The 144179-nt window shown below is 39.7% G+C and overlaps 4 protein-coding genes and 2 long non-coding RNA genes across 6 annotated transcripts; 5 read left to right on the top strand and 1 right to left on the bottom strand.

Annotated features, from left to right (window-relative positions):
* The first annotated feature begins 33779 nt into the window (after positions 1-33779).
* Positions 33780-96627, top strand: cntn3a.2 (contactin 3a, tandem duplicate 2). Its single transcript, XM_086069156.1, has 23 exons — positions 33780-34327; positions 40437-40573; positions 45073-45208; positions 51314-51489; positions 54793-54888; positions 54965-55168; positions 55801-55903; positions 56177-56361; positions 57513-57649; positions 61221-61350; positions 61814-61964; positions 62230-62357; positions 73577-73746; positions 76092-76209; positions 80326-80484; positions 84214-84363; positions 85640-85710; positions 86724-86958; positions 87347-87456; positions 88974-89160; positions 93286-93398; positions 94570-94738; positions 96388-96627. Exons 2-23 carry the CDS (start codon positions 40519-40521, stop codon positions 96483-96485), a joined length of 3081 nt encoding a protein of 1026 aa, XP_085925282.1. The 5' UTR covers positions 33780-34327; positions 40437-40518; the 3' UTR covers positions 96486-96627.
* A 7111-nt stretch (positions 96628-103738) lies between these two features.
* On the top strand, positions 103739-112816 carry exosc10 (exosome component 10). The gene is made up of 25 exons (XM_086070277.1): positions 103739-103937; positions 104702-104838; positions 105138-105261; positions 105355-105459; positions 105532-105691; positions 105827-105935; positions 106030-106105; positions 106893-107003; positions 107092-107235; positions 107742-107932; positions 108014-108170; positions 108302-108450; positions 108550-108600; positions 108726-108837; positions 108907-108954; positions 109052-109127; positions 109686-109792; positions 109873-109965; positions 110063-110131; positions 110213-110318; positions 110703-110776; positions 112058-112232; positions 112328-112392; positions 112488-112555; positions 112634-112816. Exons 1-25 carry the CDS (start codon positions 103815-103817, stop codon positions 112662-112664), a joined length of 2661 nt encoding a protein of 886 aa, XP_085926403.1. The 5' UTR covers positions 103739-103814; the 3' UTR covers positions 112665-112816.
* Positions 112817-114478: 1662 nt separating this feature from the next.
* srm (spermidine synthase) lies at positions 114479-119173 on the top strand. Its single transcript, XM_086067027.1, has 8 exons — positions 114479-114715; positions 115040-115160; positions 115269-115361; positions 115741-115894; positions 116081-116164; positions 117790-117935; positions 118015-118137; positions 118359-119173. The coding sequence occupies exons 1-8, from the start codon at positions 114585-114587 to the stop codon at positions 118374-118376; spliced, it is 870 nt and encodes a 289-aa protein (XP_085923153.1). The 5' UTR covers positions 114479-114584; the 3' UTR covers positions 118377-119173.
* Positions 119174-123698: 4525 nt separating this feature from the next.
* On the top strand, positions 123699-124967 carry LOC147178644 (uncharacterized). The gene is made up of 2 exons (XR_015094139.1): positions 123699-123967; positions 124658-124967. It is a non-coding gene; the product is annotated as an uncharacterized LOC147178644 (long non-coding RNA).
* On the bottom strand, positions 124958-126507 carry LOC147178643 (uncharacterized). The gene is made up of 2 exons (XR_015094140.1): positions 126249-126507; positions 124958-125587 (listed from the first exon to the last, which is right to left on the bottom strand). It is a non-coding gene; the product is annotated as an uncharacterized LOC147178643 (long non-coding RNA).
* Positions 126508-128181: 1674 nt separating this feature from the next.
* Positions 128182-130536, top strand: sst6.1 (somatostatin family member 6.1). Its single transcript, XM_086069081.1, has 2 exons — positions 128182-128409; positions 129300-130536. Exons 1-2 carry the CDS (start codon positions 128302-128304, stop codon positions 129531-129533), a joined length of 342 nt encoding a protein of 113 aa, XP_085925207.1. The 5' UTR covers positions 128182-128301; the 3' UTR covers positions 129534-130536.
* Positions 130537-144179: the final 13643 nt, after the last annotated feature.

The raw sequence follows: 144179 nt of genomic DNA, 5'->3' as shown, positions 1-144179 counted from the left end.
AAAAAGAAGCAGTCTCAACAGTGAGGCTACTGTTCAGAAAGAAGTGTCCAGATGAATGCGTGTGAAGCCATTTCAAGTGCCAAAATACCATCTAATGTTTCCAAAAATGAGTCACTTCTGACTCTGAAATTACATGAGTATTAAAAATAATAATAATGATAAAAACAGAACACAACCTTTTTAGTTGACTTTACCATAAAGTAGTGAACATTGCACTTTTTTTTTTAATTCCACAGGTTATGGGCCAAAGCACTTCCACTCCCTTCAGATGGAAATCAGCGAGGCCCAATGTCTGTGGAAGACGATCCAAAGTGATTATCCTGTGGTGTGGGCAGACTATCGTAAAAGTTAAACCTGCTCAATATTTCCACTTTTTTTTACAGCATGTGTAGTCAACTCTGTGATTCTAGTAATATCAAGACTGACCTGTGAGTGGCAGCATGCTGCCGCTGGACACCCGGACTACCATAAAATACGAAGAAGGAAGATCAATAGTAGAGGAAGACACGGAAGAAGCGAGGCTGAATATCAACACCCTCTTAAAAGATTAGCCTAAGTCATATTTTGACCCCAAAAATATATTTGGCCACCTCTGCTAAAATTGGCTACATCCTGAGTTAAACATAAATTATTAAAATGCTATTAGTTTGCTGGTTATCTGTATAGCATTTACAAACTCCTCCTCAACTTTATTGTGGTACGTGACTTGGGCTACACATTGTACCAAAACTCGATACAACCACCAGTTACTCCTCCATTTATGTCTGCAAAAAGCTTTATGTTCTTCCTAATCCTATCTGGATAGTGTTGCATTTTACACGGCAACTGGTTTTTGAAAAGGAGACTAGCAATTGTCACAATTCACATGGCATTCCAACCTCTTGTCATGAGTGGGGACCAGGGTTTTAAGTATAGTGCAACTTATAGTTTGAGATTTTTTATTATAGTTCATTTTTTATTTGGTTTTGACTTTTGTTTCTTAAATTTAGTCACTTTTTAATTACTTTTTAGTGCAAGTTTGTTTTTAAATTGCTTGGTTTTCATTAGTTTTAGTATTAGTTTGAGGTTTTTATTTATTTATATATATATATAGAGTATTTGTCGACTGCTAGATAATAACAAAAATATGTTGACTAAGTATTGTAAAATAAAGTGAACTACAATTCCTAAAGGACTGTTCGACCTTCTTTCTTCTGTATGGCCGAACTAGAAAATAAATAAACACATTTAAAATGAACCCCAAAAGCTCATCTATGATATTAATTGACAATAGCAAAAACAAAGTACATTTTCGCTATAATTGTAGTCAATTTTAGACAGTTTTGCAAACGGTTAAATCTTTTTAAAAGCATTTTCATTTATATTATAATTCCTTGATAAAAATGTTTATAAGTTGATTTATGATATTAATTGACAAAAGCAAAAACAAAGGATATTTTTGCTATAATTGTAGACAATTTTAGAAAGTTTTATAAACATTTTCCTAAAAATTTTTTTTTTAATTGTTTTTATTTTATTTCCTTAACAAAAATGTTTATGTCTTCATTACCTATAGCATAATAGCCTTGATGGGAATATTTAAATATGCCTTAAAATGTTAAAAATCATTTCATCAACACTTTTTAAATGGAATGCTTTGGAAACACCATTTTCTTTTGGCCCCTTCGGGCCACCGTACGCATTGTTGTGATGGTCAATTGGTAAGTGTGCTAAAAAAAAAAGAAACAGTTTCTGCATGTAATATATCAGCCGCTGCATTGGCTGTCACATCGCCACATCACTGTAACTCACAGACAGTATAATGTTGTCACTTTCAGAGGGCAAGTACAAGTTATTGGGTGCAGGTTTGTAGGGCAGGCAACACATTTAAGGCATCAATTGCCACTCTGGTGTGATTTTTTTTTTCAATTGTGACCACCCCACCCCCGCTACCCTAAAAAGCCACATGACAGCCCTTGCTTCAGTTTCTCGGACGGGGTGCAAAGTTATTTGTGCCCCCTGTGTGATGCGTTGACTTCACCAAACAGTTGTCGGCTACGCCAGTCATCACCTTTGCCCTCGGTCGTCAGGAACCGGCGGGGCCGCGGGGCACAGAGCCAGACGCTGTGGCAACAAGAACAACGCTCAAGACATTCACCGAGTGTCGCTAAAAGAAATCCACATGCTGGATCCTAATCCCTCGGTGGGAGGACAGTTTGATTTAGCTCTGGAAAGCTTTTTTTTAGTCAGCGAGACAGACAGAGTGATGACCCAATCATCTTGCGACAGTGACCCCTCTATTTTAAACCGCTGTGTTAACTGTGGTGAATTCTCCCGCCAGTGACTCCTGCAAACATTTCACAAGCTTCCAACTGTGCACTGTCTGTCCTCGGAGGAGCCCAATAAATACACACACTCATGCACACTCACACAACGTTTTTATTCTCTCTCTCTCTCTCTCTCTCTCTCTCTCTCTCTCTCTCTCTCTCTCTCTCTCTCTCTCTCTCTCTCTCTCTCTCTCTCTCTCTCTCTCTCTCTCTCTCTCTCTCTCTCTCTTTTCTCTCCCTCCCTCCCTTCCTTCTGGTCATCTTTTGACACCATCAAACCAGTCAGCTGGTAGTGGGGTTTAATGCCATGAAAGAAGAGTGTTGGTGTGCAATCACAGCAGACACGAGCCTGGGAAAAAGATGGCATTGCCACCTGGCCGTCTGTATCAAATAATCTATAAAGCTGGGATTCTCAACTGGTGCCACAAATCAAAAGTGGCTTCTGGGTAGCTAAATCAATTAGGTATGAGAATCCAATTATATTGTTGATTAAAAAAAAAATTTAATGACAGAGACGAAAGTGTGTTGAATTAAGTGAAGTGTGGGCCTGTTTTTTTTCCACACCGATATCAGTACAAGGACTCAACTCTTGAGTAGTCACTGATATCAAGTACTGCTATCGCTATACAGCATTTTCCCTTAAAATTGCTTGAAAGTAATGAAAATTCTTCAAAAGTCTTCAAGTTTCTAATTTCTAATTCCTGATCGTAAAATGGCCACAAAAGAGCGGTGGCAATATTGGTATCAGGACCAATACCTTGGAAAAAGGCTTGGTATCAGCCCGATATCGATTCCTGGTATCGGCCATCTCAAAAAAGTACATTTGGTTAGAACTTCACAACCACCGGAAAATAAGGTTCTCCAGACAAGACGAGTTGAGTTTGCCGCCCTCCACTCATCATCAAATTGCAGTTTCTACTCATAAGAGCTCACTCAAAGAGATGTATGTACCCTCACAACATAAAAAATCATTTAAACACACAAAAGTGAATTCCGACAGTGTTTCTGATAGCTGCTTTCTTGCATTCCTCAGATGAACCCCTAAAAATATTAATGTATGCGGAATTCTCAGAATATTTCGGTAAAATCATCGATATGCAAAATTTGATTATTGCCTCTCGTAATGCAAACCCGATCAACAGTTGGAGAATTAGTCACACACTTTTTGAAGAGCACCCCTCTCTCTCACAGACGTTTTTCTTGCTCCAAATTTCAGAAAGATTTGCGCTTATTGAAATTCTTATCGTCGTTCCAGCGCTTATGAGGGAGCTTTGAAGCAATTTAGCATTTTAATCCACTTCAATAACTTTTATGCATATTGCGAAACAAAGGCAAATGAATCCCTTCAAAGGACAAACATGTAATCATGTGCAACCCACTTAGACGGTGGCAGAAGACCAGTTACAGAAGATAAAAAAGTCTATCCCCAAAACCCGTTGAAATACCACGTTTTTGAGACTAAGATGAATAATATATATATTTTTGTATCAATAATGTGATATATAATTTTCAAAAGAGCAATTAAGAATAAACAATGGAGAGAATGAACTTTTGCATAGTAGGCCTATACAATTAACTAATCATATTCAAATATTTGTTAAATGGGAGTCAATCAGCATACACCTGCCACCATTTAAAGTGCCTCTGAATAACCCCCCAAATATTTCAGAAGTTCCAGTAGGTTTTTCCTGACCTTTTTCCCTTTTGAAGCAGAAGCCTGAAGGTTTTGTGCTCACACTGACTCTTAATTTCCTCCACCTTGACAAAGGGCCAAGTTCATATGGAAGAAAGACCACCATCGTGCTTTGCTGTATGTAAGGTGTTTATTTGCCGATGAGTTGTGTTTTGTGTCTGGCAAATATGCATAGCCTACCTTTTGGAATTATGGCCAAAAAGTTCACCCTGGGTTTCACCCGACTGCAATACATTTTCTCACAAGCACTGCAGAGGTAAGATATGCATTGCCACCCTATCCCATAGCCCAGAAATAAGAAGAAGACAGGAGATTGTTGAGATTGTTGTCACATGTACTAAGCATCCCTCTCATGCTGTGGAAGCTCGTACCGTGGCTTGTGCAATAAGATGTGATGACAAAAATGTTGTTTTCTTTGTCTTGTGTTTTTTTTTTAGACTACAAAAACTTGGCATTTATTGTGATCAAAACAGCTGAAGGCTACCATTTGCTTTAGTGCGTTTCATATTCCTTCAAGCAGAGGCAGCTTGAATAATGTTGTTTACTATATGGAATTGGCAGCAATGGAGCTTCCAAGCTCATCACTGATTAAAAGGATCAGAATGTCACCTCCTGCCTGGAAAACCTCATTGTGTGGATAACAATGCTCAGATGCTTAAAAATATTTTGTTACTGTACAAAACCCATTCTTAGCCACCAAAGAACAAACAAACAAACACACACACACATTCGCACGCACGCACACACACACACACACACACACCCACCCACCCACACCCACACACACACACACACACACACACACACACGCGCACACACACGCGCGCGCACACACACACACACACACACACACACACACACACAGGTTGGTATTACTATTTTTGTGGGGCCATCTAATTGACATAATGCATTTCCTAGCCCCTTCCCCCCTAACCTTAACCAAAAAAAATAAATGCCTACCCCCATTCCTTACCCTAACCTCAACCATAACCCAATTCAAACCTAAACTCTAAAACCAAGTCTTGACCCTCAAAAAGAGGTCTAAACTTGTGGGGCCCAGCAAAATGGCCCCACATGGACGGGTGGGCCCCACAACTGTGTGAAATGCTGGAATGTTGGCCCCACTATGTGACCACACACACACACACACACACACACAAAACACTACATCCATGTGTTGCACAGTAACACTGGATATACAGAAGACATGAGTGTCTCTTCTGTTTTTTCAACCAGCGCAGTAAAGAGTTCGTAAAGTCAGACTCATGCAGCGTCCAATTTTGCAATTACAGAAGCAATTATCTCCTCTTCTTATAAATAGTTGGAAACAGCATGCCTGGCATGCGGCAGCACATGCTTGATATACTCATCTCATACTGGGGAACTGCATGAAAGCGCGACTGAAATAAGTTATTTGAAGTGTGACTTACTGGAACAAAAACCTCACATCAAATAAAACCAATATCCAAAATACATCTATGTCACCCACTCACGCCACCTCCCACCACCCCACCCCCCAGTTTCAAATAAAGATGGACCCACACTTATTACTGGGAATGTGACTGTGTTCCTAATCACATTCAAACTAATGTTAAATTGGCAACTGCCACAATTCAAAATACCTCTGATTAACCCCAAACAAAGTTCAGATGCTCTGCTCGACTTTATCATAACAATTATTGTGCTTTCAAGCTAACACTGGCTGGTATTTGGACCTGTTCAGAATTCCATCCACCTTGACAAAAATATATTTTTTTTAAATAGCCCCAATGCCATGATTTGTGTTTTTTGTTTTTTGACATTTTGCCATTTCACAGTGGAACAATAACAAACAAAATGTAGAGATCAATTTCATAGCTTAATACCAATAATGACCGACATGCAAAACAGAAGAGTTATCAATTATAAAAAGGAATGGGAAGAATTCAACTTATTAAATCCTATCCCCCATTCAAGACACGAGATTGCTGTCACTTGCACTAAGCAGCTAAGGTCTTGCCAGAAATTCCTGCTATTCCTTCACTGTTGCAGTGGCCTCCCTGACCAGTCTTCTCATCAATTTTGGACGGACGTCCAGTTATTGGTAATGCTATTGTTGGCCAATATTTTTTTCCACTTGATGATGATTTTTTTCATGCCTTGGAAAATATTTTTGCGCACTATTCATGAGTGATACCTTTGAATAATGAGATCCTTCTGATGCAGTGGAAGCTGTCTGTGGTCCATGGTTTGTGGCTGCAGAAGTGCAAGGAAAAGCCTACTAGAACATCTCAACTTTATTAGGCATTTGAATTGGTAGCAAGTGCATGCTGAAATTGAATGTGATTTGGGTCAAATCTGAACACAGCCACATGCCCCAGTTAGGTTAGGGTCATACAACACTACACCCTCTGACCTTAAAGTCCTTGTCAATTAATTTAAAAGGATTGCAAAACACCACTTTTAATAAATCACTGCGACAAGTCACATCCAAATAAATAAGTCTCAATAACGTGTGCCACAATGGTGCATTCAAGGATAAAAATGTCTGATTACATTGCTATTTCTGGCTTTTAACATTAGAGAGTCGCTAAATGTTAAGCCCCAAAAGGTCATATGCAGTATTAGAAATTGCACACAAAATAACTTGCTCACACGATTTAAAAATAAAAGATCTTCCATCTTTATGACCTCTTATTTCTTAGTACAAGATACAAGATACAATCTTGTTCCCGCAAAATAATTCTCTCGTGTGAACAAGATGGAGCTATGTTCCCCTTAGGAAATTAAAGGGGCATTGTGGTTACATTATTCAGTTAATAGGGTGAATATAATGAGGGAGAAAAAGACCTGCCTTTAAATATTGATGCTTTTTTTTTCCTGCACAGCAAGGCTAAAAGAATGGAGGAAATTACATAATTTGAGATATCCAATGAATAGTATTAATGTTATTATTCTCATTAAGTGTGAAATATTTTTTTCTGTTCTTGTGGTATAAAAAGAACAGAGAAGGCTGTGTGGATGTTTCCAGCACAAACAATGCAAGTCTATTAGCAAAAACTAGGATTCACTATACTTCAACAGTAAGTATTGCTCACGTAATTTTGAATTCAACATTATATTCAATTATATTGATCATATTGAGAAAATGCACCCAAAAAGTTAAAGATGCTGAGTTGAAGAAGGTGAACATCACAATGTCAAGTGCAAGCCTAAGAACTAACCAGCGAGGAGTACTCTGATGAATGCTACTAGTGCTTATGAATGGTTCCGTACTTTCTCTGTCACGCCACAGTAAAATGCACAAGTGAATGACTTCATCTGCCACAAGCACTCAAAATATTTCCTATTCAGGAAGCAGCGATGACAGTTTCCTACCGATTTAGATTTCCTCAGGAGTGTCCAAAATATGAGCCACGGTTCGATACAGCTGCCCTATCATCACATTCCCGGCAGTTTTAAGTTGTTTTTTTCTCCAATTTTCCTTTCCGCAGGCGGCCAGCGACTTCGTTAAGTGAGTCCGTCGCTCACTGCAACTGTACCTCAAGTCTCAACAAGGTCGTTCTCTCTATTTTGGAAGCGAAAGAGGTCAAAGGACACGCACAGCAGAGGACTGCGTGTGATGCGTGTGTGGGGGTGTGTGCGTGACGACACTTACATACTATGACAGGCATGCACCCATAGGCTTAAGGCAAGTATTTCACGTCGCGTGTGTGTGCGTGTGCAGTGTGAGTGTCTGTGCTCATTCATAGGGCAACCTGTAGTGTTCTTCGACTTCTGTACACATCCGCTTGATTGATGAGTATTGTTAATCCATGCATGTAATTGTCTTTTCTGGGTAAGCGGGCTTAGCCTCCGTCGTTTTCTGCATGCACTTGCAGAAGAATGTTAATGAACTCGTGCAAGTGTATGACATTGCTTGAATTAAGTTATTGCGCTATCAAGGAGTGTAGGTAGAAACATTTTCATCACGCCATGATGGCTTTCCACAATTGCGCCATAACTCCCCAACCACATGCATTGATTGGATTTGAAGAAGACATTTTAAATGCAATTTGTGGAAAAATATCAATAACAATGTTGGAAAGGTTTAGTCTTTTTTGGTTGATTTTTGAACTCTCTACAGCTTTCTGTTAATTGAAGTTTTTCTACCACTGATTATTTAAGTTTGATGCAACAGCGACTGAATTTATTCTATATAATTTATGATTTTTTTTGTTTTGTTTCTGTATTCATAAATGTATCTTGTGTGGCTATGACTATGACTATGACTATGACTATGATCTATGACTATGTTTTTTTTGGCAAACGTTGTCAAACCTCCAGCAAATCTACACTTTGATGGTATGTACATGTGTAAAATCGAATGAGATCAAATACAATACCATCATGGAATCTTAAGAAAAAATGGCTACTTGTTAATTATTATTGGTATAATCTTTTCATTGTGTTCCGATGTAGATACATTTAACAATATTTGCTAATAACAATAATAATAGTAATAATAATAATCTTACAGTATATTACCGTTTTATACAATTCTAAACATATTGTTAAATGACTAAACACTTGGATCATGTGATTCCACGCTTAGGACTATATTTCCGTGCCCAGCCCAAATCTAGCGCAAAGTGCATGTGAGGAATTTCCTTTCTAGAATAACACAGATAGAAGAAGATGTTTTCTCTGTTGTGGGCCGTTGTGGGATGGGACACAGTCAATAAAAGCGGCTCCTCTCATTCTCTTGAAGCTCATATGCTGCATTCGAGGATGATCGGAAGTCGGACTTTTCCGACAAAAGTCCGACTTCCGACCAGGAGGTGTGTACGGGAACGCCCCTTTGAACTCGGAAATCCCACTTGCAAAGTTGGGGGAAAAAAGTACCTTGTTTTCACCGATGGACTACAATGTGACGTCACTCTACAATGGCGACCCCTTTGGAAACACAGACCATGAATGGTAAAACACAATTTACTTGAGTATAAAACAAGATAGCGTTCTTCATTCATAAATATTCGACATAACTTCACGTAAAACAACGTATGTAACAGCATGCCACTATCTCCCTGCATGAAATTATACGGTGAACTGTATGAAATGCTTATGAAATAAGATAGAGAAATAAATTAATCCAAATTGCCGGAAGGCAAGTTTTCTGGAGGTCAAAATTGGTTTTGAGGACCAATATAAAAAAACATTTATCACTATCAGCCATTTTGTTTGTTTACTTTCGCCTCAAACGCTTTCAGGTTGTAACTGGGAAAAACCAATTCGGATATATACGACTTCCAACCATCTCGAATGCAGCAATAGTGCTTGACATTGTGAAAGCAGAAATGGACTTGTTGGGGGCACGCGCAAAGTACATTCATTCATGTCAACCACAGAGGTGGGCGCTTCCATCTCACCGTCGGCCCAGTGGTTGACGGATGCCCACATTTACGGTGAGTCCCCACATTGCCTCGAAAAAGGCAATTTTTGTGGTTGTTCGTCCCTGCTTATTCCAAAATTTGGGGGGTAAAAACGAAACAAAAATTGCCCTCATTTTGGATTTCCAATGCATTTATAATGGGCGTCAATCATACGCTATTGGCTGGCCTGGCCTGGTCCCTATCCCCGCAGTAATACAGTCTATAAGGTATTGCAGAGGAGGAGCGGGAAAGTACAGACTTGATAAACCCTTACCAAGCCCGTCAGCTTGTGTGCAACAAATGTGTGTTTTTGTGTGCATGTGAGTTGCTTAAATGAAGCATTCTGCTCTCACCTCAGTGCTTATTCACGTGCAGGAATGTGAAGTGCAAGCTGAGAGCGATTAAGTGCTTCTCAGAGATGAACACAAAGACAGCAGCAGACCTCATTTGTTGTCCTCACTTAGGGTTGCTGGAGCCTATCCCCACTGACTTTGGGCAAGAAGCGAGGGTGCATTCCAGGTAATCGCAGGGTCTATAGAAACATTATCCAGAGAAAAGTACATGCAAACTCCACATAGGAAGGCGGAGGCATGTGAGGCAGACGAAAGGCTAAAGAATCTTATGTTCAGATTTCTACTTGAACCTGCCTTGAACTCCGCCACTTGAACCTTGACCTTTTACTCCCTTCGAGGACAGTGCTGGCACTCCACAAATTGTCACTCATTAGAAAGGTTGTGCTCCACTGACCTGGAATCTTGTCGTGTTCGGCTGTGGGGCAAAGCACTTTACTGACATGTGTACATTCTGCAGCACGTTTTAGTTATGTTTATCGGACATGACAAAACACCCACCCCTTAAATTGACAGCTTTACATTCAAGAATCAAAGACAAAGCACTAATGGCAGTATATTCCATGCTAGTGCTTAATTGCATTGATTTTTTTGGGGGGGGGGGGCATTTTCTTTTCACCAACAGTGAAAAAGACAGAAATGTGAAAAACATATTCCATCAAGTAATTTGGTGGGGTTGAGGTGACACATGCTAATGCTAATACATATGTGTATATTTTACTGGTGCAAGTCTGGCCTCCTGTGGTATAACAATGCCCCCTAGTGACATCTCAAAACGGCCCGGCACGCCAGAGAATAAGCAAAAAGGTCAACACTCATATTCACAACAACTGGGATGATGACAAATCCTTCAATGTTCAAAAGTATGTTATATTTTGAAGCATGTGTGGAGGAGGAATGAAAGGTTTCTGCATACATTATCAAATGAGATGTTAGCACTACTGACTGCAATTCTCTGTTGGTGATTAAACTTTCTGCAGTCGCAATCGGATAGTGAGAGGCAGCCTGAATGCAAAAAGATGAACTTGGCAAAGTCTGCATGACTTAGTCAGATCCTACATACATCTTATGCATTTGAAAAATACATTTATTTTGATTACCATCAAATGATCAATTATGGAGCAAACTCTTGCCCCACTATTAAAACAGTAAGTGTCGACTGGCTTGAATGCAGAGCAAATGCGCTTCCTGGAACACTCTGAAAGCATTCGAGAGGCAAGCTCATCAAGATTTCCTGCTTCCGTGTATTCAACATTGCGCTAAAATTAATCTCTGCAATTTGGTTTTGTGAGATTTCGTTTCTTTGCCTCTCATCACAAAGTTATACATTAACCTGATATCTTTCTGTGCATCTCTTCGGAGCTGCATTCATTTTTATTACATGTCTACCATGCAGAAGCTCTTTTAGTTCTTTCTTTATTTGCACCAGAATGAACTAAATGTGTGGAATTAGAAGGATTCGTTTTTTGGGGTTGGATCCTCTGAAACCGGAGCCCTTGAGAGAATACAGACCATCTGTATTATATCTGAAGAGAGACATAACAGAGCGGATGCTGCATGAGGTTTTAATGACTGATTGCGCCGTGTAGACAACAGTCGGACCATCAAGCGCCTCATGCAAAAGCTGCACTGTGCAGTGCAAATTGATGACAAGATAACGGCGAGGTGATGGATGCTAAATGGAGACTGACTGGGAACACACGCTGACTGATAAGTGCGGTCAAAGCCTGCAGCTCCCAATCATTAATTTGACTCAAGAGGATGCTCAATTTGAGCGGAAGGGATAGGGAGTTACATCATCACCATTTAACTGCATTACATGCAGCTTGTTAGATTATTGGTGCTTCAGGGAAGAATTGAAATTGAAATGTTAAATGACTTTAATAAACATGCACATTTGGGAAGTGTCAGAGGAGTTGCTTTCATGTTGCTCAAGGCTCTCTTAATTTAAAATGGTGTCTTTTAATGTGCTGTTGAAGCTTTGTAGTGCATACCTGTAGTGTTGTTATTTTTTGGGGGGACATTAAGTAAATCTTTACTTTCGCTGAATGGTGGAAAAATTCTACTTTATATGTTGGTACCAGGGGGAGACTGGCCATCGGGAATTTGGGGAGTTTCCTGAATGGGCGATCCATTTTTGGACCGCTCCACGCCCCTGCCACCCCAATCCACTCCCTTCCCACCAATCAATATTAATCGCCGCATGTCACCTTCCGCACAAACGCCGAATAGTAATCATTTGATATTGGCCGCCGTCCACCCTTCACTCCCCCGTCGACAAATAGGATTCGCTGCATGTCTGTCATTCGCACCCCCCGACCTCCAGTGACAAATATTTTCCAGGGTAAATTTTTGTTCGCTGTCTGTCCCTGGTTGGTACTAAACTACAAGATCGCAGGTGACACTTCACCAACACTAAGTGAGCAGTTCTTTCTCTAAGCAACAGTCCTTGTGAGCTTCAAGGAAAATTGGTTGAAATGGCAGAAACATTTATTTATTTAACTAAAGCTGGCAAAACGATCTTGAATCTTTCATAGAGTTCCTCTTTTTGACAAGGAACAATAATCTACAAATTTTAAAATTATGCGTGTGTGGAGGAATAATTGCACCCTGTCGAGCACACATAAGAAACATGAAGCAACCAATCAGAGTTGACTTATTTTCTACTTGAAACACCTTGGGTCAGATCCTCAAAATCAATTCTTGCTTTGATGAAGATCGCCCGAGAATTGCAACCATGTCGTGCACTAGCAAGAAAACACTGTTTCTTTAGCAGTGAATAACATTTTTATCAATATTAAAAGACATTTGTTGCGCAGTCAGTTGGACGAAAACTCATACCTTCCAAATTAGGCCTTTTTCTTCTTCTCTTTTTATGCTCTAGTCAAATTGCTCATCATCAACAGCAAGATAAATGGTTACCAAAATAAAGTTTAATTTGAAAAAAAAAACATAACTACATTATTCCGAAGATTATTTCAATCTAGCTTTAAATCTCTTGAAATTAAATAAATGAAGCACTAGAAGGGCAATGGTAAGAAATTTTGTGGGGGTGTGCAGTTTTATCCACAAAAAAAAACCCAACCCAAAACATTAAAAGTAAATGTTAATGGAAAAGGCCAAGATGAAATCACCAAACATGTCTACGGCTGAATGGGCTCAATCAAAGTTTGAATGTTGTTCCCGTGGCAACATGTGTTCCATCTGGCCTCCCAGTTTTCTCCCACTGACTAAAACCATGCATTAACCATGCACTTTTCACACTTGGTGTCAAAACAGTCATTTCCCCCTCCCACTGTTAACTTGAATGGGCCTCAGATCCCCTGCACAGGGAGGGAAGACGGATGATGCATAGTCATCATAAGTCAGCGTGTTGATTCCAAAGAAATCCTTAATGTCAATGAAGACTGAATAATTCATGCATCTGAAAGCTGAGCTGGACATTGTGAAACAGATGTGCTCACCTTTCACCAGCTACTGATCATTCATCCGGACATGGCGGCCACAATTACAACGCGGCCCTTTTCGACACAATCTAATACGCTTGTAGCTTTAAAGTGCAAGAGATCATTGCATCATCGACGAGAGCACAGAGAAAACATTCATTAGGAAGAGACTATTGAAAATCTATAGAGGTCTGCACCTTGGTCCTATACATATCTAAAACCCACTCACTGGCTATAGATTCTTTTTATTGAACACATGAGAACAATGTGCAAAAACAAATGCCGGCAGCACATATCAGAACTTCTCTCGCTTGCATCTGTGTGTGCGCACGAAAAGAACACTGGAGAACAACTGCATTGCTTGTTCCATTAGACTTTAGAGATCACACACATATATGCTTTGAATGCTCTCAAATGGAAATAAACCCAACACTAAAATGCTTGGTTATCTCACTCAAGAGGAAAACATCTCACTTATAGCTTCACAGCACTTGCTGTCCTCAAGAGGAGGGCTTCATAATAGGATTTATTTTTCTTAGATTTCTTATAACAAAAAAAGGGGGGTGCTTTTAGTGTGAAGATGCTGAAAAGATTTTTCATGTTGCTTAAAAGGAATCAACTCTATATCTATGAGTATTAAGAATAGATCAGGCAGCCAGCCTAAAATGAGGCACAAGTGGATATGTGGAGCTTTTTGAAAGACAAAATGTGCCCAGTGAATGCATGAGGCAGACAGACGGGTACTCTTGGGTCAGCACCCTCATCGATGATCTGACATGTAAGACAACCTAATATTGACTTTTCAGAATTTATTTATTTACTTTTTTACTATGTGTGACATAGCCTATTTTGTGTTTAGTTTGTCGTACTTTTTTTTTGGCGAATGGTGGTTGTTGTTTTTTGCTTGGTGTGAAGTGGAGGAGCTTTATTTGTTTGGCTGCATGCGGCTGGCAGACGCCGCCGCGGGAGAGGTTGAACAGCGGACAGACCACAGCGTCATGCCATCAAACTGGTCCCAGCGGTGCAGTGCCCTGCTGATGAATGACGGTTAGCAGTTGGAAAGGTGGTGGGCTACGGCAGCGTGATGTCTGCCTGCGCATGAGCAGCGCAGTAATCATCTTCCGGGTTAGCAACGCTCACGTCGGCAAAGTGGTGGAGAATTGTGCAGTGTTTCAATGTACTTTCACTCCTGTTTCTCCTGCTGATTAGCCATGCTTGAGGATTACTGCAGTAACTCCAATGCTCCTTGGTTTATTAAAAACTATTTACTGGCTAATAAGTTTTTCCCATATGGCCAGCTGGTCTCACAGATAAAAACAGTGTCTTTGGGCTGCAAATTCCCACAGCTGTAACATGTGTGTCACCGGAGAACACAACAAAATAGGCGACCTCAACCTGCCATGACTGTGAGGCTGGATGTTGTTTCAGTGGGAAACATTATTGAACAAACCTTAAGAAAGAGGACAGTGGCTGTTGAAAAACACCAGGTGAGGGGCTAAGGGACATTTGTGTTTGCCTTAGGAGTTTTTTTTTTAGGCTTGGCTGGTTGATAGTAGATAGTTGTTAGTGACCCCCTGCATCTTGGGTCCAGACTATTCGAAAGCAACAAAATGTGTGGTACATCTGAAGCTGAATACACCCTCTGGACAGATTGCTGCTGTAGTGGGGCGATGGTTAGCTCACTGTGTTGAGCACCCGCATCACATGTAGAGGCTCGTCTTCAGAGCAGGCGACCCCGGTCTGATTCTTGTACCTCCCTCCCCCATTTCTCGTCAATTCTTCAGCTGTCCTATCAATAAAAAGGCCAAAAAAAAGAAGCAAAAAATATATACCGTTTTTTTTTTTTTTTTTTGCTGCAGTAGTGTCCATCAACATCGCATTAGCAGGTGGAGTTGACTCCAAACAAGCCACGCAGGTTGGTGATGTCATCGACCCCATAGCAGTGGTCAGTGTAAGGGCCACAGTTAGCTCGATGAACAGTCCACTGCGGATAAGCAACGTCATCAGGCGGAATCATTAAGAACCTCTGTAGAAGACCTCAGGAAAAACCCTTTAACAGTCTGAGGGTGAAAACCCTAAACTAGACCTGAGATCCCCTTCTCAGTGAAGAAAGGTTTTACTGTAAATTAACCTCTAAGGAAACAAAATGGAATCTTACAGTAAAGACTAGATTTTTGTGTCCACAATCAATGACTCTGTGGCTCAAAAAATACAAATATTCACTGTTTTAAGCATCAGGTGGATTATTTTTCCTAGCCTTGCCAGTATAGTTTGTCTTGTTTCACAGCATGAGGATTAATATGCCATTTCCCATTTGCCTTTCAAATGTTCACATGAATGTATTCATTTTCATGCTATTCAAAAATAATTTATTTGGCAATTGAATGCCTAAATTTTTTTTTTTTAATCTCTCTCTCTCTCTCTCTCTCTCTCTCTCTCTCTCTCTCTCTCTCTCTCTCTCTCTCTCTCTCTCTCTCTCTCTCTCGCGGAACAAGAGTTAAATATTTATTAGTAATGAATATTTAGGTGATAGTACATTTGTTTCATCATCAGCGACACTTTTGCTGTTTAAATATTTATATGTGATTACATACAGGGTGCATGTTGTGGATGTTGTAAACTACACTTGCCAGTCTCTATGGGAGATCTCAGCCTGTTAAAAACATGAGGCACCTAGTAGAGCACAGACCTCCGCTAAAGACAAATAATCCCAATTTGGACCCAGCACCACTCAGTCACAAAAGTCAGTATGGCATATCCGCGTATAGTAATTTACACATACAGGTAAAAAAAAGAAAGGGAAAAAAATGGTTTGTACCCCCTCTTAGACAGCTGAAATGGTTGTTTCAGTATTAAAGGGCGAAACCCCTAAGCTAAACAATCAAACGACAGTTAAATGCCTGCCTATTATAATCCACGTAATCACTTTTTTCCCCCTTTGGAACATAATACCGAAAAACTAGAGCGATTCACATTTTCTGTAATGCCATAAGATGCCGACTAAACCCTGCTCCATCTTAAAGGTGCTGTGCTGGCGACGAAAAAGCTAGCTTTGCCATCAACTGATAACCAGCTAGCTTCACAGCGAATAGTGTGATGGAAGATTCTAGTAGCAGTATGACAAACAGAAAAAGTCTGGATCGTTATAGAGGCAGTGGTGGTTAACACCTGATTAGCTGGAACTGGTTAGCAGCTGAATGTAAGATAAAAAGTCATTTGCGATATATGTATTTCAAAAATAAGCATATCCGTATATCACTGGGACAAAAGCATAATAATGTGGCTAAAAGGAAAGTAGTTATTGGTATTTGTACAGGTTGCAAAGCGGTGAGATACAAACCAGCATCTCATCAAGACACAAATTCACAACCTGTCAAAGATATAATTTGAGAAAGAAATATGATTGGTAAAAACAATTATCTTTCATGCATAACTGATATTAAAGACCCTCTGGCATTATTACCTGGAAATAGGGAAATAATTAATGCATAATCTCATGATGATTGCTTCATCCTCTGTTGTGTCTGAACTCTCATCAAGGCGCTGACAAGTATTGGACAAATCTTATGATATTTTAAACATAATGTGTCACACACAAATGCACAATCTTCGACCTTTTAAACATAACATAGACTGCACTTTGCACTTGAGTTGCACTGGGCAACTTTTCATTTTTACAATAAAGAGGTTAGTTATTGACTACTGTTTGTCTTTGTTTCATCATATTGGGAATTCTGTGAATTTGCTTGATGGCTGAAATGAGGATTTAAGCCGGGTGTCTATTCAGATGGGAGTGCATTCAATATATTTGAGAATAGGCAAGGCAGCTTTATTTATGCAGCACATTTCATACACAAGGCAACTGTATGTTCTTCACTTAATTAAAAAATGCACAATTTAAAGGGACGAGCAAACCAAAGAGTTTACTTTGTAAGGCATTTAAAAGCAAAGCAAAGAAACTAAGTAGTTTACTAAAATTATTAAAAGAATGCAAGAACAAGATTTTGGAAAAACTGATTATACAAATGCTTTTAAAGATCTTAATAATAGGTATGGGGAAAAGCGTTGTTTTTTAAATTTTTGATTTAAAAGTGTTTACCACTTGGGACTGACCTACCTTCTGTTGGCAGCTTATTGCATTTGTGTTTACATTAACAGCTAAATGTTGCATCACCATGTTTGTTTTGAAATCTGGACTCCACTAATTGACCTGAATTTGCTGACCTCAGGAACCTTATATATATATTATTATATGTATTCAAGGATCTTTTGTCGCTGCGTCTTCTGGGTGGATCATCTTAACGATTCTCGAGCCCGTCAATCAATCTGCCGTAACGACGCCATGCGTGCTCGTCCGTAGCTGCACATGCGCACTTCGAGTGTTTGTAGCATGACGCCGCTGAGCTTCGAATTCAGCTATTCATTGGTGGAGCTCCACCGATCTCACCTCACAGCCTATTTTGAAAATGGCTACCGCAAGAGGACATCCGTCTATGAAGTGAGCTGTGCAAACCTACAACCTGGTGATTTCTAGCCTAGCAAGCCACACCAGCTATCTTGAAAGAAACAAAGTGGGCCTGGACAAGCGGACATTTAATTGGCCGCTGTTCGGCCCGGTTCAAAACGAATTGTGCAATCAAATTTGTTTATTTTCTATGTCATTCTTCATGAGCTACGTCACTCTTCAGCGGCGGTAATCCGTCCTCATAACACTCAAAATGGTGCACGCAAGAGGCTATTCAGCATTAATCTCAGTTTTAAATGACCAGAAACACAGAGTCATTAAAACCCCACCAGCTGACGGCACTGGACGCATTTATTTCAAAAGAAGGCATGTGTCAAGACCAAGGACTAACAATGCCACTTACTTGCCACGAGAAGTGAAGCCATCTTACGTTGCCACTCGCTAAAACCGCATAACTTAAACAGTGATTTATCCGTGGCGTTTTCATATTATTTTCTTTTTATAGGGTGAAAATGACACCGTTTATGGCATACGGTACATGGTTGTATTGTGCTGACTGGGAGAAGTGTGTTAGAGTAGACAATATTAAGTATTGTACTCTTTGCGTGTTCAATTAACTGAATGGTGAGATTCTGTTGAAGAAGTTCCTTTGCAAAGGTTTTAATTACCAGAAGCTTCTGGTCCACATAAGACAAACCATCCAAGCTGTTCAAATGTGTCCTTCCTCTTGGCTCACATCGTTATTTATTCACAAAGAGGGTTCATAAAAAGGTCAGCCCACAACACACCTGGTTACAACTAAATGAATACAAGAGAATCCGTTCCCATGGGTATAAATCAGATTAGAAAAAATACAATAATAATAAGCCTGACTCCCTTCCGACACAGCAGAATCCCCGGAACCTCCCTTTAGATTACGAATGAATAGACAGACCCGTTGCTCTTTCTCATGAAAGTAACACAGATAAAAATATAGGTCTATTCATACAGCCATACTGAGTTAACATAATTATAAACGGCTAAAATATAATTTAAAACTAAAAAACAATGTTAATAACTCATCATTCCCTCATTTGAGCTCTTGAGAGCTCAACACATTAAAACATTTTTTTTCAATGGTTGTGTGATAAAAATAATTATCCTTAAAACATCCCTTTAGCAGAAGAGGAGATAGTTTAGCAATCATATGACATTAAAAAACAATTTGATACATTTAAAAGATTTTTAGTGGAATAAGCATAGCATATGTGAGGCTTAACATAAAATGTTGTTCATTGAAAAGTGTCGCAATGTATCGGCAGACGAATATGTGTTCTTTGAAGCCATCTTGTGATGAAGTTCTTTGAAGGTCTTTTTTTTTTTTTTTAATGAAAAGAGTGTCGCAATAGTTCGTCTCTTCTTTAAGAATTTGGGGTAGACTACCCAAATTCTTCGATTTGTCACCTGGGATTATTCTGCCCAAAATGTGACTGATCAAAGGAATGATTGCCCAAGAAAAGGCACTTGCTCTTGATCCGTTGACTGATGTCCTCAAACGGCAGCTCCGGAACCGGGCACGGATTCAGCTGACGTGGCTCCAGGTCGGAGGTGATAAGATTGATGCTCCAGTTGTGGAATTTCGTCTCTCCTTTCAACCTGAGAGCATCAGTTGATGAGATGGCCGAGCCTGGCACGTCTCCTTTCCAGTTGTGGAATTTCTCCTCATCAACCCCCTGGGGCCGTTCTCCTGAGTGCAGAAACTTTTCATTTTTAGTTTCTCATAAACTCACATAAATTTTATTTGGAGGAAAAAACCCTGATAGTTTTTGTTAGTTGGGATTAGTAAATGTTATTTGATTAAGATCCGTAGGTCCTGTGCTGTTGGAACAGGAAAAGATCTATTTTTGTGACATTAAAATAGAGCCCAGCCCTTGATTGAGTTGAATGACATTCGCTCATTCATTAATATAAGATAGAGCTTGTAAATATTTATCTTTCAAATAGGTTTTGTTCAATAATAGGTAATTTTTTACCATGACTAAATTTGTTCTAAATTTGCATAACTGTGCCTTTCATATCTTATTCTCTTCCCAGAATCCCATGACCGGCCGAATCCTGGCATGCTGGGAAAAACTCACATATATTCATATTATCTATACTCTTTTGCAAACACTGGGCTCCAAACATTACATTTTTCAAATGTGATTCTGAGATAAAAGATATAATATAATATAATTACCTTCATTCGGCGAATATGCATTATTGTCCTTGCTTGCTTCAGACTTACTTTGCGATCGATTTCCTCTGATAGATTTCTTCATATTCAAACTGTGAATTATCATTTTCAAACTCATCCTGTCAATTGGAGTGTAGGCCGATACCCCACAACCTTTTTAATTTCGTTTTTAAGTTTGATTTTAATTTTCTAACTCGTCTACATTGGTTAAATTCTTAAACATAAACTCCCTCATTTGACAAAGATCCACTGATTTTTTCAAACACGTCAAGATAAAGGGAGGACAAAATAGAGACCTCATTTCTCAAAAAACGTCATAAATAACTCAACCCTCTAAATCAGGCTATGAGATAAACAAAAGAGCTAAAAAACACTATAAAACTAAACATAAGCAGATACAACTTAAGACACTAATATATGATGACTTTGGGGCCATAAAAATAGAGGTAACCATATTACTCTAATTCTCCTAGAGTCCCGAAAATTATTTAAACTGCCAATCAACCTCACCTCTTTTATAGATTAGTGGGGCGGAGGATAAAATCACACAAAATTTACAAATATCTACCATTTCCTAGATTTAATCAAACTAAAAATCATCTTCAAACTGCTAATCTTTCACATATTAGCGGGGCTCATAAAAAACACAGCACACAAAATATTTCTGGGATTTATAAATCACAGTGCTGTTAAAAAAAAAATCAAACTTAGCCATCAAACTCTTAGTTAGTCTTTTACTTGTTACTACTCATTTTATTCTATTATTTATTTTATACTATAGCTGCAGCTGGACGAAGTCCAAAAAAGTTCCTCACGGGGAAAATAAAAATATATCATATCATAACATATTAATAAAATTCCCATTGTACCAATTCAGAAACTGATTCTCCCAAAAATATATGCAAAAATTTAGTAGGCTATAGATTGAAATAAATTTTCTCAATCCCTCATTTCAAATTTACATATGTCGTTTTCAATTTTCTGAAATATCTTGCTATAGATCACAGTTCCCCACTCAACACATTAAAAATGCCTTGCATATCACTATGTAGCATTTTACTGAATGGATCACATCTCATTCCGACCACCAACTTTCTCAGTCCAGACCCCCAGCAAAAGGCAGGACGGCAGCTGTTGTCAATGTTCAGTCCTGGCCAGCATGGCGGCTGTTGTGGCAGCAATGTTCAGAGCAGGCATTTAGATTTCCTCTGGATGCAAAACAGCCATAGGGGAGAAGTCACTAGAATGAGGCGTATACACAGTCACTGGGCATTGAGGAATTTGAACATCATGTTTTTCTTAGGCACAGGACGAGAAGACTGTTGCTCTGCGGCTTTAGACCTTTGACCTCTGCCACATCCATTCAGACGCTGTCTGCAATGTGGATCCGATGACACACAGTCTTTCTGAGAGCTCACCTGATCAAAAAATGCACATTCGTTGATACAATGCTTTAAAAATGCCAGACTGAGGATATGGGATCATAGCAAGACAGTTCACTCCCTGCTTTCTCAAAAATGTTTCGTAAAAAACACAGCCTCTTTATTCATTTCTCTTTTTTTTTTTTTTTTTCAATACCCCTTCAAATAGCTACTAGCCATACAACGTATCAGCAGCTGGGGCGCATCCCGTTCGCAGTTTGTAATCAGTGAAGGCCATCAAACCCTCATCTGCCTTGGAACTCAAACATCAGTTTCTGAAATGACACACTCAGAGAAAAAACAAATATTAAAAATCATTATCAACATGTCAATTTCAAAAACATTCATAACTCCTTATTCAACTATCTTACTTCCAGCCACAGCTATAAAGATGTAGGCATAATTATATCAACTCTCAAACAAAATGCCATTATTTTATCATTACTCTTTATTCATTTGTCCCGAAAAGGGAAAGTTAACAAATTAACCATCGTCATCAATCATTAAAGTGTAAAGATTTATTAGCTCAGTCAAATACTATTACTTATTTTATATTGTTTATCATTCCTCTCTTACCATTTTGACAAAAAAAGAGTCCCATTACGAGGACACATTATGCTCACAGCGCACAGCCCAGCCCCCACCTTTTTTTCTAACCTAGAAACGGGGGAAGGGGGGGGGGAGGAATCTTAACATTATAAATCGCAAAACCTATTTTATCATATTCCCATTAATAAAACAAACGCCACTATCACAACAGTATCATCTCACACAAAACAACACCAAACTTAGTTAAAATATTAAAGAAAAACAAACAAAATCCCCATATGCACACTTCTCACTTACAAACCCCCACCTTTTTTTAGAAGCTAGGTCACACACTCAAATGCATACGCACACACTCTTCAGTCATTATAAAAAAATAAACGGTGTTATTCCTTCAATTCGTTGTCTACAAATCTTATAGCATTCAAACTACAGTTTTATACGGTGATTTCAGTAAACGGGTAACTTTGAACAACCCATCCGTAAACTGCTCCACAAATGCTGGAGTCATTTTAGCATCAAATTCAGCCTTTTTCCATTACCAACAAAGAAAATACAAAAGTCTGACATACCATTTTGTCCAGCGAAAGCTTTGTATACAATCGATCCATAGTTCGTTTTTTCCTTGTTCATCGACGCTTTTATTTTTCGCTGAACCGGAAGCGCATTCAGGACAAACCATTCTGTATCCGGGTCGAAATCGCCTCCATTTTGTTTATAGTTTTTGATGTATACATTCGGTTTTAATACAGTGACGTCTCACTTTTAGTATTAATAGTTCAATATGTTAACACATATGGCCACACACAGACAGACATAAGAATTACGTGACCTCTCGTTTATACACAGCGGTTACCCAATCCCGCTGAGCTAAACTGTTCTCCATACATTGCAAAATTTCTGCAAGGCGCTCATTTTCAAAATAAAATGTCACGTACCATCGAATCCAACCGTAGAACAAAAGGAATTCATACGGTAATCCTGACCCCAAAACTACAAAAGTAGGAACGCCAAAACTGAAATAAAATCTTTCACGTAATCTCTCGATTGCAAATACAGTGATACAAAAATCCAATCATCGCTGTAATCAACCTGGACCCCTTTCTGTTCAATTTCAAACAGGCGCTTTTTCAAATAAAAGACATATTACGTGTAGAGAACTTTCACACCAAGAGCCATGAACAATTATGTTACTTGTCCTCAAATCCGGCCAAAACTGCTTAAAAAACAGAAGCGCGTACCATAATCTTCGCGATCCTTAGTAAACAAGAAGGACTTGTTACGTCATCCGGCAAACCCTTTTATTCAATATATATTATGGTCTAAGGATTCTTCATAGCGTTGACGAAAAACAAAACAAATCAAAAAATTAACCGCTATTTCTTCCTGTACAAAAAAAGCTTCATCACTTCGAGTCTGCATCACGTCACCTTCAAATGCACCACTCCACGACGTGTTTAGTTCAATATCGTCGGAATTATCACAACTCACAATAGAACGACATCAAACTACACTCGTTCACACAGATCTCTTTTAAAATTTAGACAATTTTGGAAGACGAAAAAAACAGCTGCAGCGGACCAGACAGACAAAATTTCTTCTACGTGGATAAAGATCTCCACTTACCGGAATTAATATGGCGCCAGAAATTCCGCCCGTCAGGGAACGCCGCAGCCTGCTCAATCGTCAACAACACCATCCGTTTGGTTCAACGGAGGAGACCATTCGTTATAATTCAGCGTCGGCGGTCACCATTTGTTAGAGTAGACAATATTAAGTATTGTACTCTTTGCGTGTTCAATTAACTGAATGGTGAGATTCTGTTGAAGAAGTTCCTTTGCAAAGGTTTTAATTACCAGAAGCTTCTGGTCCACATAAGACAAACCATCCAAGCGATGTCTCTGTTCAAATGTGTCCTTCCTCTTGGCTCACATCATTATTTATTCACAAAGAGGGTTCATAAAAAGGTCAGCCCACAACACACCTGGTTACAACTAAATGAATACAAGAGAATCCGTTCCCATGGGTATAAATCAGATTAGAAAAAATACAATAATAATAAGCCTGACTCCCTTCCGACACAGCAGAATCCCCGGAACCTCCCTTTAGATTACGAATGAATAGACAGACCCGTTGCTCTTTCTCATGAAAGTAACACAGATAAAAATATAGGTCTATTCATACAGCCATACTGAGTTAACATAATTATAAACGGCTAAAATATAATTTAAAACTAAAAAACAATGTTAATAACTCATCAAGTGCTACGTGCGCATTTCATCGGTAAGAATGTGATTAAACGGTCTGAGGCAGGCATGCACAGAAGGTTGGCCATATTTGTTCGCCAACTATGACAACTAGGTCAAAATAAGTAGGAAGCGCCCACAAGTCGTTTTTCTAATGTCACACCTGCTCTTTGCTGATTGGTTCTTTCCCCTGTCTGGTCAGGTTTGCCCCGCCTTAAAAATGCAATTGATGGTGACTGTGACCAGACTCATTTGCTGGTACAGCGATGAGTCTGGTTTCAGGCTAGCTGATTTCAATGTGATGTCCATGTTATTAAGACCAAAACATAGGAGTAGCAATTAATCTACTTTGAGCTATAAATGTCATTATGGAGTGGTAAAAATCGGTATATCAACTAGTTGGTTGAACCTACTCTGTGCATCAAAAATCTGATTCAAAATCCAACAAAAACACATATCTCTTGAATCCTATTGGGGAAGATGTACACCGTGTTGGAAAATGGACAACCCATTGTGAGTTATTGCATGTCATGAGCTTTTATTTCCACCACTGCGCCGCACTTAACATCACACCAACTCTATCCTGGAAGTGTTAAAGCCATTTTGATTTGCTTAGCAAGTATGTGTTGTCACTAGCTCAATCACTTGTGAAAGTGTGTGTTCAGATGGGAGGGGCGGTGGCGGGATTCACCAGCAATGTCACCTCCTTTGTGCAACAAGGCCACAGGCAGCATGGCACCTCATTCTGCACAATTTAAAGAGCTCTTTACGGCACGGCAAAGGCCTTGAAAGATTATGATGCCACGACAGTTTATTTTTTTAGACCCTCTATGCTGGCCTCAGATTTGCTACAAGCTATGAAGCTCCGCTAGCTTGATTTCTGGTGCTGCACTGAAGGCCATTAAAGTGGCACACTATCAGGCGTGATGTAGCTGTTGATACGCACCATGAACACAGCTAAAGAGTCCTTAAGTCAGACACTAAACACCCAAATTACTGCCAGGGCAATGCGTTCCTGCAAGAAATAAAAGCCTCTAGTTTGTCTTTTTTTGTGCCTCCTTCTGTGAACTTGAAAGAATCGACATTTAATTTGGTGGCTTCAAAAACGTGTTAAAGTGAAGATGAGGCACGTTGCCATTCAACTTTAAATGACTCACTTGTGTGAAGTTGCCTTTTTTTGTGTAACAGGTGTCACCGCAGAAATGACAAGTACTCCTCACACACCAGGGTGTATAATTGTATAATGCAGCCAAATAAGCTTCTCAATCAGTGCATTTCACAAACAGCAAAGGAGCAATGGGGTGGGACGGGGGATTGGAGGGTGGCGTGGGCCCTCACCAACTGCGACTAACAACTCCAAACTGTGACATTTGCTCAATAACGCCGCAAATGAAAGCCGCTGAATGGCCATTGAGCATCTCCTGCACAACATTTGTCTCTTTTGTCATTGAGTGCATTTTTGTAAAGGACAAGTTCAAGCCTCAGTCTAGTTTGTGTATTGTCTTTTTCGCAGTGTGCATGCATTGTTATTAAATGTGGAATTACAGTATATTTAATTCTATAGTAAAATCACAGCATAAATATAAAGGAATGAATATGCAGTACATACCAAAAGTTTGGACACACCTTCTCATGCAATGAATTTTCTTTATTTGTATCACTTTTTACATTGTATATTCTCACTGAAGGCATCCAAACTATGAATGAACACATGTGGAGTTATGTACTTATGTACTACTAAAAAAAAGTGGAATAATTGTAAACATGTTTTAGATTTTAGTTTCTTCAAAAAAAGCCACACTTTGCTCTGATTACTGCTTGGCATTCCCGCGATGAAAGGGTTTTCCGACAGTATTGAAGGAGTTCCCAGAGGTGAGAATGCCAAGAGTGTGCAAAGCAGTAATCAGAGCAAACGTGGCTAATTTGAAGAAACTACAAGCTAAAACAGTTATTTTCAGTTATTTCATCTTTTTAGTACAGTACATAACTCCACATGTGTTCATTCTAAATTCTGTTGCCTTCAGTGAGAATCTACAATGTAAATAGTAATGAGAATTATACTCTGAGGACTTATAAAACCAGTCAGTATTTTCTGAGTCTAATAAACAAAACTGCACTTTTCAAAGTGGCCTTTTACTGTGGGCAGTCTAAGGCACACCTGTGCACTAATCACGGTGTCTAATCAGTATATTGATATGGAACACCTTTGAGGTGGGATTATCTCGGCAAAGGAGAAGTGCTCACTATCACGGATGTAGACTGGTTTATGAGCGATATTTGAGAGAAATTGTGATATTGTGTATGTGGAAGAAGTTTTATATCTTTGAGTTAAAAAAATGGGAGCAAAAACAGAAGTGTTGTGTTTATATTTTGTCGAGTGTATTTTATGTCATGACTTGATGAATGAATGGAAGAGTCGATTGACGGGTTCTATATTGACAGACAGGAAGACCGAGAAATACAGTATATACCACTACATTTTATTCAAGAGTGACCAAAGTGTCTACTGCAGAGAACAGCGGGCATTTATTCGTAGTAGGTACGATGACTATAAGAGGAGGATTTTTATTTGTGTAAATGTTTATGAATGCTGGAGCTATAAACACTAATGTCTGTTGATTGGTCGAGAATTGTTGCTTCCCTGTTACAAGGCGAACGGAACGCATAAGTGCCTCACATTATCAGTCCCCAAACCCTTGTTCTTTTACTCTTGGTTCATATCAATAATGTAGAGCATTCGAAAGCACAGTGCAGACCGTTCCCCTGGCTTCTGACTGAAAGAAAAAATTAATTCATATATATATATATATATATATAATGTTAAAGGTTTGTCAGACTTAGCAACAGTGACTAAAAGGAACGGATGTGGGTGCTATGTGGTCGTTAGTGACATAATAAATTCAAATTCAATATATTGTAACCCCTCCTTGTATCCTCCACACTGAAATGCACTATGCAATATACGATACGTTGGCTCATTAGTCCTCTCAGAGAGCCTTTCCAAAGCAGTCTGGCTAATGAGCTAATGTCCCCAGAACAGGGTGAGCGAGAACGGCAAGAAGAAAAACAAGAAGGAAAACACAAGTAAGCTCTTGAACATAAAACGAACATACGTGTTTTAATTTGACAGTCATTGATGTTATGAACGTTATGCTTTATGCTGTGCGAAATCATAGCAGCAATAGGATTTAAGGTTTAGTGAAGCAGGATTTCAATGGAAGTGAACGCGATTTAGGTTTACCTGTTTGAAGCATGGCTGTTAAATATTTTATGACATCATAAAGTAGGTTATATATTGTCTGTCTACCAATAGATTCGATAAAGATTTCATTTCAGGACTCAATAATTTATGGCGCCATTAACTGTGCGGTTGAAATGTGTGTCAAAGGGCTCAGGGGATCAAATGCAGCGCTTGCGAGTCTTCAAAAACAAACAGTATGGTTGGAAATGTATTCTCAATAAGTATTCGCTACATGTGAGTTAAAAAAACAATGAAAAAGATTGCGAGTCCTGATTAAAGTGAAGAAATGTCATTACAGTTTTACAAGTCTATAAGAGAAGAGTCTACTGATCAGAAACATCATAATTAAAATCTTAAGGGCCACCTGACTTGTGCTCAATCACGATTGTGTGACTCCCTCGCTTACTTTGTGCGAAATTGTTGTCTGTTGCTGTCTGCGAACCAATCTGCAAAGTGAGCAATTTAGGTGCCGGCATCTCCCTCTGCAAAACTGGGTTAAATATGGGAAACGCTGCCTTCTTGCAGATCTTGCAAACATTTGCACTTTTCTTCTCTCGCTCTTTCTAAATGGAACAAGCTGTGATTGCAGAACAATTCAAAATAGTCTAATGGCAATAAAAAAAATATATAAAGAAAACAGTGTGCCTTTTACAGCACATAACATGAATCAAAGGAACAATATGTAATATGTTTATTTTAAAATAACAGCTGGTGAATTGGGGTTTAAAAGGGGAAATTGGGTCTATCATTGCCATGGCAACCCCACATCACCTACTTTAGTGGTCTATAACACAAGTAGACCATCTTTTTATTTTTTCATAAGTAGAATAGACTGGCAGTACGTGTGGCCACCATTGCTCAAATGAGGTCCACTAAGTTGTTTTTTGTTGGTGGTGTTATTGATAATAGCAAAAGTTGCATCAGACATCAGTTCATCACATGTGAGGTTGATGTCAAAAATTGGAAAAACATTGTGGCAATATTTTTCCTCTAAATTCTGGGTGAGATATCTCTGTAGAGTACCATCATATTGTATGAATTTATTCCCAACCGTCAAGTCCATTCATTTTGAAGCATTCTTGGAAACACGTCCAGTGCATGTATGTGGAAGTAATTATTATTATTATTTTTTGGGTCCCGTCAGTTTTCAACCTCACTCATGTCACTGATCTGCCCAGGGCCCTCAGAATCAATATTGCTGGCCAAAGGACGGTAACTTAAACAATGATTGTTTCTTTAACGAATCAGATTCTCTTTGGAGGGCCAGCTCGCTGACGTAAAGAAATAAAATGAATGTAAAAATGTGCATTTTATTTCCACTGATTGGTTAGTCAAAGCAAGCCATACAGGACTGCAGCAAAATACGTCCATAGCGATCTGTGCACATTTACACACTTAATAATCAGCTTCTCTGGCATGATGGATTTTATTTCTATGTTTTCTGCTTTGTCATGTTGGTAGTTACATATTTATTGTGAACTGCACGCCAGATGATATACAGTATCTTACAAAAGTAATACCCTTCTCACCTTATAGCTTTGAATGGGACAACACTGAAAAAATGACACCTTAACATGAAAAGCAGAGAGTGTATACAGCTTACAGTGTATTTTTTTGTTCCCACAAATTAACTCAAAAACACAGCAATTAATAGGTGAACTTCTGTCAACAAAAGTAAGTACACCCCTTAGTGAAAATGTGAAGAAATATGAGGGGTGTACTGACTTTTGTGAAATATTGTACGTGGCATAACTATCTGCTATTACATTGCAGTTTTGTAACGTAGTGTTGGAGTCTGTAATTGTGACATGATTGCGATGGATTCAATCAAGTACGCCCCCGCTGAAGACCAGCCACAGTTTTTTAAGCATTTGAGCATGTATCGGATATGTTTAAGTTAGTTATACCGTCATATTTCATGTCGTCATGTTGTTAAGACAAAAGGGTAACGCGTAGGAACATGACACAACTACAAAATCCTCCTGAAAGCTAAAACGTCCTACAGCATTTCTTGCAGATCTTCTAACCCTTTGTTTGCGTATTTAACACGGTACATTCTTATTTATGGCAAAATACATTTCATAACTGTATGAGTGATCTGTGAAGAAAAAAAATCCTTGTTCCTTCTTTGAAGGCGCTGCATCCATCGACAGTAAACACAACAGCACAGATAGTGGCGCACTTAGGGAAGGAAATGATTCCTTCAGGAGCTGCTATTAAGTTGGTTACTCCGCGGGGCTCGGGAGGAGAGTGATAAAATATTCTGGGAGGAAGATTTTCACAACAAGCGTCCAGGCTCAAGGGCATGAATAAATTACAGGTATAATTAAAGGAAATGTCAGCTGGCTTCTGTATGGAGCTATAATAACAGCACCATGCTCACATAAAAGCATACTGAGTCTGAGATGAAGATGATCCTTGCAAGTTGAGTCGGGGTCACATGAGGGACTGTGGGACATACAGCAACACAGTTACTGCAAATCCAACAACTGATGCGGACTTGTGTTGGTGGCAACAGTGATATAGAAAAGGGCAACAAGGCTGGTGATAGTAAAAACAAGAGATTTAAGGATGTGTCTTTGAGAAGCTCAGACAAGGATGAGCAGGACAGTTGTATACGGAAGACTGTTAATAAAGTGAGGGACAAAGGGATGGAGTGCTCCCTTTTTATTTTCTCTCTTCTTTTTTTTTTTAGTCATGGGAAATAAGTTGTTTCACCCAAAGCTGTCAGTGGATGCTTATCAAGAACAGCGGACCGTGAGTTTTCTGCAACTCAGTGTTTCTTTAGGGCAGATACTTTGAAACTGCAATCAATTGAGGTGAAGTACTGTATATTTTCCTTGCACCGTCCAGAATCCAGGTATATATTCTGTAAGGGATACGGAATCTACACAGCAAACAACACCCTCCATTCATCTTCAGATCCTCTATTCTGATACAGGGAGAAAAAATGGATTCAAAGTAACAAGGGAAAATATAGAGAAACCTCTGGACAAGAGCAAGCGTAAGAATATTGCAGGAAGAAAAGACGAGATACCGATAACGCTATCTATTCAGAATGTTGACGCCGTAAATAAACCACTTTCACAGCAGTTTTTTTTCTTTTTTCAAACTTTCTGGCACATAACAAGCGTCAGTGTTACAGTAAGTGCGCTCGTAACATTAGGTACGCTAGCACGAGCCAATAAAATCCTACACTAGAGTTGTACCAAGAATAACAACGATAATAAAGCTCAGTTTCAATCAACATTGTCTAAGTTGTTTAATTTAATGCCTATTAATATGTCCCTGTCATGTTGCTGAATAACTAAACCAAATATTTATTATTAAGTCAACTGCAGAAAGTACGAGGCATCGTGGTAAGATGAAACAATAGTAAAAGTTTCAATCTAATATGTAGTCAATTCCTCGTCCTTTGTTTTTTTTTTTTTTATTCCCAAATTCAGTCTTCTCGCTACTTTATAGTTGCCAAGTCTGCTTTGGTGGCTGAAAGTACACACATTTTTAGAATAGCTAAAAGCAGGTCTAAGTTGTGGCGTAGGTAAATTTGAGTTAGACAGATATAGCGCTCCTTGGTGGATGTCATTGTATTGAATTCATAACAACAGCGTGCGTCAAACTGTCTGAATCATTATAGAAATAAATTCATTAAATGCATTGTATTTATCATATTTGTAAAACTACCTTCTTGGCCTTCCTGGATGGGGGGTGTCACACATGGACACAAACGATCTAGTTAGAAGGCGGAATCAAGTGCCCACGTCATAGTGGTCGCCCTGGCCAATCTTAACATCATTCACCCATGGAGATCTTCTTGCAGTTCCTTATAAGGGTATCCTACATTGTGCAAAAGAAAACTCCAAGCCACACGCACAATTACATAGCCTGGGAAAAAATAAATAAAAATAAGTTTACTTGAGCTACGGAGCTTTTTTTTTATTCTAGTGGGCAGCTAACCCAATAATTATTATATAGGGTATAGTGTTTATTGCAGTGGAGCATTATTGTGCAACTCTTCACCACTGAAAACTACAATCATACAATAATAAACATAGAGTTGAATGAATAGGCCTACCTCTTGGACCTTCAAAACTGTGCACTCTGATCTTAGAAAAGGGGACCAATCCACTTCATCTCATTTTGGGATGGAAGTTGTGGAGGTGTACTTTTTATGGTGGCTTTTGAGTGAATATGTCCCATTCAGGCGTGACATTCATGATACCAGAAAAATAAGGCAAATAGTGTCTGAATTCTGCATGGAAAGCCTATTAAAACACAATTTTTACCACCATCAATAGCATTGCGGGTGAGCTCTTTGTTTTTACCATTCTGCATATTGCTTGTTATATTTTCACCTTGTCCAGATGGTCATACATGGAAGTGAAGAGAATAGGTCCTCTTCATTCTCCGCTAAAGAGAAACTAGATTTGGTGAAGTCCCTCGCCCCCTCCTATTCAAAATATGCTCCGCTTGCACACAAAGACACACACACACATTGTCTGAGTAATTTTATCACCCACTCTGCCGCTTTTGTGTTTTTAGTCACTTGCAGCTCATTATATTGGATTGCCGATACATGTACTGTGTGCTCAGGTCCCGGTGGCTCCGTCTGACCTCCCACATTATATCTGGTGGCTGGCTACTCACATCTCATAAACTCACACAGACTCATTTCATGTCACATGGCATGTGTGAAATGAAAGCTTGCTTTGAGTAAAGAAGTGTGAAGAAACTTGATGAAATTCGAACAGTAAGAACAAATCATGGTCAGAGATGACCATAAATTACACCATAGAAAATTTTCTTGAATGAAGTTGATTTTATTCAGTGGAGATGTTGTTAAATTAGTTGCTTTAACCCTGTGAGAAAAGAGGATTTTTATTATCATTTTTAGCTATTCAGTTTGCATCTTAGTTGATCTGTTAGTGTTTATGAATTTTAGAACATCCGTTTTGGACTGTGTTAATCTGATGAAACTTCCTTTGGAATTTGGGAAAACTACCTTTGACCCACACTTATAACCACTATACATATAATCCCATAGCTCAATGAATACATCTTTGAAAATGTAAAAAAACAAAAAAAAACAAAAAAAATAAATAAAATCATGTTATGTCACATGTTTAAAAGCTACGAGCATTGGCTCGACATTTATTCTGTCAAAACAATGTACTGTATTCCCAATGTGACATTTGAGCTGAGAAAGAACAAATGCAAAATTAGCTAATGATAACAAGTTACGTATGCCCCCCCCCCCTCCCTTCCCACACACACACATTTAATTATTGAACATCAGAAGCTTGAGCTTTTTAGGTTGGCACAAGTCACTTAGCATTCACAAAAAAATTATTATCAACAATCCTTTTATATAAGGTTGTGGATATGTTGCTTCTCCAAATTTGTTGCCGTATTCATTAATGCACCGGGGATCATGTTCCTCCATGTTGCTTATGACCCTGTTTTTTTTTCCTGCCTTAAAAGACCCCACTTTACATCTCCCCGTTTTGTACTATTTTCTATTTGCAGAGGTTGTAACAAGCTTATTTTGACAAAGTAAAAGTATCAATATATATATTTTTTAATGTAGGGAGTAATAGTAAAAAAATAAAATAAAATAAAAGATTATAATAATAATAATAATAATAATAATTTGAAAACAAAATAATCCAGTAAAGTACAAATGATTGAAAACAAGTACACGGACCACTAGGGGTTGTGTAACTAAAGAATTTTCCACAGGAATGTGAGGAAAACATTAAAACTTGGTCTAGCCAGCCACTGCGCAAATTTACACAATGCCACATGCTGGACTTCCACTGGGCACGAAAATGGAGCGTTAGACAACGTTGGCTGGGAAAGAACACACTGTTGCGTGATACTTCCAGCTAGTGAAAAATCCTCTCACTGGGTTTGAATGCAGCTGAGACAGATTTGCAGAACTTGTCCAAATGGGAAAGACTGTCCTATTTAAGGCCCACCACGGCAGTGGATTCTGCATGGTGGGAATTTGCGGCGTTTGCAAATAAGAACAATAACAGACCTCTTTATGTGCGGCGGAAGAATTTCCCGCTCTCCTTTCATCTTCCACTTTGAAAAATTGTTCAAACTCCTGCTTGAAACCCCCCCCCCCCTTTTTTTTTTCTGGTTCTCCCTCACCAAGACATTCGGGAATAGAAAATAGTTGAAATGAGTTAATGTGATCATGCAATAATTTCATTCAGTCCACTTTTGCATGGAAGCAGCTCAGCCTCCCCCTCCAACCAAAAACCTGTGATTAACAACTGGTGATGTCCTATCCCACCACTCAGACCACTGTCTTATTTGACTGACAAGCAACCACGTGGCGTGGTTGTGATGTGATGTGGCGCAAGGTGGCGCAGCTCCCTGCCAGGTGCCTTTCTCACCAGCACCTTTAAGTGCGTGCACGTACACTCATGCTGCTGCTGCTACTGGTGCTGCTCCTCCATTGCCTCGTTGCCGTGCTGCCCACTTCTCCTTCCTGCTCTTCCTCCTCCTCCTCGCAAGGGGAGTTGACTTGATGCGCATAATAAATCACCTCTGCAAGATTGCCCCTTACCCCTCCTCTTTTTTTTCTTTCTTTTTTTTGGTCCAAGCCCGATTTGAAAGCTTCGCGCGTTGGATCGGAGACCGTGGAATGATTTCAATGTGATTCAGCGCCACAAGCAACGTGGGTGTTGTGCGTGCATGTGAGCTGTGCCTTTGCGCGCTCACGTGTGAGTGTGTGTGTGTGTGTGTGTGTGTGCGCGGTGTTTTCTTTTTCCTTGTTCAGTATTCATTTTTTGTGTGTATGTGATGAGGAGCGGAGGAAGAGGCGGGAGCAGTAGCTATGAAGCGCGTGTCATCTCGACTCAATTTCACCTGTATGAACGACCTTGCCATTGTGACCGAAATGTTCCTAAAAGGCTTTCCATGGAGGATACATGTGTCGCCCATTCCCTGAGAGCTGAATCTGCTCGCCGTTGGCCTCAGGACACTCAAAGATAAGAGGTGAGACACACGTACACATGCACGCGGACGCACAGCACACAGAGAAAAGGCGAGAAAACAGTCAAACCTGTGCGCGTGCATGGCTATTGTAAACGTGCATGTGCGCTAAATTATTTACATTGTGCCATTTGTCTTTTAATATTTATTGCACCTAATAAGTCTCACCAGCTCTTGTCTACCTTCTCAATTTGTCTCAATCAAGCAAGTCACACTCGAATGTATTGCATCATAACTATACTAATACTAATACTTTATGATAGGCTAGAACATGGTGACATGCCCTCCTAACTGCAGCCAATTCCTCCACATTGAGTTCAGTTTTATTTGTGGTTTAGAAGGGCATGCTTAAACCCCTATAAAATATGCATTGATTACTATTATTTTCTTCTGGGTCAGAGAGTGATGCATGGAGTTATATTAGTAACGGCGTGGTTCGGGCTACCTGGCATGATGCTACACTGACTGCAGCCTCACTTGTGATCACTCTGTCAAATATGTGGCAGGAACCCAACAGCAACACATTTCACGCCCAACTCAGTCTCAGTGGATTGCATTGCAAATGATTTTATGTTTGCTACAATGAAGGCCCACCTCCTGCACAATCTAATGCAAGTGTTTCATATCTAAAAGTCTGTTTTTACAAAGATTATATCCAGTTTTGATTGACACTGTCAGACGTCCTCAATGATATATATGTAACACATGCGATCAGATTAGGCAGTAAACAAATACAATTATTTTCAATTTTAGTCCTTTGCTCAATACTCTTTTTGAATGGTAAAATGTCAATGGTTCCATTGTCAATATCAGTAAATTTCCTGTTCAAATACCAGGCGAGACGCGGAGTGCGGCAGCCAGTGGCATCATTCACCTCAGATTGCGTAATACCTCACTAATTGGGTTGAGGAGGCTTGTAATTGCAAGTGCCTGTTTCTGTCACTCTTCACAGCTCCAATATTGTTGTGTATAATGTGCACTTTCTATATGCTCTTATTCAGGCTAATGCATTTAATGTAGGGTTCACAAGATGCTAATCACACTTTTCGTATTATGTCAGCCAGATATCACTAAGTGCATGGTCATAGCATCATTTGGGGCCTAAGGTAAACACAACCAACCAGCCCCCCCCCCCCCTTCCCCCCACACACACACGCACACACCTGTACTTTAGTTCATCAAGGTCTGAGTGATGGAATACAATACAATTATCAATATAATTATTAATACAATTACAAATACAATTATCTGACCGTTTGAGTTAGCCTACTAATAGTTACCATCAAAGATTATTCATATGAATGTTTTTCCTCATGAACTGAAAAGTGTAAATTGGAAAAAAAATTAAAATTTTCTGAGCTAGATAGATAAAGTCCTTAAAATCTTACTTTAAGAATATTATCTAACAAGTGAATCATGTAATCACTTTTACTATAATTGATAAGAACATTAATCAACTTTTACAATTTTAACTGTTTACTGTAAAGGTGTTTTCATTTTCTATTGAACACTTTCAAAACTTGTCGTAGTATAAGAATGGATACAAAAAAGGTTGAGTGTAACGTATACGTTTGTTTGAAATTGCTCCCACTGAAAATGTTTCTAAATAGTAAAATACATTTTTCTGCTATGCAGTGTGAATTTAAGAACAATTTATTTTATAAAAAAGGAAACCAACTGGTTAGTCGTTAAGTGAAATCTATTAAATAAAAACTGTAGTTTTCACAGAATACACGATGATTCCATAGAATTTTCAGCGGCATAGTCTAATACTGAAATATTTGTCAGCTGCAGCCCTACATTCAGCCTTGTTTTATTGTTTAATAAAACCCTTGCTTCAGGTCCCTGCAAAACATTTCTCCTCAAAATGTGTACATTGAAATCATTGATGAGCAAAATGTATTTTCAAAGAAATAAGTTATTTCGAGCCTTGCAGTCAACTCAATTCTACCCACTTCCAAATCATCACTCACATATTTTTGCAACTATACTGAACATTTGATCAAAAGTGATTTTTCAAGATGTTAATTCCTCTCCCAGTGTAAGTTTGCTGACAAACTAAACAGAAAATCAAGACTTACACAATGTGTATTTTAGACGAGCAAATAAAGTTGCCTTAACTGAGAGTGTCCTTCTAGCTTAATGCTAACATGAATGGAAAATGCCATTGACTTGCTAACATTAGTGACAATTTTCACAACCCTTTAGCAATGGTTCTTTGAATACATATGGTGGAACATCACAGTTGAAGACAGATAATATAACAATATTCACAGGCATATATACTTCATCCTCAATATAAAAAATGGCTAATATTACAGCAAATTACTGAGTAATAGGATAGTAGAAGAAGTCTATTTTTCTTGGTTTGTCTTCATGACTTTTATACAGTGTATATATATATATATATATATATATATATATATATATATATATATATAATATACTGCCTCCCTTCATTATTTAAAAAAAAACAACAACACTTTTTTTTGGTGGGGACTGGTATGGATGTATGACATTTTCGTTCATTTCAGTGTGGAGATATTAATATTGAGATACTGTATGTCCTTTGAGTAAAGCTAATATTTCAAGGCATCACTGTATTTTAACCTTAAATTTGAATTCTGTATCTCAAATTTCAACGAGGGCCACATTAGCACCTCTCTGACATTTATTGAATTTGATAGGTCTCATTATACTGTGCAGATGTGCCTGTCTGATATGTGTTTCTTTAAATGGACCAAGGCGTGATGTGGGTGGGGTGAGCCAAAAAAACGACAACCTCACATCAGCTTATTTTATAGAGTGCTGTAGTTTTGACTGGAACCGTGCATTTAGAAATGCATTTGGTAAACACACACGCACACGCACGCACACACACACACACACGTTCAGTAGGTAATTGCAGACTGGTATGCCACCATGTCAGCTGAAATAGCTGTGATGAATGCAGTTTAGGCCTTCAAAGTAAGTAGACTCCCACTCTTCCAGCTGCACTGCTTGTTCAAGCATCACCCTACTTGGATGCTGGCAGAGTATGATGGAGGTGCTGGATGTCACCATCTTCTTTCTTTATGTCATTTAAATACTGAGAGGAAGGTACACGCTCCTTGGTGGAGAGTGATTCACACAGCGAAGCTTTCACACCACCTTGCATCGCCATCATCGTTAGCGCCATTATTCAGTGCAAGCTGAGAATGTGCGTGGTGTGTGGTAAGCATTGGCAACGGTGCACAGGCGACATGTGAATCTCTGGTCTGCTAATTTCAGTAGCTGGGTTTGACATGCACATTAGTATTTAGTAGAGGTGCATGTAAGGAGAGGACCGCGTGGCTATCCTGATCAAAAAGCCACTCCGAGTGCACATGCAAAGTTGGCATGGAGTGTTATTACCCAGTGTGCCCTCCACACATCACTCCTCGGTCTCTAGGTGCCAACCGACTGTACATTGTGCTCCCATCACTGAGTTACGGTGTGCAGGAAGGAAGGAAGGAAGCATAAAAATCCAATTTGGCCGACTTTGAAGGAGGGGGGAAAAAAAGGCCGGAGCACACATGAAAGGTGGTGAAGAAAATCCTGGCTGAGACTCCACGTGTCTGACTTGACATCCAAGACAGCTGACAAACAATTAGACCCTCTATAAGTAGTGCTGTGAACCAGGCTGTCTCGGGATTAGACCACAAATGAGCCACACATCACGGCTTATGTCTCCTAAATGGAAAGTGAGTGCATGTGTGGAGTCACGGTGTTGTTGGGCGTGCGCGTGCGTGCGCGTGGTTGCGTGCGTGTATTCGTTTGTGTGTGTTCCCTGACATTTGAGCAGATTGCTGTTGATATCTATCTGTGGGCCTTAATACATCATGAACCTCTCCCAAAGACATCATTCATTCTGTGTGTTCCAGCCTGTCACGAAGAAGGTGCACGCAAAAAAAATGGAGACCAACCACTTACCATTAAAATGCTTGTCTACAAAGGGGCATAATAATAGATGAAGTGATTGTTATAAATGGGGTTGATTGAGTGGAATACCTTGTTGATTAATCGAGTCTTGAAGCAGTTGGGGTCAAATGGAGAGCACCACTTCATGCACTGTTGTTTAGTCTTAATTCCTTTGTGGTCTGAAGAAGAACATTGTGATGTCAGACCGGGGAAGATGATACCTCCGCGATGAAAATTCCTCTAAGAGGAATTTGCTTCAATCTAACACCAACATTGAAACAATGATTTTTTTTTATAGACATGCTGTTGTTACTTTATGTTTATGGGCTTCAAAAATAAAATTTGTACTGGGAAAAAAAATTGGCAGGTGGAAATTGTGATTGGCTAGTAAAAAAGTTCATGCTTACAAGTACACTTAACATTTACTTGGTGGAGTATACTTCCAATAAGTACAATTTAGAAAAAAGTATATTTTCCTAATGTTGAGTATACTTCAGGTATACTTAAATATACTTATTTTTTGGTACTAATTTTCCAAGTACATTCTAAGTATATACCACAGTGTTTAAGCTTTTAGTACCGGTATATGTTTCAGTATACTTAAAATATATTTAACATTTACTTATACTTCCAATAAATGCAAGAAAAGTAAACTAGAAGTATACTTTCCTAATGTTGAGTATACTTCAGCTATACTTAAATATACTTCTTTTTGGTAAGGGAAATCAGTCAAAATCCAGCAAAACCGCCGGGAGTGAAGGGGATTGCTTCTGTAAAAATGGCTGGGAGTTAATGATGCCAATTTGATGCCTTTATGCTCCTTGTTTTAGTATTTTGTGACTACATACTTTTTGAGACTCCTCCACTTCTGCCTTGCCTCCCTATGCATTGGGCCCTCCATTTTTGATAGCACCAATCACAAAAAATCTCACTTGTCACAGGAACAGGTGGCTAGCATACACAGGTTAATCGTACCTTCTGACATTTTGTGGAAGAGCATTTCATTGTTCTGCCTGTCACAATATGTCACTGGTATAGATTGATGAACACAATGACATTATTTGTGGTAATTCTCTGACGTGGTCAGCGAAATTGGATCATTTCACATGAGCTGGCACAGTGGTTGGTAATCACACAGAAAATTCCAATGTGTTGCAAATTAGGCACAACATTCATGTTAACACGGCCTCCTACTGCGAAGGCAGAGTTCATAAGCCTATGAAATTTTGCCATATGCCAGCCATGCCCGCTAGGCTGTTTGAATGACGCTCATGGCCGTACGCCCCTGGAACAGGCACAGGGAACCCAGACAGGGAAACACTCCAAAGGCATTACTATAATATTTACAATGTTTTGCTCGCAAACATTAATTTTACAAGTAAATCATTACTTTGCGTCAAATGTAAAATACATATTGGTGAAGCTGGCGGGCTCCTTAATGGGCAAAAACAGAATCTCATATCTGTGTGTACACCCCTCTCACTCACTCACTCACTCACCTTAATACAGTGTTCAGGATTTTTTGTTGTGTGTGTGTGTGTGTGTGTGTGTGTGTGTGTGTGTGTGTGTGTGTGTGTGTGTGTGTGTGTGTGTGTGTGTGTTGACATTTTGTAATTGCATCATTACTCACTCCATCTGCCCCCACTCCTCTTCTGCCATAAGCAAGCGCATGGCAATTTGCAAACACATGCTCCAAGCAGACAGACACTTGTCCTTGATTACGGACCCGGGTGGAATGGCTTCCTCATGGGGCTGTCCAGGTCCACCGCAGAATGTGGGGAAGACACATTCTGCCACTGCGGGTAGATCTAATTGATTGGATAGCACCCCATTGTAAGGGCCAAGTCTCCTCAGGCTGCCAGAAAGTGAATCCGTACGAGTGACAGATGAGTTGTGTTGTGGGTCGCTCCCCTAATAGTCTAACATTACCTCAGGTCCCATATACTGTACCTGTGGTATCATCCTATATGACACCTCTGTGTGCAATGCGATCACAAGTAAGAGCAGGAATGCAATGCGATGCATCTCTTATCGTATTTGAAGTTCCATTTCATTTTGTCATTGTCTGCGCTTCCAGATTAGGTTATGGAAACACGTGAAACTGCAAGCATCACATGAAAATGATTGGCTGCTGAATTTGGCATTTGAAAGCAAAATTATCTTTTTGAAACAGGTCAAGAGCTGTCTCGCCAGGATCACAAGTGCCAATTCAACGCTTATTGGATGAAAGTGTCATTTGCCCTTGGTTGCCAAAGATGTCGTTGCCATGGAAACAGATTCTACTGTTATCGATCATCGAGTGTTTGGCAGGTAAGCCACACTTGTATTTTTTTTTTTTATATAGTCGTAATGATTCTCTCCCATTTAGACATTTACAGGTGCAGGATGCTCACTGAAGCGATGGAAATAATGTGATTGTCGGAGAGGATGGGCTGACGGTGGTTTGAACTGGGAGGGAGGGAGGGGGGGGTGCCTCTGTGTTGACATGTACTCACAAACACTCACTGCTCTTCATCCTCCTCTTCATTCCATTTAGCTGATGAGCAGACTTTTACCATTGTACAGTAGTTATGGTTAGACCCACTCTGAGGAATGACATTTTTTTTCTTCTGCTCAATACTAATATATACGTATAACACCAACAACAACTAGCTCTATTTTTGTGCCCAGCGCATATAGCACGAGGCGTGGTCGAACTGTGCAGAGGCGGCTCGACCTTGTTTTGGTATTTCTGAATACCCGTGCAAATTGGCACAGCGTGGCACATTTAAAAAAGGGTGTTTTGCCCCTTTATGGGCTTCTTTTATTCCTTTAAAAATGGATTACACCACGGTATTTTAAGCCCTTCCACAGTTAACTATAGGCATATAATGATTAAATCTTACCTTTGACACTATGGCGATATCATTTTTAATGAAATAATAGGTGTTTTGCAGGCTAGTTTTCTAATGTGGAAGTAAAATGCCCGGTTCAGTAAAACCCCGCCTCTCCCCGTGTGCTTGCCACACCCCTGGCGAGCTGGCTGCTGCAGTCAACTGTTGAGGCTCCGCGTTTGAAAACTCCTCTGAATGGCCACGCGACGTAAGCCATCAATTATTCAATAAGCATTTGAAACAAAACGGCTCCTTGCCACAAGAAAACGTGGAGAAGAGGAAAGAAGGAACCCCCCACCAAAGCGGGTCACGAACCCACAACTTGCTGTTGAGAGGGCAAGCGCACTAACCACTACACGATTCCTTCTGTGAGGTTCAACAGCGCAAAAGTTATACTTGTAGTTTACAGAAGTATCAGCCAGAACCTTTTCTGGGATTTTAAGATGGCCAATGGGCTCTTTGCACAAATCCACTACTTCCTGAACTCAGTACCACTCCTTCGTTTCCTGTCTTTCCACGACGACAATGGCCAGACACACCTGGATTAATCAGTTTGTCCAATCATGAAAGACAGGAAACGAAGGAGTGGTATTGAGTTCAGGAAGTAGTGGATTTGTGCAAAGAGCCCATTGTCATTAAACTTTGGCATTGCAAATGTGAAAGATAATTGATTGCTTTGAATTCATTTGGACAAGATGTTTACTGATAAAGGCTACTTTTGTCACTGTCCCATGGAGGTCTCACAGAAAGTGGGCATGTGTTTAGTCCGCAGAGGCGGTGCGGGGGTTGATGACGTCAAAACGTGCCAACAGATCGTTTTCTCAGGTTGGGAGGGGCTGGTGCTTGGAGAGCAGAATAACCTAGAATTTCTCATAGAGGGACGAATGGAGGAAAACACCACTTTGGTGATGTTTTTAGCATTTTAACATGGCTAAAAGCTCTAAGAAGTTGATTTTACACCTTGCTGTCCCGGAAGAGGAAACTGATTTGCTCGAGTCCATGCAGGAAGTCAAAGCACGCAATTGTTTATAAGAAACTGCCAGCAGACCTCTACGAGCAGATTATGTGAATTGGTATTGGAGACCACCTTCCAATCCAATTGTTCATGTCTATAGTCAGGTTTCCATCCAATTGTTTCGAAATTTTTAAGCAAATGTACTGAAAATGCGCAAAACGGACATGCGACTTACCGTTTCCATCTATTTTTCTTTTGCGAATATTGAAAGGTAACTCCACCACCTACGACCATTAAGAGATGTGATCCACCAGTAATTTAAAAGAAGAAGAAGAAGACCAGGAAGCGACTGCGCTGTGTGATGACGTCGTCTGAGTTTGCTTTTGTAATTCTTGATAAACCGTAGTGTTTCTTTGCTGCTTTCCATCTAAAATAGCATTAATATTTGCTTCTATAATTAATTCCCAAAAGATTTATGTTTCGTCGTCTCCCCGAACATTCCTTACTTTATCGTCCGATATTGCTTTGTGTGACGTACTATCCGGATAAAACGTGCGATGTGTATCCGATCTCGCCAGCAGTTTCCTTTGCCAAATTTTGCATTTTCCTTTTTTCGATACGCTTCAAAATCTACCCCCTCTATGCGAAAAAACTTTTTGGCGAATTTTGGGCCCTTTTTCGAATTTCTGGCGTTTCCATTCAGTTTTATTTTCGCATTTTTTGAACATTCAAATAATGATGGGTGGATGGAAACCCAACTTATGTCACGGCCAAGAGGGGGTAATTCTGAAATTATAATGGGCGGTGGCTGACTGGTTAACACGTCCGCCTTCCAGTTCAGAGGACGTGAGATTGAGTTCCTGGGTGGAGTTTGCATGTTCTCCCCGTTGCTGTGTGGGTTTTCTCCGGGTACTTCGGTTTTCTCCCACATTCCAAAGACATGCATTGCAGGTTAATTGAACACTGCAAATGGTCCCTGGGCGTGATTGTGAGTGGTTGTTTGTCTCTGTTTGGGGTGTACCCCTCCTACTGCCCGAAGCCAGCTGGGATAGGCTCCAGCACTCCCACGACCCTTGTGAGGAATAAGCAGTTGAGAAAATGAATGGATGGATGGAAAATGGATAATAATGTGTAGTTTTACAATGATTCAAAGCGTTTGATGCATGCCACTGTCATATTTACAAATGATATACAATAACATCAATTTCACATTTAATCAAAATCACGTTACCCTATCTGCGCCTATAGTTGGACATGGTTCCAGCAGGCATAACCTTTGTGCAACTTTTAGCCACCAAATTGTCAGGTCTACCGGGTCTAGGTTAAAGGGAAAAAAATACCTTAGTACACGAGAACGGTCATGGTGCAGAGTTGTCTGCCCCAAACAGGCAAAACAATTTGGACCGGCACGGAAATTTACGCCCAATATGTTGATTATTGTGGTTGTAATTTGTAGTGGTGTTAAGTGCTCTGTAAGGCAAGGCGTGTTTATTTGTATGGCACCATTCAGAGTGCATTACAGAAGCAAAGAGAACCTGATCAAAAACAAGATTGCATTGAAATATGAAAATAAGATAAAAATCCATCAGAAAAGCAGGATAAATGACGATAAAGCAAAACAATACAATGAAAAATTGCACGCATTATCAAGTTAAAATCACAAAATAAAAGTGAGCTGGTGAAAAAGCAGCAGAGAACAATAACATTTTGAGGCCAGATTGGGTATCAAGTTTGTTCCATAGCTGAGGAGAAACAGAAGAAACCGAATGCTGCTTCCCTTGTTTGGTTCTGGTCCTCAAAAACTCAATAAGCCTGTACTCAACGATCCGCGGGGTCTGGAGGTCTCATGGGGGACGTGAAGCTATTGAATACTGCATATTTACAGTAGAAATGATGTATACTGAAAGGTGTTTTCAATATTGTTCCCATCCAATGTAGCCAAAGAAGATAACCAAAACTAGCAGTGACAATCAAACAACATTATTGTCTTTCTCAAGGCACGTTTTTTCATACAGCTCTTGGATGACATATTGGATTTTGTTGCCAGCCTCATTATGAATTAACACACAATCAATGATGCTTTTAAACACGAATATGATTGTATTTTTCTGGGAGCGAACTAGTATTTGAACCTCAGGGATGCTCAGCCACCAGTCGGAATGTTAATCATATAGCAATTTGCAATTAGAATCGTACCACAACAAAACAGCAATGCTGAAAGGTCAAACTAGTTTGAATACACAAAATATTTTCAAGAAAAATCAATCATGGAAACACAGCCAGACTTTGCACCTCTTCAATCCTCAATTACACATATTTCATTATAATGAATGATTTAGACTGAATAATTTAGTTAATGAAACACTCCTTTGGTCATGAAGATCACAAATAATATTCACCTCAAACTCTACTGACAGTATTTAATACTACAGTTGAAATGCTGATTCTATTAATGATGGCTGAGCTTAATGCTTTTTGCACAATTTAAAGGTTTTCACATTCACATATTCAGAGATAGGCCCACATTTCGTGCGTGTGTGTGTGTGTGTGTGTGTGTGTGTGGGTGTGTGTGTGTGTGTGTGGGGGTGTGTGTGTGTGTGTGTGTGTGTGTGAAGGGGTGTGTTTGGGACACGGTGTTGTATTATACACAATGAACGGTTCATCGAATCAATCCACCGAGTATTTCATGATTTTTGAATTATGTGCTATCGCCACGGCCAAAACGGATATGATAAGACATCATCAACTCATAGTTTTTACCCTGCTGGCTTTGCGTTGCTCTGAAGATGGTAAAGCTCACTACTCACTTGTGTCACTACATTTCAATATGATCTTGCGACTGCTGCTTCAAATAAACAATGAAAACAGAGCAACTGACTTACTGACAGCTTGTCATTAATAGCTTCAGCGTGAAGCTAAAAAAAAAAAAAAAAAAACTCCTGCAGCTTTTCTTTAATATACAGTCTTCCTGCACCTTCCAGATTGTCTGGACAGTGGGTTGTACCATGGCCCAAGATGGAGGATGGAGCCAGGTGATCTGTTCATTCCAGTGGACTCCATTGAAGAAGAGGCTACTCTGACTTGTGACGCCAAGAGTACCCCACCTCCTCAGTACAGGTAGCAGTGCATTCTATCATTTGTGTCAAGTTGCATCACTAAAGTCATCGTCCTGTGTTGAAGACGGGATTAGAACATTTTCATTTGCACGGCACTCCGGGCTGTCAGTGCCACAAGAGGCTCTAGTTGAACGCTTCCTCACTCGAAGCGCTATCGCGCCACATCATGGAAACGGTTCATCTACACTCGGCCGAGCGCGCCCTGAACTTAATTTGTGCTCCGTGCACCCAGGAATAATTTACAAGATAAACTTAAATCACAGATTCAATGTTGAGATATTTCACACAGAAATGTAATTATTCTAGACTGAAAGAAGACACTCCTGAGTCTTCTTTCGTTGTGCCACATGTAATTGTTCTCACTTAAGGCATTTTATTTCCTATGTGTTTTTCCTTTCACTTAATACCACAGATGGTATTTATTTTTGGACTTTATATCACAATATCGCTTTTAAATGCTGGGTGGCAAAATTGTTCATATTTTAGGATAATCATTGTTATATAAAATATTTTTAAGCAGATATACACACTCCAAAAAACCCCACAAAAAAACATAATTTATTAGTATGAGTTAATATCAAACTATTGCCTAAAGTGGGTTGTATCCGGAAAGGAACCGCTGTAGCAAACAGCATTGACATGCATTTCATTTATATTGCAATTCAACCACTGCTCTGTATTAAATATACATTATATTGTATAGATTGCTGTCCCTTATAAGGGGTCACCATTGGGTTGATTTACACTAGCTACATTTACCTGACTTTGGTGCAGCGTGGGCTCAATTCCCACTCAGCGAGTGTGAATGGTTGTCTGCCTCTATATGTGCCGTTTGACTGCGTTTGTGACCAGTCAAGTGTGCAGTCCGACTTTCTCTTGAAATCAGCTGAGATAGGATCAAACTCACCTGCAACCTTGGTGGATGGATGGAAAAAAAGCAGTATGGAAACATATTAAGACTTTGTTTTGAAAAATACGGCTTCATTCTTGTAAGAGTTCAACTTTTTATCCTGACAGCAAAAGAATGTCTGTACTTGTAAAAAAATAATTAATCTCAAAAGAATACAAATTTTCCACTCAAAACATGCATTTCTTATTAAAACATTAAGAAAAATCTTTCCTCGAAAATAGGTGACTTTTTAATTCCTATGGCATTTATGAGTAGATATGGTAGCGACAAATTTGTGTTAGGATTATGAGGGCGTTCTTGGAGAAATTTCTCCCTCGTAAGGGATCCCTGGACCCAAAATACTTGAAAACCACTGCGCTGGACTATAAATGTCACCTGCGCTGTGCATTGAATTACTGCAGCATAGATGAGCTGAATGATAGTGGAGCACATTATGTAGGCTCATTATTTCTCACTGTGTGCTCGAGACCAGGTATCTCCATGTAGTGATTAAAGGTGTATGGAGCACGTTTCGGCGTTGTGTCTTGTCAAGCTGGCTGTGCAGGATTCTGCATGCCCTCAGCACCTCTCCACTTTTTCTCTTGAAGTGTAAATGGGCTCCTATTGCTCCGTCGCACCGCGTTCCTTCCCACCTCCCTGTCTCTTCTTTTCCATCTGACGGTCGTGTCACTCAGGCAGCAAGTTGAAGTTTCCACAATTCGAATACTGCACAGCAATCCACTTTTTTTGTGGGGGGGGGGGGGGGGGGAACACAACTTGCACAAAAAGCCATCTTGTACTAGGTCTAGAAGTCATTCAAGATTAATTCATTAATAGAAAGGGACTACATTGATCTTAAATTGATCTTCTTCTAGTGAAACTTTAGCTAATCAGATGTCAATAAAATAAATAATAAAAGGATAGATTTGGCCAATGTGCACAGACTGAGAAGGTTTAATCTGTACAAATGACTCATATCATCAGTTCCATGCAGTTACATAAATGTAAAACGGAATATTTGCTGTTATGCATAAACTATTGAGACTAATCTCTTAGAAGCAAGTTATTATCTTAACAGTACACTCTGTTAAATGGCAGAGGTTTTGTTTCATTACTATATCTTATTTGGAATGGCATTATCATTTGTATTAACACTAATTGGGCATTTCTCTACAGGCAAATCCGTGTAAGCATTTCAATTTTCAGAGTTAATTGAAGTACTAACTTTTTTTTAATATAATAATGCTGAAGGTGATTGCCCACACCACCACTGCCGCCATTTTGTGATGTCTGCTAGGTTGGGGAATGGGGTGGAGGACAGAAATGCAGGGAGCAAAAGCAGCAAGGCAGGGAAGCAGTCAAAAAGGGGATTTAATTAAAGGGACTACACTATGGTATGTTAAGCCCTTGCACAGTTAACTATAGGCATATAATGATGAAATCTTACCTTTGACACAATCGCGATGTAATTTCTTATAAAATATGAGTTATTTCGATGGCTATTTTTCTTACTCGGAAGTCAAACGCTCGGTTCAGTAAAACCCCGGCTCTCCCCCTGTGGCTGCGTCTCTGCGTTTGGTCACGCAAGCCATCAATTCTTGAATAAACATTTGAAACAAAACGGGTCCTTGCCGCAATAAATAGATGCTTATGGGGCAAGCACACTATCCACTACACCATCCATTCATTTAAATCCATCTGCGCAAATATTTTACCTGTAGTTTACACCAGTGTCAGATTTTAAGAGCCGATTGTCATTTCATTGCACTTTGGCATTGCAAATGTGAAGAATAATTGATTGTTTTGAATTCATTTGGACAGAATGTTTACTGATAAAGGCTACTTTTGTCATTATTCCATGGAGGGGAGGTCTCAGAGAAAGTGGGCGTGCGTTTAGTCCGCAGAGGCGGTGCAGGTGTGGGGCCGCACGCAATGACGTCAAACCGTGCCAACAGCTCGTTTTCTCAGGTTGGGAGGGGCTGGTGCTTGGAGAGCAGAATAACCTAGAATTTCTCATACAGAGGCAAAAGGAGGAAAACAGAACTTTGGTCATGTTTTTGGTGTGGAATTAGCATTTTAACATGGCTAAAAGCTCCAAATAGTTGATTTTTCATGTTGCAGTCCCTTTAAGAAAAGGACAAGGTACTTGGGAACGATAACAAAATCAACAATGTCCAAAAACATAAGTCAAAGCAACTAACCAAACAGTAGTGATGGCAAAATCAAAACTGCGTTTCGTTACATACCGGAACCCAGGCGGAACTTGTGATTCGAATCGCGTTCCTTAATCTGTCTCAGAATCAGGATGTCACGTGACAGTTGCCTTTCGCGTTCCATTACGCCTCCAAACGTCACATTGTTTCAGTAAGTGCCTTTTCTAAAATTAAATAAAATCCGACCATTGTTCTATATTAAAATGTGTTAAATCTGAAATAAATCCAACCTAAGTATACTTCGTATGTAAAATTGCCCTGCTGATTTATCGCCCTACATGATAAAATGTCAACATCCTCTTGAACGCTTTAAACGCGGCGGTTGGTTTAGTGGTAACGCACCCGCACAATGAGCAGAGGCAAAGATTAGTTATGCAGGTAACCCAGGTTCAATTACGGGTGTCATGTTTTTGCAGGTCATTATTTTTTTTCCCTCTCTAATACTTTCTGTCAAAACTTGATGCCCTGTTGTAAAAAAAGCCTTTGAAATGTAGTTTTTGATTAAATGTGATAGTACTGGGGGTTTCATCAAAGCATTTAAGTCACGTTGAAAGGCAAAATTAAAAACAAGTAGTATGAGCAACAAAAAGCTCATTTGTACTTCTATACTTATTTTGACGCGGTGGGGGTTATTCAGTTTTTGTTTCCCATGATATTATTTCTCTCTCTTATGGTGTCCATTACAATTATATCCCGATTGCCAGTTGTGTAAATTAGGTGATGACAGACAGCCAATAGTTAGTTTCCTTACTGGGAAGCTGGCAACACTGATCTACTGTTTGATTTTAATATTTATTATTGGCCACCAGATGTCGCTGTGGGGAGATGTTTCAAACGTTCTAAAAGATCGATTATTTTGGTGAATCAATCGCTTCAAATGATTTGATCGTTTCAAGGTTCCATTTCTGCCATCCCTACCAAACAGGAACACGGCTAGGCAAGGAAATGATGACGACAGGACATGGCACGGGTGTGACAATGGCAATGACTCAACAAGGACTGAAAGAAAACAGGGAACTAAATACACATAGTAACGAGACAACGAGACACCTGGACAAAACACACGTGGCTTGGGGAACTGATTGGGTAACATCAGAGACCGGGATAACAAGCACAGGAGGAAATGATCAAACTTGACGAGACATTGACAAAGGGAGACAGACACACAAGGAAATCATGACCCATAAACAAAACCAAAGCTCAGACCATGACAGATGCCCATTTGCCTATGTTGCCGAATCAGTAAGATGGCTCTTTCTTTAGCCTCTCACACTGTGAGGGGACTGGGGTCATTTAGGGTTAATCTAAATGCACACCAAATCGTGGCATCCTCAACATCAAGCACCCATTGACATTCACTGGTTTAGATTGTTTATTTATTTTTTTATTTTTTGAAGGTTAGGCTTGAAAGCTTTTGGAAGGTTTTCCATTTGTGTCCTTCACATCTTTCATTTCCACTTAAATGTAGCAAAGGAAAGAAGTTGTTATTTTACCAAAGGAACATTCATGAATACTGTCTACCCTTGAATTTATACATAATCTGTTTTAAAATATCATCGAAGAGAGATGCATGGCTGTAGTAATCGAGAAATTCCTCAAATTGTACGTTTCAAGAAAGTAACTGAATTAACCTTTTTAAATTACTTCAAATTGGTTATAGTGTGTCGTGTCGTTTTGCTCTATTTGCACCTGTTGTATTCTTTGTTTACTTTACTGCTCAATGTGAAAAACGATGCAATGGAAGGTTACAACTTACAAGTACTGCAAAAGCTATTTCTGTATCATCATATGGATGTCCCTTACCATTTTTTTTTGTCATAATGAGAGGTCAAAGGCGGAATAATATTACATTATGTAAATCTTATGTGACAGAAAAAAGGTGATTAACAAGCAATAGTGATGATAATGTCTAGATGCCTTTTAAACCTTAGTGTTCTGTCCCCCTTTAAATAGCAGATGACAGCTTTGTGTATGATATGGTAAGATTAAATTTTAATGGTCCCTATGGAGAAACTGAGATTGTTGCCTCAGCAGGCAGTGATAGTTGAAAGACACTGTGAATTAAAATTAATAGAAAGGGAATAAAACCACATACCTATTGTATAAATAAAACATTTCTGCTATGTTTTTACATAAATTAACAAGCGTTTCAAATTTGTGGCCTAACTGTGACATATCACCATTGAATGGATTTGGTTTAACAGGGAAAAGTAGTAAGCAATGTGTTAAAACAACAACGGATGTCTTCTAATAAGGAGAATAGTGTCTCTGACGTTGCCATAGCAACCCCAGATCACCTTTAGCAATGGTCTCTAAAGGTGGTATAAAGGCACACTATTCCCCCGAATAGGAAGGGATTTGTGTTCCTCTTGAGAGGACCAGGATTCTTTGGGGAGGGGGCTGCTGCACTGAACGACATATTTTCATATATTGCTGGACCAGACAGGTGTTATTATTCAGATGACTTCTGTTGGTGTTTAGCATGTACATTTGTTAACGTCTGAAAATGCCTTTGTTCCATCTCACGAGGTGACCCAGCAAACGTCTTCTGTATTCCCTCCATGTTCAGTCATTCCAATACGTGCAAATAGCAACAAAAGTGTGAATGCTCAGGCTAGTGTGGAATAAATTCTATTTCACAGTGAAAGTGGGGAACCCTGGAGCACTTTTTCATGCTTTACCAAAACCATTTACTATTATCATTATGGGATATATTTACAGTATAGGGATCGCCCACCAATTATTTTGACAGCTATTATCTAATCTTCCAGTTCCAGAAAATATGACTTAAAATACTTCTTAAATGGTCTAGAATAGAGAAATAAACAAAAAGCAATACATGTACAGATACTAAGGCTGCAAAAATGACACTTAAATGTTTTTTTCAGTTGTCAAATTTCTTAAGCGTTTTTTATTTTCTCAACTTCTATTGAAGCGTCTTGCTTGGTTGTAGCAAATGGATGGTGCATTTTGCCAGGGACTGATGATGTCTTTGCCCCCACAGATGGTCACTGAATGGGACTTTCATAAATCTCAGCCTGGATCGACGGCGGCGTCTGTCAGGTGGCAACCTCATTATAAGCAACCTGGACCGCTACCAGGATGTAGGCGTCTACCAGTGTATGGCCTACAACACTGCAGGAGCAATCCTCAGCAGGAGAGCACATCTCAAGTTTGCTTGTAAGTCACTCCCTGCCACTTTGTGTCACTCGTCACTCAGAGGTGGCGTGGGCATCGCACTCAGTCAGCAAATAATGCAGCGGCACATGCAGCAATTATTTGCAATATTTATCAGACTGCCACTACTAACTTAGTGTGAAGCCGCATTAAATGTTAAAGTGTGTGTGGGGGGGGGGCTCTTGATGTGAAGACCTCTGACTCATCACTTTAAACTTCATAACTAGGAAACAACCCCAATGACTTGTTTACTGAATCCAATGTGTGTTTGTGTGCTATGAAAATATACAGCATAATCCTGTTTTTCACACAATGCAGATATGTGATCATGAAAGGAAACAACTGTTAGAAAAAGGAAATCTACCACTCATTAAGGACTCTTCTCATGCAGATCACCTACGCTTCAAGCCATATAGCTATGCACCATTGGTTCCAATCTGTAAAAAAAAAAAGGGAAAAAATCATGTAAATGGTACAACCCTCTTTGCAGAAAACAATATTGTCGTTAGAACTTCTTAAAATTCACTGTAGGGACCACTGAAAAGGGCCTTAACTGTGTTTCAATGCAAATGTAATGCGTTGCTACCATTAATCCACTGCTGCGAGCGTCAAGGATTATACAAAGCAAACTGTATAATTTCCATGTGATGTTCGCAAACATTAAAAGTAATGGTTACTTAAAACCAAATGATTCAGAATTAATGGAGCACTCATTAAAAACTAAACCTGGCATATTTTCATACTTACATTTACTTGGCATTTTTATCATGTAACAGGAACTTAGGCTGAAAAGGAAGTTGCAGGGTTGTTTCAAACTTTTCAGCCTTCCAACATGCCTGAAAGTTTTACTTTAATCAGAGGGTCACAGTGTTAAAATAAAGTGAGAACTAAATAAACATCTGCATAATTAATAAACAGACATAGGCATAGACCCATGAGAGTAATTAAAAAAAAATTGAAATACAGTTGTACATACCTTTGGGTATGTAAACTTATGAGGGCACTGTATGGTGAGACGAAAGGCTAATGCCCATAAAATCCAAAATATTACGGCAATTGTTTTGATCATTTCAGAGGTCAAAGTTGACATGTGTCGCAATGTGCCTGTGAATTTTGGTGACAATTCATGGCATTTTTGTGTCATCAGGCAACATTTAGCTTTTTGACATTTACAGTTGTGTCCAAAAGTTTACATACCCCAAGGGTATGTAAACTCTCAAGCACAACTGTATGTTTGTGTAGCTTCTCAGTCATCCAGGTCATGGTAATTCCTAACTGTTCTTGTTTGTGGAAGACATTTCACCATTTGATCCAAAATAATTCTTCCATCCTAATTCTAAAAAGTGTGGAATCTCTCTATATAAACATGGAGGACGTGCCCCTGAGGGATGGCCACTATGGAGTTGTTGTTTTTGTCTGTCGTAGCTGGTGAATAACCATCTTGCATCATTCGTCTGGCTGGTGGCAAAGCAGCTCGTTAAGGTGGCCAGTGGCGACTCTTCCCGTGGAATGAGACAATCCTCAGGGGAGGGATGTCGCCACATTATTTAGAATGTGTCGATAGGTGATGGTGCAAGCCTCAATCCTCGAGAGACATTAATATGCAGGAACAATCCACACTTAAACATTAGAATTAAGAAGCCTTTTGGATTAAAGCGGTGAAACATCTCCAGCAAAAAAGAAGATTCCGTTTGCCTCAATTCAACCGTTACAATTTTTACAGAAATGTTTAACAAACTGATCCAAGCTAGGCAGTTATTAGATAAAAAACATGGATTAGTTGCTCCCGAAATTCCCAACGGCCAGTCCGCATAGTATCATCAAGAACAGTATACTGTACAGCACGGCAGCACATAAAATGCATGGGGGCTCAATTATTATGAATAGCCTACAGACAGTACTTACTTGCCCCATATATTTAGATACATTCACGTAGCACTGCTGTGCATCCATCCATTGAATGGCGCCTGCTCACCAGTATTATCATAGACAGCATTTACAGTACATACCCATACAATAGACGGCAACGTCGTCGTGAATACGTTGACGCCGCAGCTATATTGGATCAGGCAAAGTGAAGTTATTTGTAAAGATGCCTTGTTCAGTTTCTCCTTAGAGATGTATCATCAAACCACAACTCATTGGATTAATAAGAAACCATCACCTTTGATTATATTATCCCATTCTAACTCAAACCTACTAATTATTTTCCGATTTAATGGTGAATACAATTGCCACATCCAATATGGCGGATGCTCTGATATATCGCTTCAAACGGGCTACCTTTTTGAACGTTGTCTGCAGCAGAATTAATAAGAAAAAAGGAAAGCATAATCCAACCTCATTTTAGATGCCCAAAGGGTATACGTGCCTCCCGTGGTTTCTTTTTTCAAGTGGCTCTTTAGTTTGTAGTACTTGTCGTACACTGGTCTTGTGCGCCAGCGTCCTTGGAAACTTGCAGCTTCACTTTGAAAAATGTACATGACTCTCACAAGCCAACACTGACGTATTTGTCGCGTAGGCCTACCTAACATTATGTTTCAGTATGGCTGTGATGGCCATCAATCAAACAAAACCACACCACTATTTCTTCATATTGTGACGTCTTGCAAGAATGCCGCCAGCAAACGGCTACTGTTGGCCGGAGCTGACGCCAAAAACAAGAACAATTGATGCAGTGGCAGCAATGATCACAAGCAGCCAACACGAACAAACGTAACTTACCTCCTCCACTGCGAGACCTGTGTTGCGTTAACTGACACTCGTTCACATAATGGACAACACCGGAACACACAACACACTTAGTTTGTTACAATATTTTCAATGTCTTTGTGGTAAACAACTCAACATTAGTATTTTAAAACACAAAATTAGATTCTATGAAATATATAATAATAATAAAAAAGTGGTTTTTTTAGACATCAAATGAGGGGGGGGGGGCACGATCATCTTGGTGGGCGGTACGGGGCACGGTACATTTGAATATTTTACTACATGGCATTGAATAGTGTGTATGTGTATATATATACATACACACTATAAAACTCCGGTACTAGCTCTCCCAATTTTAGGAGGGCATTTTAAGTTTTCAGTTGGACTGAAGTCTTTAAAGTGTCTATCTGTGCCACTCTTCCTTTTTCTATGTTGCTCAGGCGTGGCTGAAGTGCAATTCCCCCAACAATCCTTTCTAATGGATTTGTGTCGGTGTGCTGCTCAAAGCTTTTACCATGTGTCTCTGTTCCACTCATACAGTCTGTATGTCAGATGCTGTCATCATGCAATATTTTGTCTACTCTTCCGCCACAGACTTGGATCATTTCAAAGTCCACACGAGAAGCGCTGTGTCCGTTCGAGAGGGACAAGGAGTGGTGTTGCTTTGTGGAACGCCCACTTCCTCAGGAGGTTTATAAAACAAACCAATCAGAGCTTGCTTAATTATAATGTTGTATCATGACCAATTTATCCCCTGCTGTCACAGATCTTACATATGCATGGGTCTTTAACGAGTACCCATACTTCGTCCAGCAAGACAATCGCCGCTTTGTCTCTCAGCAGACAGGAAACCTTTACATCGCCAAAGTGGAGCCATCCGACGTGGGCAACTACACTTGTGTTGTGATGAACAGCATCACAAAGGGCAAAGTTCATAGCTCGCCTACATCTCTAATCCTCAGGACAGATGGTGAGGAATAATATTGTGTTGTTGTTCTGATGTGGTATGGTGTTATTCTTGGCTTCTCCTTCCAAAATTCAGACCTTTTTGTGTTTCTGCAGTTGTTTAGCACTTTAGTTGAATGACCAAGCACTAATGCCTCGGAATAAATAGTTGTTTGTCCCATGTATGGCAGGAAAACAATGGCCGTCAATTGCTTTTTTGCTCACTTTAAAAGCTCTCCCTGGTGAATTTGCAGGCCCAGTTCTCTTCTGGTGCACTTTCACAAAAATAGTCACTAAAGATTGGCTTTGAAATGAATTAAACATAAGCCATACATCACTGGACCATTACATTGAGTGTTCCAGTGGCTCGACCAGTTACTTTCCACTCATTGCACAGTACATGTCTTCAATTCCTTCACAAGTTTAAAATAGACACACTGTCAAGCATTCAAAATCTATTCAACTCAAGACCAGATTTAAATAATTCCACATGACATTGTTGTGAATGCTCGCAAAGTGATTTTCTACATTGTGGTCATCCATATATATATATATTTTTTTTGTTCCTGTGTTGCTTTTACGGCCTATAATTCAAACCATATTGCTTGTAAGTCCTGAATAATGGAAATAATGAGATCTTGTGCTTTTTTTTCATAGGAGTGATGGGTGAATACGAGCCAAAAATAGAAGTTAATTTTCCAGACAATGTACCCGCCGCAAAAGGATCAACAGTTACGCTGGAGTGTTTCGCTCTCGGGAAGTAAGCTGGATTCTTCAACGCTTGTTTTCAATCCTTTGCCATTGGATGAGAAACTAGTGGATAAAGAAAAGTTACTGTGGCAATTATATTTCTTAGAAGGTAGCATATAAAGCCGTGACAGGTCTGAAAACTTGTGATGTAAATCAGACTTATTTTGTTGACGGCTTCTGTCCTTTCGGCTCCGTCGAGCACTTTAGTGCACTGCTATTAAACTCTCAACAATCTCAAACTTTCAGAGGAACTTAAATGAGAGTTTGTGCTGTCTCCTCACAGTCCTGTCCCAGAGATCACCTGGAAGAGGGCCAATGGAGTTCCATTCCCCAGCAAAGTCAAAATGAAGTACGCCAACGCAGTGCTGGAGATCCCCAGCTTTCAGCAGGAAGATACAGGAGGCTATGAGTGTGTGGTTGAGAATAAGATGGGCAAAAATACAGCCGCAGGTCTCCTGTCTTTCTACGGTACAATACTTTTGATTTCATATTCATAGTCAGTAGTCACACTTACATTTTGTACAGTAAAACTACAGTGAAGTTTAAACTTTGTATGTGTTATGAAGCTACGCTATTTGGCAGACATGGGAGTCATAAGTCTAAAGTCTTTAACTGGCTTCAAGTTTCAAGCAAGCCCCCAGTTACTGTGGCTAAAATCCCACAAGTCGAGTCCTCTGATATATTTACACATTAGCCACTTTGCACTCAGTCTCTCAACTTACATTAGTTAGTGTTCATTGCTTCCAAAACCAGCCTCTGTGTTGTCTATATTCTCTTTTCAATTATTTAAAAACATAACCGACAGGAAGCTCATGTAGGCTACTGTTTGACCAGCCTGCTATCGGTTAGCGTAACAGTGATGTTAGCATACCGATCTTTTTGAGTTTTACAGTGACGGATAAAGTTAAACGTCATAGTTGTTGTTTATCTTTGAGCTGCAAATCTTGCATGTTGTCATCTTCTTTTTCCCAATTTTACCCAAAACATCATCCTAAAATCCAGTTTTAACAATCTCCATGAGCATTGCTTCATGAGGTGGCCGCCACACTCTGCAACATACAATAACATGCTGGTGGTTTGCCCGGTTTGTACGTACTACACGCACACGCAAAAAAGCTAACTTTTTTTCTTTCTTTTTTTCCCCAAAATAGAACAAATAATCTAATACCTTATGGGCTTCATTTTTTTCCCCAGTATCATTAGTCTCATGTGCGTAATTAGATGTATCAAATGATTGGAAAGAATCCAGATCTTAGACGTGGCTGATAGTAATAGGGTCTGAGTGAGATACAGTTATAGGAATTGTAATTTGGTAATTTAATGGTTGTACTAAAACACAGTTTTACTGATGCCGTCTGAACTAAACTTTGCAATCTTCTCAGAAAATATGTCCTGATGGGTTTCATTTTATGGCAGTTATTACTGTTTTATTTTGGGCAGCATACGTTTGCCTGTGAATTGCACTTGGTGTGATATTGCATGAGAAAAGAACTAGAATTGTGCAAGAACTATGGAGGGTTATGCTCAATATGAGCATGCTCTCTTTTGACCTGTTTTCAATGTGGTGAGACAATTTTGCCCCATCAAAATATCTAGGCCTTGTGTTTGTGTTCCCCTAGCCAAGCCTCAGTGGATTCAGACCATGAAGGACACAGCTCTGGCCATAGAAGAGAATTTGGACTGGGAGTGTCGGGCCAGTGGCAAACCTAAACCCATTCACACGTGGCTGAAGAACGGCCAACAGCTGCTCTCCAGGGTAAATGTGCATCTTGTCTTTACCAGTGTTTTATTCTAAAGACTTAATCTTTCCCTTCAACTCATCCTTTGATTTTTTTTTTCCCTCAATGCCTGCCATCAACTCATTGCTGCTTTTCCAAATGCAATTGAGAGGGCGATGGAAAGAGAGTGTAAACATGTCACCGAGTGATGAGACATGGTTCTCTGTCTACCTCGGCAGATCACAGAGTGCAGCACTGTGGTCCCCACGGAGGTTGCTCCATTTCATCTGAATGGAGTCACTCGCAGCTCTTCATTATTAATGCTGCATATTTAAGACCCGCCTGATTAAGGGACTGTGAGCTTAATCTAGTTTGAAATATACCTTGCTAGCACAGCCTATGTACGCATAAGCGAGAACCACAGCTTTTAGCTTGATTGTCTTTAGCATTACAGAGATTTATTTACCTGAGCCTTGAAAAACGCCTAACGGTAGGCCTAATTTAATGAGATTGACCTCACCACAGCATGTCTGATAAGAACATTTATTTCAAGTGGACATGTTGCTTCATCATTCAACTGAATGTCTTTTAAAGTATTTAAAGGATAAGTAAACATGAAATAAGCTCACTGGACACATGATCAGAAGCAAAGCTATCAGCATAGGTAATTGGAACATATTTAGCGGGGCTTCATGCGTTTTTGTTTGTTTATTTGTTGTTCGTTTTTTGCTTTTTCCGTGACTGGGCTTGGTCCCTATCCCTTACAAATAGTGGTGGCAGGAGGACGGACGGGTGCTCTCTATACCAGTACGTATTCTTAATACACTCTGCCTTTTCACTGCTTATTTCCGATAAGTACAGGTAGTATTATATAGTGGCTCTTTGGTGGAATGTTAAGGTAACTTTTAGCAAGAAAGAAAGCCATGTATTTTGACTATATTTACATGCAGTCATTATTCTGGTTAAAGTAAAAATTCAGTTTTTTGAAACATTTGGGATAACCTTTTTACATGCGTGAGCGGCTAGAGATACTCCCATATAGGCTACATGGGCTATGTTTACATGCAGTCAATATTTGGCTTAAACTCAGAATTTCGGTTTCTCAAACAGACAGAGTTACTCCCGTTCACATGGTCATTTGTGCTCGATTCGAATATCCCGCACGGACTGCGACGCGCAGACAACGTATGTACGTATTATGTCAATAACATCATTTACGCTTTTAACTTAGTACATTCAATAAAAGACATTATATTTATGTCACTCACCACGCTAAATAAAGTAGTCGGTTTCCAAGTCGATACTACATAGACCAAGATTCCTTGCGAATTCAAATAAGCGAAGAAGAAGAAAAGCCACAAAAAAATAGAGAGCATGCGCACAGTGAAAAACAATGTGCCGTTCAATCAAGGTATTCCGAATGTGTTTATATGAGCAAGAATTCTGGTTATTAAAGGGGTAACACAGGGGTCATATTTGGGTTTTTAAAAACCCGAATAAGAGCATATTTGGGTTATTGCGCGTGTGTACATGGCCTTACAAAACCCGAAAATTGCCAATATTCCAGTTTTAAAAGGGCTATTGCCTGCATATAAATGTAGTCATGGTCATTGTGATCAATTGGAATATCCCGAGCGCGACACACATACATCATTATGCAAATAGATGTCACTTCCATTTTTTACTTTCTACAGTCAATAAAACACATCATATTCATGTCACTCACCACACTAATAATGTAGTCTGTTTCCTTCTCACTCCAAAAATCGGATGCTTTGTTGTGCCGTAATGTTTGTTTACCTCTGCTCGAGTATTTCCGGTGGGTTACGTGACAGAAGCACAGACTTATATACACATACAGTATATGTGTGTGTATAAATTAGTGCTGTCAAAGGTAAAGCGTTAATCACAAACAATTATCGCATTAATCATGTATTCACGCAGATTAATCACACTATTAATTTTGACCACAGATGATCCTTTAGTTTGACGGCGGATGGCAATGTTAAAGGTAGCACAAGTTGTGCTTGAGCAATAAACATAACTACATGCATTAAAGTAATTTAGTATTTAGTAAATGTTTGTGTATGGCATTCAGAATATTTGTTTATGTCAAACAACTGGCGTCTTTTTTTTTTCATTTTAAATTATGCATGTAATTAACTGATTAGAAAAAAACATAACATTAAATGACAAAATAATTAACACATAAGAGGTGCTCTTCAAATTTGGCGGGCAACATTTTTTGATAAAAACAGCCTTTTTAATTAAGCGATTAATCGTGATTGATCAAAATTCTAAGATGTGATTAATCTGATGAAAAAAATTCATTGTCTGACAGCTCTAGTATAAATACACACTGTGGAGTTTTTGTCATGGAGACAGAAAATGATGTGAAAACACAGCGGCGAAATCAATGTATTCAAGTTAGGCTCATGTAGTGAGTGGGACGGCGCCGCACGTACTGTACACGTAGCTTCTGTACTGAAAAGACCAAGATTCTTTGCTTTTTTTTTTCTCTCTCCAAGATTCCTTGCTAATAGAGCATGCGCACAAGACCAGTGTCCCCTTCAATCAAATTCTAAATGTATTTATATGGACAAGAATTTGAGATAGGAAAGGAGTAACACAAAGGTCTTATTTGAGTTGTTTTTTTTAGAGCATATTGGGGGTTTTGCGAGTTTTTACACGGTCTTTCAAAACCTGAATATTGACGATATTTGGGTCTACTGCATGTACAAAGTAGACATAATCAATGTAGTAGTTGTGGATCAGGTAGAGTTGCAGTGCAGAAAAGGTTATGATTGCAAACACAATAACTGACAACCAACAATTAGTGGTGAGGTCCAATGAACAGTCACGGAAATGCTGGCCAATCACAGTACAGTCACACCTGTGCAGGGTTATTACATGTTGCCTTTGCTCTTTATATTGGCTGTTGTGAGAGATTCATTTAACAAAGTGTCTCATCAGATTATGTTGGGTGTCATTATTGTAAAGGGTGTCCCAAAAAATGTACATCATTTAAAAATTAATATCTGAGTAACTGCATGTCCTAAGAAAAATTTATTAAATAGACTTTATGTTGGAAAATGAGAATTACAACAACACATTCAAAATAATTTATATTTTATAACAAGCTTCTCAAATGTTCAATATGCGCTCTATTCGTGACATGCTGGACACGTTACATCAGTATTCCTTTGCCGTTCACAGAATCCTTCCTCTTTGATTTTTTTTTTCCAATGGCAATGTTTTTCATGTCCGAATGTGCTGCAGAGCTGTGTTTCTTGTAATGAGACTTCTTTAATGAAACCACAGACTCACCATAGAATATTTCTGTGCAAACATTTCAGTGAACGAGGCTGCTGGTAGCAGTACCGGCTTGTAAAATATAAATTGCGGTTTACATGATGGGGAGAGTTCCCTAGGCTCTGTCTTTGGCAACCACAAATGCGGTTTCTACCTGGATTGATTCATTCCTTATTTGTTAATCCGTTATTGATCTATGCCCAATCCAATGCCTATTAAACTTTGCCAGAGTCCGCTGAGCAAAGCAAAGGCTATCTTAAGTGTCAGGCAATAATTACTTTCTTTCATCCCTCACAGGATAGGATTCTGGTGAAGGACGGCACTCTCTCTATGTCTGCGCTGACACTTTCTGATGCCGGAATGTACCAGTGTGTGGCCGAGAACGAGCACAGCATTATATATTTTGCTGCTGAACTAATGGTTTTAGGTAGGGTGGCATTTATCTCTCCCTTAAATCATCAAATCATTGTTTGCTCCCAAAATTTAAAGGTCATTTTAGTGACATTCTAAAAGGTTGTCTGGCTTAGCGGATAATGGGGTCAGTCAGGATGATTCGTGGAGGTCAAACACATTTAAAATTAATTTTCCGATATTTACCTGCCAAACGAGAACAGAAATGCCACAACATGATTGTTTGAAGTGTAACACTAATAATTTATTAGATGATTAATTTTCTTCTGTGGTGGCATTACACAACAAACCACAACACCTTTGTGGGTTGAATCCTTTTGATTCTCGCTGAGCTAAAACACCTACAAGATTTGCTGAAGTCATGGCGATAGAATTTCAAGTTGTGTTTAACTTTAATTGTACATTGTTAGAGCAAGGTTCTACTGTATTCTTGGCTTGCTTCAGTCTTTTTCTGAAATCTGCTTTTTGTTTCCTGTCAGCCTCCCCTCCAGACTTCACAGGGACTGTCCTCAGAGCTTTGCTAAAGGCCAAGGCAGGAAGCACAGTCACATTGGAGTGTAAACCCCAAGCGTATCCCTTGGCGAGTATTTTATGGAAGAAGGGAAACATTCCTATTCTCACTAACAACAGGTAAGCACTGAAGTACTAAGGTTTATTCAGTGTTTAAATCAATATATAACCTTGAAAGCATCCTCTCTTTTAGAGGATTCAATTAAATTCCCTGTTGAAACATAAACAGCCAAGAAAGCTGATTCGGGCATATGTGAAGTGCTCATTGACTGGGCTTAGACCATGGACTCCAGTCGGGACTCTTAACTTCATGTCATGATAAAATCACTTGGCATTAATTGATGCTGGCTCAAAAACTGCTGTGTGTGTTGTTGCACTCTGCTAGGATCGCCCTTTCACCAGATGGAACACTGAGGCTTGCCAATGTGAGCAAGTCTGATGCAGGCAGCTATACGTGCTTCGCTAGGAATAGATTTGGAATGTCGAGTACAACTGGAAGGCTCCTTGTCACAGGTAAACTCTGTTTAGCACTGCACAAGTCAGTAGACATTCACACCCTCAAAGACTTTTCCACTTTGACTTTTGGTTTGTTTTGATCTTTCCCATGTCACCTGATGGATTACATTTGAACATAGTTAATGGTAAAATGAGTGGGAAAAATAAGTAACTTTTTAATAATACGTGAATCATTTACCACCGAGTATTGTTTCAGTAGTACACTTTTCATCAACCAATTGACTTTTGCAGGTTAGTAATGGGGGCAATTGTAAGTAATATTAAATAATGACTATTTCAAGGTAATGAAATAAGTATTTGCCAAGAGGCAGACAAGGATCAGTTTATAAAAAAAGATCCCAAAAAAGAAAAAAAAAAGCAAATCTGGGGAGTCATAAACAAAAAATCAAGTTACAGATTAATAATATGCCTCCGATCTTGGGAGGGACACTGATTAACAACTTATGTTTCGTGTCAAATTGACCCGTTTAGAAAATCTGCAGGGTGAGGGGTGGGGTTGCAAACTTAGGTTTAGGTTCAACTTTTCTGCCGGCCTTCATTTTTTTATTTGATTTTTGTTTTTTAAATATTGCATTGTGTTATGTGATATCTTTTGATGGGTCACATTGACTCATGAACATTGTCAAGAAAATAAACACAACAGGAGGGCTATGATGTCCTTACATTACCGATACCAGTTCCATATTCCGTATCTATTCATTTGTCAAAGGGGAGGTATTTTACCTAAGCGTTCTTTGCAAATGCAACACCCTATGGTCACTGACTTTTTAAATTTACATTGGTTGTTCTATGTGGTTGCATTTTGTCACAGTTGCTATAAATCACTTGGAAAATCACAATGTTTCCCTTAGAGGAGGTGAAACAACCCATTTTGTAGCGTCTAAAGAACCGGCTTTGAATGGAGGAAAGGAAAATGTTAGTGAGGATTTGTTACTGATGCTGTTATTGTCGAAGACGACTTGGTGTCATTATATCCGGATCCGTCAGTTTCCCCATGCTCCTCGTTCCTCTACATTTGTAACCTTTTTCTATCATCTTGCGCCACTCTTGTTGGCTGTCTGTGACACACATGCGCAATAGTGGTAATCCAGGTCTTCCATGATGTAAACAGAAGCGCTGTGGCTACTGCAGTTTTATGGCTAACCGGTGACGTTGTTAGGAAGAGAGTCCAAAAATGAGGGTGACTTTCATCAAAAATACTTCATGCAATGCAAACCTGCATTTCGTGGGAGCACAACGGTGGGAAAAAAAGGATAGCATGCTGTGGCTGATGCCTAGCGGTGATTCAATTACTGACAGAGGTACAGTCGTGTCTGGAAGCTAGCCTTAGTTAGCACACACACGCAGGTTATAGTGTGTGTTTGATATAACATTGTAACACAATTATGTCATGTTTGGTTACGCTAATATTCGGTATTGTGGCATCTCGTATAGATTACGGAGGTATTAGTCAAGGAACTTCTCTTTATGAACAACCAACACAGCACCCCTATTGCCGTAGTGACGCCGAAATACAAACAGCACACACACTCGCTCTCTCTCTGGTTCTCACACTCGAGAACAGAAAAATGCATTCAGGAATTCTGAAACAAGAGCACTTAAAGTAACAGAATTTGACGTTTGCCACAACCCCGCAACGGCAATGCAACAATAAAAGATTCATTACTATACTACATTGCAATGCCAAAACATAAGTTCCTTCTATTTTGATTTTGTAGATTAATTTCTAATACTTTGAAATTGTATACACTAATGAATCAATAAAGGATAAATAAAAACAAAAAACAATGTTTATTTTAGTTTTCTTTAGCATAGTGTCTTTTCCTAATTTTACTCATCTAATGGCCAAATAATTTCGGTGGCCGAAAATTCAGTGCATCCCTAGCAACAATGCACAGTGCACAGTTTTTGGTTCCATTTAAATATTCACAAAAACATTTACAGCTGAAAATAATTATTGCAAATTAAAGTTGCACCGTAATTTATGAACAGTTCAGGCTTGCTAGTTTAATGAAGGTTTAATAAAATCATATTAATTGTCTTTATTTTTACTTTGTACATACCTTACATATTTCAAGTTGTAAGATAATGATGGCTGGATTGGCTAACAACCAGTTCTGGGTGTACCCTGCCTACTGCCCGAAGCCAGCTGGAATGGGCTATGACACCCGTTTGTGAGGAATAGGCGGTTGGATGGATGGATGGATGGATTGATGGAGATAATGATGGTTATATAAGAGCAGTTTCTTGCTGTTTACAAATGATCCGATTTGTCGATTAATTGTGACTATCAGTAACTAGTCTAAATAGTTGTTTTGTGGCACCCCTATCCCTTCTACTATGTCATCCTCCTAACCTCCCTTCTCCTGAAATATGGGGAATCAATGAGAATTCAATGTAAATATGTGATCATTTATATCATTAGTAAAACGTTTGGACATAAGCGGACAAGCCAATATAATTTCATTTTTAAAATTTGTAAATAGTAGTTCATCAGATTCTTTCATTTAACAAAAAAAACATTAAATAAAATATACCCAAAAAATGCAATAGTAAATGTATACACACAAGAGAAAAACAGACCAATGACTTCTCCCATGTCCCTTGACTTAGCCAATTAAGTTGTTTATTCAGAGAACAGGAATGTGAAAATAGAGCAAGCAGGTACGTGTGAAAAAGGGCCAGCTATTAGAACAGTTTAAGAATGAACATATAGAGTTAACAAACCAATGTGTGCTTTAATACTAGAAAGCAGCAGTGGAAAATGTGTTCAGCTGTTGAAGGATAGATAGATTGTACACTTTGTTCGTCTTCACCGTCCATCACGTGTTTTGTTTTGTTTCACCTCTGCCTCTTTCTCACTCCTTTTTGACATTCACAGATGCTTTTTTTAAATTGCTGGCCCTCTTTTGTGCAACTGTGCCTTTAGTTCATTTGGAGACTTGACACAATGAATTGACTCGATAGTTAAGTGTTCTGCAGGTTTCCTATACGGTTTATGAATGTGCTGCATGCTATTGTCTGCAGTGAAAAGCTGTCAAGGCCCGTTATTCTTTTAAATTACCAGCGCATTTTTCAAGGCTATAATGCAGGCAGTGACACGGGGCCATGACCTGGACATTGATTATTACCAGCTTAAGCAGTGAGGGGACACTCTTTGGATGTCATTTTTTTAATCCTTTGGCAGGCTCTATAAGGTACAGAGTGAGAGCAAATCTTCTCTTTGTTGTTCTTCAAGTCATTTCAGCAGAATTGATTTACCTTTAAAAAAGACTCAAGAGCAAACTTTAAAGGAACAAGAAAGTAAAAAAGCACTTTTGATGATACAGAACCGTGTAGCAAGAAAAAAAAGCATTCTGGTTTCATCATGGTGACAATGGATCAGGGCATTGCCATTAATTATGAAGTGGACGAGGCAAGTTGTTAAGTAGTAAGACAACTTAATCATTCTCTTCTATTCAACTGCTCTTCTCTGTAATTTCCAAATAACTAAATAACCAAGCATTCAAATTCTGGGTGCATTAACACACAATCACAGTTAAGTGCAAGAAAGATAATTAATTGAGTGTCTTAATGAGTAGTTAAAAAAAAAAACACACACACACAATGGCAACACTAAACATAAAATTCAACATCATCGGTGCCAGCAATTATAATGCACATAGAATGAAAAGAAAGTGAAAACGTTTTGAGCCGTTGTAATTATTATTTTAGTCCAGTCAAGTCCAGTTCCTTTGATTTAAGATCTCAAGTGTGAATACTTTCTGATTCCCTTAATGCGCCATGAAAGCAGACAAGTTATCTTTGCGCTTCAAGCAAAACAAGACATACATAGACATCAATTTAGATCTGCATAAATCAAAAACTAACTAAGGCATTTTTAAGAGTGCCACAGCTCAATTGGACGTCTGACAACTTAAAACAACTCTAAAAAAAAACATATGAGGCTAGGTTAAACATTTCCCAGATATATACTTTTTTTTTTATGAACATCCAGCCATTTGCAAGGCAATCAGTGACCACCGATTCTGAGCATAAACAAAGGAACGGCTTTGTTTCGAGCATTAAAGGGTCCATATCATGCTATTTTAAAACCCCTTCATAGTTAACTATAGGTATATATATGATTATGTATTTCCTTTGGCACAGTGGCAATGTAATTTCTTATGAAATGTAACGAATATTGCCCGTCACCCTTATTTTTCCCCCTCTTTTTGCCTTTTTAAACATTTCCCCCTGGGGAATGAGTGTGCGTGCCTTAACCCAGTGTTTTCTCAAACCAACCAGAGACAGTTCAAAAAGGAAAAACTCTTTGAACTTCCCTCCAGCAGGGACTGAATTTCGTTTTTACAACACACAGGAAACACATACCTCAGCGCCTACCGAGATTTAAAAGCCTGTTTAGCGAGCAGACTAGCGGTAAGACTGCTTATCAGTCCCCAGACCACTTTTATGGTCTGGTCTAGCCACAGGAATCAGCCATGTGTTCTTGGAAACAACGGCCCTTGGAAGTTATACGGTACAACAACGCCCTCCAGCGGTCACTATCGGTATTATCCTCAAGAATCCTGACGCTCGTAATTAATCTGAAGTTTACATAATTCGGGACATAAACGGACTCTATGTCCTTGACTGACATCAAGTGACTTCTGTTTATCTTTGTACACAACCTGTATGTCTATCTCAAATGAATGATATGTGTAACTTCTGCAGCCATCTAAGTTTAGCTTATTAGTAAGCTTAGCGTATTCAATAACTTTATGATCGCGGTAATGTTTGAAATGTGTTCAGAATGTTAAATGAAGCATCTGGCTTGTCAATTCTGATTAAAAAACAATTATCAAATGCTATCCCAAAAGCTTGGTCTCAGTCGACCAAGTCTACTTCAAGCACACGGAAGAGGCGAGACCGCTTGACCCCCCCGGGACACAAGCTTAAAAGCCAGCGCGCGAAGAAACTTCTCCCTCTTCTCCCTCTTTGCTCTTCTCCTCTTCTCTGCTTGCCCCATTAACTTCTCCTGACTATCACAAGAGTCGCGGTCGCCAAAAACGCTAAAAGCGACCACGTGGCTTCCTTCTTCGAGCCCCGGAATTGCAGCCACACCGTGCGCCCCAAAGCGTGCATAACGCAAGGACTCACAACCAAACGCGGGTGTCTTTTCCTACCGAGAACCGACCCACCTACCGTCCGCTCACGCAGCGTCCCGGTTCCACGACGGCTGGTAGACACCGAGCCGCTGCGCCCCTCGCACTTCTGCTCCAGCCGTGCGCCCGAGATGCCCCGCAGCACCCAAACCAACTGACTGCGGCCTCTCAGCAACCGGGACTCTGCCATCCAAGGACCTGCCGCGGCATCCACACCGCGCGCGCACCTCTCCACCAACCGGGGATCTGCAGCGGCCTCTCAGTCGTGCGCTTATCACCATCAGCCAAAGACTCCAGTGCAGCATTGCAGCTGTGCGCGCACCAACCGCCCAGATCGCCTCCGACGGAGTTTTCTTCAACTGAGGATCGATGCTCGCCGAGTCCCTCTCTCTCCCGTGCACCTGAACCAATCCGTAAGTGCGCCTTCATTGCAATACTACTGGCGCAACGTTTTGATCCAAATATAAAAGGATTGACAGGTCAAAACGCTTCCATCTCTATTCCCCATCTACCTTTTTCATTACCTTTTTATCTTAGTTCGTTAGGTTGCATGTTTTCTTTTTATCTTTGATTCACATTTTAATTTCGTTTCATTAATCGGTTAGGCTGTGTTTTATATATGTGTGTGTTTACAAAATACATTTTGCATGGCAGGTTAATTGAACACTTTAAATTATCCATAGGTGTGATTGTGAGTGTGGATGGTTGTTCGTCTCTGTGTGCCCTGCGATTGGCTGGCAACCAGTTCAGGGTGTACCCCGCCTACTGCCCGAAGCCAGCTGGGATAGGCTCCAGCGCCACCCGCGACCCTTCTGAGGACAAGTGGTTAAGAAAATGGATGGATGGATATTTGGGTTGCCATACTGGCGAATAAGAAATTTAGACGGTACTGAGAGGAGTTGTAATTTCCTCAGCAACCTCTGGGGGCACCACATTGACTTTGCTTATTTGTAGGAGCAAAATAAACGATACAAATCCTATTATCACGTATTCATAATCTGAGCTTGCTACTATAGTTAATTATGGAGTTCTTTGTTTTAATAAGAGCTTTACTAATCAGTGGACCAGCTCTACACCCTCGGCAGGATCCTCGAGGGTGCATGGGAGTTTGCCCAACCTGTCCACATGTGCATTGTGGACTTGGAGAAGATGTTTGACCAAGTCCCTCAGGGAGTCCTGTGTGCGGTGCTTTGGGAGTACGGGGTACAGAGCCCCCTGATACGGGCTGTTTGGTCCCTGTACGACCGATGTCAGAGTTTGGTCCGCACTGCCGACAGCAAGTCAAATTTGTTTCCAGTGAGGGTTGGACTCCGCCAAGATTGCCCTTTGTCACCGATTCTGTTGATCACTTTTATGGACAGAATTTCTTGAGGGGTTCCGGTTTGGTGGCCTCAACATTGCATCTCTGCTTTTTGCAGATGATGTGATGCTGTTGGCTTCTTCAAGCCGTGATCTTCAATCTCACTGGAGCGGTTCACAGTCGAGTGTGAAGCAGTTAGGATGAAAATCAGCACCTGCAAATCCGAGACCACGGTCCTCAGTCGGAAAAGGGTGGAGTGCCCCCTCCAGGTCGGGGATGAGATCCTGCCCCAAGTGGAGGAGTTCAAGTATCTTGGGGTCTTGTTCACGAGTGAGGTTAGGTCGGTAAACCATCACCGCAGTGATGCGGACTCTGTATCAGTCCGTTGTGGTAAAGAAGGAGCTGAGTTGAAAGGCAAATCTCTCGATTTTCCGGTCGATCTACCTTCCTACCCTCACCTATGGTCACGAGCTTTGGGTCGTGACCAGAAGATTCCGGATACAAGCGGTGAAATGAGTTTCCTGCGCAGGGTGTCCGGGCTCTCCCTTAGAGATAGGGTGAAAAGCTTGGTCATCCAGGAGGCACTCAGGGTCGAACCCCTACTCCTCCGCGTTGAGAAGAACCAGTTGCGGTGGCTCGGGCATCAATTTATCAACACCTCTCGACTTCTCTGCCAGATGCTGTTATTTCAATAAATGTGGAAAAGGTTTTTGATTTGTGTGGCGGTGTCTATTTTACAATCCAAAGAAGTTTGACTTTGGCATGAAATTGTCACATGGGTGAAACTACGGTTTTCATCCTCAAAGCATTGGTGAGGACAAGCAATACCCAGTCAGCATACTTTCCTCTTAATCGCTGCACTCGCCAAGGTTGTCCCATGAGTCCCCTGTTGTTTGCCTTAGCTATCAAGCCCCTCTGCGTTGCGCTTTTGTTTCGACCCCCGTATTACAGTTATTTTCAGAAATAGGGTGGAACAAATCTCCCTCTTTATTGCATTTTTTAAAAACTAATTCTAAGGCACACCAATATCAGACACCATTAATAAGTACATAGAGAGCACAAGGAGTCAAATTAATACATTTAGATTTTAAACGAAACATTCAATAGAGTCAATCATGAATACTTGTAGAATTTAATACTGAGAGCTTTTCAACTAAGGTATGCGTATGAATGCTTTTAGGGTGGATAGGTCATGAAGCAAAGGTGTCCAATGTCAGCCCTGTTATACTCCATATCGGCAGAACCTCTTACTACTCTGCTGTTAAACAATGAATACATTACAGCGATATAACTACCAGGAGAGAAAGGAAGATATTTCAGTGTGTGGATGACACAATAGTGGCAGTGAGCAATAGAGCGTGTAGCAGTGAGGTGTTGGCTGGTTTAGGTGTTTCTAGTAGGACAACCTGGGCAAAACTAAGAAGGGGAAAATCAGAAATCACGTACATAGGCAAAATGTTTGGTGGAAGACCCAAACGCAGGGAAGCAGGGCAAGGAAGCAGAGGTCATGTAAAAAAAAAAAGAAGAAAAAAAAGGAATTTAATCATTCAAAACAAAAGCAAACTCCAAATGGCAATGCAACAAAAAATGGGGGGGACAACAAGGCAAAAAAAAAAAACTGGCAGCATGACAGGAGGAAAACGACAATGAATCGACGCAGACAGAGGGGAGACAGGAGACTAAATACAGACACACACTAATAACACAACAAGACACACCTGAGGCCAGACACAAGTGGCAGAGGGCACTGATTGGTTGACACAAAGAAGGGCAGGATTACACTTAACAAGACCAAGGGATACACACAAGGAAAAACAGAACCCTAACATGACACAAAATAGGATAGGTAGAATAGAGTTTAGGGTTGAAAGAGAGAGGCTTAAACTGTTAGGAATAGAGGACAGGGAAGGAAGAGATATAATCTGAAGAATGACTAAATTAAATTGGAACCACAGTAGGATAATGGAAAAATTGGGGGTTGACAATAAGGGTGAAGATGATTGTACTGAATGTGTTAATAGGGTTGGTTAATGGCAGATAATATGGTATGGGAAGGGTGCAAAAATTGCAAAAGAGGTGATAGAAAATGAGTACAAAGATGGAGGGTTGAAGCTAATCAATATAGAGAATGAGGGGATGGGGGAGCACTAATGGTGATGATGAGATATCTGAGGGACAAGGATGACCAAGTGACAAAAGGAAGAGGGTGTGTGTATTAAAATGGAAGAAAAGCTTGATGAATGATGTGTCTGAATTTTGGGAACATAGGGAGTTAAATACATGCAGTCTGAATGTGTGACTATATGTCAGGGGTGGGACCTGTCAGTTTATGTATTTCTTTTCATTTATTTTTATTTTATTATTATCATTATTAAGTACTGGTAATAATTGAGTCATTTTGACGTTTGGCAATTATTATTATTTTTGTTTTTTTATTTCTGACCACGCCTAATACAATAAGCAAATACATGTGTAACTCACACTTGGAGAAAGGGAAATTTTCTTGTCGTGTATCTTCAAAGCAACATTTTTCAACAGAGCAATTACACAAAATTGTGTTATGTCAGCCAAACAAGGTAATATTAGCGATGACATGCTGCATGATATCGCATTATTTGTGTTTTTTTTTTCCGAAGACCTGCTGAACACTACCCTGCTTCGTGTACTACATTACAAAGTGTGTTCTTGTCTTCAGCAGCTGTTATGTCACCAGTGTTTTTATTTGAAGACAGCCAACAAAGCAATTCAAATTGTCTATGCAGGGAAAATAATCCTTAATGAAATACTGTAGGCCTGCTGTGTTTGAAACCACTTACAGAATAGCTATATTAAATATATATAAATATAAATATTAAATATTTTGACCTCTTTCACAATGCAACCCTCAATTAGTGTATAATGAATAAAAATGCAACTTTTAGAATAAGTCAGCTTTTAATATGCACATGTTTTAGCTGGACTCTTTAGTGAGTGAATAAACACCGAAGCAATGACTCAGTCATGAAGGCCACCATTTTCTAAAGTACTGTACGTTAAAGAATAATGTATAGCTAAACATACGCCAAGGCACCTAGCAAACACCGGTAACTCAATAAAATAGATGTGTTTAAACTTTATCAATACAATATTGTGGCTGTTTGGCTAGCAACCCCAAACTCAGAAAGCTAACAATAGCTCATCCACATTAGCAAAGGAACGTGTGCGCTAATATTTTTGATAAATACAATTCAGAGAACAATTATGTATAGTAATGTGTTTAAAATGTACATTTACACTCTTTGAAATTTGAATAATGAAATGACCTTTTTAGACTTCCTTTAAGAAAATAGCGCTAATGAGTGTCACCCTGGTAACACAGGGTTCAGGCGTATCTACATAAAATGAGATCATCTATGCATCCATTTTCTATTCCGCTTGTTCCTCAATAGTATGGTGGGTGGCTGGAGCCTATTCCTAAACGTTGGGTGAGAGACTGGGTACAGCCTAGATTGACATCCAATTGCAAGGTTCATTTTAACAAACAACATCCTACACTCACATTCACACCTATGAGCAGTTTAGAGTCATAAACGAAAACATCTGGAATGTGGGAGGAAGCCTGAGTACAGTATCTGGAGAAAACTCGCATGACAGAGAACATGCAAAAGATTTAAACCATGGTTCTAACCCAGAACCTCGCTGTGAGGAATATCTGCTAACGAATATTTTACTGTGCTGCCAGTCTTAAGTCGTGTGTGTAAAATAATGGCTGGACACTGTGGACAGTGTAAATGACAGTCATCATTATTTTTGTTTATTTGTATGAAGGGTTGATGACTTCTTAAAAATTTCAATTTTGAGGAAATGGGAGCGTTTTGAATGAAGTTTTCTGTCAGGGTCACCACTAAAACAGCTGTGAGCACGGAGACCACTGCGGACTGGGATAATAACCCTTGAGGAAAGAGTGAGAGCTCTGAGTGCTCCAGCACGTTCATTGATTTGAACTGAAAAGCTTCCATTTGTCTTGGATGCCCTGTCTGAATTTGAAAGCAATCAGATAAACCACCTTGAAGGAGAAGATTAATATATGACATTTGTTGACATTTCCTGGTGGCGCTGTGACTAATTAAGCAAAGCGGTCTCTTCAGGGAGGCACTTTAACTACGCACGAAATGCTCGGTCTGGCTATGACCTTGTAGAGTTAAAGAGGTTCATTTTGTATGACGAGTCATCAAACTTTATCACATGCCACGTGACGTCTACATGCTTTGATGAAAGTGACTTTTTTCTCTTTCGCAATTTAGCACCTAACATGGTTCAAATTCTGTGGCAACAGGACATATTCCCTATGAATGGGATCACCAACCTTTTTGAAATTGAGAGCCACTTCTTGTGCACTGTTTAATGCAAAGGGAAACCAGTTTGATTTGCACTTCGGAAATAACACATTTGCTCAAATCACATTTTTAAATGTTAATTATTTATGATATTTACCAATGTGGAGACAATGATCACGTTAATGATGTCCCACTAACAAAATGATTTATCAAGGTAGGAAATGAATCAATACTATTGTGCAACACTATTTTTCTGCAGGTGATTATGTATTTAAATGATCACTGCAACGTTTATAGGAAATCACTTCGTCCCATAAAAACAAGTTTGACACACATATTCTGAGGTTGTAGGTTGACATGGATAAAAGGCACCAACACCACCAATAGTTCTTTGTGATCCCAGCTGTCCAGAATAAAAAAATGTGTTGTTTTGGGGGGTTTTCTTTTCTGTGCTAGATGCCACCAGAATTACCCAGAGCCCAGTAGACATGGAAATCATCGTAGGCGAGAGCATCGTGTTACCTTGCCAGGTGACCAGTGATCCGGTCCTGGACGTTTCCTTTTCATGGGCCTTTAACGGACAGCTCATTGCCAATGATGACGGTCACTTCGAGCTCGTAGGCGGGGTGAGTGACCTTCGTCCGTCTTGCTCTTTAGTATGTGTGAATGGGCTGCTGGCACCTCTTTTCCACTCTTGCTTTCACTTCATCTATGCTGTTCATTTGAAGAGGAAGCTTGACATTGAGATAGACCTTTGAAAAAAAAAAGTTTGATGTCCGTGTGATGCTACTTGATTCTCCTTGAATAAAGCCTATAGACTGTGGGATGTTGATACACTTGATTTAATTTTACTCTAATGAATGGATTTGTGTCGCTTGCTCTGTCAAAATACACCTTTTGTTGCTTTGTGTTCATTTCTTTCTCACTCAGCTTAGCTGCTCTTTTCCGTTCAGATGCTACTTTGACATTGTCTGTTGCACGCAACAGAAAGCGGAAACAAATAATTAAAGGCGTCTTTAAAAAGAACGAAAGCATGGCAAAGCCCCAAATGACAGTACACTTTCAGAACACCCTCACACGCTTCGAGATTAATCATTCTATGTGTGCATGTGTGTGCGTGTGTTTTCTTATCTGAACAGAGACTTCCTTCCCCAGAAATGCTTGAATGTCCCCAGCTCAGAGAGATTATCAACTTAACTTTGCTGCTTCAAGGAATCTAATTTCCATAATTAAACCATGTTGGCACAACTTCCAAATTTTCCTTGCCAATGCCAAGAGAACAATTTCCCCCGCTAATTTACCATTTGTCCTCACAAATGTATTCCCTCGTTTTTTTCCACTGCTCTCTATAAACCAGCAAACTCGCAACAGTTCAAACATGAAAGTCCAACTGCTTGCAACAGATCCTTGAAACTCATGGGAAGGACTTTGCAAATAGAAGCAGCAACATTGTTAACGTAAAAATTGAATTTGTCACACATTTACAATAATTAATCTTTTTCATCTAAACCACAAGGCTCTTTCTGATTTGATCTTTCCTATCATATTTTGTGCCCAACCTGAGCTCTCAATAGATGTGTGCGACATAGTTTACTTTTAGTTAAGGCCAAAATGAAGGTTTTATTTGGTAAATGGGTGACCTTTGGCTGGAAAAGACATCGATACTGTGTTGTGTTCAAATATTTTTTAAGGCTACAGTGTTTTCATTGTGCTTTAATTTTTGACCAAATTATTTATTTAAATTACATTGTTGAATTTTCTTTGACAAAAAACATAGCTAATAATAGTGATAAAATCAACATTTTCAAAGAAATGGAAATGAGTTGTCCTTGTCCACAGGGCTTACAGTCGGTGAGCCTGCGCTACAAAAATAAAAAAATATTGCACCTGTTAAAATTAACCATGTAGGTGAAACAAAATGCTTCCTGGAGAAATTATGTGGTAGTCATGCAACTAAATAGTGGAGGAAAAACTCAAGTTAAGGTACAATATGACAACAATAAAGAAAAACTGAATGACTATAACAGAGCAATTAAACAGTCATCTAAAATTATAAATGACAACAATAAAGTAGTTTTCTCCATTGTTGACAAATTTATCAAGCCACCATCTATATCATCAGAAATTCCGTGTCATGAAAAATTTAATCAACTGACCTCATTTTTCAATAACAAAATCACCAAATGATTCATTACCTTTCCTAATGCAGGCGGGTTCAATGTTCATATTTAATTTATAGTTGATTACATTTGTCTAATGTGCTCTGTACTGACAATTAGGATTGTGTTTTTAAAACCAAGTGTGCAACTCGTAATAATGATGTGGTGTCAAAAAAAACAACAACAGCAACTTTGATCATCAAAAAATGATTCATACTCACATTCACACCAATGTACATTTTATAGTCATTGCTCATGAACCTAATGTGCATTTTTGGAATGTAGGAGATCAGCCAGAGTAAAAACGAACAACTCGCAAAGGGAGACAGACATGCTACCCATTACTCCAACCTGCTGGACATGGTGTGGTATTCAATTTAATTTATGAGCATGATGCCTTTTATGGCAACATCACATACAGGTTTAATTTGTACTCTTCCTGTGTGGATGTGCCAACAATCCTTTCTCTAGATTATGATACAAAATACTCCTTTTAGAGTTATGCCAAACATTTCCTTTCCTCATCAACAAAAACAAAACACGATAACATGTATTTCAGTCTTTTGCCACTTCCAGCCAGAAGCTACCTATTAACCAAATCACAATTCACATCACTGTATTCCTGAATCATGTTGACCTTGATGTGATATCTCTCTGAAACGGGCCTTCAAAGTAAAATATCTGCACTATCTGCAGAACCTTATTTGCCCCTATTATTTACACCACCTTAAACATGCCCGCTCCATCCTTTAGTAAGATGTCCCACGCTCTAATCTTCCATGCAACATAAAGCTTTCTTTCCTCCGTGCCAGAGAGCCGCGGGAGATCTGATGATCAGAAATATTCAGCTGAACCACACGGGAAAATACATCTGCGTGGTGGACACGGATGTGGAAAGTCTCTCAGCCGTGGCTGTATTGATCGTGAAAGGTAAGAGAACAGCTCCACCGCTCTGGATGCGCTAATTAAAATGGGGTTCAGCGCGCAGGGTCTTTTTGGAAGCTCTGGAAGGCAGAAATTAAAAATCCCACCCAACTTTTTTAAGTGTTTGAAAGCCACAAATTGATCCAAAATGCTATTTATGCCCTGCGTGTTGGCAAACTGCTTTGTTGCAAAAAGATAAAGCACAATTTATCTTAGAGGAGACATTATCCGTGCATGCTTCTCTCTGGGTGCGTATTGTTCACTCAGGCTTTTAAGCTCAAATAGGTTTGGTTTCAGCTGCTCAATGGTGAGCGGCTAAATTGCCCACATTGTCATCAAGATTACTCCCCAGGTTTGATGTGCAGTTTTTGTTTGTACTTTCACTCGCTTGATTACGACAAATACAACAGGCTCGTTTTTCTGCCAGCCATCTTTCCTCTAATTATGGCCAATAGTCTGCATGCATAACTATAAGGGCACCATTTGTCATGAGCTACATCAGGCTGTACAGACATTTTTTGTTTAATAGCTGATTTGTATGGCAGCTAGGTGAGAGGAGGTCGGCTTCTCGATTGGATCAATGTGCCAAATTGCGGCGCAAATTGACACTACACAAATGTGTTAAATGCCAAACGAGTGGAGAGAGGATGTTCGGCATGTGAAAAGGTTAGAAGCATGCACACAACATGGCCACAACATTAGGTACGTAGGACGTATATTATAGTATATAAGGACTAAAGAGGAACCTCGAAAGGCAATAGGCTCACCATCACCAAACCATAGAAACTGTAAAGGCATAATTTCCAGTAACATTTCACAACATCATACGCAGACATTTAGAATATTTAAATTAAAAAAAGAAGTATACCTAGCAAAGCGTCAGTGAGTGTATATTCGTGAGGTTGTTGATCCAGCTGAAAGACATCTTGGAGTGAAATATGTGTAATAGCTGAGGGCTAAGTGGAACTTAGGCTCGTTCTTAATAGAAACAATGAAATGCATGTCAAGTGAAGTGAATCCTGCCTGTGACTCTGCATTATTTATACGCAACACCCTGCTGATGGCAGCTGTCACCAATGTGTCATTCCACACGCATCAAACGGCTTCAAATGTTAGGCAGCAAACCATGAAGCTAGTGGCAACCAAGCGATGTGTCATTTCAGATATTACTTTCCAGTACAGCTGCCAGCTGATATGCCGTGCGGAAACCTTGCTATCTTTTAAACCTTTGGCCAATAATAGTGATAACAATAAGAAAAAGAAAAAAAAAGGCTCTTAAAATAAGAAAAATGGAATACAAAATGCCTTTGTAATGCCCACAAGGGGGGAAATCACATTTGTGAGGTCATTATCTCTTGTATTTTGTTCTACATCCCACTGATGATTGACTGATTAATTAATTAGGCTATTGAAAGATGTGTCTCAACACTTTTGACCATAAAGTGTACATTGAACTGTGGATGCGAGCATTAGGAGGCTGGCGGAATCGTGAATATTTTCTTCATTTTAAGTGAACGTAGCACAAGGTAATTTTTTTTTTTGCAATGTTCTCATGGCACTGAAGGTCAATGATCTTTTCTCTTGGCACTCCAGAATGATTATTGCTCCCTCCCCAGCCCCTCCTAATTATTCTTACCATGGGAGTGTTTTTGATACCACTCTAGTTAGTACTTCACAAACACTACACTGTGGCATGTTGGCCCTTGGGAAGGTCAGTGTTTAAAGACAATACCATGTTGATGAGTTCTAAAATCGTTGTCATTGTCCCTGTCCTCAAGATATGGTGACACTGTAATTTGATCATCTCACCCAGGTTGTAACATTGACCTTATAATTTATATGCTACAAACAAAAGTAAGGTATTCTCCATTCTGCCAAATAGTGTATGTTTGCTCCAAGACTTATTTATATTCATAAAGCTCTAGAAAATATGCCCTGATTAAGTAATTAGCACGCCTTTTTGGGGGGGACGGTGTCTGCTCACTCTTGCTTCATCCAACAAAATGTAATTTAAGAAGATGGAGAATTGAACATTGATTGCTTTTGGTTCCCTGTTATTATTTATTAGCAAGGTTATACATTGTTATTTTTCTTATCAAGATCAACTAATGAGTTTTACTAAGATCTCTACTTGAAGTATATGTGTATGCCAGTAGAGTGTAACACTATGTTAAAAGGAACAAGTTTGCTCTATATTATTTATTTGGTTGTTACTAACATAGCTATGTGATTCATTTTTCAAAAGTCTTTTCCAGTTGAATACATTTTGTAGAAACTTTACTTGGACGTACACCACCATTGTTATTTAGGTCGCAACGCATTCAGTGTGTAGTGACGTAGAACGGCGGTTAAGCGGTTCTACGTGAAGTTAAGCCTCGGTAGCGTTCCTAAAGAAACAACATACGATCGGGAGAGTCACCCTCCCCCACGCCGTATTCTCGTTATTCACCAGACGCATTGAAGAGTTTTGATCGTCCCTTTAGGAACACTGTGGAGTATGGTAGGAAATGACTAAATAAATAAATGACTAAAAGTAAAACGAAAAACGGATATAAAAAAATATAATTCGAAAATCAAATCCCAAAAAATTTATATAAATGGATATAAAAACAACAACCCCAAAATATATAAATGAATACATTTGTATTTGATTTTTTAATTATATTTTTTATATTAAATTTGTATTTTCACTTTTAGTCATTTATTTATTTAGTTATTTATTTATTTTTAATTTTGGCAGTTTTGGTCCATACTGCCAGGATGAAATGTTATTCAAATGAGGGGGCGGTCCTAAGTGTGTCTTGGGTTGGACTCCGCCGTTGCAAACTGCCTTTCATTGGTCGAGTAAGCGACGAAGAAGGAAGTCTCGCCGGCTTGCATTGGAGAACTCCAGCAATGGATGACTTGTCCACTGTCACCACAACTTGCGACTTGAGTTGCTCGACAACAAGTCCGCTGAGCAGCTCACTCGACCAATGAAAGTTTGCAACTGCGGAGTCCAACCCAAGGCACGCTTAGGACCGCCCCCTCATTTGAATAACATTTCAACCTGGCAGTATAAACCAAAACTGCCAAAATTAAAAATAAATAAATAACTAAATAAATAAATGACTAAAAGTGAAAATACAAATTTAATATAAAAAATATAATTAAAAAATCAAATACAAATGTATTCATTTATATATTTTGGGGTTGTTGTTTTTATATCCATTTATATAAATTTTTTGGGATTTGATTTTCGAATTATATTTTTTTATATCCGTTTTTCGTTTTACTTTTAGTCATTTATTTATTTAGTCATTTACTTATTTTGAATTTTGGCAGTTTTAATCCTCATAACGGAGGCTTACCTTGCTTTCTTTATAGGCATTTCACATTGAGAGGCAGCCGCCATTCTATATCACTGCGCACTGAACGTGTTGCGACGTAAATAACAATGGCTGCGTACGTCCAAATAAAGTTTCTACAGAATGTATTTAACTTGAAATGATATTTAAAAAATGAATCTCATAGCTATGTTAGTAACAACCAAGGTTTAAGAGCCACTTTAGTATGTGAGCTAGGACTCGGGGCGTTGTTATTCTGCGGTGCACCTCATAGCTCTCTAGTGGTCTATTATCTCTGATGAGCTGACACCTGCATTAGAACAGGAAACAGTAGATGAGGATGAAGCACTCCTCAAAAGAAGGAGTAATAGAAATAAATGATTAAATGCTGATCTTTCTCAACTATGAGACCCTTTTTCATCTTTAATTTTCATTTTTGTTACGTGACTCCCGGCATCTACTCACGTCTGCTGTTTCATCGATCAATTACCAGGAGGACCATGAAAGGGAAGTATTGCAGCTTGAGTGAATATTGGGGGATAAATTGTGAATTCAATTTTAATTCCTTGTGAAGGGCATCACCTCTCTTCGAACTCAAAATATTTCCCCTTGCGAATATCGATTTAAAGGTGTTAAGGCTTTCGATAAAGGGCTGACAATCACTGGGAGAAATATTTTATTCATGCCAACGCATTCCTTGGAGCTGTGTGAGCGCATGCATGTAAACGCATGTTGTACCGCCTGTGGCCGCGCGTGTGCGCACCTCTCAATGCGTGTGTCTTTGTGATCGAGCCAGGCCCGCCCAGCCCACCAGACTCTGTGACAGTGGAGGAGGTGACAGACAGCACAGCCCAGCTGGTGTGGACCCCTGCACGGGACAACGGGAGCCCCCTCATCAATTATATCATTCAGACCAGGACGCTTTTCACTGTGGGCTGGCAAAGGGTTAACACTGGTAGGAAAACTTTCAAAGAAATGTTCATTTAATTGCACACCTTCTCAGATATGTCACGGCCCTCCGTAGGGAGATTCAACTGCCGTGTGGGAAGAGGACAGAGATAGAGGTCAACTGCACGGGGCTGAGGGGAGGTGCTTGCTTAATCGATGTGGTGGTCAGTGGGGCTCACCAGAACCACTTCACACCTGTGTCAGTCAAGCCTAAGTCCTCTAGTCTTCTTCGGGTTTACACTTTATTGTGCAGGGGGCAACTAAATTGGTGTTCAAAATTGACTTTGCACCTCGCTAAATCTGGGGACACCTACTGAAAATCAGGCCAATTATGAGCAATTTCCCTCCCATGCAATTAAAGTTAGCAAAGCCCTGATATGTTAAGAAGGATTGTGTCTCCCTGATATGATCATAGAACAGTCAGGGCCGACAATTGTAAATGATAAACCTGTTTATTATTTATGCTTGCAAATCATTGTGTATTTGGTCAACACTGAGTTCACTCGAGCTACAGACTCTGTGAAATGGAACGACAGCCAATCAGAAGCGACATGAAGCTTGCACTGACACAAACAGAGGAGTAACTGGTTGTGTTGCGTGTTTGTATAAAGTGTCTCACAAGGTGATTTTTTTTCTTGGTCTTGTGTCATTGGGGGAGGGGGGAAGCGAGACGTAAAAAATAGTCACTTAAACGTATATGTAATGCTCTTATAATGATTTATAATAAGATTTAAGAGATTTATTGTCATATGCAAAAACGCAGTGGTTACATTGAGCAATCAAATTCTTACCTTGTGAAAAGTTATCAGTGAACATCTGCCAATTATTTTATTTTTAATGCTCTCTGTACAAGTACACGGACCCGAGGATTATCAGCCTCGATGGTGCAGAAGATATACTGTGTCCAAAATGGTTCCTGTTCTTCTTTCTTTACCAACGCCCATGCAGGAGTGTGACTAAACCATGTGTTAGTATCCTCCTGTGTGTGACTCCACGGTCTTAACGGTTTCAACTGCTAAGTGTGCAAGGGTGCAAATAGATAGGAAGATCATTGCAAGTAGAAAGGTCATAGCAATTTAACAGTCTAGGACCTTGGTAATGAGAGCCTTATGTATACAGAGTACTTCAGTAATTGTCCAGGGTTAAACATCTAAATTCCAGGGATTAAACAATTTGTCATTTCAAAAACATGTAATTGAAATATTATGTTTTAGATAAAAACACTATCCAAAGGAGTTTGAAATTCTTTATAATGCTGTTCTGCTAAATAATGGGGGGGGGGGGGGGGGGTCCTGGAACTCTGTGGAATGGATGGGATCGTTATCAGGCTAATGGAGAGCTCAGGTGCGTTGGAAAAGAGAAACATCCAAAACCTGCAGGACTTTTGCCCTCCAGGACCGAGTTTGGACACCACTGCCTTAGTGTGTAAATGTGAGGCCTTGTAAAACGCTTTGGGGACCATATGGTATAGATAGAGCTCTATATAAGTGCAGTTACCGTTGAATGAGTGGTGAGAGGTCTTTTCAATTCAATCCAATTATCAATCCATTTAATTTCACCGTTGAGGGTTCCTGGGAAGCTGAAGACTATCCTAGGGAAATGTGTTAAATAGCGTACACAGTAGACTGATTGTCTGTTAATAATAGGGTGGACACTGTACAGACAAGCAAACATACTCGCTCATATCCACAACTGCAAATAATAATCAGGCTGAGGGAAAAATGTAGTATGCACAAATGGAGGACAACATGCAAACTCCACACAGAAAGGGCCAAGCGGTGAATTTGAATAAAGAAACTCTAGAGTCCAGTGAATCCGGTATGGTAGACATTCCAACCACATACATCCACCGGGCTTGCCTCTCGTTTCAATATAAACAACACTGTTAATTCCACAATTGATTAGAAGTATCTATTCAAGAAACCTGGGATTTTTTCACCAACCAGAGGTTTTTAGTGCCACCACCGAAACATAATGCTCATCTAAGAATAGTGTTTCTGTACTTGTAATTTAAGATGACCAAATCTGTCCAAAAAAATCCCTGTTGATGGACGCATTTGCGTTTCTATCATGTGAGCTAGCTTTTTGCCCTGCAATGCGTTTGTGATTATGAAAATGAACTGGCCCGTGTGATTGGATTGTTGGATTCTAACTCTGTCAGGGACCTTCAAAAGAATGAGGTGATGAAAAAGCATCCATTGCAATAATTTATTCCAGCACTTGATACTCGGAAATCTAATCACAGTGCATTGCTTGTTCTAAGGATAGTGTGGAACGAGAGTTGTGTCTGTGGCAAATACTGAGGAGGAAAAAGATCTAACACGTTTAGAAATAGCCTGGACGGGCAAGAAAATGTCCCAGGATGCTCCATGGTCCAAGTCTATGGGGCAAAATGAGAGAGAAAAACAGAACTTGAACTCTGCCTACAGGTCCCTAATCAGGTGAACACAGGCTCACATAATTGAAGCTCATAAATTCACAGTTGGGGAACAAACAGCTGCTCTTCTGCACTGCAGATCAATAGATCTGAATTTCCAGTGACCATTCACCAGTCCAGACTCCAATCTGGACCTTGCCTCTCAATCATCCAAATTGCCCTGAGATTATGGAACACACAATTGGCCCCGCAAATCCCAGTTGCAGTCATTAATAGTCTTTTTCACTAGCCAACATAATGCTTTAAATAAATGGCTCATCTGCATCAGTGGAGGTCCCCTAATGTTAACACGAGAAATTGGTGATGGTTATTCTCACACTAAGTAATGCACTGCAGCTATCCCGGGTGGCCAGTCAGTCACAGGGCACATATGTCGAGTTTTTTGAAGTTTTGCCTCATTCTTTGCCTTAACTCGAAAACGGGAAACAAAAGGATGGACTGTAGGTGATAAACTCAGATGGCGTGTCTTCTTCATAGGCTAGCTACTAGACTAGTAGTTTTATTTGAATTGAGGTGTCATAATCAGAAAAACTTGAAAGAAAACAATATTGCCATTGATGCATAAAATAAACTTAGATAATCATTGTTATTATTTCCTAAACATACATTAAAATAACTAAGGAATAGTATGGCTATTCACCAAACACTAAACAATATAGCCTACCCACATGACATGACAGATGCACCAGCTAAGCTAAATATTCTTTAGGCAAGCCACATGGTAATTAGCATTCACTATTAGCATTTAATGCTAGCATTAGAATGACAAGCTAATTGTTGAGCTAATAGCTAGAGTAGAATGAAACTAACATTTGAAAATCTTCCAAGTTTTGCATGTTTTCATTAGCATAATGGCTAAGCTAATAGCTAGGATAAAGACAAAGCAAACACTAGGCCTACACTCACATGAGCAATTTAGAGTCTTCATTCAACCTACATATTTTTTGGAACGTGGGAGAAGTTTGAAGTACTTGGGGAAAACTCAGACAAGCACAAGGAGAACATGCAAACTCCACACAGGAGGGCCCGAGATGCAAATCCTTATCCTTTTGCCCGGACGGCTGCATGGCATACTAATCATTGCGCCCCACCCTACTGCCTGCACTTTTGCCATAACAAAACAAACATTATTTCACTTAATTAGTCAGGTTTTTGTTTTATTGTTAATTAATGCTACGTGACTGTTATGAAATCACTCCTTCAGAATGTGTCAAGTTTTCAGAACACCGCCATTTGTATGATTTCCCTCTGAATTTACATGAAGGAGTTGTCTTAAGTGTGTTGTCTGTGTGTTTGTAGTTCCGGAGATAATTGATGGGAGCACACTGACAGCCACTGTGGTAGACCTTAATGCCTGGGTGGAGTATGAGTTTCGGGTATTGGCTAGAAACAGTGTCGGAGTTGGAGAACCCAGCCCTGTGTCAGTCAAGACAAGGACAGAGGATGCAGGTACACAATGTAATCTTCTAAGATCATTTGGCAAATTACAACAGGAAGAAAAAAATGTGGAATATTTTTCAAGTGTGTCTTTGTCAACATAAGTTTGTCCAATTGTGCTTATATGCAACTTTCTTATCAGTTTGTATTACGGTCTGAATTTGTTTTTTAAGATGCATCCTCTGTATGAGGGGTGTCAAATATACGGCCCACGGGCCGGATCAGGCCCACACAGGGATTAATCCGGCACGCGAGACAATTCTGGAAAGTAAAAAAAAAAAAAAAAAAGTGTAATGCCAGACCAATTAATCAGCCAATTAATCAGCCGGCCACAATCAAAACATATAAATTCGTAATTTCACAAGCAGTCCTCAGATGAGCAATGCAACTTGGACACGGAATCGTCCTGGATGTCATCATTTTACACACAACGTGAAGTTACGGTTTGTTTAAAAAAATATAAAATACAAATATTAGACCGACATAAACGGGTTAAATATGACAAATTCAATTACTGCGAGCATATGATAAGCATTAACGTCCTTATAACTTCATTAACTGCGTCACACAATGCCTTCTGGGAACAATATATATGCAAAACATGTATGATGATTTAATACATCGGGAACTCATACAGGCAAAGTGTTGCCGCGTTCCATTTGCATTTGTGTTATTTTTGGGAACAATATGATTACAGTTGAGCTCCGTAATTTAGAGCTAGCCCACAAATAGCGAAAATCTGCGTATAATTTACGGCAATTGTTTTTAAGTTATATACCATTTTTATACCGATCCGGCCCACTTGTACGTATATGTTTTAATACATGTTCCTCTATGCAATTCCCAAGCTAATATGAGTTTGACACCCCTGCTCTATATAATGTCATTAGGGTGTTTCCATTTACAGCATATTAAAAAAATAATCATTTGTAATGGACAGAACTTTAAAACATATTTGTCAAATTTGATTTGATTTCAACCAAATCGGCTGTGTACCCAATAATGGCAAACTGAGTTTTAACCAGATCTGATCCGGATGATAGCAATTAAAATTCCACATTGAAAATCTCATTAAACACAGTCAAAGTCTAATCAATGTCCTAAGTCTCATCAAACCAAATCATGAGTATGTTATTAAATTGTATTCCCTTAAATTCACTGAATGTTCTTATTCTGGTTAAATCTTTACCTCCTTGAAGCCTTGCCATTTGTCTCTGCTCTCTGGGTGCTCTTGTTCTATATCAAGAGTTTCTTATGTGGAGGTGTTGACAAGTTCTCTGTTGTGTAGTCCCAGATGCAGCGCCAGGTGATGTGGGCGGAGGGGGCGGAAGCAGGTCAGAGTTGGTCATCACATGGGAGGTAAGTCATCGATCTTTTGTTGTTCATTTTCATTAGATCATAAACCCCAGAAGTGGTGACACTAACGGCATCAAAAATGTGAAGGCTTTTGTCTGTTTATTATTGTTCAGCCAATTGTATAATGCAATGCAATGAAGTAGCACAGGTAGCATGCATTCATTGTAATGCTGATACAGTAGGTTTGAAAGTGTACTGCTGATTCCATTAGGAGCAATGCACCAACAGATTGCACTCTTATTCTATATATTCAATACACAGCAACAATGAGAAAATTAACGTACGTAATTAAATTGACTTTCTGTCAATACGCTTAGCTCCATCAGCACCCTATAGTTTACCATTCAAAAGCCAATGTCTCGTGAAACATTTTCATTGTCTTTGGGGGCAATTAAATTGAAATCTGCCTAGCAACAAATGGTCAGCCAAATGCGTGATGCGCATGTAAGTAGAAAAAAAAAACGGAGAAATTCTGTTGACCTACTTTGCTGTATGGACAGTTTTGTTTCCATATCATATTTATGTTTGAGATTCATAAGTTGTATTGCTGATGTATGACTTTGAAAAAAACAAACAGCCTGTGCATTATTTTTCCTGGTCCCATTACTATACAGTAAGTTCCTATCAACATATACAAGACTGCACTGGTTGATGCTACATGTTTCTTGTTTTAATTATTAGACCCCAGTGAGCTACATATGGGTATAAAAAGGTGAATTATTAAGAAATCCCTATTTCCTGGTCAAATGTTGAGTGCTTCAATCCCATTTTTATGACACGAGGGCTCATAAATTTGTTAAGCACCGTACATAAGGCGAAATGACGTTTTCATTTCAAAGATACACTGTTGTGAGCTTTGCCACTTTTAAGACCATTTTCTTCATTTCATATTGTCAGGTGGGTCTCAAAAGCAATTTGAGGGTCACACAAACTGATCACGTCGGCCCAAGGGCGGGATGAACGTGAGTGGTTTGTATATGTTTTAATATCACTATAGTTTTGTGTTTCAATCTCAGCCTGTCCCTGAAGAACTACAGAATGGTGAAAGCTTTGGTTACATCATTGCTTTCCGCGCCTTTGGAGAAGTCAGCTGGACCCACGTTGCCACCTCTGCCCCTGGCGCTTCCCGCTATGTGTACCGCAATGAAAGCATTGCGCCCTTCTCACCGTTCCATGTCAAGGTTGGCACGTATAACAGCAAAGGGCAGGGTCCCTTCAGCCCCGTGGTCACCATCTACTCTGCAGAGATAGGTAAGCCAGTGAGCGCCAGGCAAATGTTTGCAAGGCTGCAAAACTTTCTGAATGCCAAAAGAGGACAACAATCATAGAAGTATTTTTGTTGAAGGCACTCAAGAACATCATGAAGCACGCTATGCGTATAATCTTTAAATCAAGAATTGTAAAGTGTAGACATTTTGGAACACAAAGAACATTGCTTGGAATTATCGCATATTTTGCAAACTCGGAATCAACTGACAGTTACATTCACGCGCTGCGAAAGGTTCATTCTTTTGGATTATTGCCATCATTTTGAGATGCTATGCTACCAATGTAATTCATGTTTAGAGAGACAGATTTATTCTTTGCGCCGATGTAAGAATGCAGTGATGCTAAGTCCGGCTCCTATTGTCTGCTTCAGAGCCAAGTGGGCTGCCAATTGGTGTATGGGCCAGAAGTGTCTCAGCCTATGAAATCGAAGTGAATTGGCAGCCTCTCTCCTTCACCCCTGAAAGGGTCCTCGGCTACGAGGTACATTTTACCCTTTTCATTTGAGATACAGAAATGGCATGCAATGCAATTCAAAATTCAACCTGGTTATTGGTTGCCCTGGAAACGGTTGGTTTAGTTGGGCTGCTGCTCTAGTTGAAATTATATAGCGCTTTGTAACATTGCGACAGGCATCCTGACAGACTGTTTGCACCAGAACAAAAGAAAATTGCCTGCCCGCACTTTTCACGGTGGCTGTCAATTACAGGGTAACATGGTCAATACAGTGTCCACACAGCACTGGATGTCAAAATGCCAAGAAGCGCCAGCGCCACAAATAAAACTGTTTACGCTCTGAAAATGTTTTAGTTCAAAAACACTAAGAATCTGTTGCACATATATGACAGCTTGGTTTCCAGCCTAGCACCAAAAAGCTTGTCTTGAATTCAAAAACACGTTGTTTGAATATATGCAAACAGAAGTACACCATCGGCTGGGTGACATTATTCCCTGTGTAATATTAATATTTGATTTTTTTATCCAAATGTACAAGTATTATTCCATGTTTTCATGAAAGCTAATAAATTGCATACTCTTTAGATTATGAAAAAAATATTTTCAGTTGTCAGTTATTACTCTCTGGAGATGGATGGGATTTAGAAGTCTGACTTGACAGATTGTGATGATATGACTTTCTTCCATAAAAAATAAAAAGTCATATTTGCTTAAAATGTCCATCTCATAAAGTTTATTTTGGTGCTATTTCATATCTAAGAGATGAGCAAAGGCTAATTGTATTACTTTCAGTGATATAGTCTGAATATGTGAAAACATTGAGTATGTGCTTTGCGTGATAATTGTCACAATTCAATATGCGAGTATTTATTAAAAACTTGTTATGCTTTTAAGTTGACCCTTTATGATACTAGAGGATGGATTTTTTTTAAAGTGCTTATTTCATCGTTAGTGATATGTAGGAAATTAAATGTATGTGTTAAATGATATTTTATTGGTAACATTTCTATTCCACTATACTGTATCTACGCAGAAAAAAATGTCCCAGAAGGTCTTTTTTTTTTTTTAGAACTGCACAAATAATTTAATTGTAATAATGTTTTGATTAAAAAGCTCATTCTCATAATAGAGTTTTGGTCCTTCTGAGATATGGTTTGGGGATCCGACGTGACACAATTGGACTACTGCATCCATCTCATTTAATGGTTTAATATCTCTGAAAATCGATGATGTTTATCACAGTCGTTTTCTACTCAGCCATACTGCGCTTCTCTTTTCTGGCTAAATAAGAAGTTACTCCAAGTAAAGTAAAATAAAGGCTGCCCGTTCGAACATCTCAGCGGAAAGCTCGAATGCTGTGATCTCTCTTCAGAAGATACAATCTGAGGTGATCATTTAACAGTGCCACATGCCGACACATCCATAACAAACAGTCCTAATGGTTTGGTGCCACACGCTAAATGAGATGCTTTCATCCATTATTTTCCTGGGACTTGGAGTTCTATTAGTTTGATTCAATCAGTGCCTTTGGATGTCCCACATAGGTGGTGTACTGGGAAGATGACACAAAACCAGAGACCATGGGGAAGGTCCGCGTTCCGTGGAATCACACCTCGGTTACAGTTAGCGGCTTGGCAGGGCACACGCAGTATTTCCTGACTGTCAGCGCCTTCAACACAGCGGGCACCGGCCCCTTCCTTCCTGCAATCAATGTTACCACAAAAAAACCTCGTAAGTCTTCCCGACACCCTGCTGCTCTGCTGCTTGATTTTGTTTACACTTGGATGATTATCTCGAGGTACAGTCTATGGAGGGTGCTGTGTGTTCTGTTTGTCCCTCCGTGTTGCTTTTTGATGTTCTCAGCTATGTCAGAGAAGACAAAGTCAATTACTGAGTACATTCATTGCATTCCCAGTGCAAGAACAACGTATTCTCTACAGTATATGGCCATTAGAAAAATGTCAGACTTGTCCCCCGCTGGCCTGCACTCACACATGACTTTCTTATATGTTACATTACTGCAAGTTTCCTGACTCTGGGTTCATTATTTGAGTTGCTCTGTTTATTTATATTGTGCGAGTTGGTCATTAAAGGTGCATTTTGCAGTTTAAAAAGGTAATATTAAAGCTTTTTTCTACATCATGCATTCTCCAGCAATGCCCAGATGAGTATGAAGAGCCCTGACTCTTTAACTCTGACTATACCTATCAGCTTTACCACTGGGAGAGAGCACTTTTGTACATTTTTAACTTACTAGCAGTTAAATTCACACGACAGGACTAGATGAGTAACTCTTCTCAGACACATCTGTTTTCTCTCTCAGTCAGTGTTTGTTTGACTCCTTCAACGTTCATCCTGACTGGGATTGGATCATCAGTTCATAGAAGCACCTGTTGAGCAGAAGCACCGGTGGCTAAAGTCAAACTGTTTCAGGGTTTGTCCTCTCTCGACCTGGATTTCCCAACCCTGACAATGTGTTATAGCGGCACTACCCAGTGAGCCATTCAGCCACCACATCTCTCAGTTATTGTAGATAAGTTAAACGTGATCAAAACTGTTTAATTTCAGTTCAATAAATGTATTTCATCCTTTAAAAGAAAATAAATGAAAGGGGACAGAAAGAAGTAAAAACTTGTTATATCTGCCCCTGATCAAAAATAAAAAAATAACACATAATGAATGACAGCGAGTGGTCAAGACACTTTCAATGTAGCAATTCTATAAAATATTTCAACAGCATGTCATTGTGCTATATATATTTTTCCAATAATTGTGCTTTTATACATGTCTGCTCGTCTTAATTTGTACTCACTTTCCCTTTTTTTTTATATAAAATTTTTATATTGAATGGTAACATTTCATGATGGACTTTATAAATAAATAATAATAAGTCGGTTAAACTCCATCAATTCATTACATTTTAAATGTTTTTGTAAATAATGGATTAGTGTGGTATCTGTATCCACAGCCAAAAATGACACAAATAGCATGTTTCTGTAGAAGAAAGACGGGTTCGGTATAAGTTTTGCCAGCACACCCCCCCACTTTTTTTTCTTTTTTTTTTGAGAGAGCACAGTATTGTTCACACTTCAATGCAATAGGTCAAGTATGGAACAATCAATGAATTATATAACAATAACAAAGCATGTGTATCATTTCATTTTATTTCAAGAAGTCCAACGTTGAATTGAAGTCCGTCAACTTTAACCCAACTAGTTGAGAACACCATTTTTAAAGAGAGTGTTTGAAGCATGTTACTGTTGACCGCAGTCTCTGACTTCATGGGCCCAAACCCCTTTGGTTTGAATGTCAGCGTTTTAGGCAAGGAGAAAAGGAGGAGGAGGAAAATGGCACTCTCTCAAACTGGAAAAGTGTAAAGGTGGAGTTAATCTAACACTTGGTTTTGTCTTACTTTAATTGATCAACTCTGTGAGATAACACCTATTCTGGACACCATTTAACTCAGAAAATGTTAAAATTACACTTCGGGAGTAAAAAATAACTCCTAAAAATGTGACTCTTCAATTTTTGCTGTGTTGCACCGTAACACATGCATGTGCTTAATTGTGCTTGAGGAGTGTCATTCATTATTTGACATACACTGTACATTGTGCGCTGGTGTACATAAAATTCCATGGACTTTATTGACTGTGAAATATGTCTAGTGGTTGGATAAATTTCTATTGTGCATGGTGGCAGTTAATATGAATAACTGGTGAGAGGAGCCATCAAATGAATTGCTGTATATCACACATATTCCAAAAGTGGATTGCTGTGTTTTACTAGGAAGGTGCATCTGTCACTCTGTAGCACAGTGGCTATTAAGCTTTTTACAAAACAAATGCCTTTCAAGTATTACTATTTTGACTAATGTTAAAACACAGTGGTGCAATAGACCTGTTTATCAAAAGCAAAACAGTGGTTTTATTCCTACTCTAGACTTTAAAATCGAAAACTCTTTCAAAACCTTCCCCAAAGGTCATTTCCCTAAAATATTGTTCACAAATACAAATCTGTCTAAGTCTGTGTTAGTGAGCATTTCTCCTTTGTAGGGACAATCGATCCAACCTCACAGGAGTGGCATATCAAGTTACTGATTAGACAGCATGAATATTGCACAGGTGTGCCTTCGGCAGGTCTCAATAAAAGGCCACTTGCCTGACGCTAACCGCACCCGGTATCTGCCATCTGCCCTGAACAATGAAAACCAGGATTCATCGGTAAAGAGAACACCTCTCCAATGTGCCTAATGCCATCAAATTTAAGCAATGGCCCACTCAAGTCGGTTGCAATGGCAAACTGCAGTCAGGTCGCGACCCTGATGATGATGACAAGCATGCAGATGAGCTTCCCTAAAACGATTTCTGACAGTTTGTGCAGAAATTCTTTGGTTGAAGCCGCTGTCCGGGTGGCTGGTCTCAGACGATCTTGGAGGTGAACATGCTGGTGTGGTTACATGTGGTCTGCGTTCGTGAGGCCGGTTTGATGTACTGTCAAATTGTCTGAAACGCTTTTGAAGCCGGCTTATGGTAGATAAAAGAACATTCAAATGTATGGGCAACAGCTCTGGTGGTAGACATTGCTGCAGTCAGCATGCCAATTGCACACTCCCTCAAACTTGCGACATCTTTGGCATTGCGCTGTGATAAAACTGCACACTTCAGCGTGGCCTTTAATGTGGCCAACCTAAAGCACACCTGTGCAATAATCATGCTGTCTAATCAGCATCTTGATATGCCACACCGGTGAGGTGGGATGGATTCTCTTTACATGTGAGATATGCTCCCTAACAGATTTAAGACAATTTGGTTTCAAGCAAGAGAATATGGATGCAAATCCTTGGCAATGAAAGTCGGAGCAATCATGTGAATCGCTTGACACTCTCCAAGTTGTGTGACAGTTTTTATATGTTTAACTTGTTTTGATATGACTGTACAGTGTTTCTCTGACAGGCAGAAGAAGTTCCAACTGGCTGGGTTTCCTGCTTGTCTGGGTTAAATTGTTTGATGTAATTTCTCCTGTTTGTTGTGTTGGAAAACGATCCTTTAGTTTTCCGCGTGTTCGTCCTATTGCGGGTAATGAGAATGTTGATTTTCTGAATATAGACTGGAGATCGGTGAACAGGTCCTTCGAAGGATTTATTTTACAGAAATTTCTGGACACAGACACGTTTACAGACAAAACGCTGCAGTTCCTCTTGCAAGTGTGTCGATTCCTCCCAATTGCAGTCATCTTATACTTTCAGCATAGCGATCCCCCCAAACACCTCCCCTCTCCCCTTTCTCACCAGTCCTGCCCTTAAGCCCCACCCCTGCCCCCTCTCCCAAGACAGACAGCACTCAATACACATTGACAGATGGCCGATTGATGTGGAAATATAGTAGGTCTCAGACAAAATGGCATCTTTGCAGCAAATACAACTTTACAAAGGAATAATTTTTAACACATTTGCTCCCCCAACCAGATGGCTCATTGCGTGTGAAAAGGAAGGAAGAATCTTCAAACATTCCGTCACATTATTCCACTCATCAAGCTTTACTGAGGAAATTAAACCAGTTATGACTAAATCTAAACAGTTATAACTAAAATTAAAACTGTTATAATTAAGTCTGGGCAGAAGACTGTCAACAGTTGTGTTACCAAAATATTTTTGTTTTGTTTTGTTTGCTCGTACACTTTTACTGCAGCGCTCCAAATGTGAGTCCATTATTGAAATTTATAAATCACACCACACAATTTTTTGTTACCACTCTACTGGAATATTTTGCTCACTCTTTTTCAGCCCTTGCCTCACTGGGATTAGGATATGTCTTGTTATTTGCGACACTGTCTAACTTTGCAAATATATCGTCACAGCACCGTCCCAACCACCGCTGGATATTGAATGGACTCTAATTGGCTCCCAACTTTCTCTCTACTGGGAGCCTGTAGTGGCACTGGAGTCCGAGTCAGAAGTTATAGGTTACCAAGTGAGTTATTACTTATATCTACACTGCCATGTACAATACTTAACAAATTGATTTTAAGGTATGGCTTATGACTCAGCTTTGCTAAATAATGACATTGGTTCAGCGTGGGTTAAGTTCCGTCTCAGTGGCGGTGGGAATGTGAGTGTAAATGCAATAATCGTCTGTCTCTTTATGGACCTTGACTGGCCACCAGCCTGAAGTCTGCTGTCGATCTCCACAGCACTGAACAAGATGAGCTGGCGTGTAATTTAAAGTACCTCAGATAAGCCCCAAAATAAATTTCCAATGTTCTAGTAACCTTTTCCCTAATATTTTTTTTCTTTCTAGCAGAAGCCTACAGGTTTTGTAGCAGCACTCACTGCTATTTCAAACTGTACTCAATTCCCTGCACCTTGTCAAAAGGCACCAGTTCCAGCTGAAGAAAAACAGCCCCAAAGCTTGATGCGCCCGCCCACATGCTGCACTCTAGGTGTCATCATTCTTTTAGTGATGAGTGGTGTTTTGTATTCACTACACATACCTGTTGAAATAATGGCCCAAAAACATGTTCAGAATTTTGCAAAAACATACTTCATACTTGAAATCTACCAATTGTACTCTGGGGAAATACGTTATGGTCTGATGAAACCAAGGTTGAAGGTTTTTAGCCATATTTCCAAAAGGTATGTTTGCTTCCAACACAACTCTGCTCATATCATTGAAGAAGAATGAATGAAGAGCATGCCATACGGTCGGTATCATGCGCTGGGGCTTCTTTGTTCACCTGGAATTGGGGCTGTAGTCAAGGTTCAGTTCAAAATATTAGTCAGCATTAGCACAAAACCTTAAGGCTTCTGCTAGAAAGAAATGTGAGGAGAATCCTACTAAAATGTCTGAAACTGATGTATTTTATTTAGTCAGAGAACTTTAGCTACATGCACACTCCCACATTGGTTTATTCTGGACACAGCCACATCACAGTTGTAAGAGGTTGTGCACCACATTATTTGCATTTTCCTTTTCAATGCTTTCTTTCAATTGCATTGTACATGCTTTATTAATCACACTCTCACAAAAACATTTTGTAGTCCTCTTTTTTTCCAATAGCACAAAATCCTTGAATATAGTCTGTGTGGACTTTTTATATTAGCAAGTCTATCATGTTCATTTTGCCTACCTTTTTCCTATTCAGTTGTCATACAGAAGAAGTCAACTCAAAGATGTAAACACCTTCACAACAACCAATTCAACAGCAGAGCTGACTCTCCCTGAGGTCGATGATGAATACATCATTCATATTCAGTCCCTGAGTGAAGGAGGCCTGGGCCCTGCTTCAGATGCCATTCGAGTCCACCAGCTTAGTAAGCACCTTCTTTCAATTTTAAGAGGTTCAAGGAAACAGCCTTTGCTCTTGCATGAAAGGGAAACATTGACTGCAACACTTTTATTTGCCCACAACAAATTCAATGTGTTTTTTCGGTGCTTTTTGTCTTGTACCACTGAGCACGCTGACCATGACATGAGGATAAGCTGGGTCATCAATACAAAATATATTCTATTTTCCTCTTATTTTGAGTCACTTTCAAAATGAATTAACTTTTGAAATTTGGTCCTGAGTAGTTCACACAACATCGTTTAAGTCCCCATCCCACTCAGCGGGCTCAAACCGCTGAATATTGCTGCACAATTCATCTCTGTCGCAAGTTGACTTCCTCTCTTACCATATAAAATTACTGTCCTGTGTGACTCCACGGGGGATCGTCTTCAAATGTAGATGCTCATTTGCATATAAAGTTACAGTTTTATCTTCCGTTCACAAAAAAAACAGCAGTTGAGAGAGGAATAAATTTAAATATTGTATGACAAAAATTGATTTCTTTGAATATATGAGCGCTCCTAAATAAAGTATGTGGCATGGGAAATGTGTTCATAGACATTCCTAAGCATTGTAGCTTTTTTCTTTTTTTTTTAAGAAATCAGATTTTTCTGTCTTTATTATGTGATCGTGGGAAAGAAGGCATTTTAATCCTCGACTAAACTGTAATGGCACTCAATAGAGCAAAGATGTAGGAGAGTATTAGGACCACACTGAATATGAGAAAAGTGTGTGAATAGAATTCTGAGAGTGAAACGTAATTATAACTTTCTGAGTAAATTTGTGGTTTATCATTATGACCATAATATATCACAACCAGGGTTATAATAGTTTTAGAATTTTCATTATAGTTAGTTTCAAGAAAGCTTTTTTTCCACCACGCTCCATCAGCTGGGTCTGGCAGGTCACTGCCCCAGCAAAAAAAATTATAATAATAATAATTAACTCTCTGCATCTGCACCTTTTATCTAAATTGGAACAACATTTGAATGGGTTATTCCTTCACTTATACACCGAGCGAAGTGGTTGATGTATGGTGTATGATACAATTCAATAGGGGCAAATTTTCAAGTGGACCAATTTGATTGGTACGGCTGTAGCTTTTGCCATTTATGTGTCATTTTATTGTTCATGAATTATGTAACTATATAATAGCTCTGCAAAACTCAAACTATTCAAGATAATTTCGATTCAAAGAAGCAACAAATCCTCAGCAACATCAAACTGATTTGTACCTATTTATACCTTTCTCATAAAAGACTATAAAATACGATGTGATACGAGTTTCCAATTCAAATGGGTTTTCATTACATCCCTAGTAGAAATGTGTGTGTGATCTAATGAAGTAACCAAGCAACAATTGCCTGTCAAAATGTGTTAAGTGACAAACACAACCTGCCAGCAGCTCGTGTTTCCTCTTTATGCAGATTGCCACTATAGAACAGCATTTAGCATATTAACAGAGTAGCAGGATAGGCCAGCCCAATATAAATCTGTCAAAAGTGTCATTTTCACTTCTTTTAACCATCTGTTATTGTATCTTCCAGTTATATCTCAGAGATATCACATTTAAACAAGAACTGATGAGCTGAGATGGCTTTTTCACACCCGTTTATACCTCTGTGTGTGCTACAGGTATGAGCGCTCGTGGCTCAAGAGCCTTGATTGTGGACGCATCGCTGCCCTCCCTGCTCCTCGCCATCGCAATATCAACATTCAGGTCGACACTGTGATGCATTTGCTCTGTTTTTAACGTCTGTTTTAGTTTGGAGGTGTGCTAATTTTGCGGGTACGAGGATGAGAAGTAGAAGCATCGTCCGTCTCCATTTCAGCCTTTTGTTCTTCTTCTCTACTCTAGAATGATGCAGATGCCTTACTTCCATTCATGTGCCACAGTAGTTTCAGCCTTCCTATCATTATGGTCCCAAACACAGACTCTCATTAATGAAGATCTTTGTGTATTCCGGACAACTCCGATGAGAAGTAATGTTTTGTATTGTGAGGTTTTTCCTCCCTCTGTCTGAATTGGCAAGCAGGAGCACAATCTTTCACACGCGTCCGTGCCTTTCAAGCTCATTGACAGAGGAGAACGACACTTACAGCCATCTTCATCTTTACTTCCTTGTTGCCGGTCCCGTCCCAGATTCCAACTCATAAAAGTAAATTTACCTTGTATGATTTGATTATGGAGCGCTCCGTTTAGCATGAGGGCTCCTCAAGGTTTTTATGCCTTAGAGCAGTTCTTGTTGCTTTCCTGCAAACTGATGGATTGGCCTTTACTGCGCATTTACCAAGACTGCATGTGCAGGGAGATTGAGTCAGAGGGGTCTACAAGTACCACGGCAGTGCGAAAACAATCAGACTTCTACTGTAGTTTTGGCTGGAGGTGCGAGGATCAATGCATCACAAGGTAACTCAAACAAATAGATGGCACTTTATTTTATAGCACATAATAGATCAATATTGAGAGATCACAATAATGACTCGTTCATGCACCGATGTATTTTGGAGCTTGTGTATTAGGGGGGGGGGGGGGGGATCTTTGAATGTCTCACGATTCGTTAACGATATTTTTGGGTCTGCAATTCGATTCAGAATCAATTATCGATTGGGAAAGATTTTTTATTCAAAATGATTTGATTGACAACGATTTTTGCTTCAATCTATAGATGTGTAAGGAATTGTAATGATCTACTCCAGTTTGACTCGCTAATGCTAATTAGCGCGCTACTCGCGGCACTTTTATCACTCAAAAGAACGGCTCCACGCTGAGAAAAAACAACAACTTTTATTGGAATAACTTGATCGTGACTTTTTCCTTCTACTCTCTAATGTGGCTACAACTTAACAGTGTATTACACCGCGCGGAACCACACTGCCCCTCAGTGGAACAAACCGGGTACAACCTGAACAGCGCTCCAAATAAAGGCACACACAGACAAAGGCAAGACAGTATAAAATAATTTAAATAAAATCGATTTTGGGACACTTAAAATAGATTCTGAATCGTACTAAATGAGAATTGCGATTCTTATGAGAATCGATTTTTTGGCACACCCCTATTGTGTATACTTTGGCGAAAGGGTCGTTGCTACAATTTGTAAGCATTCAGTGTCTGTTATGTCCGGTAAACAATGGTCAGCATAATGTAACCATTTGAAAGCCTTGGTTTTACTGTGGGGTACTCTGTATCATCTGTGGACTACAACGGGCACAAAGGAGAGAAAAGGGACAGAGAAAATTAGGCAGTTAAGCATTTAGAAGTCATGTTTTTCAATTGTTCGCCGTCACGCCATAATAACTTGGACAGTTTAAATTTCCCATTACTAGCAACAACAAAAAAAGAATTAAGTTCTGCATAATAATCAATTAACCAATTATGTCTCGCATGCAGTATCAACACCATTATTCCAGCCATATTAACCTTTCCTAATAACTGATTTGTTAAACTCGTGGCATCATTTTACTTTGAAACCCTTATTTTATTATTACTAAAGACGGGTCTGGACCTACAAAATATCACCACATGTACTACACTGGCTGTGCTTACACTGAGCAAAACTTACTATACTATGATGTAATAGTGATCATGGACATATACAGTACTTGTCAGCTTGGTAATAAACAAGCCACAATCTTTCACTGGTAGTCATAATTAACAGACACCAGGCCCTCCACAGGGCTATATTGTTTTGGTAGTAAGGTACAATAACGTGAATCTCACCGATTTGCCGAATTTGAATTTAGTTTTGGGTCCTATGCGGCTTCACACTGGGCGTCTTCGGCGCTTGTAGTTTTGCTTTTCAGACTCACAAATTTCGAGCTTCGTTACATCCTCTTGCTAAACTCTTTTTCAAAGATGATGCCATGAGTGACGCAATAAATCAAATGATGAGCTGACTAAGCCGTGTAATGGGCAGAAAATTATCAACACAGACTTACCTTTGTGGCTGATAGGCTTCCTTTTGCACCAAAACATTACAGCTAACAACTTTTAACAATGCAAGTCTAATCCAGTGCATCTAACCTAACTATTTGCACTGGTTATTGTCTAAAGAAACATCCAAACTTTCAAACTCGAGACCACATACTGCAGTGTGGCACTCACCAGAGGAAGAAGTGGAGATTTGACACTTTTGCGACCATTTAAGTGTCAATAGATTTATTGTCAAGCTATTTTAAAGACTTTAAATTGGTTAATAATGTGTAAAAATAACACACGCTGTGGGGACAGACCAATCATATCAATTTGTGAAAAAATATGAAATTGCCGACGGTATTTGGACACACGGGTTATCTGTCTGACAGCGGTGATATCATCAGGTGTCATTTTTGGGGTTATTATTTCTAAAGAGTTTGTCATTGGCCCCGTTTTACTTTTGACATGTTTCCTAGAAAAGTGAAGGGTCTTTCTGGTTTATTTTCGGTTTAAAATAATGATGGAATTGACATGCCCTGACTTAACCCCCAGACATTGAATAAATTACAGCACAAAATGTCATTTCAATGGCAACATTTAATGGTTGAAGTGCAACACTTTGGAGCATGCATACAACGAATAATAGTCACGTTCCAAGCATAATATAAGGATTGGTTTTTAGTGCAACGTCCTACTGAATTCTTGCAAGAACACATCACAGTATTTCTATTCTCCTTCTCGCCCTTCCAGACAAATCACGAGGCCATATATCTTGGAATTATAGCCGCTTACATTGTTAGGCAATGTAAAGGAAGACTATCAACAGCAGAGTACAATTCACACTCCAATTATAAAAAGGTACTTTTCCACGCATTAACGTTAGTCGTCGGCCACAAGTGTAATGGCAGAGTTCCATTATCTTGTCGATTTGCCAAAGCAATTTGAAAATGCCACTTTGAGTTCTGGGGAAACTGTTGCAAGCCTTCTCTGTTTTCATTCCTGACAGTTTTTGTTCAATTAATAAGACAGAGTCGGCAGATTAATCAATGGTGAAATCCATCTGGGCGACGCCGTTGCCCAGCGCCTCGGTTGTGCATTATCAGTGTTTGCAGTCAGCAGGAGAAGTTTCAATAGCTGCCAAAAGAACAAACAGGAAATACATGCCAATCTCGCCACCGGCTTATTTGGCAAAATGTATGTTCAGCTGTGTTTATCACTTTGTGAATCTGTCCGTTGTTGTCCGTTGGATTGGCTTCTTTACGGTATGTGTGGTATTTGTCGTCATTGTTTGTTGTATTCGAGCCAGTCATACCTACTTGATCTTTTAAATGTCCTTTTAATGGCCAGAAGTTAGATATATGACAACATGTGCCATGACTTGATGAATGGAGAATCCTGACGGATGTCGTTATTGGGCAGACATTAAAATAGATTAATACATTTGAGCAGGCTCGGAGGGGAAGTAATGGCGCACAGGACGAATGTGTCAGGATTTGTGTCGGTCATTATGATCCTAAAGGAGCGCAACATTACCGAACACATCAAGTTGGTATCGCATGTATATCTCGAACAAGTTCACGTGCAAAGGGATACATTTAAGGCCATGACTTTTGCATTCGAGGACAAAATGTCTCCTTCCATCATTCACATTTGTTGCTTTTGAATCTAAGGAATGTCATATTAGCAATGTTTACATGGGAAACATCTTTCAGTTTTTCAGATTATAAATTGAAAAGTAAAAAAATTAAAAAAATATTTCTAACGTGTGTTTTGGGTACAGCGAAGCAATGGCGACACCTTTGTTTTTGTAAAGTAGCAGTACTGTGGCGATGTTTTAATCAATTAAGTGTGAGCGCTGCCAAGCTATTGCACTGTTTTGTTTTTCTGACCTTGATTGTTTGGATTTTGTTTTCTTTAGCAATTCTGCACAAAGGTCAAGTGCTGATTTAGAAGAATTAAGGACATGGTGGCAAAATTCTGTACATGTCGAGAGTTGAAGCCCCGCAAAAGGGAAAGACTAATCTTGGAAATTCTCGGTTGAACTTGAAAAATACATGAACAGAAAGCGACATTTCTTAGGTTGATGCCAACACAGTGAGCCTTTCGATGTCTTTCATTTTCGATCAGAGGCACAAAGCCACAAAATGACAAGTTGCGCCCCTCCCGCGTGACAACGCTTGGCCTTTCTGTTCACTCTTGTATGTATTTTGCCATGCAAGTGATCTCTGTGAGATCGTGGCAGGAGCGTTTTCACATTGAAAAGTCATTTGCTGATATTGATATGCTGAAGCTGTGCATGTATAATATTGTTTGGTGCATTTGTGTTTTCTAAATGAGGCGGTTAATAAAAACAAACAAAATCAACTGAGATTTGTGACTGCATTTGTGTTATACACTATACAGCATTGTACATATAATGTGGCAGTCATTTTCAGCATCAGCGGCTTTATTGTCTTTTACTGCAGGTCACATATAAGTTGTGCCTCGTGGGGGGACACAGAAGCTATCAAGTGCAGAATATTATGAGATTTCTTTTGCCATTTTTTAATTAAATGGCAGGTATAATGTCCTATTCATTGCTAGGAAAAGCACATTAAGCCGAATGTGTTCATTTATAAATTGATCTCAGAAGGGAATTCATGACACAGAATACAAGACACGACAGCATCTTTCATTGGTTGGTTTATGTCATTCCTTGAACATACGTTAAAAGACCATTTGGAAAATAAACACAAGTTCATCAAGATTAGGAATTAGGGTGCAGAATTAATGTTTGTAACTAATGTAACATATTTTAAAGTTGTTTATTATTGACGTGTAGACTCTCAGCTATAGCCTTTTTTTCACAAGAATACATGGCATTCACCATTTAATAATCACAGCTATTCTATAGAATGCCTCATTTTTCAGGAGTACACCAGTTTTGACACATAGACAATTGACATACTGTAGTTGTATATATCTTCTCTTTTGTCTTCAATAAGTGGAAAAACATGCTCTATAAATTGAGATTAGACCACTAACTCCATTTTTTGCCTATTAATCTGCATGCTGAACTGTCTTGTGCTTTTAAGGAACCTACCCAGCATTATGTGCAACCAACTTCTACATTTGGCAAAATGGGAAGAAGCACTTTCTTCCACTTCAAGTGACTGGCGGAGCCCAAATGCAGAAGACCAGGATGAAACAACTGTAGAAGTATTAAACATTTCAAATATATTTTCGTTTTTTTCGCACCATATCTTCAAGCACTGCCAAAGATGACAAGAACTAATGTTTAGGCTTTGTTCTTGTCTACATATTATACATGATATACATGTATTTAACTTTTATCTAAAGACAGCACCGATAACTAAAATACAATCAAGATCAAGTTCAAATCATCATGTCATCAGCCCATTGTTAGCAGAACGACTCACAGGCTCATTTTCAGAACTAGGCAGATAACTAAAGAATTGTACTTAGTTTAATTTGACACTTGATGAATGGGCAGGCCCTCCAGACACATAACTAATTGTATACAAGGTATTAAAAAGTCAATTTTCACTAATACTATGTGTCCCATTTAACTCACAGTCTTGCAAGTGTACATTTTCATTAAAGTCCAGAATTGTTGGAGTTCACATCATTAGCACTAAAACAACAGAATGTCATGGAAAGCAACTGTGAAATATCGATTCAGGCGGTGTTGCAGAGATGCTTTTAAGATAATAAGGGGTAGAGGACCCTGTGGAGAGATCAATGTGGAGAGGAAGTGAGGAAAAGAGAGGTTTCTCCCCACACACCACAGATCATCCATAACGAGCTGGGGTGTCGATACTTAGCAATGGCTCTTCACCTTCTTGTATTGACCACCGCATCACCGCGTCAGGAAACCGAAACTTCGTTTTTGCAGTGCAGACAGCAGGACATGGTGAAGTCACTTTTGCACTCCCCTTCCTATGTATGCATATTGCTGAATTGCATCTCGAGTTGATTCCCTGTTCCAGGTGTATCGGCTGAAATGGCACACACAGTGTGTCGCCTCTCATCAGTGAAGATGCTGACAGTGAATCACATTCCATCCATTTTCCATGGCGTTTGTCCTCATTATAGGATGCAAGTGAGCTGGAGCCTACAACAGCTGACTCTGGGCAAGCGGCGGAGTACACCCTGAACTGTTGCCAGCCAATCGCAGGGCAAATAACCATGAACATTCACATTCACACAGTGGCGAGGGGTCTATTTGGTACCAGGGCCTTCAGTGGGGACCACTATCACGAGAGAGTTGATAATGTACAAACCCCCAATAGAATAGCAATTCAGAATTTATATTTAATAACATCACAAAAATCTCACAATGTCATATTAAATGTATCAATATATGTTCAGACATACATACATATACATAAGGTTTGCAGCTAATTGGCTTGCAACCAATCAGAGGATGGGAAATGCTGACATTGATGGTTCTTTGGGGGATTTAAAAAAAAAAGAACTCTAATGAACTGTAAATGATTTTAACAAACAGTCCCATTGCTACTATAGTTCAAGTTTGATCTGCCAGCACTAGATTCTAAAGTGCCTCCGCAATTTATACTGATACCAACACTCTCAACAATCTGTTTGACCAGAAACAACATTTACCTGGTCTACAGAGACAGAGCAGTCCACCACTGCATTCACACATACAGAACAGAGTATAAATACGAATATGTTATAAGCAAATTGAAACTCCACTTCACAGCTGTGCAGCAGACGTGCCTTCCACCATCATCATCATGACGCCATGACTGAAAAGAATAGAAACAGCTAACAAATGTCAACACTGCCCCCCTGTGGGTGCAGGATCTTAGTGCAGTCAAAGATTGAGATCATTGAACAGAAAAAGCTTGAAAATGCAGTGCAAAACATGACAAAGTCATGTAAGTAAAACATATTTAAATGGTGGGGGGTGCATGCTGTTACTAATGAATTATTTCATGTACATTTTCATCCAAGATTATGTGAGACTGCAGTTCTGTTTTATTCCTGCTACACGCCACGTCGCTAGATAGCGCTGGGCCCACATTTAGGTTCGATTGATTAGCGGCGTAAAAGAAGGAAACGTGGAAGTGGTTAGCCACAGCCAGTGTGTCTCACATGTACAAATTTACACTCGGCAATGGACTCTTCAAATCAGAACGACGCCGCAAACAGTTGCTTACGAAACACTAATCCTGACCCCCGAAAACAAGAAGATAAAGAGTTCTTACCTGGTTACAAAGATGTCGATGCTTTCGTCAAAGTAAGTGTGTTGTGTGTGTTTTTTATTATTATTATTTTTACGAAACAATGAGTTACGAGTCGAGACTAGTAGCAACGTAGATGTATGCAAGTTACCTCATTTTGCTTTCACATCAATTTCAGTAATAGACATTTTAATGCAGTAGTAGAACTACTGCATTAAAATGTCTATACGAGTGGTTCTCAGCTGTCGTCAGTCCATCGAAGTCGTGATCCACCTCTATACGAAGTTAACGGCAATATTAAGAAAATGTATTATTCAGAAAGTAGGAGTTGTTAAGAAATACTGAGGATGAACATGACAACTGTACAAATTAAAAAGCAGTGTTAATTTTGCCGTGAACGGCTCTGATTGGTCAATCGCCGGAGCAAAGAATTCTTGGCCTGCTGTGAAACTGCTATTTTACTGTGATTACAGTAGGTTAGCCGTGAAGAGGTTATTTTAGAGTTATGTGTAGTCTGCCGTGTTACATCTCAACTGGCTTCCAGGTTAACTGGCAGTGGCTCCAGTAGCTCTGGTCGCTGGGGCAACGCCAGTCCAGTAATGTTTCCTGCCTGCAGATTTGTCACAAGCTTCATTGAAAATTTCTTCAGTAAATATTTAAACAAAACCGCTTGTTTACAGCTCGACTGGCTGAAAGAAATTGGAACGTTGTACAAAATTTGCAGAATTTGCATTTGTAGTTCTCATGCGATTCACGGCAAAATAACGCTAAATGGCAAGTTGTGAGTATGTAAATGTGTGTTATGTCTCTTTTTTTGCAGTATGGTTTGGGTTCAGTGTTGTTGGCCACCAAAGCATCTGGTGGCTTGCCTCAAGCTGGGGATGACTTCGATTTTTATCGCAGCTTCCCCGGTTTCCAGGAGTTCTGTGAAGTTCAAGGAGATCAGCTCTTGCTGTGGTAAGTTGATCAAGAATGATGGTACTCGCTTTGGGACAATAAATGCCTAAATGTCTAACTCTGAGCAGATATTCTCTGTAAAATAGAATCAAAATGACTCTTTGTGTAAGTATGTCAACATCTGCTTTTTTGATGTATGCTCTCCTCCAAAAGTAAACAGGGAGACCAATTATTGTATTTTATATTAACTGAAGTGAGAGACGTCAAGATTTCAGCTTGTTTTTCCAGGCACTTAAGTCTGCATCTGATACACAACTAAGAAGATAATATTTTTCATATTTTTTGTTTCTCTGTGTTAGCATGAGTCAGATCATGCAACGTCACAACTGCCGATCTCGCATGAGAGACCGCGATAAGCTCACAGGGCTGGAGGAGAGGTTCGACTTGGTTGTGGACTCTAATGATATTATCCTGGAGAAAGTGGTATGTGCTACAATTTTTATCTGTGACACAGATTGCTTTAAAAAAAAAAAAGTGTGATACAAACTAACTTGAGAATTTGCGTCCAATTTCCAGGGGATTCTTCTGGATGAGGCTGATGGTGTGAATAGGAGCCAGCAGCCTGTCATGCCTGCAGGTTTTCAGCCTCCAAAGATTGTTGTTTCCAGCTGGAATCGCAAGGTTGGCTGATTCGCTTCTCATCGTTCAGATACGAGTCTCTTGCCTCTCACCAACGATGCTTGTATTGATCAGGGTTCGGGCTCTGGAGGTCGGTCAGGGACATTCAGGCTGCTCCAAGCCAAGAATATCCCAAGGCCTCAGCTGAAATTCAAGGAGAAAGTCGACAACAGCAATACGCCGTTTATTCCCAAGATTTTCATCAAGCCTAACGCCCTGAAACCACTTCCCTCGTGTAAAATGCTGGTCACATTATAAATATAATCCCATGAGAAATATTATGGAAAAATGTTTTGTGTTCCATAATTTTCGTACAATCTTTCAGACTCTTAGCATTTCTGACCATTTGTCTTGCTCCTTTTGATAACAGATTTCACCACCAAACATATCCGTAAAGAGCGACCAGAAGATCTTGATGTCCCGGCAGCGCTGGCCGATCTTATCCACCATCAGCGAACACAAGAACACATAGAATACATGTAAGGACTTCACCGGCATTGATTGTTTTTGCCTTTTTGCTATTTTTTATTTATTTTTTTTACCCCTGAGTCTCTTAATCTTTTTTCATGGTAGGTTTGTACACCCTTACCAGTTTGAATTGGATCATCTTACAGTGCCTGATAATCTTCTGGCCAAGACGGAGCCGAAGGTACTGAAGCATTTCAGGCCATATTGTCATTAACACGCACACACAAAAGGGATTCTGGCCATTGGTCCACAAGAAAATTGTATAAAACGAAAGTTACGATGGCGGTCGGGAGGGACGAAATAGAACTCCGTACATGGTACAGCCTAAAATTTGACCACTGTCCCGAAAATAAAAAAAAAGGTTAGTCTGGAGCTCAAATTGCTCAATGTTACATTTTCTTGGGGGAATATATATATAATTAATCCACAATTACTATAAAATCCCCTAGTACTCATGTATAATACCAAAATTTTTATAAAAAATAAAGTATCCAAAAATATCTGTTCATATTTTGATATTAGACTGAACCCCTACAGCAACTTTATGTTTTTTGAACGAGATTTCTCCTACTTGATGGACATGCCCTTATGAGGGTTTTTAAATGTTTAGCTTCCTGAAGCTCGTATCCCACTGAGGGGATAAACGTTTGTCTTTGCAAAGGTGGCGAATGTGTGTTGAACGTTCGCCTAGAGTTTTTATGTGTTTTTTTTTTAAATGTTTTTGTGAATGTGGTCATGTTAAGGGAACCGTTGTGAACTTGAATGAACCCTGACGAGAAATCAGCATTCACTAGTGTTGCAAACTTTTGCCCCTCAGTGGGATAAGGGTTCAAATTTGCAGATAGGTCATACAGTAAAATAGTGCTTGACGGGCAGTAAACCTAAATTGGTTTAAAATTCCACGCATATAATTTTAAGCGTGTGTTCATTTAATCTTACTGCCGGTTTGGTCTCAACTACATTTGTAGATGTACAAACCACTGGAAGAGACAAGCTGCTCCTTCATTGAAACACTGGAGGATCTGGTGGCCCTGAATGAGAAGCTAAATGAGGTGTCCGAATTTGCAGTTGACCTCGAGGTACGTACGCGTTCAAAATTGATGCCATCTATTCAGGCCTGGTATAGCTGCCAGTTTGCCAACTGACATATCCCCAACTCCATGACAGCACCATTCATACAGGAGCTTCCTTGGAGTCACCTGCCTGATGCAGATCTCCACCAGAGAGCAGGACTTTATCATTGACACCTTGGAGCTCCGCAGTGAGATGTACATCCTGAATGAGGCCTTCACCAACCCCTCTAAAGTCAAAGTATTGAAACTGCTTCACTTTTTTTTTTATGGCGTTATGTTTGCAGCGTTACTTTTCAAAGAGGGAAGATTCCTCAATGTGAAGCTTTGCATGGATGTCAGAATAATCATAATTGATTTCTGCCTTGCCATCATTTTAGGATTCTATATTGATCATTATTTGCGATTTCTTTCCATAAGAGGCAACTATTTGTTTTCACTAATTACTGTATGTTGAGTATTTTTCCTTTTTTTTATATACAGTATGTTCTTGTGTCAGTGCATTTTAATGTCGAAATACATGTTGGCCATAGCTGCCCGTTAATCACTGACTACTGAAATAGTCTGAAAATGATCCATTGGTAAGAGTTAGAAGCCTCCTTTTTCTTAGTTTGTTCACTTCATTGAGGGTTGTGTGCAGGAGTCACTGTGTAAAAGGTGTGTGTCTGTGTTTATTGACTGCAACCTAATCTGTGTGAATACATGTAGTTATAAGTAAACTGACTTAATTCTCTGAATGGCCGTCAGGTGTTTCATGGCGCAGACTCGGACATCGAGTGGCTCCAGAGGGACCTTGGCTTGTATGTGGTCAACTTGTTTGACACGCACCAGGCTAGTCGAGTGTTAAACCTGGCCCGACATTCACTTGACCACCTGCTCAAGCACTACTGCACCGTGGATTCAGACAAGCGCTATCAGCTTGCCGATTGGAGGATCCGGTGTGGTGCCATTTTCAGTTTGATTTTGTTCTGTGGATGTTGTAGTTGTAGTAAACTCAAATTACTAACTTGACTCCTTAGGCCCCTGCCAGATGAAATGGCACACTATGCCCGCAGTGATACCCACTATCTCCTTTACATCTACGACTGTATGAAGGCTCAGCTCTTGGACTTCAACCACGGCCAACCTGGTCTGCTGCAGAATGTCTGGAACAAGAGTAAAAACGTTTGCCTAAAGGTTTGTAAGACTCGTTGCTCCAAAGAGATTGAAATGCCACTCCAACATTCTCTTCTTTACTCCATGTCTTCTCTCTCACATTTTACATTTCCCATGTTCACAATTCTCACTCTTTTCCTCCTCCCACACAGAAATATGCAAAGCCAATATTCACAGAGGAATCCTATCTGGAGGTGCAGAAGAAGCAGAAAAGGTCTTTTAACACCCAACAGCTCGCTGCCTTTAGACTACTGTTCGCCTGGAGGGACAAGCTGGCTCGGCAGGAAGATGAAAGCACCGGGTAGGATGTTTGGAGATAAATCTCAACTGCTTCAGCCCAAGTGTTCAGTGAAAATCTCAGTGTGCTGTTCTCAACACAGTTTTTTGTTTTTTTTTGTAGATATGTCCTGCCCACCCACATGATGATCAAGATATCTGAGGAGCTGCCCAAGTTAGTTGACTCAGACTCCCGCTTGAACAATGATTCACTTGTTCAGTCAATTCGCACCACTCTGCGCATTACTTTTTGTGTTTTATTCATAAACTCAGCACAGTATTTTGTTATTTTCTACTCAGGGAGCCTCAGGGCATCATTGCCTGCTGTAACCCAGTGCCCCCGCTGGTGAGGCAGCAGGTCAATGAGCTCCATTTAGTAGTGCAAGAGGCTCGAGAAATGCCTCTCCTCAAGGTAAGGTATCTATCCCTTCAACTATTGCTCTGTTTGGGTAATGTCATCACTTTGGGTTTCTGCACACAGGCTGAAATAGCAATGCAAAAAACAAAAGGACTCATACCAGTAAAGAAGGTGAGAAATTTGTCAGTCAAAAAACGAGCTATTTGGCTGCAGTAAATACTGAAGGTTTGGAATGATTGAGATTTTTTTTTTGTTGGTCATTTTTCAGACAGAGGTTACATTGTTTGGTCCTCACGATACTTCCAGGGTCACTGAGTGCAATGAACCCCACTCTTCTGCTGTTGGTGAGCTACACTGTATATACATGTTTATTCAAATACTCATTAAAAAAAAAAAACATGTAATCTCAGTTTCTGTCCACAAGAAAGTTTTAGCAGGCTGTGTCCTCACTCAGCTAATCTGACATTATTTTTGGGGGAGAATTTTGCAGCAAGCTGAGCACCTGTAGGGAGGCCAACATGGAAAAACTTCACCCGAAAACCCAAATTTCACCATAATGATCAACATTAAAATACAGTTGTGTCGTGAGACAGCGGTTACTTTCCAAAATAGTATATTGAATATTGTAAGCCATTGTAACATTATGCATTTTGAACATAAACACTGGCCATAGGGAATATTGCACATACAAATACAAATTTAATAGAAATTGTGCCTAATATAATGATTCAAAACCAACAGTACTTAAAAGATTAGTGGTAAATATTTTGAGTAAGTAAAAGGGAAATATAATTAAACTGTATTTAGGCTGTAATTCTTTGGTGAAGCGACAAAGGGAGGCTTCGTACCACACTGAGAATTACGGGCTTGAGCAATTAATCAGTCACTTCCTTTCACCACAGAACTGCCTGTTAAACAAGGAGTGCTCTTCACTGATGATCACCACAACTGCGACATTGATGTTGAGAAAATAAGTCTTGTGGCATCTGCCAAAATTACACTGTTTGAGGTAACCTGAAGCTTTACTCGAAATGTTTTAATATAAAGCCAAGACAGCTGGTTTGACAAATATTTTTCTTTTTTTTGTAGGAGCCAGAAACAAAAGAAATCCAAGAGTCCCTTTCTGTGGCTCAAATAAAAGCTCGACGAATTATCGAGTCATTTGAAAATCCTTTTAGAATGGTAAGAGTTGACCAGACGCCAGCCCCACACGAACCATTTTGTGTACTATCCAAACCGACGCACAATATTGCATTTAGTTGTTCTTCTGTGATTTCAGTACTTGCCTTCCAGTGGCGTGCATGTTAATGAAAATGCAAAGTTTGACCTTTCTTCAAAGATATTTGAGGTACAGCAAAGAGATCTGTACATGCAGTCATATTTTAACACAAATGGGGAACGGACTTAACCAACCCGTCTCGTTTTTCAGATCAGTAAAAGATGGAAACTGCAGAGTATGGAGCAGCAGCAGAGGGAGCTGGAGTCGGCGAAGAAAGCCAAGGAGGAAGCAAAGAAACGGGCAAAGAAAGCAGCAGGTGACGTAGTGGAATTTGCAGGCTTCCCATCGGTGCATGAAAGTTCTTCCATTTCAAACCAATTTGATTGTTATGGAAACAAATTTAAATCAAATGTGGGCATAACCTGTAATGCTGATCTAGATGGATAATTGATTTTGAAAACAATATGCACACAAAGTGGGCAAGTACATATATATGAATACTCACTAATTTCCGCAACGAACCCAGGCTTAGTCTTAGTCTCCTAATTGCCATGAGTTTGTCAGTAAATAGCTAAGGGCATGTTCTACAGAAAATACACCACTCTTCACTTTACAAGCATTTGAAAGTCAATTTTCCATCCTTCACCTTTAATACTACTCATTACAATGACAACTGACTTGTTATTGTTGATTTTATCAGAGGAAAGACAGAAGGCTAAAGAAAGCTACAAGGAGTCCCTGCAGAATGTGGCCACTGTGCGCCAGAAAGCCACCGTGAGTACTTTTCTCTCTTGCTCTTTATCTATTCAGTTACACTGAAGGGGTAGGCTGCACTTTGTGTTCCTTTTGAACCACTTTCACCAAAATTGTTGCTGAGTCATGGCTTTCTTGAATGTCCGCTAATACATGTGATGACTCACAAATGTGAAAATGTTTTATTTACGTGCCTGTTGCGTCTGGGGAACAACACTCAGATTGGAACAAAGGGGCACTTGGATTTTAGTTTCTCTAGATGACTAGAGCAGTGGTGTCCAAACTTGGCCCTCGAGGGCCAGAGCCCTGCAGGTTTTGGATGTTTCCCTTTTCCAATACAACTGATGTATGACCAGCTCATCAGCAAGTTCTGCATAAGCCTGATAATGATCATGAGTTTTTGGGCACCACTGCTGTAGAGCAGAGATTCCCAACCAAGGTGCAGTAGCACAGTTGTGTGCCACAAGAGGTCATCAGAGTACTGTGGGAATTTTTCCTTTGAGTGCAAAAATTCTTCTTCTTTTTTTAGATTACAAATCTATAATTGTTCATCCATCTACGTCTGTGATGCTTAGTGACAGGAATAACAATGAAATGCTCTTCTTCCATTAGACCGAAATCTGTATAAACTTGTGTATCCACTGGTGGTCATTCATACAAAATAACTATTGGTTTCATGTGAGTATAATTGGCTTTAGGTTCAATTAAACAGATTTTACATTAAGTCTATCTGTGAGTAATTATTTTTTCGGTATTCATATTTTTGTTTCGTTTGTTGGTGTGCGGTGAGATTTTTCTAATTGTAAATCGGGTGGTCTTGCTCAAGAAAGGTAGAGAAACACTGCTCTACATAAGTTTGCCTTTCTGTCTAAAAGTCAACTCCCAGGCTGCTGTCTCGTCAAGTTTTTTTTTTTTCTCTCCTCTTCTAAATGCCTTTAGGGAAGGAAGGCCTTAGGTCCACCTTCAGTCTTTAGTGCACTGAACAGTATGTCTTCATTACTGGATGAAAACTCAACCATCAATCACTTGTATATACACACACACACACACACACACACACACAGAGTGTTCTTGGATAACGTTGGTGTAAATGTACTACTTGCTGAAGAAACATTCACTAAAAGAGATGTAATGGGAAAACCTGCTATCAGTAACGGTCTCTGTACGGTGTAGTGATGTGTACTGTAGATAGTCATTGTTTATGGGACTTGTGCACTGTGAAACCCTGTTGTTGGTTTTACAAGTACAATGTATCTCATACATACTGTCGTGATTATAATAGTGGTTCACCCCTTTGATCAGGAATGTGCGAAAGTGGCTGGAAAGAAACGCGAGAGGGCCCCCAGTGAGGATAGTGAATCGACTCCCAAGACGAGTAAGAAACTAAAAGCTGCAGAGAAGAAAAAGGCCAAAGCTCCTCCCCAGGAGAGCTTCAAGCCTTTCGACTACAGCCAGTCAGACCTCAAAGTGTTTTCTGGTATGGTGTTTTTCTCCCTTTTATTAAAAAAAATATATATAACTGGGTTATGCTATTCAATACAAATTAACCACTGAGAGTTGTTTTTACTACAGGTAATAAATCAAACGACAACTCGCAGTTTGATCCAAACAGGCAATCCCATAACTCGAAGAAAAAGGTATTGTTTTCTTTAATCATAACTAGTTTAATACAAATGTGTATAATACACTTGTTTGTTAGTGTTTAGTGGATTTTTTTCTCCTTGCCTTACAGAAAATGGCTGGGAAAAAGACAGGGTCTGGAAGTAGAAGTATGTCATACCTGGCTGGAAGCTCAAACAGGTGAATAAATCTGATATTGTAAATAGAGTTTTAGTTTTCCTCAATCATTTCATCATTATTTCCTTTTCTTCTTTACAGAGGATTTCGCCACAACTGGCCCAAAAGATAGATGTTTCATTTCAGGCCCTGGTATTTTATTTTGTTTTTATTTCAAAAAATGAAAGTTTTTTTGTTTTTGTTTGTTTTTTATTTTTTCCCCATCTGTGTATCCTTGTAAATATGCAGAACAGTGCACTATTAAAGATGGTGTTACTTCATAAATTGGATTGGTTGTCACTTTGTTACAAAAATATATTTCAAATAACTTTAACCAAGCAGGACCATACTATTAGCTAGGCTGATCAAGTTGTACACGAAGGACCACCTCACCAAAACCTCGCCATGGCCTTCTCAATCTCCAGGGCCAAACCCGATTGAAAACTTCTGAAATGTGATCAAAGGGAAGATGGATAGATAATTGGTCACAAGCCATCAAATACATCTGTGATGCTTCAATTCTTGTGTCAGAAATGACAAAGTCACCAGCCAACAGCAATGTGAGAGACTGGTCGAGAGCATGCTAGGACACTTTAAGGCTGTGATGACATCAGGGCTATTCCACCACTTACCAGTGAACATTTCCCAAGGTAAAAGTAATTGTTAAATAGTTGTATATAAATAACAATGCTTTTGTTTTAAAATCTTTATTTTAGGGAATGTTTGTGCTTGGAGCTTGGGTTATGTTATATTCTGCCTCTTTGGCACACATGATTAGAAAGGTGACTGACTTGAGTTGGGACCTTATATATCACTGACCTTTTCTCATGCTGACACTCGTTAGCACACTTTTACCACAGCTACTTGCTTAATCCAGTTAAGACTGGAGTCGCCTATTGTTACAAGGGCTAGGCAAAGTCCACCCTCCTGTGTGGAAGAGGTTAAGATATAAGAAGAGAAATCATTTTGAACAGGGCATCTGGCAGAAAAAGTTCCATGGTTTGTTTACTTTATTGGCATACTGTACATGAAATTTCTTAAAAAGAACAGTTTTTTTCTTTTTCTTTTTTTTTTTCTTCTTTTTTTTTAAGAGTTCAGTATTGTTCATTCGGAAATGTCATCATCATTGCTCTTTTTTTTTTTTTTTAATATATATATATATATATATATATATTTTTTTTTTTTTTTTGTGTGTGTGTGTGTGGGTGAGTATGTGCGTGCGTGCGTGTATTTGTTAGCTCACCAGAAAACCTATTAGAAAAAATCTCATACCGTTCACCTAAACCGAACACCAGGAGACCCGAGGGGACCGAAGAAAACCAAGGAAGGCGAAATCCAGCACCGACCAGACACCCCCCACCAGAACTCCTCCCCAGCCCCCAGTCCACCCTCCTGTGTGGAAGAGGTTAAGATATAAGAAGAGAAATCATTTTGAACGGGGCATCTGGCAGAAAAAGTTCCATGGTTTGTTTACTTTATTGGCATACTGTACATGAAATTTCTTAAAAAGAACAGTTTTCTTGTAGTTGATATAGCTCGCATCAAAGATAAAAGAACGAGAATCGCAACTTGTCCATTTTTCTAATGTATTCCGAGTCGCACACACATTTGGATGCGTTTAGTAAAATGACGGGGGTCACGGAGACGGATTATTATTAATAAGATGTTAATGTTGCAAATGATGTGATCGATGTAACCTGTTGTAGTAATGTGTCCGAAAGGAAAAAACGAATAAACCAAACCCCGCTACAGACGCGCCTACACAAGCACCCTATTCGGCTATCACGTTGAGAACTGCGCAGCCGCACTACGGTCTCACATGGGTTTTTAGGGGCGGTGCTGGTGCAAGTCAAGCAAACTATGTTATGAGCACTCGTATCTCCGCACCCCATTGGATAGTTTAGCTGTGCTGCGTGACGTCAGGCGTCTGCTATTCGTTCTGATGCGAAGCAGCAAGTATGGCTGTCAGTCATATCGTAAGTGTCAAAACGTTGTCGCGTGTCACGTTGGCTCGTTTATAAACACGTTTACCTGAGCTCGCGGGGCTACCGGCATGGACAATATCAGGGACGGCTGGTTTAAGGAGACGTGCACATTATGGCCCGGCCAAGCCACTAGTCTCCAAGTAGACGAGGTCCTCTATCACAAGAAATCCAAATTTCAAGACGTGTTGGTGTTCAAGAGGTCTGTTCTTTACTACTCCTGCACTTTGCTAACGCTGCTAGCTCCTGTGGGTGCTGTTCTGACAATGTGCTGTAGTATCATCGGGATATCTAACGACAAGATAACAAAGAAGCATCTTACTAATAATAACCACGATTGGTATTGTCATACGTGGGGGGGGGGGGGGGGGGGGGGGAGGAGAGACTATATTATTTCATTTCGGGGTGTGTACGTTCCCGAATCAGTTTTTGCTACATGTATGTGTAGGTGGTGTGAGTTAATCAAAATTTTAAAGGTGTATATCACGTTTTTCTGTAACACCGTTGACTGTGTAACTTATTTCAGTAAAACGTACGGCAACGTGCTGGTACTGGATGGTGTGATCCAGTGCACGGAGAGGGATGAGTTTGCATATCAAGAAATGATAGCCAACCTTCCCCTGTACAGCCACCCTTGCCCCAAGAAGGTAACATGCATTTAAACAGAAATATCTATTTTATGTGATTTTATCCTTAGACTATCCTAAAGCATTGTATAGACATGCTAAGTTTGTGTCACCTTTTTTTTTTTTAAGGTCCTCATTATTGGGGGTGGTGATGGTGGCGTGCTAAGGGAAGTGGTGAAGAATCCGCAGGTAGAGTCGGTGGTTCTCTGCGAGATCGATGAGGTGAGGACAAATAACACTCAGCAAACTTGCGCTCAAGTCGCAACAATAGTATACACTACTCAAGTTAGGATTGTTGCTCTTCTCTACCAAGGAGCTGAATTTCACGCTTTACACAGCTATCAATAATTGTTCAATTGTTCAATCACAACTGGTTATTTAAAGAGTCCCCTCCATCACGCTCGTCACATTTTGACATTATGAGACAACACCAAATATTGGATCAACATTACCTCACCATTGCAAAGCTTTGAACAGGATGTTTTCACAGGGAAGTGGCCAGTAAAAGTTACCCGAAAGTTGAATACGCGTAACTTGTTATTATTATTATTATTTTAATAGACAATGTTCACTGCAACTGCCACATTTGTCTCCTGCGTAGGATGTCATTGATGTCTCAAAGAAGTTCCTCCCAGGCATGGCCAAAGGTTTCTTCAGTCCAAAGCTCACCCTCCATGTTGGAGATGGCTTTGAGTTTATGAAGCAAAACCAAGATGCCTTCGATGTCATTATTACCGATTCATCTGACCCTGTTGGTAAGTGTAATGACAACTCTTTGCATGTTTGTGCCAGGGGAGGGGGCCGTCCTGAGAAGGATCAATTTCCCCAAAAAGCATAGACATGTGAACCCCTTTAAGACAGTTTTGTAATTATAGGCTTTACAAATAAACTTGACCTCACTTGTCTGATTCTTATTATTTTTTAATGTGATCATGTTGCAGGCCCAGCTGAGAGTTTATTCAAGGAGAGTTACTATCAACTGATGAAGACGGCATTGACCAATGGCGGAATTCTGTGCTCCCAAGGTACTTTTTATTTCACTTCCTCTAAGGGTGTAAATAGTGAGTTTGCGTTGAAAAACCTTTTTTGTATTTATATCAAATAAATGAACGCATCAAATCATTCCACTTTAAAATATATCGAAAAATATATTTAATCCGCTTTTATCAGAGAAATATCTTTGAAGGTGTCATTTACTCATTGCATCATACCCTGTGAAACTGAGGCATATCAAATCATAATCCTACTGAATCGAACCCTTTCTGATTCCAGCCCGCGAATATTGAAAACGTATCATAAATGCATTGACAATATGCGTCGGTTCACCGTACCTTTTTCTTGTCTATTGCTTGGATTTATCAAATGAATGCGTCATTTTCCCCCCATGGTTATTCCTTGATAATTTTCCTCACACTGATGATGGACAAAAAAATAATCTGGATTCACAGGACTGAAATGATACAGCTTGAAGCTACTCAAAACGTGTGCCGACTCCTCCTGTTATGCTATATGCATTGCATAAGCACACATGCACAAACAGATCATATAGCCATGCGAGAGCATAACTGCAGCAGTACATTTCTGCCAGCAGGGATCCCAGAAGGGTGGAACCGCAATCACACTACACTGAGGAAAATTGAAATTTAGTGTCACCCAGATCTCTTATATTCTTGGTTCAAATGTCATTTTATGTTTGTTTTGGAAAGTAGCCCTAAAAAGGGACGAGAAGTCAAAATGGCACATGGTGGCTTTGTCTACTGCTGCTTTTCAGAAATGGGTTTTTTTTTTGGTGGAAATTTCAGTGTTTTTTCCTGGGCGGGTGGGTGGGTGTGGGGGATGATAGAGGCTGGGGGTGCTGCCAGTGAAACCCACCAAGCATCATTTTCGACCTGGGCGAACAGTGCTGCAAAATGTGCTTTTAAGAAGCAGTGACATGCATGCCAGCGTCCTCACACGTTCGATGCATTTTTTTCTCTCGAAATGGATGTATCTGTAAAGGGGGCGGCACATGCCGGTGGCTGACTGGTTAGCACGTCCGCCTCCCAGTGCAGAGAACGTGAGATGGAGTCTGGGCTTCGGCTTTCCTGGGTGGAGTTTGCATGTTCTCCCCGTGCCTTCGTCGGTTTCCTCAAACATTCCGAAAAACATGCATGGTAGTTAATTGAAATATCTAAATTGTCCCTAGGTGAGATTGTGAGTGGGGTTGTTTGTCTGTGTGCCCTTGGATTGGCTGGCAACCATTTCAGGGTGCACCCCGCCTACTGCTCGAAGCCAGCTGGGATGGGTTCCAGTGACCCAGGACTAAGCGCTTAAGAAAATGGATGATTTATCTGTTAACCATTAAGCGTAATTCATGTATAATAAGTTTGTGAGTTATAAATGTTTTGATTATAGTTTGTGGTACATTTTGGTTCATAGTATTAATATTGGCAATTGTAAACTTTTTTTAGGGAGTGTTTATCCCTAACCCTGCACATAGCTAGATAGAGTCTTTTAGCTGCATGCTCGGGCCCTAATTCCAGTCTTGTTTGCAGAACCAAGTAAAAGTAGTAGTTTACCTTTTCATCTTTCAGCCTTTGTGTGAAATTTGACAGAAGTACGCCAAAAGCGCTGGTGCTTATTTTACAGACTGTTCTTGTCATGTGCGCAGGAGAATGTCAATGGTTACATTTGGAGCTGATAAAGGAAATGCAAACCTTCTGCAAAACATTGTTCCCTGTGGTGGACTATGCCTATGGCACCATCCCAACTTATCCCAGTGGTCAAATTGGATTCATGCTCTGCAGTAAAAATCCCGTAAGTGGACCCCCCCCCCCCCCCACAACATACAAATGTGCTTGCTGCTTCCCAGTGTCTGATTGAATAATTATTTCAGGGGACACATTTCCAGAAGCCAGTGAAAGAACTGTCAAAAGGAGAATTGGAAAGCATGAACCTGAAATATTATAACACGGAGATTCACAAAGCAGCATTCGTCCTTCCTGAGTTTGCCAGAAAGGTCAGTGTCAAAAAAGAAGCAAAGCATACTTTTCTAGCGTATGAGCAGCATGCAGCACCACTTACGGGTTTAAATTCATGCATTTCTTGTTTAAATGGCAAGCATCTAGAAACAAATGACTGAAATGACTTTTACAGGGTTCAAATGTAAAACATGCCTTGGCTCAATAAAGGTGGTCAAACCCATGATCTTTCCTACTTTGTATGCATGTTGATTGACAGGTACTCAAAGAAGCTTGATTGGCCACAGCAGAACAGCGTGTTTGTCCTCCACCTGCTCCTCAAGCCGCAGATGAACACATACAGCTCCTCCTCAGCACGGTGAAGCCCCCCCAACCCCCCGAAAGTGTAGTCTCCTCAAGTTTCCAAGATTCGTTTATGAGACGGGGGACAGGTGCCACCTGTTCCTTCTCATCCTTCATTTCTAAACAAACACTGGTGTTGTTTATTTCCTCATGTCTTCTATTAACCATGTTCATTCTGAGCTCGTCTCATGAGCAATCGCTGATGACGCCATCCAACCCTGACCTCATTCTCAAGGACTGTACTGTTCAAATTGCATTGTATCATTGCATGTAATTGCACCGTATTGCTGCACTCTCAATGGAAACGCTCTTTGCTCGTTGAGAATCCAAACGCATCCTCATGAATTCGTAAGTGAGGGCTCCTCAGTGAGTTCTTTGTTGAATCTGGTTCGTTATGTATTACAGTAACAGTCAGGTAGAAACAGTCCCTTTAAAAAAATTAACAAAAAGCTTGATTCTCTGCTTTGTTATGAAGGATGCATTTCATATTTAGAACTGAAGCTGCGACGTGAGTTAAAAGGCTAAATTATGGAATTACTGGGGTTTGGCTAACGATAGGAAGCTTGTAATGTCTTAAGACTGACACACCGACTGAGACGCCATTATACAGTATTGCAGATTAATTTTTTTAGCAAACGTCTGAAGCTGATTGCTGTGAATCTTTAAGAAAAAACTGCATATTTTTTTTTAAATAAAACTCATTAACTGTCATAAATCTGTTTTTTAAAATAATCAGTTGTGACTTCTTTTTTCTTGAGTAGGTCTGGTTGCATAGCTTCATCCATTTTCAAAGGTCCTTGAAATGGTGTCTCATATCAAGTATTTGCTGTTAAAGTTAAAGCGTTAACTCATTGATTAATCACCCAAAAATATCACATTAAACATGTATTACCGCAGATTAATCACACTTAATTTTGAACGCAAAATGTGGTTAATCTGATTTTTTTTAAACAATCGTTTGACAGCTCTAATATATATTTGATGACATTTATTTGCGCTAAGATTTTTCAGATTTAAAACCTGTGCCTTGGCTCAAAGTGGGGAAACACTGAGCATGTCGGATAATGCTTCGATCAATAGGTCCTAATACTTCAATGTTAACTCTTGGCTTGGTCAATGCTAAATGTTCATTCCTTTCTCAAAGGAAGTTGACTTCTGTTATGGTGAGGACTGAGGAGTGACGGGGCTTGAGGTTGGCCCTCTCTGAGCGAGTTAGTCTTGAATCCACTTTGCATACACTTTAGTATTGAAGAAGTGTTAAATCACCAAGATGTAGACTTCGCTGCAATTGAAGAGTTGTTACAAAAAAAACGTATCATGTAGAAGTTAGAGCCATCTTCTGCGGATCGAATGTATTTGGACCGAGTGACAATTGCCCAGTAGTGTTAATACTTGGTAGTTTAAGGGTGCTTGAGGTCTGAAGTAAACCCAGACAAACTTTATAAAAAAAAATCCTTGGTGGTGTTGCTGTCTCTGTTGCACTTACACGTTCTAAACACCAGATGGCAGGAATGAATTTGATGTTGCGCCAAATTTATCATTGCGAATGAGGGTTAGGCGCACGAATACACTACGAGATTCTTCATGGCATGCTTTGACTATACTGCAAGTTGTTGCTCTTTTTCTGTGGTTTTTACAGATGTAATTGCTTTTTTGCATTGTAGTTTTATCCATGCCAGCAAACGACAGTGGTCCTAATTGCAGAAAGAACACTCAGAAAACAAGCAGGGTCGCGGCACTGACGATGCTATCAACAGCATCACACATCTGGTCAGCAAACACCTAGACGGCCCTAAAGCTTATGCACGTGTGTTGTTCGTTGACTTTAGCTCAGCGTTCAACACAATGCAGCCGCACCTGCTTTTGGGTAAACTGAAGGAGATGAATGTGAACCCGTACATCTCGAGGTGGTATCACTCCTTCCTGACACAGCGCACACAGCAAGTCAGGGTCAACAGCTCCCTCTCGGAACCCAGATTGATAAGCACAGGCGCCCCACAGGGCTGCGTCAGCTCCCTGGTCCTCTTCACGTTGTACACAAATGATTGTGTGACATCACACCCAGAGAACTTTATCATTAAGTTCTCTGATGACACAGCTATCGTCAGCTTGCTGCAGGCCGGCGGTAGCCCACTGGACTATTTCTCGGAAATAGAGAAATTTGTCCAGTGGTGTGACCAGAATCATCTTGTGCTCAATGTGGGGAAGACGGAGGAGGTGATATTTGATCCAAAAGCTGTTGGTGACCACAGGCCAGTCGTCATTAAAAGCAATCACATCAGCCAGGTGGGTTCATACAGGTATCTGGGGGTCCACATTGACAACACACTCAGCTGGAGGGTACATGTTGGAAGTCTCTGCTCCAAACTCCAACAGCGTCTCTATTTCCTACGCAGACTTAGGGTCTATGGAGTGGAGCAGAGGATCATGCTGTTGTTCTACCGGGCTGCATTGGAAAGTATCATCAGATACGGCATTGCGGCCTGGTACGGCAACCTGACTGTGCAGTCAAGGTCACAGATTGCCGGTCTGGTGCGGACTGCCATGAAGGTCATGGGGGTCAGGAATCATCCTTCCCTACAGATGCTTTATGAGCGGTCCGTCACCGGACTGGCACAGAAAATTGTTACTGACCCGACTCACATTCTGCATCATGAGTTCCAGCTACTGCCTTCCGGCAGGAGATTCAGGGCCCCCAGAACCAGGCTGAACCACTACAAGAACTCATTCCTGCCGACATCCATCAAACTGCTTAACAACCGACATTAACTCACAATAGATATATGGTGCAATGTTGTGTGTGTGAAATATATGCAGCCGTGCTGTACATACTCATGTATATATATATATATATATATATATATATATATATATATATATATATATATATATATACATTTTAGGAGTGTGTGTGTGTATATGGGTGTGTGCAGTCCTCATGTATGTACTTCTCTACACATGTATACTTCTGTGAAGATTTCTTATTGCTGCACTTCTTATTTAACTTTAATTTTATCTCTTTCTATTCTGTTGTTTCTTCCTTACTGTAACTGCAGCTGGACGGAGTCCAGGAAAAAGTTCCCCACGGGGAAAATAAAAGTATATCGTATCGTATCGTATCGTAAATAAAGCAGTTTAATGTGTGCTATACAATTAAGAAGCAACAACTTAGTTTCTTCAATTCAAAACTAATGGAGAATATTTACAGTTGGTAAGTTGTCTTATGTTTTCCTCCAGTATGACAAAAAAAGTCCAACATTTACTCCAAAAATATATGACCTTTTTTTTTCTTATTTAGTCTATTTCTTTTTCACCAACACATGCTTTAAAGAAAAAAATCACAACTCTTTATCGTGTTGTATATCTTGAAATATGACCTTCGCCCTTGAAATTTTTCCAAATAAAACCTGAGTTATTTTACAATCTCAGATATACTATTTTCTTTATATGCCTATCATTTTTTACATAAAAATACAACTTTGCCTAAAAATATCTTGCTTTTTTCTTAAAAAGCAACTTTTTTTCACAAATATCTACCCCTTTTCTCCAACATGTTAAAAAAAATGTTTACGTGTTGCTTCATTCATGAAGTTGTTTTTTGACTATTTGTTGACTATACATGACCGTTTTCTTCCAAAATATAATAATCTTTCTGGACAACATGACTCTATTCTTCTATGATTGAGACATTCTTTCTTGTAACGTTTTGTCTTTTCTCCAAAATATGCCACTTTATTTCTCCAAAAGACATGACTGTATCTGCAAAATAACATATTTTCTTCGGAAAAACCATAATTCTGCAATTAAAAAACTTTTTTTCTCATGAGATTGTGAGATCATGAGATCTTTTTTCTCCAATATACAACTTTTTTTTGCTCCAAAAATATACAATTTGCAACAGGTTTTTTTTCTTTGTCTTTTCAAAGTGGCCTTAATACCCTTTCATATAGAGCATACATGATATATTCTTAAACTGGAAGTCATAAAGTGCGAGCACAACACACATAATTCATGCCGACAGCACTGTCGGCCTTGCTGTCACCATTCCATATTGAAATGTTTAGTGGTGTTAATACTGTCACGCAGGACCAGAATAGCCAACATATGAAACGCAATCATCAAATTCGCTTACGTCATGTGAATTGATGAGCGACGGCGTTTCGGTGACGTCTCTTACATGGTACAGAAACTTTTTGTGGACATTTCTTGATCCTTCATTTGTTGTTTTTTTCAGTTCTTGTTTAATCTCCCGATTTGCTCGGGGCCTCCCAGAGATCAAGTAGTGAGTGAGCCAAACATGTCGAAAACGGATCTGAAAGCACAGCCAATCAATTGATACACACCGACTGGAATGGAGGGAAGCTCTGATCCCTGCCAGCGGCCTTGTCTGCATACGTCACAACTTTGCGGTAATTGTGCTGTATCACACATTGAAGAATGGCTTTTGCAAATATGAGCAATTGTTAATCATCTAGTCAACAGTAAGTACTTGTTGATACAGTATGTTGGGGATAATGCAGATGTGCAATATTTAAGGATATGAATTATTTTTGTCCAACATTTTGGAAGAAAAATATTGCAGCAGACTTAAGACTTAGTTGCTAATGTTGCTGTTATATTAGTAAATGTTAGGCTTTGTAAGAAACTATGCAGTAACTTAAAATATCTTTTTTTTTTTTTTTTTCATATTTAAAACTTAAAATATCTATTATTTGGATGTAATTGCAACCAAGCAGGTTGCAGGTTCGTTATGAACCTTCCTATCTATCTTTTGGTAAAGCGTTTCATATGGAGGTAAATTTGGTGCAAAACTAACTTGTGCAAAAAATTTGTACCTGTAGAAAAAAGTCTAAATTTGTATCTGTAAAAGTCGTGATTTGTATCTGTAAAAAAAATGTGTGCCTGTAAAAAAAAAATTGTGTCTGTAAAAGAAATTTGTACCTGTAAAAAAAAAATGTGTATGTGTAAAACAAATTGTTATCTGTAAAAACAAATTTGTACCTGTAAAAGTCATGATTTGTATCTGTACAAAAAAAATGTTGTACCTGTACAAAAACTATAAATTTGTATCTGTAAAAGTTGCGATTTGTACCAGTAGAAATGACAACTTGTAGTCAAAGAAGTCGCCACTAGGAGTCACAAGTGGGTTTTCTGCTGCTGTTCAGTGACATGAGTTTTGCCCCATTTGTCGCGCTACAAATGGAGCAAAACTAATTTGTACTTGTAGAGCGCCGTGATTTGTACTCGTAGAAGAAGAGGGCGGGCTCTGGAGGATTTGGGCGGGCTAAAGCTCAACCTCATTGGTTGAGCGAACGACCGTGGGTTGAACTCAAATGACGCCCATAAGTCCGCAATTCCAAACAGAGTAGCCACACTAGTTTACGCGTCATTTTGGAAGAAGAGGACGTCCCAGGCGTGAAAATTGCAACATGGTTCAATATACGAACACCGTGTGGAACAGCTTAAACATTGGTTGACATGCAGAGCACTCCAAGTGGGCAGAAAGAAAGAAGTTTTAGTATGAAGGTAAGATTTATTGTACGAACATAGCTCGTAATCCGGTGCTAGCTAGCTAGCTCATCTCATGTTGTTGTCACGAAAACTGAACACATTGAAGTCACGATTTGTATTTCAAGATTTGAAGCCTACCAGTGTAAACATACGACCAATAGCTTGTACCTGTAAAAAAAAAAGTGGACAGTACTCAGCTACTTGTATTTGACTAACATTATATTCAAGCATCTGTACTCTTACTATCATAATAAAATGAAAACAAAACGTTTTTACTGCGAGTGGATCTTTAAGCTGCTACAGGTATTTTAACCTCAACCCTTTACCGTCTGTATTTAATCAATTAATTTCAAATATTACAATTTATTGATAAATGTCAGTATTTTTGCAATGTATGCTTTGCAAACAGTTAAAATAAAAGGCTCTTACACTTTTAAACGTACACATTTGCTTTCAACACTGAAGTCAAATAAAAATAATGCAAATGGGAATGTTTATAAACAATGTCTGTGTCTATCAGTATTACCACTATTTCTGATATTAAGATGTGACAAAATCTTTGTTTGTTTTCTGGCTAACAAGATAAAGCTAAACATTTAACTGATTGCGTATAATGTCAGTGGCTGTGTTTTGATGACACAGCTAGGAAGCTATGATTATTTTTTATTGTATGAATATGCTGACCCAATCATTCTATTCGCACAGATGCCAGCATGCAGTCAATCAAAGCTACTTCTTGATCAATCGCTAGACGGTGGCACATGGTGTGACATCAAACCTGCTTCAAAGTGGCTGTGAAGTCCAACAAATGAGAATCCTTGATACACTGGTTACTGTTCTGAGAGAATTTCACTACAAACACCTTTGGGAAAGTGAAGAAATTATGCTTTCTAAATGTCTTCCAATTTTGAGTTTGAAATGTTGCAGGAGTACAATTTAATCCATATTGAGAGTTATTTGAAATAGTCATTTCAAATAACAACATGTATCATTCAATAAACAAGATTGTGCATCATTTGAAATGTTTTATTTGATGTCCAGAAGAGCCGTTTCTGCATCCATCCAAGACGAGAACAGTATTCTTCTCACAAACAGAACAAAAGTTATTGATGGAGCTGTATGAGGAATTCAAGACTCACCAAAAAAGGCAATACTGCTGCTATCACTAAGACGAGGGAAATATGATTGGCAAAAAAAAAAAAAAAAAAAGCAGACAGACTAAATATATAAGTTATAATTGTTTCATGTTAGATGTGTATTTCACATTAATCGTGTTATTAATTATTGATTTAATGTAAAGCACCTCGAATTGACCTACATATTCATTCTTCACTGTTACATCTCAACAGTAGCCAAAAGCGATCATGGCAGCAAGACTAAATAGGTGTTGAGCTGTAAATATATGTTGCCCATTATTGTAGCCACCAGAAAAAAAGACTGACCACTGCCACAGGTGGGGGAGGGGACCACAGCCTGCTACATTCACATCAGCAGAAGATCTGCAAAATAATTTTCCATAATCCAGTTTGATGGAATACCCCCCAGGTGTCATCTCCTGTCTCTTGGCTGCTTTCTGATGGAGTGCGTCATCCTTTTCACTGATGCTTCAGCAGTGTCTCCAGCAGTTGTCTCCACCTTTTGAGGAAGATTTTGAAATTTATGAGATTCTTATTTAATTAAAAATAAATAAACTAACATTTGACCTAGTTACTTTTGTTAAAGTAGCTGCGTGACAGTGACACTGCTCACATCTTAGTGATACAGATAGACTGGCATTTCAAAAGCAGAATAGCCAATATTTAAATAAGAGTAATGTTACATTGGAAAATGTAACTCAAGTAGAAATAAAAAGCGCAGAAAAAATACTTGCACAAATATTTGAGTACTGTGAGTGATGAGTAAACTAAAAGTGTAAGAGCAAAATACTGACATTTATCAATAAATTATAATATTTGAAATAAAATGATTAAATACAGAGGATAAAGGGTTGAGGTTGAAATACCTGGAGCGGCTTAAAGATCCACTCGCAGTAAAAACGTTTTGTTTTCATTTTATTATGATAGTAAGAGTACAGATGCTTGAATATAATGTTAGTCAAATACAAGTAGCTGAGTACTGTCCACTTTTTTTTTTTTACAGGTACAAGCTATTGATCGTATGTTTACACTGGTAGGCTTCAAATCTTGAAATACAAATCGTGACTTCAATGTGTTCAGTTTTCGTGACAACAACATGAGATGAGCTAGCTAGCTAGCTAGCACCGGATTACGAGCTATGTTCGTACAATAAATCTTACCTTCATACTAAAACTTCTTTCTTTCTGCCCACTTGGAGTGCTCTGCATGTCAACCAACGTTTAAGCTGTTCCACACGGTGTTCGTATATTGAACCATGTTGCAATTTTCACGCCTGGGACGTCCTCTTCTTCCAAAATGACGCGTAAACTAGTGTGGCTACTCTGTTTGGAATTGCGGATTTATGGGCGTCATTTGAGTTCAACCCACGGTCGTTCGCTCAACCAATGAGGTTGAGCTTTAGCCCGCCCAAATCCTCCAGAGCCCGCCCTCTTCTTCTACGAGTACAAATCACGGCGCTCTACAAGTACAAATTAGTTTTGCTCCATTTGTAGCGCGACAAATGGGGCAAAACTCATGTCACTGAACAGCAGCAGAAAACCCACTTGTGACTCCTAGTGGCGACTTCTTTGACTACAAGTTGTCATTTCTACAGGTACAAATCGCAACTTTTACAGATACAAATTTATAGTTTTTGTACAGGTACAAATTTTTTTTTGTACAGATACAAATCATGACTTTTACAGGTACAAATTTGTTTTTACAGATACAAATTTGTTTTACACATACACATTTTTTTTTTACAGGTACAAATTTATTTTACAGACACAATTTTTTTTTTACAGGCACACATTTTTTTTACAGATACAAATCACGACTTTTACAGATACAAATTTAGACTTTTTTCTACAGGTACAAATTTTTTGCACAAGTTAGTTTTGCACCAAATTTACCTCCATAGTTTCAGTGTTCTGCGTTTCACTATGCGTCACCGGCATGGCCAGATGTTCAGTACAAAGATACATTATTTCTAGTCAATATTGAGCACATCTGTGGCACACCTGATGATTTGTCACAGCTGTGGCACAGTGGTTACGAATCACGAGCCTTCGTGTTATTACTGTTTAAGACCTGTAGTGCGGTTATAGAATCTTTGCATATTTTTTCCCCCTTAAAACTCACCTATGTGCTGTTTTGGGGCTCCCACTGGTGGCATCTTGGTGCCAGGGAATGATGTTGCGTTAAAGAACTTCTTTAGACAATATTAGTCAATTTCCGCCATCTTGTGGCATCTATTGGCAAATCCAGTAATAGTATAGTTTCTCTCTCTCTCTCCCTTACTCGCCCTCTCTCCCTCTATATTTTTTCGGCCGTCCTCGGTTCACTGTACAGTATTCCTTTCCTTTTGGACTAAAGTAGTCAAGGCAGATGGCGGCCTCACAAAGATAATGTGGCTGCACAATAAATTTTTCTGATAGAAGTTATTCACTTCAATAAAAAGACACTGAATTGCATCCAATTGCTACTGATTGAGCTAAATATTTCAATATGCCAGCTGCTGACTTTGATAGCTGAAGTTCTTTTCAAAGCACAGTCAGCACCCATTAGAGCGCCGTTGTTCATGATAGTACATGAAAATTGGATTGTTAGAGCGATGCGTTAGGTTAAACCTGAGCTCCATCTCCTCGCTGAGGAAAATTGTCTCCGTCGTCTTTTTGAAACGTTTCCTCGGGCCAGATTTTGTCGCGCATTTCCTCAAGTCGGGTCCCGTGTCAGACCATTCGATTGTCATTTCAAGGTGTCACGGAGCCCATCAGCAATGGCGCCCCATCATTGACAACAAGTCAGCCTGTGGCCACTTGGTTATTAATACGTTTGAGTGACCTTTGGATTGGCTGTGTAAAGTAGCCTTTTTAAATTCTCTACCGCCCAAGATTTTTTGTTTTTTATTTTGCTGCTGCAGATGGACCACATGTGTCTACCTTGTCAGAAAGGTTAACTGTTCACTCCTTCCATTTGTTCTGCTTTGACCCTTCCCCACCCCCATAAACTCTCACACACACAAACCCACCCCGTCATACTCCCACCACCTTCTGCGTCACACAACCGTATAAAAAGAGTGAGGGGCACAGAGGCAAAGCAGTACCTCTCCGATTTCCAAATCTTGGTGACCACCGGCTGAGCTACTACCTCTACCGCCACTTCCGCTCCCGCCGCTACATCTCCTGCTCTGGATCTCTGGCTGGTCCCAGCGGCTCTCTCCAAAGTCCCAGCATGCAGATCCTGGTGGTGTTAGTAGCTTTCATGGGGGTTCTGCTCAGTGTTAGAGCAGCCGCCGTGCTTCCTGCCGAAGACAGGAGCCCCATGCAGAGGATGAACAGGGTGAGGATGAAGCGCTTTTTCTTCTTCTTCTGTCATTAACCAATTTTAGTGTGTTAACGTACAGGCTAGTCCGCATACAACGTTCGGCATACCTACAAAATTCTGTCTTATTGAGAGATTTTTTCATTTATTTTTGGCTGTCAGAGAGGTGCTTATGGTTGTTTGTCACTTTTTACAGTCTCAAAAAGTACTTAACGTAGAAAAAAAATGGTATATCGACACCTTCTTAAAAATAATTGCCTAAGTCATTTTTTTTTCAGATTTGTCAGGAATCACAAAAAAAGAACCATTTGCATCATCTGCAGATGATTTAGACAACAAAAAAAACATTAAAAAAAAATGACGCAATTATTTGAAGTGTGATGATATGCAACCTTTTACAGATAATACAAGAGAAACAAATTGAAATGAATCAAAAATAAATAAAACAAAACAATTGAGTCTTACTGGTGTTATATGTATATACGTACATATGTATTTAGGCCCATATAGGTGTATATACCTATATATATTAATTGTATATAAACATGCACATATAATATACATACACTGTAAATAAGTGTGTAACAAATTTGCTACATTATACTGAGAGCTGTTTTTAATCAGAATAAATACGATATTGTTATTAAATAAATAAATAAAAATACTTGTGACGGTGTCAAGACAAACAGAGTAAATGTCTTTGTATAAACAAAATTCTGGAAGCATCTTTTGAATTAAAGCTTATTATATACAGCAGGTGTACCTAATGTAGCGTCCAATATGGATAGACAGATCGATTATAACAATTTCTTGTTCCAATTCCTCTTTGAAATGTTAGAAAGTCAACATTGTCGCATGCAAAAAGTGCAAAAGTAAACTAAATAAACAGTGTTACTGTGCTCCTACAGGGACAGGACCTCAGCAAAGAGCGCAAAGAGCTGATCCTTAAGCTGGTGGCCAGCTTGCTCGAGGGGGCGTTAGACACCAACATGCTCCCAGAGGAGCCGTCGCCCGAGGAGCTGGAGGAGCCGCTGGGGTCGCGCCTGGAGGAGAGGGCCGTCTACAACAGGCTATCACTGCCTCAGCGTGACCGCAAGGCACCCTGTAAAAACTTCTTCTGGAAAACCTTCACCTCGTGCTAACAGAAAAAAACAAAACAAACAAGCAGCGCCCCCCCTGCCAGCCCCTCATGAACTGTAGTGGACGTCAGCTGTGCACATCACTTCCACCTGACACGCAGCATTGATGAACTTCACAGGACACACTGTGTGACTTATCAACACGTGTACTGTATTTATTGTACCTATTTATTTATGTATACCCTATGTATGTATGTATTTATGGATGTGCCATCTTTCTTTTCAGGCTAAAGAATAAATCTTGTAATATTTGGACATGGTCAAATAAACACATCAGTCTTTTCACCTGCTTGGAAAATAGAAGTGTTGGATGGAAAAACGAGTGCCTCAAAGCTTTATTGCTGCTTACAATTGTTATTTTAGGCTTACAAATATACGATGTAAAAAGTTGTAGTCATAAACAAGGGAAGCAATGACATTTAGTACGATTAAAAAACATACAAGACTGTGCCATTATCACCAAATGTGATCAATAATATGCATTAGCAAAATGAATATACTTCAATCAACATGTAACCATATTATAGATGTAAAAGATAATGTTTTAGGATTCAATAAGGAATCTTTAAGTCTGTTTGCATTAGATCATTCATTGATGCAATCCAATTCTGACAGCCGTCGTTAATTATTCACGGCCATGCGCTTTAGTGATTTATCACAGGTCGTTAAGCCCGAGGAAAATAATTCATTTGTCAGTTTGCGGAATGTCGTCACGTTTGTAATCCTGCTGTCAAGAAATATCAGACAGAAAGTTTCTGCCCCATCGCCTTGCTATTATTACATTATATAGTTCTCCATCAGACAAACTCTCCTATGAGCTCAATTAACTGTAATGTGAATGTTCATGATTTGCAAGCAAAACATCTCATTGGTGATTTATTACCGAATATGTTGTGTTTATTAGTGGCCAATCCTGTTACCCGCTATACAAATAACATTTCATAAACTCACAAGCACTTGAAGTACAATCATTCTGCAGAATAAAACCATCTGGTATCTATTTTTATTTTTTGTATAATAGTTATTCTGTACAAAGAATGAGCCGATCCTTTGCCTTCTTTAGATTATAAATGTAACTATATATTAAACCTAAGTTTATTACTGTTGTTGGAGTTTACAATAGTACAGTTGAAAAAATAACCACCTTTTCATTCATTTTCAACTGCTTATCCCGTTGAAGGTAGTGACAAGGGTTCACCCTGGACTGGACTGGTTGCCAATCAATCAACACAAACAATGAATCACACTCACTTACCAAGACATGCTAACTCCACTGCACCATCTGAGCAAAAATATTTGAACCCAGAATCTCTTTACTGTGCAGACACACGAAACATGCTCCACCATGACAACTTTCTGAATAAATTCTTCTTTTTTTTTTTAAATATGCTACCAAGGAGGAAAGGCAAGTTTCCCCTACATTACTGGATCACTTTGTGACTGCCCAGAACAGTATGAATAAGAGATAATGACTCAGAAATGCGTTTGTTTCACAGGTGCAAAGGTTGAGTTAATATTGTTCACAGCACTGACTGAATCATGACTGGAACATTAAAAGGTTGTAGTGATCTAATTCTTCTGTTAGTGTAGCGTGGGCTTGCAAGAAAAGCGCTTTAATGACCCATCTTGCGAAATCTAAGGAGACAGTCACAAGATGTTAAGTGCTCAAAGACACGTAATTACATCCTCTGGCTGTTGCCTGGATCGCGACACCCGTGAGGTTATTTTTCTTTCATACTGGCAAGCGTCAAATCACATCAAACTGAATTGATCGCTAACACGTGGGAGTCGGGAACCTGAATCAAAGCGGTAAAAATGTTGCAAAAGTAGACTTTCCTTCAGAAATGGATTCGAGGAGATGTTATTGACTGCACACATTCTGCACGGGTTACAACAGTGTGGCTTTGTGGCAAAAGAATGTGAGCGCTGGTCTGGCCACTTTGTGTGTGGCACATTATGAATCACAAAATATGACAACTGAAAAGTTGTACATAACAAGAATAGGAAAGAATCCCATCAACAAAGCTTCAAACTTGTGTCCTCATCTTTCAAATATGTATTGAGTGTTGTTTGAAAAGGAAAGCTAATGTAACACAGTGGTAACCATGGCTTGTCCCAGTGTTTCTGGATCATGTTATCAGTTTGAACATTCAATATATTGTCTTTGTAGTTTATTCAATTCAATGTATGTTGGACGGGATCTGCAAATCATTGAATTGTGTTTTTAGTTACATTTTACAGCGTCACAGCTTCATTGAGTAAGTTTACATGCAGGCAATATTCGGGTTATGGTCGGAATTTGGGTTTCTGGAACAATCGGAATAACACGTTGACGCCTTTGACTTCCCCCCCGTATACATTTGGAATAACTCGATTAGGGGGCGAAGCACGGATGACATGGCAGAAATTAGACGTAATTTCCGCTTCTAACATAAAACAGTCAATAAAATTATATTATATTCATGTCACTCACCACGCTAAATAAAGTAGTCGGTTTCCTACTCACTCCAGAAGTGTAGTTCTTGTCGGTTCACGCCAGAAGCATGGACTTACTCGTTTGGATAAAGCAAAACTATGTGTGTGTCATCTAATGTTCCTACATGGACGTGTATTGTTGAACACTGCAAGCTGGAGATAAACATTGTTTAAGCATTATCAGTGATGTCGCGTCTGTCTCAGATAAATAGTTAACGTGTCCCAAGTGTCATAGAGGCACAATATAACGTGAAAACGCCGCGGAGAAGTCAATGTATTCAAGCGAATGGGACGGCACTGCACATACAAGTCGCTACTACAAAGACCAAGATTCCTTGCGAATACAAAAAAGCAAAGAAAAAGGAAAGGAGACGAAGAAGTGGTTGTGAGCATGCGCACAACTAAAAACAATGCCCCGATCGTTCGAGTTATTCCGATTCCGGTATTCCGGTAATGAAAGTTTTTTTTTTTTTTTTTTTTAAACCCGAATGAGAACATATTCGGGTTATTGCGTGTGTTTACATGGCCTTTCAAAACCCGAATATTGCCAATTTTGGGGTTCTAAAAAGGGTTAACGTAGTCATTGAAATGGTGTACCGCACGATACATGTCACCACACTTAATTAATATTCATGAGTCTAGCGAGGGGGTCAAACTCGGCGGGCAGACATGCTAGATACATATAAACAGTCTACGAGCAAGATGTCTACTGAGCTAAACCTAATTCTGTTCAAGGATGATGTCCCTGATGCCAAATTCACTGGTATATACGTTGAGGAACATACTAATGTTCAATTGAAGAGATGGTTTGAATGTAGAGGGCTGAAAAAGAGCCGACCTGATCCAGAGATAAAGTTTTTTATTCTTCTCAATACATCGTCCTACGCAACTGACACTGACATTCTCCCGTTTCAACAAGCACCATATGCCCTGTCTGTCATATCTGGTTGTCTTACGTCTTTGATAGTTGTTGGGGGTACATTTTCATTGCTTTTTGTGTGTGTGTAGCAATCGCAATTCTACAACACTCGCTATACTTCAATTATTTCAATTATTTTATCCTTCCCGCTTATAAGGCGGTTTGCTTAATTCAGAAAAGGTCCTACAGATACATTATCATACATGTCACAGCATGCCACCATTTATATGAAAGGCAAAAAAAATAATAATCCGGCGGTAAGCAAGACATGTCCGAACAACAGTGGAAAAGCCATTTTATCATTTTTCCTCGTCATTCATTATTGTAGTCCGGCAGTCGGAGTAGTGTCAAACAAACAAAAATAAAGGAAATCGCCTACCTCTTCGGGCGGTAGCCGGCAAGGAATCAGGATTGTCATCCGTAGGAACATGCATGGCCCCCAACAAAATGTTTAACACATATGAAGGTGAAAGGCTCACTTTGCTGGCGTTAAACCGCTCTTTTGGACGTCCGCACAAGTTAATCCCTGTTCACATTTATCCCTCTGAATTTTTGGCTTCAGGAAACGAATAAAAATAAACGTCCTTCACATGTGGACGGTCGTAGTGTTGGAGTTGTTTCTGCAAGTTCCATAACAGCAGTTTTTACTCGGCATGTTTTTTCCCCCGGAGATAAACAAGAACAAAACAAGCAATACTAGAATGGCTCGTCTGCGAGCACGTTTTTATGTTGACCCCTTTCCGGTTCACGCTGCTGAAGTCACGTGGCCTTGCTAAAAATAGCTTTCGTGCGGTACCCCATTGGGCTTTGTACATGCTACTTTCAGTTTGCAACCATTTTGTTAGTGGAAGCACATCACCCAGCAATGATTGATAAGAAGTGAATTTAATTCAATTGAATATGGTTTTAGATCCTTTCTATTAAACAGGTGATGAATATTTGGGTTGAATTGTTAGAAATAAAATAATAATTTCTATTGCATTTTGTGGTGCGGACGGTAGTTGTTGTATTTTTAATTGGTAATGGGATTAAGAGGGGTCCCTGGACCCAAAAAGCGGACCTCCACCAATGCTTGTCAACACCAAGTTGGACACCTTTATTGATACTCACCCCTATATATGCCTTTTCATATGGTAAAAAAAAAAGGGCAAAAATAGAATTTATGGAAAACAGAAGCCTCTTGGCGAAGGTACTTAAAAACATACAAAATGTCAGAGCGGTGAAATAGCAACCCAAGATTTAAGATTCTAAACACGATACAATTTGAGGTGCTGGTCATTCAACGGAGCGCAAATGATCGTGCACAGGAGCAACATCAAAGCGGATGCCTGCAAGCCAAGCATTTTGTTTGCCTTCCTTTTGATCTGAAGGAAGCAGAAAGGACTGGGCAGCTTGAATAGTGTCATTGCCGATCCTAACAGGAGGAATAAATAAATAAAATACAAGTTCAAAGAGAGCAAAACCATAACAGCAAAAACTTTTATAATATTGACTTTGTAAGACAACATATTAAACCATTGTTTTGGAGTGTGAATTGTTTGAAACGGATGCTGAAATATGTGTCTGCCAATTGGACTACAGGAATTGGCAATCGTAGAACAGACCAAAAAGACAGACCAAAAAAAACAGGTGATGCTTTTAGACTAGGACATTTCTTATAGCTGACTGTTGCTTTGGTGGCTGCCACCTCAAATAAATTATATTTTATTATCACCTCAAATAGGTGGCACATTGACAGGCTATAGCACGCCCTCACTATGTGGAGATTGGGGGTTTGAATCTGGGCTCCGACCTTATTGTGGAGAGTTCATCTTGGCATTTTTTCAGGTATTCCAGGTTCCTTATACATTCCAACATGAATGTTCAGTTCATGAAAACTCCAAATTGTCTTTATGTGTGAATGTGACTGCAAATGGTTGGTTTGTCTGCATGTGCCCTGCGATCAGTGGGTGTCCTGAATAATTTGGGATCGGCTCCAGTATATTCGCAGTCCCAATGAGAATAAGCGGCATAGAAAATTGATGGATGAATTATCGGGCATCCAACATTGAACCATTTGATATCTGTGCATTATGCTACATTTAGGAGATGATGATGATGATGATGAGTTAACATCACAGCTAATGTTGCTGCTAATTTAACCTCAACACAAGTCTTTCTTTTTATCCATAATCCATTCATAATCCAAGCAATGTCAGTAATGTTTGTTATTTGTTTCAAACCAGAAGGGAAAACTGATTAATCCCAGAAGAAACCTTTTATATTTTTAACTTTCTATAACACTATCCCTCCCCACTACACATTTTTTATTTTAGTTTTTTGCAAAAGAGACTTATAAGTACTTTGTTTGTTTCTTTTTATTGGACGAGCCATTTGTCTTTGATGAGGTTTAAAAGTCATTATTAGAAACAAGCATCACATGCTAAGCACATTAATTGCTTTCAAATCCACTTCAGGGATTTTTTAAAATTGACTTTCCTTCCTTTATTCTCAGAACTTGTAGGGCGTACACTACAGTAGCCTATCTGTAATGACTAAGTACATCTTACATGCATGCTACCTAAAATTATTTTTGGTTTGAAAATGTAGCTGGAAGTCATGTTAAGGTTACATGGATTTTATTATTCTGGCAACAGGCTGCCATGCCGATAGCGGTGTTATCCATCTCTGTCAGTCAGGCTCACTTAGTTAATTTGTGATATTTTGGATGGCTTGTGTGCACTGCACTGCAGCATTGTGCAGTACAAGACATAAATAGAACATATTTTTGATTACTATGAGGAAGGGCCATTTCAAGTGCAAGTAAAGGGTGTGTATTTTTATATAATAGTTTAGAGCTTTTCTACCTCCATTTAGCAGATACCATTTCACGGTCATATCATCAAGAATAGCTCGGACTGAAAGCTCTCTACATTCTCTCACACCATGCTGAAGTATCGTTGATGTATTTGGCTATGACAGTTCTCTTCTTGTTTGGCCTCAGCAATGGGAATGGAGAGCTTGTTTTTTCCCAGCAGAGCCAAATGACGGCTGATGGCTTATTCAAGTGTGCAATGCCCTCGCTAAGATAAGCGGATCATTACAGGGCCCTGAGTGCTCTTTCACTGCTAAAGCTTGGGCCCCAGAAAATGAGCTGCCTCTCACATTAGAAATTGGGATCTTAAATGCTAGGCACGAATGGTGACCCTGGTCAAATTTGGACGCCAATATGCAGGGCTGTGGACTTAAGCATGCGGGCTAAAACACAGGTTGCAATATTGTTATTAATAATGACATTTTAAAAAGTACAATGTGTTCCTAGCTAAAATGTTGTACGTGAATGTTCTCTTGTTGCTATAACAGTAATATTGACCAGGAATAGCCGATAAATGGATTTCTTTAAACCTAAATTAAGTCAGAAATTAATTAAGATAAGCATTAAACGACGATAACACTTAGTTCTGTTCATGAATCTAATTAAATGACATATTTGAATCGAGAACCTTACATTGGTGTATGTTAGTCTACTCTAAACAGATGTGTTTAAGCAGTCAGGCATGTTTCACCACTATTAAAAACAACCATAATGTTCAACACAAAAAAAATACATACTGTACTACATATACAGTAGCATTTGAATAAACTCTACATATGAAATAAAATGTAAACATCATCACAAGATGTTAGTCATTTGAGTGAGTGTGTGTTGCAATGTCTTTAGTATTACATGTGTACTATTTAAGCAAATGTAATACCTGTAGTTGTATTTGCAGCGTGTACAATTATGAAGTTAAGCCTTTTTAGTGCACTCATTTCAAGACTTGGGCGTTCAAATTTAAACCACAAAGAAAAAGGTTGAGTGGGAATTGTGATTGTAAAAACATATTTTTCAGCGCAATACAATTATTATTTTTATATTACCCGAGAGTCCTGACCCTAGTGGTGATGAGCAGTACAATGATATCAAGATTGTAACAATGTACTCATCAACATGCTTTTGAAAATAGTTTCTTGTTGCTTTAAAAATGACATGAGTCAATAGCGATAACCAGCAGCAACACCTTATGCACTATGCAAAAACCAAGTGTTTAAAACACAAAATTAAACTTGATCGATTGTTTTACTACTCTTACTTGTTTTTCTTGTACTACATGAATTGAAACACAACATCTTGCGGGTATCATAGGAGTTATTTGTGTTACTGCTATCGATCTGATTGGGTTGTAGCCATCTCAATAAAGTGCTTGAACAAACCACAGTTCATTCCGTTTTTTTTAGATTGTCTTGTTTTGTTCCTGACCGGGAGCTACTCATGTTAGCAGAGTCATTAAAGGGATAAGAGTGCATAAGAGTGTAGAGAGGGAGGAAAGAGCCACGAGATGCCATCAAATCTACTTTTGAGGCAATACAAAGTCCTGTGCAATGTGTACAATACGGCTGGCTGTCTAATCACACTTCTGTGATTGGTTACCAGTACCAGAACAGTCCTTGTCTGTTGTAGCCTTTGCACCTATAATAGATTTGTTGCCACAGTAGCAGATAAGGGTTTCCACAATGGCCTGCTTAAGACTATTTTCAGGACAATTGGGCTCTTGTGGCATGGCAATACACCTGATTGCAGTTGCTGTAACAACACAAAATACTATTATGTCAAATGCTCAGGCCGCGACACAGACATGAGTTCAAGCATGTTTTCACACACATACACACCCACACCCACACATAAACACAATGGTGACCACAGGGATCCTAAATGTCAGTGCAGCATAGGCGACAGTGAATTCATGGCATGGGAACTCTTCACTACCGTCAACACCATTGCTTATATTGGAAATCCATATTTCATGTTAATACCATTTTTCTTCAGCCTAACAGACCAGAAAATGTCCCATCAATTATACTCCATATAAACCGTCTCCTATACCCCCACCATGTTATTGAGTCATGGTCTGTCACCATTGTTAGAACATTTTATAGCAATGTGAGTCAGTCTCTCGCAGGTTTGTAGAATATTTGTCCATTGTGTTCTTTGCCATTTAAAAGTCCTGTGTTGACCCTGAATTGTAAGTGGTTTGAGGCATAATGGTGGCAAAGCAACACAACGGAAGGAATCAGTGACAAGCGCCGCACCTGTGTGCCATTTCTCATCATTGCTTCCTGGCACCAATGTCACGGTGCGCAGCTTTCGGCCCTTATGGTCACCCGGCTGAATTGCTCAACCTGAGGCTGGATTTGAATTAGCGAGGAAATTACCGTATTTGTTATGTGTGGCAAAAGGCAACCATGGCGGACCAAATTGAAAGAGTAATGGGCCTGACTCCAAGAATGAAATCCAGCACAGAAAGCCTCAACATTAATTCATCTGGGATCGTTTTTGATCAATAGCACCAGGGGAGGTTCTGAAACATTGTGGGCTATGCATCATAAAGTCTAACTCATTGTGGCTTTTAGAACAGTAACTTATGTTTCTATGCTTCATGAATTACTACAGCTAAACAGTAGCAACTATTGTTTAGATCAAAGTTAATTTTTTGAAATCTTTCTGTTAACTCATTCACTCCCAGCCATTTTCACTGAAGCAACCCCTTTCGCTCCTGGCTGTTTTACTGGATTTGGACGGATTTTGCAAAGCCCACAAAATATTGTGTTCTATTGCTATAAAAACATGGAACCTACCAAAAGAAAGATTAAAGTCTCTCCTTTCATCAGAAAAGTATATTTTTATCTGTTTCCGTTTTGCAGCAATTAGCATTAGAATATAGCTAAGCTTCATCATTGTTCACAAACCTGTTTAAAAGAGCTTGTTGCAACATGACCCTGGTTGATCTCTTATACTCTGCTGCCACCTGCTGGCCGTTTGTAATAACTACAATTGCTTTAAGCGACCTCTTCAGGTCAGTGGCTGCATTAAAGTCTTCTGTATGCTGTAGCATAAAAACGTTTTGGGGAGCATGGCAATATTTAAAATAGAACTTTTTAATACATTTTTGGGAGCAAATGAGTTAAGAGGTACAGTATTTAGACCATGGGTGGGCAAACTCGGTCCTCGAAGGCAGGAGTCCTGCAGGTTTTGGAGGTTTTCCCCTCTTCCAACAGGTGGTTTGGGTGTGGGATTTTGTTAAGTACCACTAAAAGCTCTCTTTAAATTATCTTTCACAAAAGCCCCACCCCCCTTAAGTTGATTCTTCCGGGTCAAACATCTTTCTGGACACTTATGTAAATGAACCGTCAGTCTGCCCCAGTGCAGCTGTGGCTACATGCGTAATTTACCACCAGCAGAGTGTGAATGTGTGAGTACGTGAATAGTGTATCCAATGTCTCAAAAACTTTAGCACTTTTAAGCTTTTGTAGGGGTTGGATTTAGCTTATTATGGGCGTGTTTGTTGTTTACGCCTGTGGTTGGAGTTTGCCATGTGTTCCTGATTTCTCCGCTTGTCTCGTTATGTCTGATCACGTCCACCTGTGTGTTTTGTCCCTCTGACCAATCGGTGCCCTCAGCTTATTGTGTTCCCCAGGTGTGTTTTATTAGTGTTGGTGTATTTAGTCTGTTGTGTTTATCCAGTCTGTGTCGGTCCATTGTCATTGCTGCGTTTTGTTGTTTCCCCCATGTCTTGCCATTTGAGTTCCCTTGCATTTGAGACCTTGTTTTTTTGTTTTGTTTTTATTCCTGTTGGCACCTTGTGCACCACCGTGTTTTTGTTTGATTAATAAAACCTAATAAAGCCTCCTAGCTCTGCCTCCCCACACTTGGATCCACAAGTACAGCCTACCGTGACATCAAAGCGCTTTATATTTTGACTATGCATTCACCGACTGATGACGCAGCATCAGCAGCAACTGGGGGGTTCAGTTTCTTGCTCAAGGATACTTTGATGTGGTCACAATGGCCTGAGATCGAACCCACAACCTCAGGGTTGTGAGATGACCACTATACCACTGAGCCTCACCGCCCTCCACCTTGTTAGACACTGTAGACACAACTTACAAAGATATCCTCAACCACTAAAACATTTTGCACTGCGGTGCACTTGTGTTGCATGATAAGCAACTCAAGTAACAAAACTCAGCAACTCAACATTGACCATACTTGTGGCTTATGATGTGAGGAAACCAATATAAGACAGTTCGGGGAGTTTCCCTGTGGATAGAGTAAGAGTAAGAAGAGGTCAAGAAGAGGAGATATTAGACAAAGAATTATTGTTTCAGATAAAATACAGGCAACTGAGCAACTGAATATGTACTCGTCCACGAGTTGACAATGAGGGAAGCAAGACTTTGAGTGCAGTATAAATAAAGTAGATCCACTGTCGGCCAAATATTTCGGGAGGAGAACACGAGGTACGTACATCTTTACAATATGCCTCAATACATTCATGTAAAAAGTTTCAATCCATCAATTTTCCAATATACTTTGAAGCCTCGCACTGTGTGTAGCTATACATTATTGTTGTCACTGCATGTTCTGTTTTTGTAGAATTGCAAGACTTCCATCTACAATATGTTCTTTCCACCATCCACATCAAAATACCCTCATTTTTGACATGATCCATCCGAACAATGCAATCCAACTGCATATTAGGTACATCTCTTCATCAACAGAAAGCTGATGAAGAAACTATACAGTGCCCTTTGAACGCAACTCAGAGAGCGTCAAGGAGCAAAGAGTCCAGTTTATACAGGTAGGTTGAAGTATTTCTTTCCCACTTACTGTAGCTAGAGTATGTATTTTTCCATATAGACAGTTTTTCAACTGGATTCCTTCGAACGACCACATGACTATAGTATAGTTGTATTGATGAAGCTTGGTTCTATCTGGCCAGTGCGATGACAGTAGGTGGGTTTCCATCCACCTATTTTCATTGGAATTTTCAAGAATCAAGAAAGAAAAAAAGAAGAAGAAGAAACTGAATGGAAACGCCAGAAATTCGAAAAAAGGGCCAAAATTCGCACACAAAAAATTACGCTTGGAGGGGGTGGTTTTTGAAGCGTATCGAAAAAAGGAAAATGCGCATTTTGGCGCTGGAAACAGGTTTTGCGAATAAGCGACTACAAGACCGGATATACGTTGCACGTTTTAACCGATACTACACACACGCACGTTTGTAGTCACAATAAATGGCGGATGATAAAGTAAGATATGTTTGGGGAGACAAAGAAACACGATTCTTTTTATAATTAATTAAAGAAAAAACCATTAATGCAATTTTAGATGACAACAAGACAAACTACTTCCGTTCAGTCCGTCAAAACCGCCCTATCTATTTTTTTAATGCACCACATACACTCAGCAACATGCTTGGGTGGCGGGTGGATCGGAGCGTGGGAATATCATTTCCATCGGCTCCGGTTCACCTGCTCCTAATTTTAATGCACCACACACACACACTTGTATATACACTGGGTGGGGTCACATTCACGGTTTAGGGGTAGAGTTCGCCAGTCCGCGAGCTGGCGGACTCAGTAACAGGGGTTAATTTTCACAAAGAACGCTGGGGTGACGACCGGGGCCTTCCCCCGCTGGGCCTGGGGTTCGGGGGTGTCGGCCGCCCTCCGGTGCCCCCATCTCCCCCTTCTGCCCCCGGTGTTCCGTCCTTCCACACGGCGGGGGGTGGGGTGGGCGCGGCTGCCCTCTCCGCTTCGCTGTCCGGCCCCTCTTCGGCGCCGGAGCCTGGGTGCGGGTGGTCCCCGGGGGCTGGGGGTCGGGGGTGGGGGGGCTGCCGGTTGGTCGGGGGGGGCGGCTTTGTTGGGGGGGGGCGGTGGTGGGGGTTGCGGGGTGGGGGGGTGCTGGGGGTGGGGGGTGTCTGGGGGATTGGGGGCGTGGGGGCGGCTGGGGCTGGGTTGGGGTGGATGGCGGGGGTGGGTGGGGGGCGGGGGGTCGTGGGTTGGGGGCCGGTGGGGTGCCTGGTGGGCCTGCAGTGCCCCGTCCCGCTGCGTTGGGCCGGGGGCGCGGGCCGTGTTGGGGCGGGGGGCGCTCCTGCTCCTGGGTTTGCTCTCCGGCCGGTGGCCCTGGCGGGGCCCGGGGGTCGTCCTTTGGCGCTGCCGCGGCCTGGGGGGCCCTGAGGTGTTGCGCTTGCTCTGTTCCGGCGGGGGTCGTCGGCTCCCCTCTTTGGTGGAGATTTTCATGCATGCCAGATCCACCACACCAGCATCTACCGAAACTCAGACACAATCTGTTTCCTCCTCAGGTTATTGAATCGGTGGAGGCTGGTGTCTGCGGATCTCACGCGGCTTCGTCTGTCCTTCCTTCCTTTTCTCGGTCTCTCCTTTGGTCTCTTGAGGCCTCCCTGATTTTATGTTTTTTGGATTTGTTGGGGTCTGGATGTTTCTTGGGCTGGGGAGGAGTTCTGGTGGGGGGTGTCTGGTCGGTGCTGGATTTCGCCTTCCTTGGTTTTCTTCGGTCCCCTCGGGTCTCCTGGTGTTGGGTTTAGGTGAACGGTATGAGATTTTTTCTAATAGGTTTTCTGGTGAGCTAACAAATACACGCACGCACGCACATACACATACTCACCCACACACACACACAAAAAAAAAAATATATATATATGTATATATATGTATATGTATATATATGTATATATATATATATGTGTATATGTATATATATATGTATATATATATATATATGTATATATATATATATTTATTTAAAAAAAAAAAAAAAAAAAAGAGCAATGATGATGATATTTCCGAATGAACAATACTGAGCTCTTAAGAAAAAAAAAAGAAAAAAGAAAAAAAAAAGAAAAAAAAAAAAACAACATTCCCACCTAGAACTCCCCATTGTCCCAAAGTTCCGTCACTACAACGTCATCTTGCGGCGCATATTCGCAAAAGAAGAGCAGATGGAAACGGGCATAAGTCGCATTTTCACTAAATTCGCATACAATTTTTGAAACATTTGGATGGAAACCTGACTAATGTTACATTATGTACTGCCATCAGCAATCATTTCAAGCTGTTGGGCCCTATTCTCGTGCGCATTGGGTGGAGTTTCTTTCATTTTCATTTGGCATTTTACAAGACTAGTGCAGATAAAAGATGGCATTTGCGCTGTTGTGGGAGAGACCATAGCCAGGTCAGAGCATGTTTCAATAGTAAGCAAGAATTCCTGAATGCTTATCTTCCAACATACTCCCCAAAGAGAAGAAAATTATATAGACACTGTATGTGTATGTGTGTATATATATATATATATATATATATATTATTTAGGTTATAAATGTTGGTAAGTGCTTCAGGAGGAGATCTTGCTGGCCCTGACATTACTTCAGTCAATCAAACCTGCTGTTACTCAAAAAGAGTACACAATTTTAACACTGCTTTCATTTGCAGTAGGCAATGTGCTTTGTAAAAGCACCACTTTTTTACCACTTCCGGACAAGCAAATTACAGTGGACCAAGTCTACATTTCCTCAGTGCTCGGCTCAGGCGACACAGCCCCGCTTACTCAAGTCCATAATTACAATTTACAACATGTGAGCGAGCGCCTGAAGGGACCGTGATTGCAGCCCATGAAAAGTAAAACAACCCTGGTAGGTGGCGGTTGAGCAAAGTGCTGAAGATGGCAAAGGAAATACTGTACTCTCGTTAAGTAACTGATAAGTTGAGGACAATGATTTATTTTGTGTCCAAGATGTTCAAACAGATACCACATCACGGCAAGATTGACGCCAGCAGAAGGAAATGAACAACATGCATAATAAAGCAGAAAGCTTTCAAAAACCAGACTTTGTTATATTCCAAGGTGGTGGTCTCATCTTTTGTGCACTCTGCAGACGTAAACCGTTGCTGCTCTTTCATCTTTTCAATTGGTTGCTGCCTATTTAATGACTGGCTGACTTCCTCGAAGGAAGCACTTTGTTTAAGGCACCGTAGCGCGAGCACATGCGGGAGCACAGCACACAGACAGCCGTCATCCTCCATGCGTCCCTACAAGTTTGGACTTCATGCTCGTGTGCGTGCGACCTGTTTCAATTATTAATGCTACATGCACAAGCACATGCAGCACCAATGTACTGTAAATGGGCCTCACTTGTGACGCATGTGTAAACTAGCCATAGTGCTTTGCAAGTTTATTAGAGCACTTGCCTTGAAGACATTATCCAGCACCCTGGTGCTTTAATGGAGACTTTCAATTTCACTGTGGAATCTATTCATCAAGGTTTGCTTTTTAAATATACTTTTTATATTTGTATAGCGTATACGGGTAGTCATTTAGCATTATTGTGGGTGTAGTTTTCACTGAGAATCTACACAGCAGAAGATTTTTGAGAATT

The sequence above is a fragment of the Leptonotus elevatus genome, chromosome 2 (genome assembly GCF_054856555.1).
Source record: "Leptonotus elevatus isolate MCC_2025b chromosome 2, RoL_Lele_1.0, whole genome shotgun sequence".
Lineage (NCBI taxonomy): Eukaryota > Metazoa > Chordata > Actinopteri > Syngnathiformes > Syngnathidae > Leptonotus > Leptonotus elevatus.
This window is presented reverse-complemented; position numbering and strand designations above follow the sequence as displayed.

Bases quoted from the DNA above. Each gene is read 5' to 3' on its own strand.
- exosc10 (XM_086070277.1), top strand. From the start codon at position 103,815: ATGGACTCTTCAAATCAGAACGACGCCGCAAACAGTTGCTTACGAAAC. The intron at 103,938-104,701 runs GTAAGTGTGTTG...CTTTTTTTGCAG, and splicing joins ATGTCGATGCTTTCGTCAAA to TATGGTTTGGGTTCAGTGTT. The intron at 112,556-112,633 runs GTGAATAAATCT...TCTTCTTTACAG, and splicing joins CTGGCTGGAAGCTCAAACAG to AGGATTTCGCCACAACTGGC.
- sst6.1 (XM_086069081.1), top strand. From the start codon at position 128,302: ATGCAGATCCTGGTGGTGTTAGTAGCTTTCATGGGGGTTCTGCTCAGT. The intron at 128,410-129,299 runs GTGAGGATGAAG...GTGCTCCTACAG, and splicing joins CCATGCAGAGGATGAACAGG to GGACAGGACCTCAGCAAAGA.
- cntn3a.2 (XM_086069156.1), top strand. From the start codon at position 40,519: ATGTCGTTGCCATGGAAACAGATTCTACTGTTATCGATCATCGAGTGT. The intron at 51,490-54,792 runs GTAAGTCACTCC...CTTCCGCCACAG, and splicing joins AGCACATCTCAAGTTTGCTT to ACTTGGATCATTTCAAAGTC. The intron at 57,650-61,220 runs GTAAATGTGCAT...CATCCCTCACAG, and splicing joins GCCAACAGCTGCTCTCCAGG to GATAGGATTCTGGTGAAGGA.
- srm (XM_086067027.1), top strand. From the start codon at position 114,585: ATGGACAATATCAGGGACGGCTGGTTTAAGGAGACGTGCACATTATGG. The intron at 115,362-115,740 runs GTGAGGACAAAT...TCTCCTGCGTAG, and splicing joins TTCTCTGCGAGATCGATGAG to GATGTCATTGATGTCTCAAA. The intron at 117,936-118,014 runs GTAAGTGGACCC...TAATTATTTCAG, and splicing joins TGCTCTGCAGTAAAAATCCC to GGGACACATTTCCAGAAGCC.